Source organism: Ranitomeya variabilis, chromosome 2 (genome assembly GCF_051348905.1).
Source record: "Ranitomeya variabilis isolate aRanVar5 chromosome 2, aRanVar5.hap1, whole genome shotgun sequence".
Taxonomy (NCBI): Eukaryota; Metazoa; Chordata; class Amphibia; order Anura; family Dendrobatidae; genus Ranitomeya; species Ranitomeya variabilis.
In genome coordinates this window covers 659,973,508-660,117,686 of record NC_135233.1, presented here as the reverse complement: position 1 = coordinate 660,117,686, position 144,179 = coordinate 659,973,508, and the positions used below count along the sequence as shown (strand labels likewise).

General features: G+C 45.7%; 1 protein-coding gene, 1 non-coding gene and 34 pseudogenes across 2 annotated transcripts; all 36 read right to left on the bottom strand.

Annotated features, from left to right (window-relative positions):
• Positions 1–23,477: 23,477 nt before the first annotated feature.
• LOC143810920 (U2 spliceosomal RNA) lies at positions 23,478–23,688 on the bottom strand (annotated as a pseudogene).
• Positions 23,689–25,826: 2,138 nt separating this feature from the next.
• LOC143810900 (U2 spliceosomal RNA) lies at positions 25,827–26,037 on the bottom strand (annotated as a pseudogene).
• Positions 26,038–27,171: 1,134 nt separating this feature from the next.
• Positions 27,172–28,986, bottom strand: LOC143803914 (uncharacterized). The gene is made up of 3 exons (XM_077281672.1): positions 28,978–28,986; positions 28,854–28,932; positions 27,172–28,610 (listed from the first exon to the last, which is right to left on the bottom strand). Exons 1-3 carry the CDS (start codon positions 28,984–28,986, stop codon positions 27,172–27,174), a joined length of 1,527 nt encoding a protein of 508 aa, XP_077137787.1.
• Positions 28,987–31,191: 2,205 nt separating this feature from the next.
• Positions 31,192–31,343, bottom strand: LOC143810986 (U2 spliceosomal RNA; annotated as a pseudogene).
• A 2,127-nt stretch (positions 31,344–33,470) lies between these two features.
• Positions 33,471–33,675, bottom strand: LOC143810880 (U2 spliceosomal RNA; annotated as a pseudogene).
• A 2,134-nt stretch (positions 33,676–35,809) lies between these two features.
• On the bottom strand, positions 35,810–36,020 carry LOC143810905 (U2 spliceosomal RNA; annotated as a pseudogene).
• Positions 36,021–36,810: 790 nt separating this feature from the next.
• LOC143810987 (U2 spliceosomal RNA) lies at positions 36,811–36,962 on the bottom strand (annotated as a pseudogene).
• Positions 36,963–39,084: 2,122 nt separating this feature from the next.
• LOC143810904 (U2 spliceosomal RNA) lies at positions 39,085–39,295 on the bottom strand (annotated as a pseudogene).
• Positions 39,296–62,375: 23,080 nt separating this feature from the next.
• On the bottom strand, positions 62,376–62,583 carry LOC143810599 (U2 spliceosomal RNA; annotated as a pseudogene).
• An 858-nt stretch (positions 62,584–63,441) lies between these two features.
• On the bottom strand, positions 63,442–63,652 carry LOC143810657 (U2 spliceosomal RNA; annotated as a pseudogene).
• A 6,389-nt stretch (positions 63,653–70,041) lies between these two features.
• LOC143810917 (U2 spliceosomal RNA) lies at positions 70,042–70,249 on the bottom strand (annotated as a pseudogene).
• Positions 70,250–71,104: 855 nt separating this feature from the next.
• LOC143810854 (U2 spliceosomal RNA) lies at positions 71,105–71,309 on the bottom strand (annotated as a pseudogene).
• Positions 71,310–72,172: 863 nt separating this feature from the next.
• LOC143810876 (U2 spliceosomal RNA) lies at positions 72,173–72,377 on the bottom strand (annotated as a pseudogene).
• Positions 72,378–73,232: 855 nt separating this feature from the next.
• On the bottom strand, positions 73,233–73,437 carry LOC143810843 (U2 spliceosomal RNA; annotated as a pseudogene).
• Positions 73,438–74,300: 863 nt separating this feature from the next.
• On the bottom strand, positions 74,301–74,505 carry LOC143810750 (U2 spliceosomal RNA; annotated as a pseudogene).
• An 854-nt stretch (positions 74,506–75,359) lies between these two features.
• Positions 75,360–75,579, bottom strand: LOC143810978 (U2 spliceosomal RNA; annotated as a pseudogene).
• Positions 75,580–80,583: 5,004 nt separating this feature from the next.
• Positions 80,584–80,788, bottom strand: LOC143810912 (U2 spliceosomal RNA; annotated as a pseudogene).
• An 855-nt stretch (positions 80,789–81,643) lies between these two features.
• On the bottom strand, positions 81,644–81,848 carry LOC143810831 (U2 spliceosomal RNA; annotated as a pseudogene).
• Positions 81,849–82,711: 863 nt separating this feature from the next.
• On the bottom strand, positions 82,712–82,916 carry LOC143810875 (U2 spliceosomal RNA; annotated as a pseudogene).
• An 854-nt stretch (positions 82,917–83,770) lies between these two features.
• On the bottom strand, positions 83,771–83,990 carry LOC143810977 (U2 spliceosomal RNA; annotated as a pseudogene).
• A 5,004-nt stretch (positions 83,991–88,994) lies between these two features.
• LOC143810911 (U2 spliceosomal RNA) lies at positions 88,995–89,199 on the bottom strand (annotated as a pseudogene).
• An 855-nt stretch (positions 89,200–90,054) lies between these two features.
• Positions 90,055–90,259, bottom strand: LOC143810819 (U2 spliceosomal RNA; annotated as a pseudogene).
• Positions 90,260–91,122: 863 nt separating this feature from the next.
• Positions 91,123–91,327, bottom strand: LOC143810865 (U2 spliceosomal RNA; annotated as a pseudogene).
• An 854-nt stretch (positions 91,328–92,181) lies between these two features.
• LOC143810919 (U2 spliceosomal RNA) lies at positions 92,182–92,386 on the bottom strand (annotated as a pseudogene).
• Positions 92,387–93,240: 854 nt separating this feature from the next.
• LOC143810910 (U2 spliceosomal RNA) lies at positions 93,241–93,445 on the bottom strand (annotated as a pseudogene).
• Positions 93,446–94,292: 847 nt separating this feature from the next.
• On the bottom strand, positions 94,293–94,503 carry LOC143810940 (U2 spliceosomal RNA; annotated as a pseudogene).
• An 852-nt stretch (positions 94,504–95,355) lies between these two features.
• LOC143810738 (U2 spliceosomal RNA) lies at positions 95,356–95,563 on the bottom strand (annotated as a pseudogene).
• Positions 95,564–106,292: 10,729 nt separating this feature from the next.
• Positions 106,293–106,506, bottom strand: LOC143810681 (U2 spliceosomal RNA; annotated as a pseudogene).
• An 853-nt stretch (positions 106,507–107,359) lies between these two features.
• LOC143810984 (U2 spliceosomal RNA) lies at positions 107,360–107,487 on the bottom strand (annotated as a pseudogene).
• A 5,910-nt stretch (positions 107,488–113,397) lies between these two features.
• Positions 113,398–113,605, bottom strand: LOC143810646 (U2 spliceosomal RNA; annotated as a pseudogene).
• Positions 113,606–115,921: 2,316 nt separating this feature from the next.
• Positions 115,922–116,129, bottom strand: LOC143810807 (U2 spliceosomal RNA; annotated as a pseudogene).
• Positions 116,130–116,982: 853 nt separating this feature from the next.
• On the bottom strand, positions 116,983–117,181 carry LOC143810716 (U2 spliceosomal RNA). The gene has a single exon (XR_013223150.1). It is a non-coding gene; the product is annotated as a U2 spliceosomal RNA (small nuclear RNA).
• An 855-nt stretch (positions 117,182–118,036) lies between these two features.
• Positions 118,037–118,241, bottom strand: LOC143810908 (U2 spliceosomal RNA; annotated as a pseudogene).
• An 853-nt stretch (positions 118,242–119,094) lies between these two features.
• Positions 119,095–119,299, bottom strand: LOC143810915 (U2 spliceosomal RNA; annotated as a pseudogene).
• Positions 119,300–120,150: 851 nt separating this feature from the next.
• Positions 120,151–120,355, bottom strand: LOC143810669 (U2 spliceosomal RNA; annotated as a pseudogene).
• An 850-nt stretch (positions 120,356–121,205) lies between these two features.
• LOC143810891 (U2 spliceosomal RNA) lies at positions 121,206–121,413 on the bottom strand (annotated as a pseudogene).
• Positions 121,414–144,179: the final 22,766 nt, after the last annotated feature.

Genomic DNA, 144,179 nt, shown 5'->3' with positions numbered 1-144,179 from the left:
ACCATTGGTGCGTTTCCCATGCACGGTCAGGTCGTGCACAGCGATAAAAGTCTGAGTAGCCTGATGATGAATGCAGGTTACAGCAGGTGTTGCCACAGCCGTGCCAGTGGTAAATTCTTCCTCCAGGGTCCTGGATACCGCCAAAATGGCTGTGCACCTCTGCAAGTCCTGGGCCCACCAGCTGTTTCCCTTCTGGTGCCAGCGGTAAGTTACAGCCTCCCCAGGATTCAAGGCCAGATCCGCACTGTCTCCGCACAGGCAGGACTTCACCTCATCCCGGGTAACATGGACTTTCACTGGGGATCCGATTTCCTGGATGAAACCTTTTCCCCCTTGCGGTTGGTACATCACCACAACACCCCACTTCGGCAGAGAGCCATCCAGCAGCTGGCCTTGGGCCTCCCGCTCCACTTCTCTCTCATACTCTGCAATCAGATGCCTCCGGTACTCCCCCCACGGGAAGGGCCCAAGATCATGCCCTCCCGATGGTTCGGGGTCTGGCGACGGGACACCGGGGCTCTAGCAGTCATGGTGGTAAACGGAGCAAGTGCGGAGGGAAGGCGGACTCCCGGAACATCACGGCACCGAGTACCTGCACATGAGATGACTCTTTCAGCGCCACTCCACTCCTCCGGGGAAGGCACCAGGGCTGGTGATGGTGCAGGCAGCGGGGTCTCCATAGATAGCTCCCAGGAGTCCAGGCTCTCCAGCGGCGGCATATTGGAGTAATCCACCGGTGACGGGGGTCGGTGCGGGGCTATTCTTTTCCGGGGGTCCCCAGCGATCTCCAACTCCATTCCTTCTCCTGCTGGAGAGCGGTTTCGTTTTTGTTTTCTCCGCCCGCCATGGAGAATCAGGAGGCGGACCTTCCCTGCTGACGGGCACGTCCTCAAGATACAGAAATATTTAGACTGGGCGGCCATTGTTCTTCGCGATTCTCAGTTCATTCACACCCACAACTCCACGCCCTTCTTCTTCTCTTGCACTCCTCGTGGCACTGTAATGGCGGCAGTTTTGGCGGGAATTTTGGCGGCAAATGGCAATACACAGTCTTTAACCCCTTCATGACCCAGCCTATTTTGGCCTTAATGACCTTGCCGTTTTTTGCAATTCTGACCAGTGTCCCTTTATGAGGTAATAACTCAGGAACGCTTCAACGGATCCTAGCGATTCTGAGATTGTTTTTTCGTGACATATTGGGCTTCATGTTAGTGGTAAATTTAGGTCGATAATTTCTGAGTTTATTTGTGAAAAAAACGGAAATTTGGCGAAAATTTTGAAAATTTCGCAATTTTCACATTTTGAATTTTTATTCTGTTAAACCAGAGAGTTATGTGACACAAAATAGTTAATAAATAACGTTTCCCACATGTCTACTTTACATCAGCACAATTTTGGAAACAATTTTTTTTTTTGCTAGGAAGTTATAAGGGTTAAAATTTGACCAGTGATTTCTCATTTTTACAACAAAATTTACAAAACCATTTTTTTTAGGGACCACCTCACATTTGAAGTCATTTTGAGGGTTCTATATGGCTGAAAATACCCAAAAGTGACACTATTATAAAAACTGCACCCCTCAAGGTGCTCAAAACCACATTCAAGAAGTTTATTAACTCTTCAGGTGTTTCACAGCAGCAGAAGCAACATGGAAGTAAAAAATGAACATTTAACTTTTTAGTCACAAAAATGATCTTTTAGCAACAATTTTTTTATTTTCCCAAGGGTAAAAGGAGAAACTGGACCACGGACGTTGTTGTCCAATTTGTCCTGAGTACGCTGATACCTCATATGTGGGGGTAAACCACTGTTTGGGCGCACGGCAGGGCTCGGAAGGGAAGGAGCGCCATTTGACTTTTTGAATGGAAAATTATCTCCATCGTTAGCGGACACCATGTCGCGTTTGGAGAGCCCCCGTGTGCCTAAACATTGGAGCTCCCCCACAAGTGACCCTATTTTAGAAACTAGACTCCCCAAGGAACTTATCTAGATGCATAGTGAGCACTTTAAACCCCCAGGTGCTTCACAAATTGATCCGTAAAAATGAAAAAGTCCTTTTTTTTCACAAAAAAATTATTTTAGCCTCAATTTTTTCATTTTCACATGGGCAACAGGATAAAATGGATCCTAAATTTTGTTGGGCAATTTCTCCTGAGTACACCAATACCTCACATGTGGGGGTAAACCACTGTTTGGGCACATGGTAAGGCTCGGAAGGGAAGGAGCGCCATTTGACTTTTTGAATGAAAAATTATCTCCATCGTTAGCGGACACCATGTCGCGTTTGGAAAGCCCCTGTGTGCCTAAACATTGGAGCTCCTCCACAAGTGACCCCATTTTGGAAACTAGACCCCCCAAGGAACTCATCTAGAGGCATAGTGAGCACTTTAAACCCCCAGGTGCTTCACAAATTGATCCGCAAAAATGAAAAAGTACTTTTTTTTCACACAAAATTTCTTTTAGCCTCAATTCTTTCATTTTCACATGGGCAACAGGATAAAATGGATCCTAAAATTTGTTGGGCAATTTCTCCTGAGTACGCCGATACCTCATGTGTGGGGGTAAACCACTGTTTGGGTGCACGGCAAGGCTCGGAAGGGGAGGCGTGCCATTTGACTTTTTGAATGGAAAATTAGCTCCAATCGTTAGCGGACACCATGTCGCGTTTGGAGAGCCCCTGTGTGCCTAAACATTGGAGCTCCCCTACAAGTGACCCCATTTTGGAAACTAGACCCCCCAAGGAACTTATCTAGATGCATAGTGAGCACTTATAACCCCCAGGTGCTTCACAGAAGTTTATAACGCAGAGCCGTGAAAATAAAAAAATAATTTTTCTTTCCTCAAAAATGATTTTTAGCCCAGAATTTTTTATTTTCCCAAGGGTAATAGGAGAAATTGGACTGCAAATGTTGTTGTCCAGTTTGTCCTGAGTACGATGATACCCAATATGTGGGGGTAAACCACTGTTTGGGCGCACGGCAGGGCTCGGAAGGGAAGGCACGCCATTTGGCTTTTGGAATGGAAAATTAGCTCCAATCATTAGCGGACACCATGTCGCGTTTGGAGAGCCCCTGTGTGCCTAAACATTGGAGCTCCCGCACAAGTGACCCCATTTTGGAAACTAGACCTCCCAAGGAACTAATCTAGATGTGTGGTGAACACTTTGAACCCCCAAGTGCTTCACAGAAGTTTATAACGCAGAGCCATGAAAATAAAAAATAATTTTTCTTTTCTCAAAAATGATTTTTTAGCCCAGAATTTTTTATTTTCCCAAGGGTAACAGTAGAAATTGGACCCCAAAAGTTGTTGTCCAGTTTCTCCTGAGTACGTTGATACCCCATATGTGGGGGTAAACCACTGTTTTGGCACACGTTGGGGTTCGGAAGGGAAGTAGTGACGTTTTGAAATGCAGACTTTGACGGAATGCTCTGCGGGCGTCAGGTTGCGTTTGCAGAGCCCCTGATGTTCCTAAACAGTAGGAACTCCCCACAAGTGACTCCATTTTGGAAACTAGACCCCCAAGGGAACTTATCTAGATGTGTGGTGAGCACTTTGAACCCCCAAGTGCTTCACAGAAGTTTATAACGCAGAGCCGTTAAAATAATAAATGTGTTTCCTTTCCTCAAAAATATTTTTTTAGCCCAGAATTTTTTATTTTTGCAAGAGTAACAGGAGAAATTGGACCCCAAAAGTTGTTGTCCAGTTTCTCCTGAGTACGCTGATACCCCATATGTGGGGGTAAACCACTGTTTTGGCACACGTCGGGGTTCGGAAGGGAAGTAGTGACGTTTTGAAATGCAGACTTTGATGGAATGCTCTGCGGGCATCAGGTTGCGTTTGCAGAGCCCCTGATGTGCCTAAACAGTAGGAACTCCCCACAAGTGACTCCATTTTGGAAACTAGACCCCCAAAGGAACTTATCTAGATGTGTGGTGAGCACTTTGAACCCCCAAGTGCTTCACAGAAGTTTATAACGCAGAGCCGTGAAAATAATAAATGTGTTTCCTTTCCTCAAAAATATTTTTTTAGCCCAGAATTTTTTATTTTTGCAAGAGTAACAGGAGAAATTGGACCCCAAAGGTTGTTGTCCAGTTTCTCCTGAGTACGCTGATACCCCATATGTGGGGGTAAACCACTGTTTGGGCACATGCCGGGGCTCGGAAGGGAAGTAGTGAGGTTTTGGAATGCAGACTTTGATGGAATGGTCTGCGGGCATCATGTTACATTTGCAGAGCCCCTGATGTGCCTAAACAGTAGAAACACCCCACAAGTTACCCCATTTTGGAAACTAGACCCCCCAAGGAACTTATCTAGATGTGTGGTGAGCACGTTCAACCCCCAAGTGCTTCACAGAAGTTTACAACGCAGAGCCGTGAAAATAAAAAATCATTTTTCTTTCCTCAAAAAAGATGTTTTAGCAAGCAATTTTTTATTTTCACAAGGGTAACAGGAGAATTTAGACCCCAATATTTGTTGCCCAGTTTGTTGTGAGTACGCTGATACCCCATATGTGGGGGTAAACCACTGTTTGGGCACACGTCAGGGCTCGGAAGGGAAGTAGTGACATTTGAAATGCAGACTTTGATGGAATGGTCTGCGGGCGTCACATTGCATTTGCAGAGCCCCTGATGTGCCTAAACAGTAGAAACACCCCACAAGTGACCCTATTTTGGAAACTAGACCCCCCAAGGAACTTATCTAGATGTGTGGTGAGCACTTTCAACCCCCAAGTGCTTCACAGAAGTTTATAACGCAGAGCCGTGAATATAAAAAATAATTGTTCTTTCCTCAAAAATTATGTTTTAGCAAGTAATTTTTTATTTTTGCAAGTGTAGATGGAGAAATTGGACCCCAACAGTTGTTGCCCAGTTTGTCCTGAGTACGCTGGTACCCCAAATGTGGGGGTAAACCACTGTTTGGGCGCACGTCGGGGCTTGGAAGGGAGGGAGCACCATTTGACTTTTTGAACGCAAGATTGGCTGGAATCAATGGTGGCGCCATGTTGCGTTTGGAGACCCCTGATGTGCCTAACTTCAACACTAACCCCAACACACCCCTAATCCTAATCCCAACTGTAGCCATAACCCTAATCACAACCCTAACCCCAACACACCCCTAACCACAACCCTAACCGCAACACACCCGTAACCCTAATTCCAACCCTAACCCTAATCCTAACCCTAATCCCAACCGTAACCCTAATCCCAACCCTAACCACAACTGTAACCCCAACACACCCCTAACCCTATCCGTAACCCTAACCACAAGCCTAATCTTAACCCTATTTCAAACCCTAGCCCTAATTCCAACCCTAACTCTAATTCCAACCCTAACCCTAAGGCTATGTGCCCACGTTGCGGATTCGTGTGAGATTTTTCCGCACGATTTTTGAAAAATCTGCAGGTAAATGGCACTGCGTTTTACCTGCGGATTTACAGCAGATTTCCAGTGTTTTTTTGTGCGGATTTCACCTGCGGATTCCTATTGAGGAACAGGTGTAAAACGCTGCGGAATCCGCACAAAGAATTGACATGCTGCGGAAAATACAACGCAGCGTTTCTGCACGGAATTTTCCGCACCATGGGCACAGCGGATTTGGTTTTCCATAGGTGTACATGGTACTGTAAACCTGATGGAAAACTGCTTCGAATTCGCAGCGGCCAATCCGCTGCGGATCCGCGGCCGATCCGCTGGGGATCCGCTGCCGATCCGCGGCGGATCCGCTGCGGATTCGCTGCCCATCCGCTGCGGATCCGCTGCGGATCCGCAGCCAAATCCGCACTGTGTGCACATGCCATAACCCTACCCCTAACCCTAACCCTACCCCTAGTTCTAACCCTAGTTCTAACCCTAACTCTAGTGGAAAAAGAAAAAAAAATATTTCCTTCATTTTATTATTGTCCCTACCTATGGGAGTGATAAAGGGTGGGGGGTTTATTTATTATTTTTTTATTTTGATCGCTGCGATAGAACCTACCACAGCGATCAAAATGTGCTTGTAATGAATCTGCCGGCTGCCCTGCGCATGCGCCCGCCATTTTCCAAGATGGCGGCGCCCATGGAGAAGACAGCCGGACACCGGGAGGGACATTGAAGCTAGGTAAGTATGGGGGGGTGGGATCGGAACACGGGGGGGGGGGGATCGGAGGACCGGGGGAGCGGACAAGAGGACCGGGGGAGCGGACAGGATGGAGGAGGGGAGCGGACAGGAGATCGGGGCAGAAAGGACGACTGGGGGGCGATCGGTGGTGGGGGGGGGGGGCAGATCGGGGTCTCCAGCCATGGCAGATGCTATTGCAGCATCGGCCATGGCTGGATTGTAATATTTCACCATTTTCATAGGTGAAATATTACAAATCGCTCTGATTGGCTGTTTCACTTTCAACAGCCAATCAGAGCGATCGTAGCCACGGGGGGGTGAAGCCACCCCCCTGGGCTGAAGTACCACTCCCCCTGTCTCTGCAGATCGGGTGAAAATGGAGTTAACCCTTTCACCCGATCTGCAGGGACGCGATCTTTCCATGACGCCACATAGGCGTCACAGGTCGGATTGGCACCGACTTTCATGACGCCTACGTGGCGTCAAAGGTCGGGAAGGGGTTAAGCAAATTACAGTTCAAATACAGTTCTGGCACAGTTCTTAGGCACACAAGACCCGATTTTCAGGCTTAAGCAGATCCTGTTCGTGACTCCAAAAATGGTGCCTCGCCCCCATGCAAGGGCAATGGGGTACTCGGTACCGGGTCCTTCGGTTCGGGGGATGTCACGGTGGCCTGACCTGGTCCGTGGCCCTTTGAGGGGCATCCAATTAAAGGTGTAGTTTGTATAAGGTTCATGATGCCACCTGTGGTATTCAGTCAGGATGACCGACGCTGCTTAGGGGTCCGCTGGGGCGATGTTATTGCAGCTAGATGGTATACCTTCCCACAGGTGAAGTGTGTCCCCAGGGCTTCCCAGAGGTGTAGGTGGTGATGGTGGATGATGTAAGGCGCGGTGAATAACGAGGACACAAGGTTGCAGTCTTTTTACCTTTTACTGGAAGCTTCAGCATCCACAGTCCAGGGTGAGGACCACAGGGCAGGCAGAGTCCGGCTGGTCCGAAGGCAAATCCAGAGTTCCCTTATCCAGGAGGAAATCAGTAGCCTTCCTACTAGTGCCTGTGTGTTGTAGTACCTCCCTGCTGAGCAACTCGGTAAGGTCCTCACAACTTTCGTGGATGTTCTAGATGTTATTTCTTCCTCTCTGTCCCCCAGATGTTATGGATAGGACAAACCCGTTTGACTGATGGCCTGAGGCTTGTTTTTAGGGACCCTAGAGACGCCCCGACCCCCACAATTTGCCACTGTGTCTTCATAGGTATTTAGGTCAGGCAGCCAACTTGGAATTGACTGTCCTGCCAGTCTCTGAAGTAAAGCGTAGAGTCAATTACTCCCTCGGTGTTCCGGCCACCAGCTACGCGCCTCAGAAGGAGGCAGCCTTTACAGGGCAGAACTCCTCCCGGTGTGTTCTCCTTGTGCTGTGACTTCGTTTCTCACTCTCTACAATACACTTCTCTTCGTGTCCTTTCTTAGGATGCTGCCACACGTGGGGCAGGCGCAGCTCCGTAGCTTTCTATCCCACTAGGCCTCTGACAGGATCCCACCCCTGTCAGGGGCCCTCTGTCTGCAGCTGCGATGTTCCTCCTTTCCGCCTGTCTGCCTGACAGGTGTTGTCTGGGCAAAGCCCAGCCAGCGTCTCTTTCACTTTCTATCCAAACCACCAGTTTTACCCTTCTGTGAGGAGTGCCCTACTAGATAGGAGCATAGCTCCCCCTGGTGGATTGGAGTGTGAAGTGTGGTGTATGTTTGGTGATACCTGGAAGGATGAACTCCTTTATTACCTTTAGATGTGATATCACTCCCCCTGGTGCAAGAATAATATTACTGCAGCAACCAGGACTCTGAGGCGCTGCACTAGTGTCAGGCCATGCCCCTCTGGGATGTTTGAGGGAAAAATAGGGTAAGAATGCCTGGGTGACTACGTGGTTCTTAGGTCTCCAAGATTTCAGTTTCCACATAGTGCATAGACCCGGGAATTTACATGGTAACACAGATGCTCTCTCCCAGATTCCCTGTTTGGTGTCTGAATGTGCCAAACCCCCAGATTTGGGCAGAGGGGGAGATATGTGACAGGATCACTGGCGCTGTATGTGAGGGGAGATATGTATCACGAAGATTGCTTTCTTCTGTGATCTGAAACCCATACGTTTCTCTCCATCATGTTATGTGCTGAAGGGGTTAAACGAGGCATTACAAGGGTCTGGGTTTTGGTGAGTAGGTGAGAGATGGGCGGGCGTGATGTCTACTCACCATATCTCCACCTCAAGGTTGTTGTTGGCAAAGCTAAATGTCCAGCGACTGTGTTTTTTGCTCCTCTGTGTGTTTGGAGGAAGGAAGTCTCCAGATGCAAGCTCTGAAGGGAGCAATAAACCACCCAGAGACTGTTCCTGTGTCTACCTTGGGGGAGCAGCTGAGTGAGCTGACGTGTCACAACATATACAAAATAAAAAACAATAACCATTGAATACTTTTGGATGCATCATTTATTTATATTTATGCATCTATAATAAGTACCAGACTGGCATCTCAGGAATCTGTACACACACATTGTGTGGTACCTTAGTTAGTCAAGTAAACTGAGGTTAAGGGCGCAGATAGACAGCCATATAACTCATGCGAGAACCGGCATCTTTCTTGACCTGAGCATGACACCGTGATGTGTTATGATCCGGTGGTAGGATCTCAAAACTGACCTGATACAGGTCCTTCTCAAAAAATTAGCATATAGTGTTAAATTTCATTATTTACCATAATGTAATGATTACAATTAAACTTTCATATACTATAGATTCATTATCCACCAACTGAAATTTGTCAGGTCTTTTATTGTTTTAATACTGATGATTTTGGCATACAACTCCTGATAACCCAAAAAACCTGTCTCAATAAATTAGCATATCAAGAAAAGGTTCTCTAAATGACCTATTACCCTAATCTTCTGAATCAACTAATTAACTCTAAACGCATGCAAAAGATACCTGAGGCTTTTAAAAACTCCCTGCCTGGGTCATTACTCAAAACCCCCATCATGGGTAAGACTAGCGACCTGACAGATGTCAAGAAGGCCATCATTGACACCCTCAAGCAAGAGGGTAAGACCCAGAAAGACATTTCTCAACAAATAGGCTGTTCCCAGAGTGCTGTATCAAGGCACCTCAATGGTAAGTCTGTTGGAAGGAAACAATGTGGCAGAAAACGCTGTACAACGAGAAGAGGTGACCGGAACCTGAGGAAGCAGTGGACTGAGTCTGGTGTGGAAACATCCAGAGCCACCGTGCACAGGCGTGTGCAGGAAATGGGCTACAGGTGCCGCATTCCCCAGGTAAAGCCACTTTTGAACCATAAACAGCGGCAGAAGCGCCTGACCTGGGCTACAGAGAAGCAGCACTGGACTGTTGCTAAGTGGTCCCAAGTACTTTTTTCTGATGAAAGCAAATTTTGCATGTCATTCGGAAATCAAGGTGCCAGAGTCTGGAGGAAGACTGGGGAGAAGGAAATGCCAAAATGCCTGAAGTCCAGTGTCAAGTACCCACAGTCAGTGATGGTGTGGGGTGCCATGTCAGCTGCTGGTGTTGGTCCACTGTGTTTCATCAAGGGCAGGGTCAATGCAGCTAGCTATCAGGAGATTTTGGAGCACTTCATGCTTCCATCGGCTGAAATGCTTTATGGAGATGAAGATTTCATTTTTCAGCACGACCTGGCACCTGCTCACAGTGCCAAAACCACTGGTAAATGGTTTACTGACCATGGTATTACTGTGCTCAATTGGCCTGCCAACTCTCCTGACCTGAACCCCATAGAGAATCTGTGGGATATTGTGAAGAGAAAGTTGAGAGATGCAAGACCCAACACTCTGGATGAGCTTAAGGCCGCTATTGAAGCATCCTGGGCCTCCATAACATCTCAGCAGTGTCACAGGCTGATTGCCTCCATGCCACGCCGCATTGAAGCAGTCATTTCTGCCAAAGGATTCCCGACCAAGTATTGAGTGCATAACTGAACATTATTATTTGATGGTTTTTTTGTTTGGTATTAAAAAACACTTTTATTTGATTGGTCGGGTGAAATATGCTAATTTATTGAGACAGGTTTTTTGGGTTATCAGGAGTTGTATGCCAAAATCATCAGTATTAAAACAATAAAAGACCTGACAAATTTCAGTTGGTGGATAATGAATCTATAGTATATGAAAGTTTAATTGTAATCATTACATTATGGTAAATAATGAAATTTAACACTATATGCTAATTTTTTGAGAAGGACCTGTACATATAACCAGAATGTTAGGACAAGTTCTAGGAATGTGGAAGCTATACTGACCGCAATCCTGATCCTATCCACACACACTAAAGGCAGCCGTGGAGCGTTACCTAAAAACCTAGATGCCTCTTCACAGCCTGAGAAACTGACTGCCCCTAGAGAGAAAGCAAAGACCTCACTTGCCTCAGAGAAATAACCCCAAAGTTTTAGACAGCCCCCCACAAATAATAACGGTGAGTTAAGGGGAAAATACAAACGTAGAAATGAAACAGGTTTAGCAAATGAGGCCCGCTAACACTAGATAGACAGAAAATAGATAGGAATCTGTGCGGTCAGTACAAAAACTATCAAAAATAAACCACGCAGAGAATACAAGAACCCCCACACCGACTCACGATGTGAGGGGCGCACTCTGCACCCCCAGAACTAACCAGCAAGCGAAAAATAACATAAAAGCAAGCTGGACTGAACTCATCATATACTGAGAAACGTTTTCAAGGAAATAATGAGCAAAATGAACAAGCAAACTTAGCTTCTCCAGCAGGAGACTGGTCACAAGTAATATTCAGGAGAGCTCAGAATCAGGACTGAATACACCGACAGCAGGCAACAAATGAAGGTCCAGGTGAGTTAAGTAGGCCCAGCATAGCAGGAAATGAAGCAGCTTAGCCCAGCCAAGACCAGCCATATCGCTAAAGGCCACCAGAGGGAGCCCAAGAACAAACTCACACAGTACCACAGGAGGGAGCCCGAGAACGGAATTCACAACAGTACCCCCCCCTTGAGGAGGGGTCACCGAACCCTCACCAGAGCTCCCAGGCCGATCAGGACGAGCCGAATGAAAGGCACGAACCAAATCCGCCGCATGGACATCGGAGGCGACAACCCAGGAATTATCCTCCTGACCATAGCCCTTCCATTTATCTAAGTACTGCAGCTTCCGTCTCGAAATACGAGAATCCAAGATCTTCTCCACCACATACTCCAACTCCCCCTCGACCAAGACAGGAGCAGGAGGATCAACAGAAGGGATCACAGGCACCACATACCTCCGCAACAATGACCTATGGAACACATTATGAATGGCAAACGATGTTGGGAGGTCCAAACGAAATGACACATGGTTGAGGATTTCCAAAATCTTATAAGGACCGATGAAACGAGGCTTGAACTTAGGAGAGGAAACCTTCATCGGGACATAACGAGAAGACAACCATACCAAATCCCCCACACGAAGTCGGGGACCCACACAGCGACGGCGGTTAGCAAAGCGCTGAGCCTTCTCTTGGGACAACGTCAAATTGTCCACCACATGGTTCCAAATCTGCTGCAACCTATCCACCACAGAATCCACCCCAGGACAGTCAGAGGGTTCAACCTGACCCGAGGAAAAATGAGGATGAAAACCAGAATTGCAAAAGAAAGGTGAAACCAAAGTAGCAGAACTAGCCCGATTATTGAGGGCGAATTCAGCCAATGGCAAAAAAGTCACCCAATCATCCTGATCAGCAGAAACAAAACATCTCAAATAAGTTTCCAAGGTCTGATTAGTTCGTTCGGTTTGGCCATTCGTCTGAGGATGGAAGGCCGACGAAAAAGACAATTCAATGCCCATCTTAGCACAAAAGGACCGCCAAAATCTGGACACAAACTGGGATCCTCTGTCAGACACAATGTTCTCCGGAATACCATGTAAACGAACCACATTCTGAAAAAACAGTGGCACCAAATCGGAGGAGGAAGGCAGCTTAGGCAAGGGCACCAAATGGACCATTTTAGAAAAACAATCACAAACCACCCAGATGACAGACATCCTCTGAGAGACAGGAAGATCCGAAATAAAATCCATGGAAATATGCGTCCAAGGCCTCTTCGGGACAGGCAAAGGCAAAAGCAATCCACTGGCACGAGAACAGCAAGGCTTGGCCCGAGCACAAATCCCACAGGACTGCACAAAGGAACGCACATCCCGCGACAAGGAAGGCCACCAAAAGGACCTCGCCACCAAATCCCTGGTACCAAAAATCCCAGGATGACCCGCCAACACCGAAGAATGAACCTCGGAAATAACTCTACTGGTCCATCTGTCCGGGACAAACAGTCTCTCCGGTGGACAACGGTCAGGTCTATTGGCCTGAAACTCCTGCAACACCCGTCGCAGATCAGGAGAGATGGCAGACAAAATCACCCCCTCTTTGAGGACACCAGTCGGTTCAGAAACTTCCGGGGAGTCAGGTACAAAACTCCTAGAAAGGGCATCAGCCTTCACGTTTTTCGAACCCGGAAGATATGAAACCACGAAATCGAAACGAGAGAAAAACAGCGACCATCGAGCCTGTCTCGGATTCAACCGTTTGGCAGACTCGAGATAAGTCAAATTCTTGTGATCCGTCAAGACCACCACACGATGCTTGGCTCCTTCAAGCCAATGTCGCCACTCCTCAAATGCCCACTTCATTGCCAACAACTCACGATTACCAACATCATAATTCCACTCGGCAGGCGAAAACTTTCTTGAAAAGAAAGCACATGGTCTCATCACAGAGCCATCAGAGCTTCTCTGCGATAAGACAGCCCCTGCTCCAATCTCAGAAGCATCAACCTCGACCTGAAAGGGAAGAGAGACATCGGGCTGGCGTAAGACAGGAGTCGAAGAAAACCAACGTTTCAGCTCCTGAAAGGCCTCCACGGCCGCAGGAGACCAATTCGTCACATCAGAACCCTTCTTGGTCAAATCCGTCAAAGGCTTAACCACACTAGAAAAATTAGTGATGAAGCGACGGTAAAAATTAGCAAAACCCAAGAACTTCTGAAGACTCTTCACAGATGTAGGTTGAGTCCAGTCATGAATAGCCTGGACCTTGACTGGATCCATCTCAATAGTAGAAGGAGAAAAAATAAAGCCCAAAAAGGAAACCTTCTGGACTCCGAAGAGACATTTAGAGCCCTTCACAAACAAGGCATTGGTACGCAGGACCTGAAATACCATCCTGACCTGCTTCACATGAGACTCCCAATCATCAGAAAAGACCAAAATATCATCCAGGTACACAATCATAAATCTATCCAGATACTCTCGGAAGATGTCGTGCATGAAGGACTGAAACACAGAGGGGGCATTAGAAAGCCCAAAAGGCATCACCAAGTACTCAAAATGGCCTTCGGGCGTATTAAATGCTGTTTTCCATTCATCGCCCTGCTTTATGCGCACAAGATTATACGCTCCTCGAAGATCTATCTTGGTGAACCAACTGGCCCCCCTAATCCGGGCAAACAGATCGGACAACAGTGGCAAGGGGTACTGAAATTTGACCGTGATGTTATTTAGAAGGCGATAATCTATACAGGGTCTCAGAGAACCATCCTTCTTGGCCACAAAAAAGAACCCCGCACCCAAAGGGGACGAGGACGGGCGAATATGCCCCTTCTCCAAGGACTCCTTTATATAACTCCGCATAGCGGCATGTTCTGGTACAGATAAATTAAAAAGTCGTCCCTTGGGGAACTTACTACCAGGAATCAGATTTATAGCACAATCACAATCCCTATGAGGAGGTAGGGCACTGGATTTGGGCTCATCAAATACATCCTGGTAGTCCGACAAAAATTCAGGGACTTCAGAAGGGGTAGAAGAAGCAATTGACACCAAAGGAGCATCGCCATGAATTCCCTGGCAACCCTAACTTAACACAGACATTGCTTTCCGATCCAGGACTGGATTATGAGCCTGCAGCCATGGCAGACCCAACACGACAACATCATGCAAATTATGTAGCACAAGAAAGCGAATCACCTCCTGATGTGCAGGAGCCATGCACATGGTCACTTGAGTCCAGTACTGAGGTTTATTCTTGGCCAATGGCGTAGCATCAATTCCCTTTAGTGGGATAGGGAATTGTAAAGGCTCCAAGATAAAACCACAGCGCCTGGCAAATGACAAATCCATCAAATTCAGGGCGGCACCTGAATCCACAAAAGCCATAACTGAGTAGGATGACAGAGAGCAAATCAAGGTAACAGACAAAATGAATTTAGGTTGTACAGTACCAATGGTGACAGACTTGGCGAACCTTTTTGTGCGCTTAGAACACTCTGAGATAACATGAGCAGAATCACCACAGTAAAAGCACAACCCATTCTGATGTCTGTGGGTTTGCCGTTCAACTCTGGTCAGAATACTGTCGCATTGCATAGGCTCAAGTTTCTGCTCAGAAAATACCGCCAGATGGTGCACAGGTTTGCGCTCCCGCAAACGCCAATCAATCTGAATGGCCAAAGACATTGACTCATTCAGACCCGCAGGCGTGGGGAACCCCACCATAACATCTTTAAGGGCTTCAGAAAGACCCTTTCTGAAAATCGCCGCCAGGGCACACTCATTCCATTGAGTGAGCACAGACCACTTCCTAAACTTCTGACAGTAAACCTCTGCTTCATCTTGACCCTGAGAGAGAGCCAGCAAAACCTTCTCTGCTTGGTCTACCAGATTTGGTTCCTCATAAAGCAATCCAAGCGCCAGAAAAAACGCATCTACATTTAGCAATGCAGGATCTCCTGGCGCCAGAGAGAATGCCCAATCTTGAGGGTCACCACGTAACAAAGAAATAACAATTTTAACTTTCTGAACAGAGTCACCAGAGGAGCGAGGTCTCAGAGAAAGGAATAACTTACAATTATTCTTAAAGTTCAAAAACCTAGATCTATCTCCGGAGAACAGCTCAGGAATTGGTATTTTAGGCTCTGACATAGGACTGCGGACTACATAACCCTGAATGCCCTGTACCCTTGCAGTGAGATGATCCACACTAGAAGACAGACTCTGAATGTCCATATCTGCAACTGAATTCAGAACCACCCAGAGATTAAGGGGAGGAGAGAAGCTAAACACAGTGCAGAAAAAAAAATGACTTCAGGATTTCTCTTCTCCCTCTTCTGCTGCATTAACACTTTGTGGCCTGCTGTACTGTTATGATCCGGTGGTAGGATCTCAAAACTGACCTGATACATATAACCAGAATGTTAGGACAAGTTCTGGGAATGTGGAAGCTATACTGACCGCAATCCTGATCCTATCCACACACTAAAGGCAGCCGTGGAGCATTACCTAAAAACCTAGACGCCTCTTCACAGCCTGAGAAACTGACTGCCCCTAGAGAGAAAGCAAAGACCTCACTTGCCTCAGAGAAATAACCCCAAAGTTTTAGACAGCCCCCCACAAATAATAACGGTGAGTTAAGGGGAAAATACAAACGTAGAAATGAAACAGGTTTAGCAAATGAGGCCCGCTAACACTAGATAGACAGAAAATAGATAGGAATCTGTGCGGTCAGTACAAAAACTATCAAAAATAAACCACGCAAAGAATACAAGAACCCCCACACCGACTCACGATGTGAGGGGCGCACTCTGCACCCCCAGAACTAACCAACAAGCGAAAAATCACATAAAAGCAAGCTGGACTGAACTCATCATATACTGAGAAACGTTTTCAAGGAAATAATGAGCAAAATGAACAAGCAAACTTAGCTTCTCCAGCAGGAGACTGGTCACAAGGAATATTCAGGAGAGCTCAGAATCAGGACTGAATACACCGACAGCAGGCAACAAATGAAGGTCCAGGTGAGTTAAATAGGCCCAGCATAGCAGGAAATGAAGCAGCTGAGCCCAGCCAAGACTAGCCATATCGCTAAAGGCCACCAGAGGGAGCCCAAGAACAAACTCACACAGTATCACTCATGACCACAGGAGGGAGCCCGAGAACGGAATTCACAACAGTGATGTATTTCTATGCAGCTGTCATGCTCTGGTCAGGAGAGAGAACTGTCAGTCCGAGGATTACAATACAGTCCTCACACGAGAAATACAGCCATCTATCTGCCCCTTAAAGAGGAAATATCATCAAGTCAAAAGTTTTTGCTCCTATGTTATTCCAGCCTTTGCCATTTTGTTTTTTGTTGCCATAGAGTTTCAGAGATAAGTGCCTTTTTTAGGGTTAACTTTTATGATCTTTACCAAGAGAGCATTGCTCACATTATTCTCTGAGAGCATATCTATAGGATGCTCAAAATTATTACTGTGTAAGATACAAACATGCATGCGATGAAGTGCAAGTGAAAAACAGCAAAAATGTTTTTAAAAAATAGGTAATAACGGCTCCACAAGGCACAATTAAAATACAAATAAATAATAATAATAATAAACACATTCAGCATAATGGCTTTACGTATGATCTTTTGTAGATTTTTTCATTAGCTAACCAGTATTGCACTAACTGGTGAGTTATGGTTATCTGGACTACTATTAGTGTTCACTTCATAGAACAACTTCAGATGACCATTAATTGGTTGAAAATGATGGTTTACATCCATGCATGCACAGACACTTCTCACTAAATACTTTAAACTAAAGCCAAGAATCATTCTTTCAGATATTCTGTCTTTGGCTCCAACAGTGAACAGTCCTGGCACTGCCAACTGAGTAATGAAGACAGATAAGTTTACAAAATGGCATGATAATTTAGAAGAACTTAAAACATCATCTCAGCTTAACAGCTATAACACAGTTTCCATTATATCGTAACAGGTCCATAAAGTAAGCACTCAATTTATAAGGCTGCCATTGAGAAAACTCCAGCTCCAGTAAGAAATGTATCATCCCTACATGGTAAATTATTGGCAGCAAAGTAATGCATCTATGTATTTTAGAGAAAAAGAAAAATGCAGGCAGTACTCAGAAGACTTTCAGATGAAGAAAATTGGTAATTTATTTACCCACAAGTAAGATGGCAAGGTTGCAGCTCATAAACTGAACTTCTGTCATGCAGCAAAACAGTGAACAACAGTGCTTTATATAAGAGCAATCACATTAGTATACGTAACATAAGGAGTCAATTAGTAAAATCCATGTAACTACAGTGTAAATAGTTCAAATAATAATATAACACATAACACAGAGGTGGACTATTAATTTTCCGGAGGGAGCCACCTGAGAAACCGCTACTGTTGTGGAGGGCCGAACCAATAGGCTGAAATTAATTTAGCTCAATGTTGATATTAACATCGTGAGGGCCCCCGAGAGTTAGTGACAGCGCATAGCGTTGGGTGCTCCACTAAGCAGCGCGCGGTGCTCTCATTGAGAAGCGGGTGCCAGGTGCTGGATCCTGTGGTGTTCTCCCCATCTTTCACAGGCAGCGGAGCACGCAGAGGACAGAGACCTTTGTAGCAGCCCTTCCCAGCACTTTTGTTGCACAGATTAATGGACTAGGGGCTCAGCGGGCAAAACCGGAGACCGCCCGTTGCCACGAGAAGCTTGTTCATGTATGGGCGGGTGATGCCTGAAGACACTGTGCCAGCCGTTGCAGGGACTACCACCCCCACTGGACTACATGCATCTGAGGAACATAGGAGTCAGGATAAGTTTCATACCAAGACTGTTGTGTTATATTACAATTTCCTTTGTTAACTTGTCTCAACTTGGCTAAACTCATTCTACCACCTGGTCAGGCTGTGCTCACATTGTCCATACTCGCCTGTACGCCTCTTGAAGGAGTAGAAGTGCAGACAGAGCCAACATCACTGGAGCAGATGCCCTCTGGCTTAATTGTTGCTCGGACATTGGCCACCGTCCAATGGCGGTAACGTTGTTGTACAGTGCGTCAACCTGGGGGAAGACAATCTTACTCTCCCACCCAAGAGTGAAGTGGCTCAGGTACTGGGAATGCTAGAACAGTTGATGCAACCAGAGGCCGTACAGTTGGCAGTAAGGCAAGGAGACCCATGGACTGTAGCTGTTGCAATGACACTGGAGAAGTCGCCTGGAAGCATGAAGGAGGGTCATCGAATTTTGGAGCAGATGCGGGTTTAAAATTGACAGGACTCTCACCACAACAGGTGCAACAGGTGGAAGCTGTACCAGGGGGTCTTTACTCGCCATGAAGATGACATCGGGTGCACCATGGCCATCACCCACAAAATTCCTATAGGGAATGCTGCCCCAGTTCGAGAGAGATATTGCCAGATACCGCCTCAGATGTGTAAGGAGGTGAAGGGAATGCTGGCCCACATGCTGCAAAGCGGAGTCATATGTGAGAGTCAGAGCCTGTGGGGGGCTCCTATTGTTCTAGTCCGAAAAAAAGATGGAACTCTGTGCTTTTGTGTGGATTACAGATGACTAAATGCTTGTACGGTGCTGGACTTCTACCCATTTCCCAGGAATGAGGAATCCCTGTCTGCCTTGAGGAAGGCGAAGTACTTGTCATCACTGGATCTGGCCAGCAGGTACTGGCAGGTGCCCATGGTTGAACATGACTCATATTGCCCATGGGATTGTTCGAGTTTAATCGGATGCCTTCCGGCCTGACTAATGCTCCCAGGACGTTTCAGCAGTTGATGGAAAGATGCTTAGGGGACTTTAATTTTGAAGCAACACTCATCTACCTCGATGACATCATTGTCTATGCGCCCAATTTTGAGGAACATCTTCAGCGGCTGGAACAAGTGTTGAGTCAGCTGCAGAATCATGGTGTAATGCTATTGTAGGAACTCAAGGATTCTGATAGCATGGGGCAATGAACAGACAGAGACGGGTTTCTTTAGTGCAAATAGTGTATTTGTACAACAGCAATAACACCCAAAACAATATACTGATAACCCACAGTGTCCTGAAATGAAACGAGTCCTTGAAATATATATAGCGAATCGGCGGAGTTCTTAAGGCAAAGTCCTCAGCAAGGTGAGTGTGATAGGTGACGTGGTGCAGATCCAAACACTGTCGGCACAGAAAGAGTCAAATCCAGGTATGAAGTAAACACAGGGAAGTCCAGAACAAGTCTACAAGTTCATCCCAGGTGTGGCATGAACACGGGTAAGTCCAGAAACTAGTTCACAAGTTGATCCCAGATGTGGCATAAACACGGGTAAGTTCAGAAACAGGTCCACATTAAAGTATTATACTGGTGTTGTTTCCAATAGCTCCCGCCGGGGGGAGTAAATGAAGGATTAAGTAGCAACACACAGTCCCGAAACAAGTCCCGAAACAAAGTTCCAAAAACACAGTTCTTACCAGAAGGAGTGAACCGAGGGTTAAGTTCCAAGTCAGCAGACTAATGATAACCTAGAGAGTGTAGCTTACAAATGCAGGAAATGTCCAGAGCCAGAGGTAGAGACACACTCAGAACCAACAGCTGAGCTGAAGGAGAACAGAATCAGAATACTCCAGCAAAGAGGCTGACACCTGACCCGGCTTTTAAACAAACAAACAGGAAGTAGGGCAGACAAAAACAGCAAACTCCATCTTAACAAAGGGCAAAATCATTCACAAGGTGACTTAGAAAACCTGGAATACTGACACATGGTATGAAAGTGAAGCCCCAAAAATGCCACCTCTTTCGCCAACAAATTGAATTCCTGGGACACATCGTATCCGCTGAAGGAATGAGGCTGGCGGGTGAAAAGATAGTGCCTGTGCAAGACTGGCCCACCCCGACAACTATGAAAGATGTTCAGGGCTTCTTGGGACTATCCGGATGCTACTGAGGGTTCATAAAGAATTTCACCCATATAGCTATCCTACTGCTGGAGCTACTAAAGGGAGTGCCTTCTGGTTCAAAGAATCGAGCTATTCAATAGGGAAGCGACCAGGAAGAAGTCTTCAGAGCTTTGAAGATGGCCTTGACAGAAGCCCCAATACTCGCCTATGCGGATTTCTCACAGCCCTTCATCCTCCACACTGATGGGAGTCTACAAGGACTGGGGGCCATTCTATCACAAATGCAGGAAGGAAAAGAACGTTAATCTAAAAATTGAGACTATTGATGAGGTTGTGAAAGCTTGTGTTCTTCTGCACAACTACAACCTGGTAAAAGAGCGACCAAACGTAGAACCTGAAAAACCTGTTTCATTGCATGATTACCAAGATTACTATTATTATATTATTATTAATATTATTATTACCAAGGACTACAGTGGAAGTTGTTCAGATGAGGGATAAGTTTGCTGCTTATTTTGTTTCTGATAATGGATGTGTTGCATGGCAAGACCAAATGGTTTAAGCCGCCAAGAAAAATTTTCCTTTAATGTTGAAATGTCCCTGTAATGTTAAAATGTCCCTGTAATGTTAAAACTTCCATGTAATGTTAAAATGTAAATGTAATGTTAAAATGTACCTGTTCAAATGTACATGTAATTTTACAATGTACCTTTAATGTTAAAATCTACCTTTAATTTCACTATGTACCTGTAATTTTTGCTTACTCAAATAATAAAATACCTCCAGTTAAACTTACAAGTTCCCTCAACAATACAATACACACCTGTGTGTGTTTGTGGTGGCGGCGCACAAAGATACAAAGAAAACACAGATATTGTGCAAAAAAAAAATATACATTTTATTTACCAAAATTTTAAAAAAAATGGGTTTAGGATAGGGGTGCTTGGGTTTAGGATCGGGCTCTATCTGAGGGTTAGATGGCGTGGACCTAGAGGGTGTGGAGATGTGAGGATTGGATGGTAGTTGATGAGGCAGGCGTTACAGGGGAAGGGTCAACAAATTGAAGGATTGGATCATGGATGGGAGTGGACACATCGGTGATAGATGACACAGTGGAATCATGGGAATGGTAGACAAACTGGAAGGGACAGACACAGACACAAGGGAAGGTAGTGACACATTGGTAGGTGAAGGTGAAGGTGGTGGGTCCAATCTTGGAAGTTTTTGTGGCTCCGGGTCTTCATCCTGGTGGGAAGAGGTATACTCTTTGTTCTTTGTATTCTTGGCTGACTGGGAGTGGTGTCCTCTCTGTATTAGTGTTCTGGCGTGGTGCTGGGATGGGCTGCGTTGTGTATACTGCTGGCTGCAGGGGTGATGGAACGGGCAGCGTTGTGGATACTGCTGGCTGCAGGGGTGGTGGAATGGGCAGCGTCGTGGATACTGATGGCTGTTGGAATGGGCAGCATGGTGGATCTCTAAACTGGAGGCGGTTTTGGTGGAGGATAGTTCGGTGCTGTGGGAGTTTGCAAGTAGATGTTTGGCTGATGGTAATATCCTCTGGCCTGAGGATTGCAGCTTTGGAAGTGCTGCTGCAATGCATGGCTGTAAGCAGCCTGGCAAGCCTGCATGACGTTCAGCTGGAGTTGAGGAGTAAGGTTATCAGACATGTTCCGCTCTATTGCTGAAAAAAAATGTCTCGCTGGTCTCTCAAGGTCGACCTCCAGGCGGTCTAGGCGTTTGTTGACATCCTGTAAAAGTGTGTTCACATGGGTGAAGCTACTCTTCAGTCTATCACCAAGCACCCTAATCCCATCCTGGAAGACCGAGCTTAAGTGCATAAACTCGGGCATGCCTGGCCTCTCCCAAGCCCTCTGCCGCTGACGAGAAGACCCAACTAAAGCAGAAGAAGAGAGCTGGGAGAGGGGAAAACCAGATGGACTGGCTGCATGTTCCCCAGCCTGTGAAGCCTGCCAGGTTGCTTTATCGCTGGTTCATGTTTGGGACTGCGTATGTTTGTTGGCTGGTCAATGAGGGGCCGCTTCAACAGAGGATGATCCAGGTTGTGCTGTGCTGCACCAGGTTCTGTGTGAAAAATAAAAGCAAAACATTAGTAAAACAAAAAAACCCCACAAAAGATACTTACATTCGCTGAGCAAGTGCAGGGATTAGAAAACCAAGGATGCGGTGGTATTTATATTTTCTTAACCTTTGAGCAGCACCGCTTTGAACCCGAATATCCTCTCCGATGTCCTTGTTGAAACGGTCCTTCATGGAACGCCAACGGATTTTGATTCTCTTCACTGTGAAGGGGTAAAAAAAAGGAAAAAATTAGGCTGGTTTCACATTTGCGTTTTTTGCCGCGGCGTTTTAGCGCAAAAGAACGCATGCGTTTATGCGTTTTTTTTCCTATATTTAAAATTAAAAACGCATGCGTTTTTTTAATGCGTTTTGCCGCGTTTGACGACGCATGCGTCGTTTCTATGCTTGCGTTTGGTTGCAGAAATGCAACATGCAGTAATTTCTAGAGGCGTTTTTTTGCCGCAAAAAAAGCATGTGTTTTTTTGCGGCAAAAAAACGTATTGCTGTCTATGTAAACGCATGCGTTTTTAAGCACATGCGTTTGGTTGCGTTTTTAAACGCATGCGTTTCCATAGAAAAAAACAAGAATACACACTGATAAGCCACCCCCCACCATCAAGGTGATAAAGGGATCCAAACCCTAAACCTAACCTTACCCCTAACCCTACCCCTAACCCTAGGGATGCTAACCCTAACCCTACCCCTAACCCTAACCCTAACCCTACCCCTAACCCTAGGGATCCAAACCCTACCCCTAACCCTAACCCTAGGGATCTAAACCTTACCCCTAACCCTACCCCTAACCATACCCCTAACCATAACCCTAACCCTACCCCTAACCCTAGGGATCCAAACCCTCCCCCTACCCCTAACCCTACCCCTACCCCTAACCCTACCCCTAACCCTAGGGATCCTAACCCTACGGATCCTAACCCTACCCCTAACCCTAGGGACCCTAACCCTACCCCTAACCCTACCCCTACCCCTAACCCTAACCCTAACCCCAACCCTAGCTATTTCTATTTATAGTGGGTTTTCTTGTGGATTTTGATGAATGGCAGCTGTCACACACTTCTCAGCATGCGTTTCAAAAACGCAAACGCAGGAAAAAACGAATGTAAACGCAGCAAAACGCCGCATTTTTTTACTGCATGCGAAAACACATGCGTCTAAAGAACGCAGCGTTTGCATGCGTTTACATGCGCTTTTTTTACCACCTGCATTTTCGTTTTAAACGCTGAGTTTTTAAACGCAAATGTGAAACTAGCCTAATACAGGCCTACATCTCAACACACCTGTTGTAGCAACCAGTAAAGACAAATTGATTGGCTGATTGATTGCATATTGAATGCAATACAATGCTTGACATACATAGGTGAAAGCAAGGCCAGGCAAGGCACACAAAATGTTGCAAATGGTCAAGTGAAATCAAGCAAAATGCTACATTTGGCATCAGAAATGTGCTTCGCTGACACTGAAAAGTATTCACATAAAGGGTTAAAAGACAACTTGACCTGATTTCAATTCAATTTGTTTTTGGAAACCGGATCAGAGAAGGAGTGCACTATTTCCGGAGATACTGCAATAACGGGTCAATGCGTGGAGTGGACAGAGCAAGCTCAATTTCCAGCTCCCTGGGCTAAAAATCAATTTAATATATGGCCACCAGACGTATCAGATATTAAACTGATAAAAACAGATACTACACTACATCTTGAGCGGCGGCGGCGGAGACGACGACGGATGCAAAAGGCTGGGAAGTGATAACCAGAAATGGTTTGCCACTTCTGATGCACCTAGGCCTAAAACTGACACCCATTGTGGAGACAGAGCAAAAAGAGTGCCGCAGGGAAGACATTTCCAGAAACTGTTGGATGCATTCTCAATGACAGTTCTGCTGTGTGTCCGTGTGTGTTCAAGCTGTGCACAACGCGTTTTGAATCTGCATAACTCCGCCTACTTTGACCACACCCTCCATCCCCATTGCGACTGCACATGAATGTTCCGTGCTAAGATTCTATCTACTGCAGGCAGCGCACCTGGTTGGTCAAAAGCATTAGAATACTCACACAGGTGTAGATGGACAAGACACGCAGATTCAAGATCAGCACAGACACCAGTTTTCCTTTTTTTTCAACTACATATAATACACCACATTTAAAAGTCGGTGGTCCACAAGAGGGAGACAATGTTTTACAAAAGAATTCATGCGGTCACAAATGCGGTATGTATGGCAGAACTACTCATTGGATACTTCAATTGAAACGTCACCAAGTACTGACAGCAGGGGCCTAATTTTGTAGATGGCACAGTATATTTGCCACACTGTAAGAAAGGCCTAATACAGGCCTACATCTCAACACACCTGTTGCAGCAACTAGTAAAGACAAATTGATTGACTGATTGGTTGATTGCATATTGAATGCAATACAATGCTTGACATACATAGGTGAAAGCAAGGCCAGGCAAGGCACACAAAATGTTGCAAATGGTCAAGTGAAATCAAGCAATATCCGAATATCCTCTCAGATGTCCTTGTTGAAACGGTCCTTCATGGAACGCCAACGGATTTTGATTCTCTTCACTGTGAAGGGGTAAAAAAAAGGAAAAAATTAGGCTGGTTTCACATTTGCGTTTTTTGCCGCGGCGTTTTAGCGCAAAAAACCGCATGCGTTTTTTTTCCTATATTTAACATTAAAAACGCATGCGTTTTTTAATGCGTTTTGCCGCGTTTGACGACGCATGCGTCGTTTCTATGCTTGCGTTTGGTTGCAGAAATGCAACATGCAGTAATTTCTAGAGGCGTTTTTTTGCCGCAAAAAAAGCATGCGTTTTTTTGCGGCAAAAAAACGTATTGCTGTCTATGTAAACGCATGCGTTTTTAAGCACATGCGTTTGGTTGCGTTTTTAAATGCATGTGTTTCCATAGAAAAAAACAAGAATACACACTGATAAGCCACCCCCCACCATCAAGGTGATAAAGGGATCCAAACCCTAAACCTAACCCTACCCCTAACCCTACCCCTAACCCTAGGGATGCTAACCCTAACCCTACCCCTAACCCTAACCCTAACCCTACCCCTAACCCTAGGGATCCAAACCCTACCCCTAACCCTACCCCTAACCCTAGGGATCTAAACCTTACCCCTAACCCTACCCCTAACCATACCCCTAACCCTAACCCTACCCCTAACCCTAGAGATCCAAACCCTCCCCCTACCCCTACCCCTAACCCTACCCCTAACCCTAGGGATCCTAACCCTAGGGATCCTAACCCTACCCCTAACCCTAGGGACCCTAACCCTACCCCTAACCCTACCCCTACCCCTAACCCTAACCCTAACCCCAACCCTAGCTATTTCTATTTATAGTGGGTTTTCTTATTGATTTTGATGAATGGCAGCTGTCAAACACTTCTCAGCATGCGTTTCAAAAACGCAAACGCAGGAAAAAACGAATGTAAACGCAGCAAAACGCAGCGTTTTTTTACCGCATGCGAAAACACATGCGTCTAAAGAACGCAGCGTTTGCATGCATTTACATGCGCTTTTTTACCACCTGCATTTGCGTTTTAAACGCTGAGTTTTTAAACGCAAATGTGAAACTAGCCTAATACAGGCCTACATCTCAACACACCTGTTGTAGCAACCAGTAAAGACAAATTGATTGGCTGATTGATTGATTGATTGCATATTGAATGCAATACAATGCTTGACATACATAGGTGAAAGCAAGGCCAGGCAAGGCACACAAAATGTTGCAAATGGTCAAGTGAAATCAAGCAAAATGCTACATTTGGCATCAGAAATGTGCTTCACTGACACTGAAAAGTATTCACATAAAGGGTTAAAAGACAACTTGACCTGATTTCAATTCAATTTGTTTTTGGAAACCGGATCAGAGAAGGAGTGCACTATTCCCGGAGATACTGCAATAACGGGTCAATGCGTGGAGTGGACAGAGCAAGCTCAATTTCCAGCTCCCTGGGCTAAAAATCCATTTAATATATGGCCACCAGACGTATCAGATATTAAACTGATAAGAACAGATACTACACTACATCTTGAGCGGCGGCGGCGGAGACGACGAAGGATGCAAAAGGCTGGGAAGTGATAACCAGAAATGGTTTGCCACTTCTGATGCACCTAGGCCTAAAACTGACACCCATTGTGGAGACAGAGCAAAAAGAGTGCCGCAGGGAAGACATTTCCAGAAACTGTGGGATGCATTCTCAATGACAATTCTGCTGTGTGTGCGTGTGTGTTCAAGCTGTGCACAACGCGTTTTGAATCTGCATAACTCCGCCTACTTTGACCACACCCTTCATCCCCATTGCGACTGCACATTAGGGTGACCGGATCTTATATGGGTTTGAAAAAATGTGGGAATCTTGTCCGTCTGGACCCCACAAAATGATTCCCCTTTCCGGATATTGACATAGCCAAAATTTGAGCTCGATCAAACGACGTTAACCCGTGCCGCTCGTCGCTCAAAGTTTGAAAAAATCCGAATTTTTGCCCAAAAAGCTGACATATGAAGCCATAACTCCAGAATGGTAAATAATAAAAACACGCTTAATATCTCAAAAGAAAGCTAATGTTGTTCTTCAAAATTTATATTTTATACATAATTGTTATTTTAAGTCAAACTGAGTTAAAACATCTTTTAGCCCCAAGAACGTGACCTGGTACCACTAGGAGCATACTTCGTATATTTTGTTATTAAGTGATACATTTATTTTTTTTTTGGTATATTTTTGAGTTTAAAGTAGAAATATAATAAAAAAACAAGTAATACTGATAAGTCTAATGACTTTTTTTATTTTAAAATATAAAAATGAGGTATTTAATACATACAAAACAGACAGAAAAGATACAGACGTAGTACCTACATGAGTTGATAATTTTACATAGTTATCTAATCTATTCTAGAGGTTTTGTTAAAGTAGTTTTTGAAACGTCAGAATATAATGCTCGGCATTTGCTTACAACTTGCAGGACATATTGCTTTTGTTCTTCATTTTTTGTCAGAAGGTCGTTAAAGTCGGTTATTAATTTAACACCACGCTCAGCCATATCATTAACTACTTTTAATGTTTTGACAATTTTCAATCCTTCTTGGAAGTCATTATTTTGAGGCCAGGTGTTTGGATTTTGTCTTAGGAAATCCGTTTTTATATTAAATCGGTCAAAGAATGTAAATGTTTCTTTGGTAAGTAAATTTAACAATCCTCCATCAACGACCTCTTTTACTTTTTCTTAACTTTTGGATTTACAACCCTAGCGTGCTCTGATGGTTCATCTGTGCTACTGAGCAATTTATTAGCCATTAACAACTTTTCATCGTCTGTAATGTTGGGATCAAAAAACGATAATCCCACCAACTCTGCATTCAAATACCACAAATGGTTCGAAAATTTGGTCAGGGCTATTTCTGCAATGTCGTTGTCACATTCTTTATAGTCTAACAGACTATGCAAAATACCTAAATCTTGCTTTGGCGCAAGATGAGCTTTTGGAGCATTGAACCAAGCTTTACAATAAATTTTAACTAGGAAAACAGAAATGGCACGCACAGAACTTTCTTCTTCTTTAGACATCTTAAATTGACGACGTAAAATGAACATTTTTAAGCAGTAAATAGCCTTTGCCATCCACCTAGCGTGATGAATGGCTCCTGGAGTTCTAAAACCCACAACATTGCCGTCTAGTGATCCAACAAATACGAGAACCAACTGCAACAGCTCCTTGTAGTCATCTCTGGGGTGGCTCTCAGTTAATTGGGTCTCGAATTCAGCAGTAACATTTGCAATTACTTCTGTAGTTAGCTGCTTTTGTATTAGCTTGTCACTGACACCTGTGTCGTATTTTCCTTTGTCTATCTTGGGCCACGCAGTGAGGAATCTTTTGAAAATGTCTGCATGAGGTCCTGTGGTTGATCCCATTTTAGTGTCGAATACGCCTCTTAACACAATTTCCAAGATATGGTGACGGCAAGCTAGGTGTAGCAATTCTCTTCCTAACATTTGCTCCAATAGGACGCATGCTCCTTTGAGTCTTCCCGTGTTCGATGCTGCAGTGTCGAAGCACATCGCCTTGACGGTGTTGGGAAGACCCCATTCCTGTAGGCATTCATATACGGCTACGGCTTGCTCCTCTCCAGAGCTGCTTGCTGTTACAGGAACTCCCAGCAGCTGTTCCTTTTCGCCATATGAAATAGCAATAGCTATTCGCTCACATTGCTCATTTTTTAAAACACCCGGTAAAAGTTTACCGTCCCAATGGACAACCACGGGCTCTTTTTCAGGAATGTTTACTTTATCTAACATGTTTTTAGTATATTGTTCTCTGAACGTTTGCCTTCTAGAATGTAATAAAGTTTTCGAGACTTTGTACTCAAGAGGGTCAAGGTTTAGTGCTTCTAGAGTAGCTATTAAAATTCTCGTGGCATTTCTGTCGGATAACTTACATCGATCTAACACAATGGATAATTTCATGTTTAAAATCTCTTTAACGCCCCTTGCAAATGAAAGTTTCATCCTCTTGCTCTCAGATGGTCCTGGATCTTCTGCAGCTTCTTCAGGGATGTTGTCCTTTTCCTCCAAGCTCTCAAGTTCCTGGTAGATGTTGTCCTCTTCAGTATCTTCTTCTTCTTTTCCTTCTTCGAGCTTGTCTTCATCATCCGTCTCTAAGAAGTAACAAAAGAAAGAGAAAAAAAAGACTATAAAAACTTGTCGTTTTAGCAGAATAGTAATAATACATAGGTACTAAATTACCTACTTCTAATTATCAATAGGTATTATTTTAAGAATATAAACTCAATCATAAAGATGCCAAATGATGCTTTCATGTACAATTTTCTTTCAATTATATTGAAACTATTTACTTATTTGCTTATCTACTTTTTAGAATAATAATAAAATAAACTCACCAATATCAAAAGTTTCTTCTTGGATTTGTCGGTTCACTTTTGCAAGTTCCGTTTGCGCCTTGATTTCTTCAATTTCGTCCTATTGGAGCAAATGTTAGGAAGAGAATTGCTACACCTAGCTTGCCGTCACCATATCTTGGAAATTGTGTTAAGAGGCGTATTCGACACTAAAATGGGATCAACCACTGGACCTCATGCAGACATTTTCAAAAGATTCCTCACTGCGTGGCCCAAGATAGACAAAGGAAAATACGACACAGGTATCAGTGACAAGCTAATACAAAAGCAGCTAACTACAGAAGTAATTGCACATGTTACTGCTGAATTCGAGACCCAATTAACTGAGAGCCACCCCAGAGATGACTACAAGGAGCTGTTGCAGTTGGTTCTCGTATTTGTTGGATCACTAGACGGCAATGTTGTGGGTTTTAGAACTCCAGGAGCCATTCATCACGCTAGGTGGATGGCAAAGGCTATTTACTGCTTAAAAATGTTCATTTTTCGTCGTCAATTTAAGATGTCTAAAGAAGAAGAAAGTTCTGTGCGTGCCATTTCTGTTTTCCTAGTTAAAATTTATTGTAAAGCTTGGTTCAATGCTCCAAAAGCTCATCTTGCGCCAAAGCAAGATTTAGGTATTTTGCATAGTCTGTTAGACTATAAAGAATGTGACAACGACATTGCAGAAATAGCCCTGACCAAATTTTCGAACCATTTGTGGTATTTGAATGCAGAGTTGGTGGGATTATCGTTTTTTGATCCCAACATTACAGACGATGAAAAGTTGTTAATGGCTAATAAATTGCTCAGTAGCACAGATGAACCATCAGAGCACGCTAGGGTTGTAAATCCAAAAGTTAAGAAAGAAAAAGTAAAAGAGGTCGTTGATGGAGGATTGTTAAATTTACTTACCAAAGAAACATTTACATTCTTTGACCGATTTAATATAAAAACGGATTTCCTAAGACAAAATCCAAACACCTGGCCTCAAAATAATGACTTCCAAGAAGGATTGAAAATTGTCAAAACATTAAAAGTAGTTAATGATATGGCTGAGCGTGGTGTTAAATTAATAACCGACTTTAACGACCTTCTGACAAAAAATGAAGAACAAAAGCAATATGTCCTGCAAGTTGTAAGCAAATGCCGAGCATTATATTCTGACGTTTCAAAAACTACTTTAACAAAACCTCTAGAATAGATTAGATAACTATGTAAAATTATCAACTCATGTAGGTACTACGTCTGTATCTTTTCTGTCTGTTTTGTATGTATTAAATACCTCATTTTTATATTTTAAAATAAAAAAAGTCATTAGACTTATCAGTATTACTTGTTTTTTTATTATATTTTTACTTTAAACTCAAAAATATACCAAAAAAAAAAAAAATGTATCACTTAATAACAAAATATACGAAGTATGCTCCTAGTGGTACCAGGTCACGTTCTTGGGGCTAAAAGATGTTTTAACTCAGTTTGACTTAAAATAACAATTATGTATAAAATATAAATTTTGAAGAACAACATTAGCTTTCTTTTGAGATATTAAGCGTGTTTTTATTATTTACCATTCTGGAGTTATGGCTTCATATGTCAGCTTTTTGGGCAAAAATTCGGATTTTTTCAAACTTTGAGCGACGAGCGGCACGGGTTAACGTCGTTTGATCGAGCTCAAATTTTGGCTATCTCAATATCCGGAAAGGGGAATCATTTTGTGGGGTCCAGACGGACAAAATTCCAACATCGATTTTTTGTGGTCACCCTACTGCACATGAATGTTCCGTGCTAAGATTCTATCTACTGCAGGCAGCACACCTGGTTGGTCAAAAGCATTAGAATACTCACACAGGTGTAGATGGACAAGACACGCAGATTCGAGATCAGCACAGACACCAGTTTTCCTTTTTTTCAAAGACATATAATACACCACATTTAAAAGTCGGTGGTCCACAAGAGGGAGACAATGTTTTCCAAAAGAATTCATGCGGTCACAAATGCGGTATGTATGGCAGAACTACTCATTGGATACTTCAGTTTAAATACCAAGTGCTGACAGCAGAGGCCTAATTTTGTAGATGGCACAGTATATTTGCAACACTGTAAGAAAGGCCTAATACAGGCCTACATCTCAACACACCTGTTGCTGCAACCAGTAAAGACAAATTGATTGACTGATTGATTGATTGATTGCATATTGAATGCAATACAATGCTTGTCATACATAGGTGAAAGCAAGGCCAGGCAAGGCACACAAAATGTTGCAAATGGTCAAGTGAAATCAAGCAAAATGCTACATTTGGCATCTGAAATGTGCTTCGCTGACACTGAAAAGTATTCACATAAAGGGTTAAAAGACAACTTGCGCTGATTTCAATTCAATCTGTTTTTTAAAACCGGATCAGATAGGGGACGTATCAGATATTAAACTGATAAGAACAGATACTACGCTACATCTTGAGCGGCGACGACGGATGTAAAAGGCCGAGAAGCGATAACCAGAAATGGTTTGCCACTTCTGACGCACCTAGGCCTAAAACTGACACCCATTGTGGAGACAGAGCAAAAAGAGTGCCGCAGGGAAGACATTTCCAGAAACTGTGGGATGCATTCTCAATGACAGTTCTGCTGTGTGTCCGTGTCTGTTCAAGCTGTGCACAACGCGTTTTGAATCTGCATAACTCCGCCTACTTTGACCACACCCTCCATCCCTATTGCGACTGCACATGAATGTTCCGTGCTAAGATTCTATCTACTGCAGGCAGCGCACCTGGTTGGTCAAAAGCATTAGAATACTCACACAGGTGTAGATGGACAAGACAAGCAGATTCGAGATCAGCACAGACACCAGTTTTCCTTTTTTTTCAACTACATATAATACACCACATTTAAAAGTCGGTGGTCCACAAGAGGGAGACAATGTTTTACAAAAGAATTCATGCGGTCACAAATGCGGTATGTATGGCAGAACTACTCATTGGATACTTCAATTGAAACGTCACCAAGTACTGACAGCAGGGGCCTAATTTTGTAGATGGCACAGTATATTTGCCACACTGTAAGAAAGGCCTAATACAGGCCTACATCTCAACACACCTGTTGCAGCAACTAGTAAAGACAAATTGATTGACTGATTGGTTGATTGCATATTGAATGCAATACAATGCTTGACATACATAGGTGAAAGCAAGGCCAGGCAAGGCACACAAAATGTTGCAAATGGTCAAGTGAAATCAAGCAATATCCGAATATCCTCTCAGATGTCCTTGTTGAAACGGTCCTTCATGGAACGCCAATGGATTTTGATTCTCTTCACTGTGAAGGGGTAAAAAAAAAAGAAAAAATTAGGCTGGTTTCACATTTGCGTTTTTTGCCGCGGCGTTTTAGCGCAAAAAAACGCATGCGTTTTTTTTCCTATATTTAACATTAAAAACGCATGCGTTTTTTAATGCGTTTTGCCGCGTTTGACGACGCATGCGTCGTTTCTATGCTTGCGTTTGGTTGCAGAAATGCAACATGCAGTAATTTCTAGAGGCGTTTTTTTGCCGCAAAAAAAGCATGCGTTTTTTTGCGGCAAAAAAACGTATTGCTGTCTATGTAAACGCATGCATTTTTAAGCGCATGCGTTTCCATAGAAAAAAACAAGAATACACACTGATAAGCCACCCCCCACCATCAAGGTGATAAAGGGATCCAAACCCTAAACCTAACCCTACCCCTAACCCTACCCCTAACCCTAGGGATGCTAACCCTAACCCTACCCCTAACCCTAACCCTAACCCTACCCCTAACCCTAGGGATCCAAACCCTACCCCTAACCCTACCCCTAACCCTAGGGATCTAAACCTTACCCCTAACCCTACCCCTAACCATACCCCTAACCATAACCCTAACCCTACCCCTAACCCTAACCCTAGAGATCCAAACCCTCCCCCTACCCCTACCCCTAACCCTACCCCTAACCCTAACCCTAGGGATCCTAACCCTAGGGATCCTAACCCTACCCCTAACCCTAGGGACCCTAACCCTACCCCTAACCCTACCCCTACCCCTAACCCTAACCCTAACCCCAACCCTAGCTATTTCTATTTATAGTGGGTTTTCTTGTTGATTTTGATGAATGGCAGCTGTCAAACACTTCTCAGCATGCGTTTCAAAAACGCAAACGCAGGAAAAAACGAATGTAAACGCAGCAAAACGCAGCGTTTTTTTACCGCATGCGAAAACACATGCTTCTAAAGAACGCAGCGTTTGCATGCGTTTACATGCGCTTTTTTACCACCTGCATTTGCGTTTTAAACACTGAGTTTTTAAACGCAAATGTGAAACTAGCCTAATACAGGCCTACATCTCAACACACCTGTTGTAGCAACCAGTAAAGACAAATTGATTGGCTGATTGATTGATTGCATATTGAATGCAATACAATGCTTGACATACATAGGTGAAAGCAAGGCCAGGCAAGGCACACAAAATGTTGCAAATGGTCAAGTGAAATCAAGCAAAATGCTACATTTGGCATCAGAAATGTGCTTCACTGACACTGAAAAGTATTCACATAAAGGGTTAAAAGACAACTTGACCTGATTTCAATTCAATTTGTTTTTGGAAACCGGATCAGAGAAGGAGTGCACTATTCCCGGAGATACTGCAATAACGGGTCAATGCGTGGAGTGGACAGAGCAAGCTCAATTTCCAGCTCCCTGGGCTAAAAATCCATTTAATATATGGCCACCAGACGTATCAGATATTAAACTGATAAGAACAGATACTACACTACATCTTGAGCGGCGGAGACGACGACGGATGCAAAAGGCTGGGAAGTGATAACCAGAAATGGTTTGCCACTTCTGATGCACCTAGGCCTAAAACTGACACCCATTGTGGAGACAGAGCAAAAAGAGTGCCGCAGGGAAGACATTTCCAGAAACTGTGGGATGCATTCTCAATGACAGTTCTGCTGTGTGTCCGTGTGTGTTCAAGCTGTGCACAACGCGTTTTGAATCTGCATAACTCCGCCTACTTTGACCACACCCTCCATCCCCATTGCGACTGCACATGAATGTTCCGTGCTAAGATTCTATCTACTGCAGGCAGCGCACCTGGTTGGTCAAAAGCATTAGAATACTCACACAGGTGTAGATGGACAAGACAAGCAGATTCGAGATCAGCACAGACACCAGTTTTCCTTTTTTTTCAACTACATATAATACACCACATTTAAAAGTCGGTGGTCCACAAGAGGGAGACAATGTTTTCCAAAAGAATTCATGCGGTCACAAATGCGGTATGTATGGCAGAACTACTCATTGGATACTTCAATTGAAACGTCACCAAGTACTGACAGCAGGGGCCTAATTTTGTAGATGGCACAGTATATTTGCCACACTGTAAGAAAGGCCTAATACAGGCCTACATCTCAACACACCTGTTGCAGCAACTAGTAAAGACAAATTGATTGACTGATTGGTTGATTGCATATTGAATGCAATACAATGCTTGACATACATAGGTGAAAGCAAGGCCAGGCAAGGCACACAAAATGTTGCAAATGGTCAAGTGAAATCAAGCAATATCCGAATATCCTCTCAGATGTCCTTGTTGAAACGGTCCTTCATGGAACGCCAATGGATTTTGATTCTCTTCACTGTGAAGGGGTAAAAAAAAAGAAAAAATTAGGCTGGTTTCACATTTGCGTTTTTTGCCGCGGCGTTTTAGCGCAAAAAAACGCATGCGGTTTTTTTCCTATATTTAACATTAAAAACGCATGCGTTTTTTAATGCGTTTTGCCGCGTTTGACGACGCATGCGTCGTTTCTATGCTTGCGTTTGGTTGCAGAAATGCAACATGCAGTAATTTCTAGAGGCGTTTTTTTGCCGCAAAAAAAGCATGCGTTTTTTTGCGGCAAAAAAACGTATTGCTGTCTATGTAAACGCATGCGTTTTTAAGCACATGCGTTTGGTTGCGTTTTTAAACGCATGCGTTTCCATAGAAAAAAACAAGAATACACACTGATAAGCCACCCCCCACCATCAAGGTGATAAAGGGATCCAAACCCTAAACCTAACCTTACCCCTAACCCTACCCCTAACCCTAGGGATGCTAACCCTAACCCTACCCCTAACCCTAACCCTAACCCTACCCCTACCCCTAACCCTAGGGATCCAAACCCTACCCCTAACCCTACCCCTAACCCTAGGGATCTAAACCTTACCCCTAACCCTACCCCTAACCATAACCCTAACCCTACCCCTAACCCTAGAGATCCAAACCCTCCCCCTACCCCTACCCCTAACCCTACCCCTAACCCTAGGGATCCTAACCCTAGGGATCCTAACCCTACCCCTAACCCTAGGGACCCTAACCCTACCCCTAACCCTACCCCTACCCCTAACTCTAACCCTAACCCCAACCCTAGCTATTTCTATTTATAGTGGGTTTTCTTGTTGATTTTGATGAATGGCAGCTGTCAAACACTTCTCAGCATGCGTTTCAAAAACGCAAACGCAGGAAAAAACGAATGTAAACGCAGCAAAACGCAGCGTTTTTTTACCGCATGCGAAAACACATGCGTCTAAAGAACGCAGCGTTTGCATGCATTTACATGCGCTTTTTTACCACCTGCATTTGCGTTTTAAACGCTGAGTTTTTAAACGCAAATGTGAAACTAGCCTAATACAGGCCTACATCTCAACACACCTGTTGTAGCAACCAGTAAAGACAAATTGATTGGCTGATTGATTGATTGCATATTGAATGCAATACAATGCTTGACATACATAGGTGAAAGCAAGGCCAGGCAAGGCACACAAAATGTTGCAAATGGTCAAGTGAAATCAAGCAAAATGCTACATTTGGCATCAGAAATGTGCTTCACTGACACTGAAAAGTATTCACATAAAGGGTTAAAAGACAACTTGACCTGATTTCAATTCAATTTGTTTTTGGAAACCGGATCAGAGAAGGAGTGCACTATTCCCGGAGATACTGCAATAACGGGTCAATGCGTGGAGTGGACAGAGCAAGCTCAATTTCCAGCTCCCTGGGCTAAAAATCCATTTAATATATGGCCACCAGACTTATCAGATATTAAACTGATAAGAACAGATACTACACTACATCTTGAGCGGCGGCGGCGGAGACGACGACGGATGCAAAAGGCTGGGAAGTGATAACCAGAAATGGTTTGCCACTTCTGATGCACCTAGGCCTAAAACTGACACCCATTGTGGAGACAGAGCAAAAAGAGTGCCGCAGGGAAGACATTTCCAGAAACTGTGGGATGCATTCTCAATGACAGTTCTGCTGTGTGTGTGTTCAAGCTGTGCACAACGCGTTTTGAATCTGCATAACTCTGCCTACTTTGACCACACCCTCCATCCCCATTGTGACTGCACATGAATGTTCCGTGCTAAGATTCTATCTACTGCAGGCAGCACACCTGGTTGGTCAAAAGCATTAGAATACTCACACAGGTGTAGATGGACAAGACACGCAGATTCGAGATCAGCACAGACACCAGTTTTCCTTTTTTTCAAAGACATATAATACACCACATTTAAAAGTCGGTGGTCCACAAGAGGGAGACAATGTTTTCCAAAAGAATTCATGCGGTCACAAATGCGGTATGTATGGCAGAACTACTCATTGGATACTTCAGTTTAAATACCAAGTGCTGACAGCAGAGGCCTAATTTTGTAGATGGCACAGTATATTTGCAACACTGTAAGAAAGGCCTAATACAGGCCTACATCTCAACACACCTGTTGCTGCAACCAGTAAAGACAAATTGATTGACTGATTGATTGATTGCATATTGAATGCAATACAATGCTTGACATACATAGGTGAAAGCAAGGCCAGGCAAGGCACACAAAATGTTGCAAATAGTCAAGTGAAATCAAGCAAAATGCTACATTTGGCATCTGAAATGTGCTTCGCTGACACTGAAAAGTATTCACATAAAGGGTTAAAAGACAACTTGCGCTGATTTCAATTCAATCTGTTTTTGAAAACCGGATCAGATAGGGGACGTATCAGATATTAAACTGATAAGAACAGATACTACGCTACATCTTGAGCGGCGACGACGGATGTAAAAGGCCGAGAAGCGATAACCAGAAATGGTTTGCCACTTCTGACGCACCTAGGCCTAAAACTGACACCCATTGTGGAGACAGAGCAAAAAGAGTGCCGCAGGGAAGACATTTCCAGAAACTGTGGGATGCATTCTCAATGACAGTTCTGCTGTGTGTCCGTGTGTGTTCAAGCTGTGCACAACGCGTTTTGAATCTGCATAACTCCGCCTACTTTGACCACACCCTCCATCCCCATTGCGACTGCACATGAATGTTCCGTGCTAAGATTCTATCTACTGCAGGCAGCGCACCTGGTTGGTCAAAAGCATTAGAATACTCACACAGGTGTAGATGGACAAGACAAGCAGATTCGAGATCAGCACAGACACCAGTTTTCCTTTTTTTTCAACTACATATAATACACCACATTTAAAAGTCGGTGGTCCACAAGAGGGAGACAATGTTTTCCAAAAGAATTCATGCGGTCACAAATGCGGTATGTATGGCAGAACTACTCATTGGATACTTCAATTGAAACGTCACCAAGTACTGACAGCAGGGGCCTAATTTTGTAGATGGCACAGTATATTTGCCACACTGTAAGAAAGGCCTAATACAGGCCTACATCTCAACACACCTGTTGCAGCAACTAGTAAAGACAAATTGATTGACTGATTGGTTGATTGCATATTGAATGCAATACAATGCTTGACATACATAGGTGAAAGCAAGGCCAGGCAAGGCACACAAAATGTTGCAAATGGTCAAGTGAAATCAAGCAATATCCGAATATCCTCTCAGATGTCCTTGTTGAAACGGTCCTTCATGGAACGCCAATGGATTTTGATTCTCTTCACTGTGAAGGGGTAAAAAAAAAGAAAAAATTAGGCTGGTTTCACATTTGCGCTTTTTGCCGCGGCGTTTTAGCGCAAAAAAACGCATGCGGTTTTTTTCCTATATTTAACATTAAAAACGCATGCGTTTTTTAATGCGTTTTGCCGCGTTTGACGACGCATGCGTCGTTTCTATGCTTGCGTTTGGTTGCAGAAATGCAACATGCAGTAATTTCTAGAGGCGTTTTTTTGCCGCAAAAAAAGCATGCGTTTTTTTGCGGCAAAAAAACGTATTGCTGTCTATGTAAACGCATGCGTTTTTAAGCACATGCGTTTGGTTGCGTTTTTAAACGCATGCGTTTCCATAGAAAAAAACAAGAATACACACTGATAAGCCACCCCCCACCATCAAGGTGATAAAGGGATCCAAACCCTAAACCTAACCTTACCCCTAACCCTACCCCTAACCCTAGGGATGCTAACCCTAACCCTACCCCTAACCCTAACCCTAACCCTACCCCTAACCCTAGGGATCCAAACCCTACCCCTAACCCTAACCCTAGGGATCTAAACCTTACCCCTAACCCTACCCCTAACCATAACCCTAACCCTACCCCTAACCCTAGAGATCCAAACCCTCCCCCTACCCCTACCCCTAACCCTACCCCTAACCCTAGGGATCCTAACCCTAGGGATCCTAACCCTACCCCTAACCCTAGGGACCCTAACCCTACCCCTAACCCTACCCCTACCCCTAACTCTAACCCTAACCCCAACCCTAGCTATTTCTATTTATAGTGGGTTTTCTTGTTGATTTTGATGAATGGCAGCTGTCAAACACTTCTCAGCATGCGTTTCAAAAACGCAAACGCAGGAAAAAACGAATGTAAACGCAGCAAAACGCAGCGTTTTTTTACCGCATGCGAAAACACATGCGTCTAAAGAACGCAGCGTTTGCATGCGTTTACATGCGCTTTTTTACCACCTGCATTTGCGTTTTAAACGCTGAGTTTTTAAACGCAAATGTGAAACTAGCCTAATACAGGCCTACATCTCAACACACCTGTTGTAGCAACCAGTAAAGACAAATTGATTGGCTGATTGATTGATTGCATATTGAATGCAATACAATGCTTGACATACATAGGTGAAAGCAAGGCCAGGCAAGGCACACAAAATGTTGCAAATGGTCAAGTGAAATCAAGCAAAATGCTACATTTGGCATCAGAAATGTGCTTCACTGACACTGAAAAGTATTCACATAAAGGGTTAAAAGACAACTTGACCTGATTTCAATTCAATTTGTTTTTGGAAACTGGATCAGAGAAGGAGTGCACTATTCCCGGAGATACTGCAATAACGGGTCAATGCGTGGAGTGGACAGAGCAAGCTCAATTTCCAGCTCCCTGGGCTAAAAATCCATTTAATATATGGCCACCAGACTTATCAGATATTAAACTGATAAGAACAGATACTACACTACATCTTGAGCGGCGGCGGCGGAGACGACGACGGATGCAAAAGGCTGGGAAGTGATAACCAGAAATGGTTTGCCACTTCTGATGCACCTAGGCCTAAAACTGACACCCATTGTGGAGACAGAGCAAAAAGAGTGCCGCAGGGAAGACATTTCCAGAAACTGTGGGATGCATTCTCAATGACAGTTCTGCTGTGTGTGCGTGTGTGTTCAAGCTGTGCACAACGCGTTTTGAATCTGCATAACTCCGCCTACTTTGACCACACCCTCCATCCCCATTGCGACTGCACATGAATGTTCCGTGCTAAGATTCTATCTACTGCAGGCAGCGCACCTGGTTGGTCAAAAGCATTAGAATACTCACACAGGTGTAGATGGACAAGACAAGCAGATTCGAGATCAGCACAGACACCAGTTTTCCTTTTTTTTCAACAACATATAATACACCACATTTAAAAGTCGGTGGTCCACAAGAGGGAGACAATGTTTTTCAAAAGAATTCATGCAGTCACAAATGCGGTATGTATGGCAGAACTACTCATTGGATACTTCAATTTAAACAGTACTGACAGCCGGGGCCTAATTTTGTAGATGGTACAGTATATTTGCAACACTGTAAGAAAGGCCTAATAGACGCCTACATCTCAACACATCTGTTGCAGCAACTAGTAAAGACAAATTGATTGACTGATTGGTTGATTGCATATTGAATGCAATACAATGCTTGACATACATAGGTGAAAGCAAGGCCAGGCAAGGCACACAAAATGTTGCAAATGGTCAAGTGAAATCAAGCAAAATGCTACATTTGGCATCTGAAATGTGCTTCGCTGACACTGAAAAGTATTCACATAAAGGGTTAAAAGACAACTTGCGCTGATTTCAATTCAATAGGTTTTTGGAAACCGGATCAGAGAAGGAGTGCACTGTTCCCGGATATACTGCAATAACGGGTCAAATCGTGGAGTGGACAGAGCAAGGCTCCATTTCCAGCTCCCTGGGCTAAAAATCCATTTAATATATGGTCTCCAGACGTATCAGATATTATCCCCTTCACCCCCAAGGGTGGTTTGCACGTTAATGACCGGGCCAATTTTTACAATTCTGACCACTGTCCCTTTATAAGGTTATAACTCTGGAATGCTTTAACGGATCTTGGCGATTCTGACATTGTTTTCTCGTGACATATTGTACTTCATGATAGTGGTAAAATTTCTTCGATATAACTTGCGTTTATTTGTGAAAAAAACAAATATTTGGCGAAAATTTTGAAAATTTCGCAATTTTCCAACTTTGAATTTTTATGCCCTTAAATCACAGACATATGTCACTCAAAATACTTAATAAGTAACATTTCCCACATGTCTACTTTACATCAGCACAATTTTGGAACCAAAATTTTTTTTGTGACGGAGTTATAAGGGTTAAAATTTGACCAGCAATTTCTCATTTTTACAACACCATTTTTTTTTAGGGACCACATCTCATTTGAAGTCATTTTGAGGGGTCTATATGATAGAAAATACCCAAGTGTGACACCATTCTAAAAACTGCACCCCTCAAGGTACTCAAAACCACATTCAAGAAGTTTATTAACCCTTCAGGTGTTTCACAGGAATTTTTGGAATGTTTAAATAAAAATAAACATTTAACTTTTTTTCACACAAAATTTATTTCAGCTCCAATTTGTTTTATTTTACCAAGGGTAACAGGAGAAAATAGACCCCAAAATTTGTTGTACAATTTGTCCTGAGTACGCTGATACCCGATTTGTGGGGGTAAACCACTGTTTGTGCGCATGGCAGAGCTCGGAAGGAAAGGAGCGCCATTTGACTTTTCAATGCAAAATTGACTGGAATTGAGATGGGACGCCATGTTGCATTTGGAGAGCCCCTGATGTGCCTAAACATTGAAACCCCCCACAAGTGACACCATTTTGGAAAGTAGACCCCCTAAGGATCTTATCTAGATGTGTGGTGAGCACTTTGACCCAACAAGTGCTTCACAGAAGTTTATAATGCAGAGCCGCAAAAATAAAAAATCATATTTTTTCACAAAAATGATCTTTTCGCCCCCAATGTTTTATTTTCCCAAGGGTAAGAGAAGAAATTGGACCCCAAAAATTGTTGTGCAATTTGTCCTGAGTACGCTGATACCCCATATGTGGGTGTAAACCATTGTTTGGGCGCAGGGCAGAGCTCGGAAGGGAAGGAGCGCCATTTGACTTTTCAATGCAAAATTGACTGGAATTGAGATGGGACGCCATGTTGCATTTGGAGAGCCCCTGATGTGCCTAAACATTGAAACCCCCCACAAGTGACACCATTTTGGAAAGTAGACCCCCTAAGGATCTTATCTAGATGTGTGGTGAGCACTTTGACCCAACAAGTGCTTCACAGAAGTTTATAATGCAGAGCCGTAAAAATAAAAAAATCATATTTTTTCACAAAAATGATCTTTTCGCCCCCAATTTTTTATTTTTCCAAGGGTAAGAGAAAAAATTGGACCCCAAAAATTGTTGTGCTGTGCAATGTGTCCTGAGTACGCTGATACCCCATATGTGGGTGTAAACCATTGTTTGGGCGCAGGGCAGAGCTCGGAAGGGAAGGAGCGCTATTTTACTTTTCAATGCAAAATTGACTGGAATTAAGATGGGATGCCATGTTGCGTTTGGAGAGCCCCTGATGTGCCTAAACATTAAAACCCCCCACAAGTGACACCATTTTGGAAAGTAGACCCCCCAAGGAACTTATCTAGATGTGTTGTGAGAACTTTGAACCCCCAAGTGTTTCACTACAGTTTATAACGCAGAGCCGTGAAAATAAAAATTCTTTTTTTTTTTCACAAAAATGATTTTTTAGCCCCCAGTTTTGTATTTTCACAAGGATATCAGAATAAATTGGACCCCAAAAGTTGTTGTTCAATTTATCCTGAGTACGCTGATACCCCATATGTGGGGGGGAACCACTGTTTGGGTGCATGACAGAGCTCGGAAGGGAAGGAGCGCCATTTGGAATGCAGACTTAAATGGATTGGTCTGCAGGCGTCACGTTGCATTTGCAGAGCCCCTGATGTACCCAAACAGTACAAACCCCCCACAAGTGACCCCATATCGGAAACTAGACCCCCCAAGGAACTTATCTAGATGTGTTGTGAGAACTTTGAACCCCCAAGTGTTTCACTACAGTTTACAACGCAGAGCCGTGAAAATAAAAAATCCTTTTTTTTCCCACAAAACTTATTTTTTGGCCCCCAGTTTTGTATTTTCCCAAGGGTAGCAGGAGAAATTGGACCCCAAAAGATGATGTCCAATTTGTCTTGAGTACGCTGATACCCCATATGTTGGGGTAAACCCCTGTTTGGGCACACGGGAGAGCTCTGAAGGGAAAGAGCACTGTTTTCCTTTTTCAACGCAGAATTGGCTGGAATTCAGATCGGATGCCATGTCCCGTTTGGAGAGCCCCTGATGTGCCTAAACAGTGGAAACCCCCCAATTATAACTGAAACCCTAATCCAAACACACCCCTTACCCTAATCCCAACAGTAACCCTAACTAGAGTTGAGCGACTTTCATTTTTTTAAGATCGAGTCGGGTTTTGTGAAACCCGATTTTGTCCAGAGTCGAGTCGAGTGCAGTCGGCCGATTATCGCTAAAAGTCGGGGATCGACCGAAACACGAAACCCAATGCAAGTCAATGGGGAAGCATAGTCGGCAGTGAGTGGAGGCCAGGAAAACACCTACAGTGCCCATTTTAATGCCAAAAACATCCATTCTTGTTTCTGAAGCTTGTCAATCTTAATTAACTTTATAATAATAGTTGGGCATAGGGAATTGGGGGTCATTTGGCAAAAGTTGTGGGGGGAGTAGGGCTGGCTCAAGTTTTTCGTGGGCCCAGGAAATGTGGACTACGTCACGGCGGTGTTGCAGGGAAAGGTAAGTATTTCAACGTTGCAAGTGCTGTGATCCTGAGCAAGCAGGGGGGGCCCACTCGTTCGCATTGGCACTGGCACAGGGCCCCTCAAAGTACGGCGGTGTGTTTGCATGGCGGGGGCGCCTCCCACCAGCAGCGACACTTTTGCGTACTCTGAGGGGCCCTGTGCCAGTGACGTCGCCAACGAGTATGCCCCCCCACCTGATGAAGGAACCTGCACTTTCATCTGCACCTTCCTCTCTGACCCTGTGTAAGGTGGTATAACATGCGGGAAGGGGAACCTTACTTTCAGCAGGGTCAGATTCTGGCTGTGTAGAGTATAAGGGGAATGTAGTGGTCTAGGTCAATGTACCAGCAGACTCATCTAGCAGTGGCTGGGCAATGGGCAGGATGAGGAGGAAACAGATATAGGGCCAAAGAATAAAGTAGGCTAAATGCAGTTCAAAATTGGTAACAGGACTAAACAGGCGGCATTGCTTTGTTCAGTGGAGTAGCAAACCCAAGAGCAGCAGACACTGTTTCAAGGGCCTAACCACACTAGTAGGCCAAATGCAGTTTAATATCTGATAGTATAGGGCGAAAGCCAGAATGTGGAAGCTCAGCTTTGTTCAGTTGAGGACAACACCAGGCAGGGGCAGACAGACACCTTTAGTAGGCCGGAACAGCCAATTTTTTTAAAAAACAGCAGTTAAAGGGAACCTGTCACCACGTTTTTGGAAGATGGGATAAAAATAGCGTTAAATAGGGGCAGAGGTGGGCATTACATTAGTGTGTTTGTTATGCGTTTATTACCCACCTAAGTTGCCGAAATACCTTTGCAAAGTCTCCGTTTTCGCCTGTCAATCAGGCTGGTCTGGTCAAAAGGGCGTCTTGTCTTCCCCCAGATTTTGCGTAGTTTTCCGTTGGTGGCGTAGTGGTGTGCGCATGCCCAAGGTCCCGAATCCTCTGCCAGGGGATTTAAAAAAGCGCGCTGTTCGTGATTTCATTGGTGATCGGTGGGCGCGGCCATCTTCCTTTGGCCGCGCGTGCGCAGAAGCGGCGCTCTGCTGGCCGCGGCTTCAGGAAAATGGCTGCGGGATGCCGCGCGTGCGCAGATGGATATCGCGGCGGCCATTTTCCTGAAGCCGCGGCCAGCAGAGCGCCGCTTCTGCGCACGCGCGGCCAAAGGAAGATGGCTGCGCCCACCGATCACCAAGGAAATAACGAACAGCGCGCTCTTTTAAATCCCCTGGCAGTGGATTCGGGACCTTGGGCATGCGCACACCACTACGCCACCAACGGAAAACTACGCAAAATCTGGGGGAAGACAACGCCCTTTTGACCAGACCAGCCTGATTGACAGGCGAAAACGGAGACTTTGCAAAGGTATTTCGGCAACTTAGGTGGGTAATAAACGCATAACAAACACACTAATGTAACGCCCACCTCTGCCCCTATTTAACGCTATTTTTATCCCATCTTCCAAAAACGTGGTGACAGGTTCCCTTTAATAAGAGGCAGAAGGTAGAAGCTCAGCTTTATTCAGTTGAGGACAACACCAGGCAGGGGCAGACCCCTTTAGTAGGCCGGAACAGCCAATTGCATTTTTAAAAATGGTAATTTGGAACAGAAGGTTGAAGCACAGCTTTATTCAGTTGCAGCTTCTTGGCAATAATATAAAGAAGACGAGACAGGACAACACTCGTTGGATGCCATATCTGTGTTTTCACTGGAAAAAAAACTGTCAGTTAACTACTTGTAGGAGAAAGTTTTTGTAGCTGGAGGCCACTTTTTGTATTGTACCAGTTTTTTGTTGTATGTTTGGAACTGAAGGTTGAAGCTCAGCTTTATTCAGTTGAGGACAACACCAGGCAGGGGCAGACAGACATCTTTAGTAGGCCGGAACAGCCAATTGCATTTTTAAAAATGGTAATTTGGAACAGAAGGTTGAAGCACAGCTTTATTCAGTTGCAGCTTCTTGGCAATAATATAAAGAAGACGAGACAGGACAACACTCGTTGGATGCCATATCTGTGTTTTCACTGGAAAAAAAAACTGTCAGTTAACTACTTGTAGGAGAAAGTTTTTGTAGCTGGAGGCCACTTTTTGTATTGTACCAGTTTTTTGTTGTATGTTTGGAACTGAAGGTTGAAGCACAGCTTTATTCAGTTGAGGACAACACCAGGCAGGGGCAGACAGACACCTTTAGTAGGCCGGAACAGCCAATTGCATTTTTAAAAATGGTAATTTGGAACTGAAGGTTGAAGCTCAGCTTTATTCAGTTGAGGACAACACCAGGCAGGGGCAGACAGACACCTTTAGTAGGCCGGAACAGCCAATTGCATTTTTAAAAATGGTAATTTGGAACAGAAGGTTGAAGCACAGCTTTATTCAGTTGCAGCTTCTTGGCAATAATATAAAGAAGACGAGACAGGACAACACTCGTTGGATGCCATATCTGTGTTTTCACTGGAAAAAAAACTGTCAGTTAACTACTTGTAGGAGAAAGTTTTTGTAGCTGGAGGCCACTTTTTGTATTGTACCAGTTTTTTGTTGTATGTTTGGAACTGAAGGTTGAAGCACAGCTTTATTCAGTTGAGGACAACACCAGGCAGGGGCAGACAGACACCTTTAGTAGGCCGGAACAGCCAATTGCATTTTTAAAAATGGTAATTTGGAACTGAAGGTTGAAGCTCAGCTTTATTCAGTTGAGGACAACACCAGGCAGGGGCAGACAGACACCTTTAGTAGGCCGGAACAGCCAATTGCATTTTTAAAAATGGTAATTTGGAACAGAAGGTTGAAGCACAGCTTTATTCAGTTGCAGCTTCTTGGCAATAATATAAAGAAGACGAGACAGGACAACACTCGTTGGATGCCATATCTGTGTTTTCACTGGAAAAAAAACTGTCAGTTAACTACTTGTAGGAGAAAGTTTTTGTAGCTGGAGGCCACTTTTTGTATTGTACCAGTTTTTTGTTGTATGTTTGGAACTGAAGGTTGAAGCACAGCTTTATTCAGTTGAGGACAACACCAGGCAGGGGCAGACAGACACCTTTAGTAGGCCGGAACAGCCAATTGCATTTTTAAAAATGGTAATTTGGAACTGAAGGTTGAAGCTCAGCTTTATTCAGTTGAGGACAACACCAGGCAGGGGCAGACAGACACCTTTAGTAGGCCGGAACAGCCAATTGCATTTTTAAAAATGGTAATTTGGAACTGAAGGTTGAAGCTCAGCTTTATTCAGTTGAGGACAACACCAGGCAGGGGCAGACACCTTTAGAAGGACGGAAAAGCCAATTTTTTTAAAAACAGCAGTTAATCAGAGCCAGAAGGTAGAAGCTCAGCTTTATTCAGTTGAGGCCAACTTGAATTAGGGACTGCAGACAGACTTTGCAGGCTGTCCCCTGTGTGGACCATGCATCCAATACATTAACCCATTGAGCCACAAAGGACACGTAACCTTCCGTGGCCAGGCCTACAGGTCCATGTGTCTGTTGTCAGGTATACCTTTGGACTGACAAATTGACAGAATGCAAGGACAATGCGGTCTTTAACATACAGGTGGAGGGGTGGGATGGCTTTTCTCGCAAAAGAATTGTCAACTGGGTAGCTTTATTAATATTAAATTAAATTAAAAAATAGGCTCTATGCACTTTACAATTGGTTCCAGGGGTACACGGGCAGCAGTGGTCTGGTCAGTGGAGGCCTAGTGGAAGGAGGGAGCGCAGAAAGGCTTCGAAGGCCTAACATAATTAAATTGGGCTGGCTGTAGGCACTTTATTATTAGTTACAGGGGTACACGGGCAGCAGTGGTCTGGTCAGTGGAGGCCTAGTGGAAGGAGGGACCGCAGACAGGCTTCAAAGGCCTAACATAATTAAATTGGGCTGGCTGTAGGCACTTTATTATTAGTTACAGGGGTACACGGGCAGCAGTGGTCTGGTCAGTGGAGGCCTAGTGGAAGGAGGGACCGCAGACAGGCTTCGAAGGCCTAACATAATTAAATTGGGCTGGCTGTAGGCACTTTATTATTAGTTACAGGGGTACACGGGCAGCAGTGGTCTGGTCAGTGGAGGCCTAGTGGAAGGAGGGAGCAGAGAAAGGCTTCGAAGGCCTAACATAATTAAATTGGGCTGGCTGTAGGCACTTTATTATTAGTTACAGGGGTACACGGGCAGCAGTGGTCTGGTCAGTGGAGGCCTAGTGGAAGGAGGGACCGCAGACAGGCTTCGAAGGCCTAATATAATTAAATTGGGCTGGCTGTAGGCACTTTATTATTAGTTACAGGGGTACACGGGCAGCAGTGGTCTGGTCAGTGGAGGCCTAGTGGAAGGAGGGACCGCAGACAGGCTTCGAAGGCCTAACATAATTAAATTGGGCTGGCTGTAGGCACTTTATTATTAGTTACAGGGGTACACGGGCAGCAGTGGTCTGGTCAGTGGAGGCCTAGTGGAAGGAGGGACCGCAGACAGGCTTCGAAGGCCTAATATAATTAAATTGGGCTGGCTGTAGGCACTTTATTATTAGTTACAGGGGTACACGGGCAGCAGTGGTCTGGTCAGTGGAGGCCTAGTGGAAGGAGGGACCGCAGACAGGCTTCGAAGGCCTAACATAATTAAATTGGGCTGGCTGTAGGCACTTTATTATTAGTTACAGGGGTACACGGGCAGCAGTGGTCTGGTCAGTGGAGGCCTAGTGGAAGGAGGGACCGCAGACAGGCTTCAAAGGCCTAACATAATTAAATTGGGCTGGCTGTAGGCACTTTATTATTAGTTACAGGGGTACACGGGCAGCAGTGGTCTGGTCAGTGGAGGCCTAGTGGAAGGAGGGAGCGCAGAAAGGCTTCGAAGGCCTAACATAATTAAATTGGGCTGGCTGTAGGCACTTTATTATTAGCTACAGGGGTACACGGGCAGCAGTGGTCTGGTCAGTGGAGGCCTAGTGGAAGGAGGGACCGCAGACAGGCTTCGAAGGCCTAATATAATTAAATTGGGCTGGCTGTAGGCACTTTATTATTAGTTACAGGGGTACACGGGCAGCAGTGGTCTGGTCAACGGAGGCCGATTGTAATGAGTGTCTGTCAGTTAGTAGTCCAAAACAACAACTAAATGTGAATGTCTCGCATTAAAACAAAACAAAAACACTAAAGGGTGCAATCATTAGGTTCAGGGGTGGGATCCTCTGCGTTGTTTCAGACCTACTAATTTTGCGCAAAGTATTTACTGTGGTAAATAGAGGACACTGCCCCTGACTATGTTAAGTACCATCATACATGTCAACACAATGGTATTGTCAGTGGCAGGTATGGAAGGATGTCAGCGCATAGACTTAACATTGGTGGAAGTGTGAGAGATAACTGTGGAAGTGGTAGAGCAATGTTTGACCTGGGGGTGGGTGAACTCTCTTGTGGCCGGCGTTACAGGCCCAAGGCCCCTCATGTTACAACAGTGTGTCTGACGTTGGGTGCGCACCACCACCGCCAGAGACACTTTATTGTACTATGAGGAACCCAGTAGCAATGCCGTCGACCAAAAGCGAGTACACCCACCTCTTCAGACAAACAGCAGTCTCACGGGTGCTTGCGCCAAGTCGCGATACCACGGCCCCGTGTGGGGAGTTTGGCCATTTAGGGAGGTGTAAACATGTCGTATGCTGGACAATCAGCTGCAGCAAATTAGACATTAAAAAAGTAATTCACCGTAGTCCACAGGCAAGAGCTTTTCATAGGAAAGCTAGGTGTCGGCCGGGCAAGGTGGGGCAAAAGATTTCGAAATCCAGTTGTGGTTCATTTTAATGAATGTTAGATCGTCAACATTTTGGGTAGCCAGACGAGTCCTTTTTTCGGTTAATATTGAACCTGCAGCACTGAATACTCTTTCTGATAGGACACTTGCTGCCGGGCAAGCAAGCTCCTGCAATGCATATTCTGCCAATTCTGGCCAGGTGTCTAATTTTGATGCCCAGTAATCAAATGGGAATGACGGTTGAGGGAGAACATCGATAAGGGATGAAAAATAGTTAGTAACCATACTGGACAAATGTTGTCTCCTGTCACTTTCAATTGATGAAAAATAGGAGAAAAATACGGAGTATAAAGGTATCAAATACTTTATTAATACATATACATAATAATTAGTCACTGCACAAAAATAATAACACAAGGTGTAATAAAACCAGGATGGTAAAAGAAATGAGTGGGGGTCGCCCGGTGTGCACCGCCTATGGGGCCAGCATGCATACCATTATTGGTAAGAGGCCTACTGCTATAGTAGCATATATATCTATGTGCCAAACTGGCATGAAAAAGACCGGTAATAAAGGTTGCTCTTACCGCTGCTAGGCACCAAGGCGGCGCACCCCCGGGTAGATCCTCAGGCACAGTTGGGGACTGTGCCTGAGGATCTACCCGGGGGTGCGCCGCCTTGGTGCCTAGCAGCGGTAAGAGCAACCTTTATTACCGGTCTTTTTCATGCCAGTTTGGCACATAGATATATATGCTACTATAGCAGTAGGCCTCTTACCAATAATGGTATGCATGCTGGCCCCATAGGCGGTGCACACCGGGCGACCCCCACTCATTTCTTTTACCATCCTGGTTTTATTACACCTTGTGTTATTATTTTTGTGCAGTGACTAATTATTATGTATATGTATTAATAAAGTATTTGATACCTTTATACTCCGTATTTTTCTCCTATTTTTCATGATCTTTTTGGAGTTGGTTCTCTTTGGTGAGGGGATGTCTGGCACTACTTAGCGCTATTTCGTTCCTCTCAGTATCTAGCATGTTGCCTGGTTTTGGTATTATCACTTTCAATTGATGCAGCAGTACCTGTCCTGTCTGCGGTCATAGCAAAATCACTCCACAACCTGGTCAGAAAACCCCTCTGTCCAACGCCACTTCTGATGTGTGCACCCCTAACACTCCTAGTCTGTTGCCCCCTTGAGCTCGTGTGAGAACGATCACGTGCGCTGTGTGCTGGGAATGCCTGAAGCAAACGGTCAACAAGAGTTGATTGTTTGGTTGCTAATATTAGTTCCAAGTTCTCATGTGGCATAATATTTTGCAATTTGCCTTTATAGCGTGGATCAAGGAGGCAGGCCAACCAGTAATCGTCATCGTTCATCATTTTCGTAATGCGTGTGTCCCTTTTTAGGATACGTAAGGCATAATCCGCCATGTGGGCCAAAGTTCCAGTTGTCAAATCTCCGGTTGTGATTGGGTGAGGGGCAGTTGCAGGCAAATCTACGTCACTTGTGTCCCTCAAAAAACCAGAACCCGGCCTTGACACGCAACCAATTTCCAGTGCCCCTGGGAAAGGTTCCGCATTAAAAATATACTCATCCCCATCATCCTCCTCGTCCTCCACCTCCTCTTCGCCCGCTACCTCGTCCTGTACACTGCCCTGACCAGACAATGGCTGACTGTCATCAAGGCTTTCCTCTTCCTCGGCTGCAGACGCCTGCTCCTTTATGTGCGTCAAACTTTGCATCAGCAGACGCATTAGGGGGATGCTCATGCTTATTACGGCGTTGTCTGCACTAACCAGCCGTGTGCATTCCTCAAAACACTGAAGGACTTGACACATGTCTTGTATCTTCGACCACTGCACACCTGACAACTCCATGTCTGCCATCCTACTGCCTGCCCGTGTATGTGCATCCTCCCACAAAAACATAACAGCCCGCCTCTGTTGGCACAGTCTCTGAAGCATGTGCAGTGTTGAGTTCCACCTTGTTGCAACGTCTATGATTAGGCGATGCTGGGGAAGGTTGAAAGACCGCTGATAGGTCTGCATACGGCTGGCGTGTACAGGCGAACGTCGGATATGTGAGCAAAGTCCACGCACTTTGAGGAGCAGGTCGGAGAACCCAGGATAAGTTTTCAATAAGCACTGCACCACCAGGTTTAAGGTGTGAGCCAGGCAAGGAATGTGTTTCAGTTGGGAAAGGGAGATGGCAGCCATGAAATTCCTTCCGTTATCACTAACTACCTTGCCTGCCTCAAGGTCTACTGTGCCCAGCCACGACTGCGTTTCTTGTTGCAAGAACTCGGAGAGAACTTCCGCGGTGTGTCTGTTGTCGCCCAAACACTTCATAGCCAATACAGCCTGCTGACGCTTGCCAGTAGCTGGCCCATAATGGGACAACTGGTGTGCAACAGTGTCATCTGCCGATGGAGTGGTTGGCCGACTGCGGTCTGTGGAAGAGCTGTAGCTTCTGCAGGAGGACGAGGAGGAGGAGGAGGAGGGGGTGCGAACGCCTACAGCCAACTGTTTCCTAGACCGTGGGCTAGGCACAACTGTCCCTAAATTGATGTCCCCTGTGGACCCTGCATCCACCACATTCACCCAGTGTGCCGTGATGGACACATAACGTCCCTGGCCATGCCTACTGGTCCATGCATCTGTAGTCAGGTGCACCTTTGTACTCACAGATTGCCTGAGTGCATGGACGATGCGCTGTTTAACATGCTGGTGCAGGGCTGGGATGGCTTTTCTGGAAAAAAGTGTCGACTGGGTAGCTCGTATCGTGGTTCAGCGTACTCCATCAGGGCTTTGAAAGCTTCGCTTTCAACTAACCGGTAGGGTATCATCTCTAACGAGTTTAGTCTAGCTATGTGGGCGTTAAAATCCTGTGTACGCGGATGCGAGGATAAGTACTTCCTTTTTCTAACCAGAGTCTCATGTAGTGTGAGCTGAACTGGAGAGATGGAGATCGTGGAACTTGCGGGTGTGCCGGTGGACATGGCAGACTGAGAGACGGTTGGAGACGGTATTGTTTCCGCCGGTGCCCTAGATGCAATATTTCCGCCTACAAAACTGGTGATTCCCTGACCCTGACTGCTTTTGGCTGGCAAAGAAACCTGCACAGATACTGCCGGTGGTGCGGAAAATGGTGGCCTTACAGTGACGGAAGGGATGTTGCGTTGATGACTAGCTTCATTGGCCGAGGGTGCTACAACCTTAAGGGACGTTTGGTAGTTAGTCCAGGCTTGAAAATGCATGGTGGTTAAGTGTCTATGCATGCAACTAGTATTGAGACTTTTCAGATTCTGACCTCTGCTTAAGCTAGTAGAACATTTTTGACAGATGACTTTGCGCTGATCAATTGGATGTTGTTTAAAAAAATGCCAGACTGCACTCTTCCTAGCATCGGATCCCTTTTCAGGGATTGCAGACTGAGCTTTAACCGGATGGCAACGCTGTGCTCCAACAGGTTTTGGCTTTGACACGCGTTTTGGGCCAGATAGGGGCCTGGCAGATGGAACCTGTTGCGATGTTGATGCCTGCTGCGGCCCCTCCTCCACCTCCGCTTCTGAACTACTGCTGCCTGCACCCTGTTCCCCCAATGGCTGCCAATCGGGGTCAACAACCGGGTCATCTATTACCTCCTCTTCGAGCTCGTGTGCAACTTCGTCTGTGTCACTGTGTCGGTCTGTGGTATAGCGTTCGTGGCGGGGCAACATAGTCTCATCAGGGTCTGATTGTGGATCTGTACCCTGAGAGGGCAATGTGGTGGTCTGAGTCAAAGGAGCAGCATAGTACTCTGGCTGTGGCTGTGCATCAGTGCACTCCATGTCAGAATCTACTTGTAATGGGCATGGCCTGTTAAGTGTTTCACTTTCTAAGCCAGGGACGGTATGTGTAAAGAGCTCCATGGAGTGACCCGTTGTGTCGCCTGCTGCATCCTTCTCTCTTGTTGTAGTTTTTGCTGAGGAGGACAAGGAAGCGACTTGTCCCTGACCATGAACATCCACAAGCGATGCACTGCTTTTACATTTACCAGTTTCAGAAGAGGAGGCAAAAGAGCTAGAGGCTGAGTCTGCAATGTAAGCCAAAACTTGCTGTTGCTGCTCCGGCTTTAAAAGCGTTTTTCCTACTCCCAGAAAAGAGAGCGTTCGAGGCCTTGTGTAGCCAGACGACGAAACTGGCTCCACAGCTCCAGACTTAGGTGGAATATTTTTATCCCCACGACCACCTGATGCTCCACTACCACTACCATCATTACCAGCTGACAATGAACGCCCACGGCCACGACCTCTTGCACCAGACTTCCTCATTGTTTTAAAAAATTAACCAAAGTAACTTTATTTGTTGCTGTCAAACAACTTACACGGTGAGCTATAACTTCAGTATGATTTCTATATCCCTTAACAGGTTGGTGAGACCACAAGGAAAATCAGGCACAATGTTACACACTCTGTTTTCTGTGGCACAAAATCACAGAGATGACACACACGCAGGACTGTCACTCAAGCACTAATGTCAATATTATTCTCCCACCTAATTTTTTTTTTTTTTTCTCAGGGAGACTTTAGAAACCAAATAAGATAAAATGTTTTTTTCAGGGACAATTTAGAAACCAAATACTAATAAAAAAAAAAAAAAAAAAATAGCCTTTCTATGGCCCACAATTAGAGAGAGAGAGGTGGCACACCCAGGAGTCAAGACTGGCACACAAGCTGAAAGGGCAATATTACTCTCCCACTGTTTTTTTATGTATTTATTTTTTTTTTCACGGAGACTTTAGAAACCCAATAATATTAAAAAAAACAAAAAAATAAATAGGCTTTCTATGGCCCACAATTAGAGAGAGAGAGGTGGCACACCCAGGAGTCAAGACTGGCACACAAGCTGAAAGGGCAATATTACTCTCCCACTGTTTTTTTATGTTTTTTTTTTTTTTTCACGGAGACTTTAGAAACCCAATAATATTAAAAAAAACAAAAAAATAAATAGGCTTTCTATGGCCCACAATTAGAGAGAGAGAGGTGGCACACCCAGGAGTCAAGACTGGCACACAAGCTGAAAGGGCAATATTACTCTCCCACTGTTTTTTTATGTATTTTTTTTTTTTCACGGAGACTTTAGAAACCCAATAATATTAAAAAAAACAAAAAAATAAATAGGCTTTGTATGGCCCACTGAATGAGAGATGGCACACACAGGAGTGGCACACAAGCCCTGAATGAGGCCAATATTTTTCTCCCACTGATTGATGTAGTGTTTTTGTGTTGAGGTAGATTTTAGAACACAAATCTAGGAAAAAAATAAATAGGCTTTCTATGGCCCACAATTAGAGAGAGAGAGGTGGCACACCCAGGAGTCAAGACTGGCACACAAGCTGAAAGGGCAATATTACTCTCCCACTGTTTTTTTATGTATTTTTTTTTTTTTTCACGGAGACTTTAGAAACCCAATAATATTAAAAAAAACAAAAAAATAAATAGGCTTTCTATGGCCCACAATTAGAGAGAGAGAGGTGGCACACCCAGGAGTCAAGACTGGCACACAAGCTGAAAGGGCAATATTACTCTCCCACTGTTTTTTTATGTATTTTTTTTTTCAGGGAGACTTTAGAAACCCAATAATATTAAAAAAGCAAAAAAATAAATAGGCTTTCTATGGCCCACAATTAGAGAGAGAGAGGTGGCACACCCAGGAGTCAAGACTGGCACACAAGCTGAAAGGGCAATATTACTCTCCCACTGTTTTTTTATGTATTTTTTTTTTTCAGGGAGACTTTAGAAACCCAATAATATTAAAAAAAACAAAAAAATAAATAGGCTTTGTATGGGCCACTGAATGAGAGATGGCACACACAGGAGTGGCACACAAGCCCTGACTGAGGCCAATATTTTTCTCCCACTGATTGATGTAGTGTTTTTGTGTTGATTTTAGAACACAAATCTAGGAAAAAAATAAATAGGCTTTCTATGGCCCACAATTAGAGAGAGAGAGGTGGCACACACAGGAGTCAAGACTGGCACACAAGCTGAAAGGGCAATATTACTCTCCCACTGTTTTTTTATGTATTTTTTTTTTTCAGGGAGACTTTAGAAACCAAATAATATTAAAAAAAGCAAAAAAATAAATAGGCTTTCTATGGCCCACAATTAGAGAGAGAGAGGTGGCACACCCAGGAGTCAAGACTGGCACACAAGCTGAAAGGGCAATATTACTCTCCCACTGTTTTTTTATGTATTTTTTTTTTCAGGGAGACTTTAGAAACCCAATAATATTAAAAAAACCAAAAAAATAAATAGGCTTTGTATGGCCCACTGAATGAGAGATGGCACACACAGGAGTGGCACACAAGCCCTGACTGAGGCCAATATTTTTCTCCCACTGATTGATGTAGTGTTTTTGTGTTGAGGTAGATTTTAGAACACAAATCTAGGAAAAAAATAAATAGGCTTTCTATGGCCCACAATTAGAGAGAGAGAGGTGGCACACCCAGGAGTCAAGACTGGCACACAAGCTGAAAGGGCAATATTACTCTCCCACTGTTTTTTTATGTATTTTTTTTTTTCAGGGAGACTTTAGAAACCAAATAATATTAAAAAAAGCAAAAAAATAAATAGGCTTTCTATGGCCCACAATTAGAGAGAGAGAGGTGGCACACCCAGGAGTCAAGACTGGCACACAAGCTGAAAGGGCAATATTACTCTCCCACTGTTTTTTTATGTATTTTTTTTTTCAGGGAGACTTTAGAAACCCAATAATATTAAAAAAACAAAAAAATAAATAGGCTTTGTATGGGCCACTGAATGAGAGATGGCACACACAGGAGTGGCACACAAGCCCTGACTGAGGCCAATATTTTTCTCCCACTGATTGATGTAGTGTTTTTGTGTTGAGGTAGATTTTAGAACACAAATCTAGGAAAAAAATAAATAGGCTTTCTATGGCCCACAATTAGAGAGAGAGAGGTGGCACACCCAGGAGTCAAGACTGGCACACAAGCTGAAAGGGCAATATTACTCTCCCAATGTTTTTTTATGTATTTTTTTTTTCAGGGAGACTTTAGAAACCAAATAATATTAAAAAAAGCAAAAAAATAAATAGGCTTTCTATGGCCCACAATTAGAGAGAGAGAGGTGGCACACCCAGGAGTCAAGACTGGCACACAAGCTGAAAGGGCAATATTACTCTCCCACTGTTTTTTTATGTATTTTTTTTTTCAGGGAGACTTTAGAAACCCAATAGTATTAAAAAAAGCAAAAAAATAAATAGGCTTTCTATGGCCCACAATTAGAGAGAGAGAGGTGGCACACCCAGGAGTCAAGACTGGCACACAAGCTGAAAGGGCAATATTACTCTCCCACTGTTTTTTTATGTATTTTTTTTTTCAGGGAGACTTTAGAAACCAAATAATATTAAAAAAAGCAAAAAAATAAATAGGCTTTCTATGGCCCACAATTAGAGAGAGAGAGGTGGCACACCCAGGAGTCAAGACTGGCACACAAGCTGAAAGGGCAATATTACTCTCCCACTGTTTTTTTTATGTTTTTTTTTTTTTCACGGAGACTTTAGAAACCCAATAATATTAAAAAAAACAAAAAAATAAATAGGCTTTGTATGGCCCACTGAATGAGAGATGGCACACACAGGAGTGGCACACAAGCCCTGACTGAGGCCAATATTTTTCTCCCACTGATTGATGTAGTGTTTTTGTGTTGAGGTAGATTTTAGAACACAAATCTAGGAAAAAAATAAATAGGCTTTCTATGGCCCACAATTAGAGAGAGAGAGGTGGCACACCCAGGAGTCAAGACTGGCACACAAGCTGAAAGGGCAATATTACTCTCCCACTGTTTTTTTATGTATTTTTTTTTTCACGGAGACTTTAGAAACCCAATAATATTAAAAAAAGCAAAAAAATAAATAGGCTTTCTATGGCCCACAATTAGAGAGAGAGAGGTGGCACACCCAGGAGTCAAGACTGGCACACAAGCTGAAAGGGCAATATTACTCTCCCACTGTTTTTTTATGTATTTTTTTTTTTCAGGGAGACTTTAGAAACCCAATAATATTAAAAAAAGCAAAAAAATAAATAGGCTTTCTATGGCCCACAATTAGAGAGAGAGAGGTGGCACACCCAGGAGTCAAGACTGGCACACAAGCTGAAAGGGCAATATTACTCTCCCACTGTTTTTTTATGTATTTTTTTTTTTTCAGGGAGACTTTAGAAACCCAATAATATTAAAAAAAACAAAAAAATAAATAGGCTTTGTATGGGCCACTGAATGAGAGATGGCACACACAGGAGTGGCACACAAGCCCTGACTGAGGCCAATATTTTTCTCCCACTGATTGATGTAGTGTTTTTGTGTTGAGGTAGATTTTAGAACACAAATCTAGGAAAAAAATAAATAGGCTTTCTATGGCCCACAATTAGAGAGAGAGAGGTGGCACACCCAGGAGTCAAGACTGGCACACAAGCTGAAAGGGCAATATTACTCTCCCACTGTTTTTTTATGTATTTTTTTTTTTTCAGGGAGACTTTAGAAACCAAATAATATTAAAAAAAGCAAAAAAATAAATAGGCTTTCTATGGCCCACAATTAGAGAGAGAGAGGTGGCACACCCAGGAGTCAAGACTGGCACACAAGCTGAAAGGGCAATATTACTCTCCCACTGTTTTTTTTATGTATTTTTTTTTTTTCACGGAGACTTTAGAAACCCAATAATATTAAAAAAAACAAAAAAATAAATAGGCTTTGTATGGCCCACTGAATGAGAGATGGCACACACAGGAGTGGCACACAAGCCCTGACTGAGGCCAATATTTTTCTCCCACTGATTGATGTAGTGTTTTTGTGTTGAGGTAGATTTTAGAACACAAATCAAGGAAAAAAATAAATAGGCTTTCTATGGCCCACTCAGTGAGAGATGGCACACACAGGGATGGCACTGTAGCAGAAATGCCAATCTTAATCTTCCACAAAAAAAAAACAAAAAAAAAAACAGGGACTGTCCTACAATTACTATCTCCCTGCAGTAATGTAAGCCAGGTATGGCAGGCAGCAATAGGAGTGGACTGATGCACAAATTAAATAAAAAGTGTGGACAAACAAAAAAGATAGCTGTGCAGAAAGGAAGGAACAAGAGGATATGTGCTTTGAAAAAAGCAGTTGGTTTCCACAGTGGCGTACACACAGCAATACAGCTATCACGGAGCCTTCTAGGGCAGCCCAATGAGCTACAGCGCTGAGGGGGAAAAAAAAAAAAATAGCTTCCACTGTCCCTGCACACCGAAGGTGGTGTTGGACAGTGGAAATCGCTACAGCACAAGCGGTTTGGTGGTTAGTGGACCCTGCCTAACGCTATCCCTGCTTCTGACGAAGCGGCAGCAACCTCTCCCTAAGCTCAGATCAGCAGCAGTAAGATGGCGGTCGGCGGGAACGCCCCTTTATAGCCCCTGTGATGCCGCAGACAGCAAGCCAATCACTGCAATGCCCTTCTCTAAGATGGTGGGGACCAGGACCTATGTCATCACGCTGCCCACACTCTGCGTTCACCTTCATTGGCTGAGAAATGGCGCTTTTCGCGTCATTGAAACGCGACTTTGGCGCGAAAGTCGCGTACCGCATGGCCGACAAGCACAGGGGTCGGATCGGGTTTCATGAGACGCCGACTTAGCCAAAAGTCGGCGACTTTTGAAAATGAACGACCCGTTTCGCTCAACCCTAACCCTAACCACTCCTCTAACCCAGACACACCCAACCCTATTCCCAACCGTAAATGTAATCCAAACCCTAACCCTATCTTTAGCCCCAACCCTAACCGTAGCCCCAACCCTAGCCCCAACCCTAGCCCCAACTCTAGCTCCAACCCTAGCCCTAACCCTAGCCCTAACCCTAGCAATAACCCTAGCCCTAACACTAGCCGTAACACTAGCCGTAACACTAGCCCTAACCCTAGCCCTAACCCTAGCCCTAACCCTAGCCCCAACCCTAGCCCTAACCCTAGCCCTAACCCTAACCCTAGCCCCAACCCTAGCCCTAGCCCTAACCCTAGCCCCAACCCTAACCCTAACCCTAGCCCTAACCCTTGCCCTAACCCTAACCCTAGCCCTAACTCTAGTCCTAACTCTAGCCCTAACCCTAACCCTAACCCTAATGGGAAAATGGAAATAAATACATTTTTTAATTTTTTTTTAATTTTCCCTAACTAAGGGGGTGATGAAGGGGGGTTTGATTTACTTTTATAGCGGGTTATTTAGCGGATTTTTATGATTGGCAGCCGTCACACACTGAAAGACGCTTTTTATTGCAAAAAATATTTTTTGCGTTACCACATTTTGAGAGCTGTAATTTTTCCATATTTGAGTCCACAGAGTCATGTGAGATCTTGTTTTTTGAGGGACAAGTTGATGTTTTTATTGGTAATATTTTCGGACACGTGACATTTTTAGATCGCTTTTTATTCCGATTTTTGTGAGGCAGAGTGATCAAAAACCAGCTATTCATGAATTTCTTTTGGGGGAGGCGTTTATACCGTTCCGCGTTTGGTAAAATTGATAAAGCAGTTTTATTTGTCGGGTCAGTACGATTACAGCGATATCTCATTTATATCATTTTTTTTATGTTTTGGCGCTTTTATACGATAAAAACTATTTTATAGAAAAAATAATTATTTTGGTATCGCTTTATTCTCAGGACTATAATTTTTTTATTTTTTTGCTGATGATGCCGTATGGTGGCTCGTTTTTTGCGGGACAAGATGATGTTTTCAGCGGTGCCATGGTTATTTATATCAGTCTTTTTGATCGCGTGTTATTCCACTTTTTGTTCGGCGGTATGATAATAAAGCGTTGTTTTTTGCCTCGTTTTTTTTTTTTTTTCTTACGGTGTTTACTGAAGGGGTTAACTAGTGGGGCAGTTTTATAGGTTGGGTCGTTACGGACGCGGCAATACTAAATATGTGTACTCTTATTGTTTTTTTTATTTTATTTAGCTAAAGAAATGTATTTATGGGAATAATATGTATTTTTTTTCTTTATTTAGGATATTTTTTTTTTTTTTTTTTTACACACATGTGGGGAATTTTTTTTTTACTTTTTTACTTTGTCCCGGGGGGGACATCACAGATCATTGATCTGGCAGTGTGCACAGCACTCTGCCAGATCTGCGATCTGCTGTGCAGGGCTGCAGGCTTACCAAGTGTCTGCTCTGAGCAGACACTCGGTAAGCCACCTCCCTCCCTGCAGGACCCGGATGCCGCGGCCATCTTGGATCCGGGACCTGCGGCGAGGAGGGAGGTAGGAGACCCTCGGAGCAACGCGATCACATCGCGTTGCTCCGGGGGTCTCAGGGAAGCCCGCAGGGAGCCCCCTCCCTGCGCGATGCTTCCCTATACCGCCAGTACACCGCGATCATGTTTGATCGCGGTGTGCCGAGGGTTAATGTGCCGGGGGCGGTCCGTGACCACTCCTGGCACATAGTGCCGGATGTCAGCTGCGATATGCAGCTGACACCCGGCCGCGATCGGCCGCGCTCCCCCCGTGAGCGCGGCCGATCGCGTATGACATACTATCCCGTTGGTGGTCATACGGGCCCACCCCACCTCGACAGGATAGTACGTCAGATGTCAGAAAGGGGTTAAACTGATAAGAACAGATACTACACTACATCTTGAGCGGCGAGACGATGACGGATGCAAAAGGCCGGGAAGCGATAACCAGAAATTGTTTGCCACTTCTGACGCACCTAGGCCAAAAACTGACACCCATTGTGGAGACAGAGCAAAAAGAGTGCCGCAGGGAAGACATTTCCAGAAACTGTGGGATGCATTCTCAATGACAGTTCTGCTGTGTGTGTGTGTTCAAGCTGTGCACGACGCGTTTTGAATCTGCATAACTCCGCCTACTTTGACCACACCCTCCATCCCCATTGTGACTGCACATGAATGTTCCGTGCTAAGATTCTATCTACTGCAGGCAGCGCACCTGGTTGGTCAAAAGCATTAGAATACTCACACAGGTGTAGATGGACAAGACAAGCAGATTCGAGATCAGCACAGACACCAGTTTTCCTTTTTTTCAAAGACATATAATACACCACATTTAAAAGTCGGTGGTCCACAGGAGGGAGACAATGTTTTCCAAAAGAATTCATGCGGTCACAAATGCGGTATGTATGGCAGAACTACTCATTGGATACTTCAATTGAAACTCCACCAAGTACTGTGTAACAATATATAGGTACTAAGGAATCTGATAGCTTGGGATAAAACCAGTCTGAGAGCAAAGCTGCAGTAAAAGATGTATTTAAACAAAACAGGAATGCAAACAGAACCAACATAGATATTCCTGCAAGTGAAACGACGTGCTCAGCACAATATGGAAAACAGGAAAGCAAACAGAACTAACACAGATATTCCTGCAATTGTAACGAGATGCTCAGCACAATATAGTAAATCACAGCACAGTGGATTGCGGGACGCGACCGCTAATATGAACCAGTCCAGCAAGGATATGACGAGGGGGCAAGCAAGACACTTGACAAGGAAGTCCAGTAGGTTATTAGTGGAAATGCACACAGTACTTAATGAGGAAATCCAGCAAAACTTGATCCCACGTGCGCACAGCACTTGTTTGTGGAAGTTCAATAATATGCAGGTGGTGCATTGAGCATGAAGTCCTGGTGAAAGAGGATGAATGGAAAAAGAGGGAGAGCACTATCAAAGCGTAGTAGATTAGTACAAAACCCTCTTGGTGAGAAAAGCAACACTGGAATCTTGCTCACCTGGTGTGGTTGTGCGAAGAGGCACAACACTGGCAAAAGCTTAGCAAATAAGGGAAATCCTTCCACAGGTGTGCTGCCAGTCACAGCAGTTCCAGAGGAGAGATGCAGCTGAAAGGGGCGAGGCAGACTGCCGAGTAGTGAGCAGCTGAAGCAGGGAGTTCCCCAGAACACAGGCAGAAGCTCAGGAGCCAGCAGCACAAAATACTCAAGCACAGAACACCACATGACTCGGACTTAAATAATCAGGACAGACAGGAAGTTCCATGACAGGGTGAGATCCAAGGCTCCATCTTGGATCAGGATGAACAGGAACAAGGGAAGTCCAGAATCCTTACATACTGACAGCAGGGGCCTAACTTTGTAGATGGCACAGTATATTTGCAACACTGTAAGAAAGGCCTAATACAGGCCTACATCTCAACACACCTGTTGCAGCAACCAGTAAAGACAAATTGATTGATTGAGTGATTGATTAATTGCATATTGAATGCAATACAATGCTTGACATACATAGGTGAAAGCAAGGCCAGGCAAGGCACACAAAATGTTGCAAATGGTCAAGTGAAATCAAGCAAAATGCTACATTTGGCATCTAAAATGTGCTTCGCTGACACTGAAAAGTATTCCCATAAAGGGTTAAAAGACAACTTGCACTGATTTCAATTCAATCTGTTTTTGGAAACCGGATCAGAGAAGGAGTGCACTGTTCCCGGAGATACTGCAATAACGGGTCAATGCGTGGAGTGGACAGAGCAAGCTCCATTTCCAGCTCCCTGGGCTAAAAATCCATTTAATATATGGTCTCCAGACGTATCAGATATTAAACTGATAAGAACAGATACTACACTACATCTTGAGCAGCGGCGGCGATGACGACGGATGCAAAAGGCTGAGAAGAGATAATCAGAAATGGTTTGCCACTTCTGACGCACCTAGGCCTAAAACTGACACCCATTGTGGAGACAGAGCAAAAAGAGTGCCGCAGGGAAGACATTTCCAGAAACTGTGGGATGCATTCTCAATGACAGTTCTGCTGTGTGTGTGTTCAAGCTGTGCACAACGCGTTTTGAATCTGCATAACTCCGCCTACTTTGACCACACCCTCCATCCCCATTGTGACTGCACATGAATGTTCCGTGCTAAGATTCTATCTACTGCAGGCAGTGCACCTGGTTGGTCAAAAGCATTAGAATACTCACACAGGTGTAGATGGACAAGACAAGCAGATTCGAGATCAGCACAGACACCAGTTTTCCTTTTTTTTCAAATACATATAATACACCACATTTAAAAGTCGGTGGTCCACAAGAGGGACCCTATGTTTTCCAAAAGAATTCATGCGGTCACAAATGCGGTATGTATGGCAGAACTACTCATTGGATACTTCAATTTAAATACCAAGTGCTGACAGCAGAGGCCTAATTTTGTAGATGGCACAGTATATTTGCAACACTGTAAGAAAGGCCTAATACAGGCCTACATCTCAACACACCTGTTGCAGCAACCAGTAAAGACAAATTGATTGATTGAGTGATTGATTAATTGCATATTGAATGCAATACAATGCTTGACATACATAGGTGAAAGCAAGGCCAGGCAAGGCACACAAAATGTTGCAAATGGTCAAGTGAAATCAAGCAAAATGCTACATTTGGCATCTGAAATGTGCTTCGCTGACACGGAAAAGTATTCACATAAAGGGTTAAAAGACAACTTGCGCTGATTTCAATTCAATCTGTTTTTGGAAACCGGATCAGAGAAGGAGTGCACTGTTCCCGGAGATACTGCAATAACGGGTCAATGCGTGGAGTGGACAGAGCAAGCTCCATTTCCAGCTCCCTGGGCTAAAAATCCATTTAATATATGGTCTCCAGACGTATCAGATATTAAACTGATAAGAACAGATACTACACTACATCTTGAGCGGCGGCGGCGGAGACGACGACGGATGCAAAAGGACGAGAAGCGATAACCAGAAATGGTTTGCCACTTCTGACGCACCTAGGCCTTAAACTGACACCCATTGTGGAGACAGAGCAAAAAGAATGCCGCAGGGAAGACATTTCCAGAAACTGTGCGATGCATTCTCAATGACAGTTCTGCTGTGTGTCCGTGTGTGTTCAAGCTGTGCACAACGCGTTTTGAATCTGCATAACTCCGCCTACTTTGACCACACCCTCCATCCCCATTGTGACTGCACATGAATGTTCCGGGCTAAGATTCTATCTACTGCAGGCAGCGCACCTGGTTGGTCAAAAGCATTAGAATACTCACACAGGTGTAGATGGAGAAGACAAGCAGATTCGAGATCAGCACAGACACCAGTTTTCCTTTTTTTTCAAATACATATAATACACCACATTTAACCCCTTCATGACCCAGCCTATTTTGGCCTTAATGACCTTGCCGTTTTTTGCAATTCTGACCAGTGTCCCTTTATGAGGTAATAACTCCGGAACGCTTCAACGGATCCTAGCGATTCTGAGATTGTTTTTTCGTGACATATTGGGCTTCATGTTAGTGGTAAATTTAGGTCGATAATTTCTGAGTTTACTCTTGAAAAAAACGGAAATTTGGCGAAAATTTTGAAAATTTCACAATTTTCACATTTTGAATTTTTATTCTGTTAAACCAGAGAGTTATGTGACACAAAATAGTTAATAAATAACATTTCCCACATGTCTACTTTACATCAGCACAATTTTGGAAACAAATTTTTTTTTTTTGCTAGGAAGTTATAAGGGTTAAAATTTGACCAGTGATTTCTCATTTTTACAACAAAATTTACAAAACCATTTTTTTTAGGGACCACCTCACATTTGAAGTCAGTTTGAGGGTTCTATATGGCTGAAAATACCCAAAAGTGACACCATTCTAAAAACTGCACCCCTCAAGGTGCTCAAAACCACATTCAAGAAGTTTATTAACCCTTCAGGTGTTTCACAGCAGCAGAAGCAACATGGAAATAAAAAATGAACATTTAACTTTTTAGTCACAAAAATGATCTTTTAGCAACAATTTTTTTATTTTCCCAAGGGTAAAAGGAGAAACTGGACCATGGACGTTGTTGTCCAATTTGTCCTGAGTACGCTGATACCTAATATGTGGGGCTAAACCCTTGTTTGGGTGCACGGCAGGGCTCGGAAGGGAAGGAGCGCCATTTGACTTTTTGAATGAAAAATTGGCTCCAATCTTTAGCGGACACCATGTCGCGTTTGGAGAGCCCCCGTGTGCCAAAACATTGGAGCTCCCCCACAAGTGACCCCATTTTGGAAACTAGACCCCCAAAGGAACTTATCTAAAAGCATAGTGAGCACTTTAAACCCCCAGGTGCTTCACAAATTGTTCAGTAAAAATGAAAAAGTACTTTTTTTTCACAAAAAAATTATTTTAGCCTCAATTTTTTCATTTTCACATGGGCAACAGGATAAAATGGATACTAATATTTGTTGGACAATTTCTCCTGAGTACACCGATACCTCACATGTGGGGGTAAACCACTGTTTGGGCGCATGGTAAGGCTTGGAAGGGAAGGAGCGCCATTTGACTTTTTGAATGAAAAATTATCTCCATCGTTAGCGGACACCATGTCGCGTTTGGAAAGCCCCTGTGTGCCTAAACATTGGAGCTCCTCCACAAGTGACCCCATTTTGGAAACTAGACCCCCCAAGGAACTTATCTAGAGGCATAGTGAGCACTTTAAACCCCCAGGTACTTCACAAATTGATCCGCAAAAATGAAAAAGTACTTTTTTTTCACACAAAATTTCTTTTAGCCTCAATTCTTTCATTTTCACATGGGCAACAGGATAAAATGGATCCTAAAATTTGTTGGTCAATTTCTCCTGAGTACGCCGATACCTCATATGTGGGGGTAAACCACTGTTTGGGTGCACGGCAAGGCTCGGAAGGGGAGGCGTGCCATTTGACTTTTTGAATGGAAAATTAGCTCCAATCATTAGCGGACACCATGTCACGTTTGGAGAGCCCCTGTGTGCCTAAACATTAGAGCTCCCCTACAAGTGACCCCATTTTGGAAACTAGACCCCCCAAGGAACTTATCTAGATGCATAGTGAGCACTTATAACCCCCAGGTGCGTCACAGAAGTTTATAACGCAGAGCCGTGAAAATAAAAAATAATTTTTCTTTCCTCAAAAATGATTTTTAGCCCAGAATGTTTTATTTTCCCAAGGGTAATAGGAGAAATTGGACCCCAAATGTTGTTGTCCAGTTTGTCCTGAGTACGATGATACCCCATATGTGGGGGTAAACCACTGTTTGGGCGCACGGCAGGGCTCGGAAGGGAAGGCATGCCATTTGGCTTTTTGAATGGAAAATTAGCTCCAATCAATAGCGGACACCATGTCGCGTTTGGAGAGCCCCTGTGTGCCTAAACATTGGAGCTCCCACACAAGTGACCCCATTTTGGAAACTAGACCTCCCAAGGAACTAATCTAGATGTATGGTGAGCACTTTGAACCCCCAAGTGCTTCACAGAAGTTTATAACGCAGAGCCATGAAAATAAAAAATAATTTTTCTTTTCTCAAAAATGATTTTTTAGCCCACAATTTTTTATTTTCCCAACAGTAACAGGAGAAATTGGACCCCAAAATTTGTTGTCCAGTTTCTCCTGAGTATGCTGATACCCCATATGTGGGGGTAAACCACTGTTTTGGCACACGTCGGGGTTCATAAGGGAAGTAGTGACGTTTTGAAATGCAGACTTTGATGGAATGCTCTGCGGGCGTCAGGTTGCGTTTGCAGAGACCCTGATGTGCCTAAACAGTAGGAACTCCCCACAAGTGACTCCACTTTGGAAACTAGACCCCCAAGGGAACTTATCTAGATGTGTGGTGAGCACTTTGAACCCCCAAGTGCTTCACAGAAGTTTATAACGCAGAGCCGTGAAAATAATAAATGTGTTTCCTTTCCTCAAAAATATTTTTTAGCCCAGAATTTTTTATTTTTGCAAGAGTAACAGGAGAAATTGGACACCAAAAGTTGTTGTCCAGTTTCTCCTGAGTACGCTGATACCCCATATGTGGGGGTAAACCACTGTTTGGGCATATGCCGGGGCTCGGAAGGGAAGTAGTGACGTTTTGGAATGCAGACTTTGATGGAATGGTCTGCGGGTATCATGTTACGTTTGCAGAGCCCCTGATATGCCTAAACAGTAGAAACCCCCCACAATTGACCCCATTTTGGAAACTAGACCCCCCAAGGAACTTATCTAGATGTGTGGTGAGCACGTTCAACCCCCAAGTGCTTCACAGAAGTTTACAACGCAGAGCCGTGAAAATAAAAAATCATTTTTCTTTCCTCAAAAAAGATGTTTTAGCAAGCAATTTTTTATTTTCACAAGGGTAACAGGAGAAATTGGACCCCTATGTTTGTTGCCCATTTTGTTGTGAGTACGCTGATACCCCATATGTGGGGGTAGACCACTGTTTGGGCATATGCCGGGGTTCGGAAGGGAAGTAGTGGCATTTGAAATGCAGACTTTGATGGAATGGTCTGCGGGCGTCACATTGCATTTGCAGAGCCCCTGATGTGCCTAAACAGTAGAAACACCCCACAAGTGACCCCACTTTTGGAAACTAGACCCCCCAAGGAACTTATCTAGATGTGTGATGAGCACGTTCAACCCCCAAGTACTTCACAGAAGTTTACAACGCAGAGCCGTGAAAATAAAAAAATCATTTTTCTTTCCTCAAAAAAGATGTTTTAGCAAGCAATTTTTTATTTTCACAAGGGTAACAGGAGAAATTGGACCCCAATATTTGTTGCCCAGTTTGTTGTGAGTGTGCTGGTACCCCATATGTGGGGGTAAACCACTGTTTGGGCGCATGTCAGGGCTCGGAAGGGAAGTAGTGACATTTGAAATGCAGACTTTGATGGAATTTTCTGCGGGCATCACATTGCATTTGCAGAGCCCCTGATGTGCCTAAACAGTAGAAACACCCCACAAGTGACCCCATTTTGGAAACTAGACCCCCCAAGGAACTTATCTAGATGTGTGGTGAGCACTTTCAACCCCCAAGTGCTTCACAGAAGTTTATAAAGCAGAGCCGTGAAAATAAAAAATAATTGTTCTTTCCTCAAAAATTATGTTTTAGCAAGTAATTTTTTATTTTTGCAAGGGTAACAGGAGAAATTGGACCCCAACAGTTGTTGCCCAGTTTGTCCTGAGTACGCTGGTACCCCAAATGTGGGGGTAAACCACTGTTTGGGCGCACATTGGGGCTTGGAAGGGAGGGAGCACCATTTGACTTTTTGAACGCAAGATTGGCTGGAATCAATGGTGGCGCCATGTTGCGTTTGGAGACCCCTGATGTGCCTAAACAGTGGAAACCCCTCAATTCTAACTTAAACACTAACCCCAACACACCCCTAATCCTAATCCCAACTGTAGCCATAACCCTAATCACAACCCTAACCCCAACACACCCCTAACCACAACCCTAACCGCAACACACCCGTAACCCTAATTCCAACCCTAACCCTAATCCTAATCCCAACCCTAATCCCAACCCTAACCACAACTGTAACCCCAACACACCCCTAACCCTATCCGTAACCCTAACCACAAGCCTAATCTTAACCCTATTTCCAACCCTAGCCCTATTTCCAACCCTAACTCTAATTCCAACCCTAACCCTAAGGCTATGTGCCCACGTTGCGGATTCGTGTGAGATTTTTCCGCGCGATTTTTGAAAAATCTGCAGGTAAAAGGCACTGCGTTTTACCTGCAGATTTACAACAGATTTCCAGTGTTTTTTTGTGCGGATTTCACCTGCGGATTCCTATTGAGGAACAGGTGTAAAACGCTGCGGGATCCGCACAAAGAATTGACATGCTGCGGAAAATACAACGCAGCGTTTCTGCACGGAATTTTCCGCACCATGGGCACAGTGGATTTGGTTTTCCATAGGTGTACATGGTACTGTAAACCTGATGGAAAACTGCTACGAATTCGCAGCGGCCAATCCGCTGTGGATCCGCAGCTAAATCCGCTGCGGATCTGCGGCCAATCCGCTGCGGATCCGCGGCCAATCCGCTGCGGATCCGCAGCCAAATCCGCACTGTGTGCACATGCCATAACCCTAACCCTACCCCTAACCCTAACCCTACCCGTAACCCTAACCCTACCCCTAACCCTAACCCTACCCCTAGTTCTAACCCTAACCCTAGTGGGGTTATTTATTATTTTTTTTATTTTGATCGCTGTAATAGAACCTACCACAGCGATAAAAATGTACTTGTAAGGAATCTGCCGGCTGGCAGATTCGGCGGGCGCACTGAGCATGCGCCCGCCATTTTGGAAGATGGCGGCGCCCAGCGAGGAGACGTACGGACATCGGGAGGATCGGTAAGTATGAAGGGGTGGTGGGGGGGTGGATCGGAGCACAGGGGGGGTAATCGGACCACAGGGGGGGGTGAATCCAAACAAGGAGGGAGCGGACAGGAGGACGGGGGAGCCGGCAGGCGGACGGAGGGGACCGGACCCCATAACGGAGGACTGGGGGGGCGATCGGTGGGTGTGGGGGGGGTCACTTCAGTATTTCCAGCCATGGCCGATGATATTGCAGCATCGGCCATGGCTGGATTGTAATATTTCACCAGTTTTTTAGGTGAAATATTACAAATCGCTCTGATTGGCAGTTTCACTTTCAACAGCCAATCAGAGCGATCGTAGCCACGGGGGGGTGAAGCCAACCCCCCTGGGCTGAAGCACCACTCCCCCTGTCTCTGCAGATCGGGTAAAATGGGAGTTAACCCTTTCACCCGATCTGCAGGGACGCGATCATTCTGTGACACAGCATATGCGTCACAGGTCGGATTGGCACCGACTTTCATGACGCATACGCTGTGTCACAGGTCGGGAAGGGGTTAAAAGTCGGTGGTCCACAAGAGGGACCCAATGTTTTCCAAAAGAATTCATGCGGTCACAAATGCGGTATGTATGGCAGAACTACTCATTGGATACTTCAATTTAAATACCAAGTGCTGACAGCAGAGGCCTAATTTTGTAGATGGCACAGTATATTTGCAACACTGTAAGAAAGGCCTAATACAGGCCTACATCTCAACACACCTGTTGCAGCAACCAGTAAAGACAAATTGATTGACTGATTGATTGATTGCATATTGAATGCAATACAATGCTTGACATACATAGGTGAAAGCAAGGCCAGGCAAGGCACACAAAATGTTGCAAATGGTCAAGTGAAATCAAGCAAAATGCTACATTTGGCATCTGAAATGTGCTTCGCTGACACTGAAAAGTATTCACATAAAGGGTTAAAAGACAACTTGCGCTGATTTCAATTCAATCTGTTTTTGGAAACCGGATCAGAGAAGGAGTGCTCTGTTCCCAGAGATACTGCAATAGCGGGTCAATGCGTGGAGTGGACAGAGCAAGCTCCATTTCCAGCTTCCTGGGCAAAAAATCCATTTAATATATGGTCCCCAGACGTATCAGATATTAAACTGATAAGAACAGATACTACACTACATCTTGAGCGGCGGCGGCGACGACGGCGGATGCAAAAGGACGAGATGCGATAACCAGAAATGGTTTGCCACTTCTGATGCACCTAGGCCAAAAACTGACACCCATTGTGGAGACAGAGCAAAAAGAGTGCCGCAGGGAAGACATTTCCAGAAACTGTGGGATGCATTCTCAATGACAGTTCTGCTGTGTGTGTGTTCAAGCTGTGCACAACGCGTTTTGAAACTGCATAACTCCGCCTACTTTGACCACACCCTCCATCCCCATTGTGACTGCACATGAATGTTCCGTGCTAAGATTCTATCTACTGCAGGCAGTGCACCTGGTTGGTCAAAAGCATTAGAATACTCACACAGGTGTAGATGGACAAGACAAGCAGATTCGAGATCAGCACAGACACCAGTTTTCCTTTTTTTTCAAATACATATAATACACCACATTTAAAAGTTGGTGGTCCACAAGAGGGAGACAATGTTTTCCAAAAGAATTCATGCAGTCACAAATGCGGTATGTATGGCAGAACTACTCATTGGATACTTCAATTTAAATACCAAGTGCTGACAGCAGAGGCCTAATTTTGTAGATGGCACAGTATATTTGCAACACTGTAAGAAAGGCCTAATACGGGCCTACATCTCAACACACCTGTTGCAGCAACCAGTAAAGACAAATTTGATTGGCTGATTGATTGATTGCATATTGAATGCAATACAATGCTTGACATACATAGGTGAAAGCAAGGCCAGGCAAGGCACACAAAATGTTGCAAATGGTCAAGTGAAATCAAGCAAAATGCTACATTTGGCATCTGAAATGTGCTTCGCTGACACTGAAAAGTATTCACATAAAGGGTTAAAAGACAACTTGCGCTGATTTCAATTCAATCTGTTTTTGGAAACCGGATCAGAGAAGGAGTGCACTGTTCCCGGAGATACTGCAATAGCGGGTCAATGCGTGGAGTGGACAGAGCAAGCTCCATTTCCAGCTCCCTGGGCTAAAAATCCATTTAATATATGGTCTCCAGACGTATCAGATATTAAACTGATAAGAACAGATACTACACTACATCTTGAGCGGCGACGACGACGGCGGATGAAAAAGGACGAGATGCGCTAACCAGAAATGGTTTGCCACTTCTGACGCACCTAGGCCAAAAACTGACACCCATTGTGGAGACAGAGCAAAAAGAGTGCCGCAGGGAAGACATTTCCAGAAACTGTGGGATGCATTCTCAATGACAGTTCTGCTGTGTGTGTGTGTTCAAGCTGTGCACAACGCGTTTTGAATCTGCATAACTCCGCCTACTTTGACCACACCCTCCATCCCCATTGTGACTGCACATGAATGTTCCGTGCTAAGATTCTATCTACTGCAGGCAGCGCACCTGGTTGGTCAAAAGCATTAGAATACTCACACAGGTGTAGATGGACAAGACAAGCAGATTCGAGATCAGCACAGACACCAGTTTTCCTTTTTTTTCAAAGACATATAATACACCACATTTATGGTTTAAAAGTCGGTGGTCCACAAGAGGGACCCAATGTTTTCCAAAAGAATTTATGCGGTCACAAATGCGGTATGTATGGCAGAACTACTCATTGGATACTTCAATTTAAATACCAAGTGCTGACAGCAGAGGCCTAATTTTGTAGATGGCACAGTATATTTGCAACACTGTAAGAAAGGCCTAATACAGGCCTACATCTCAACACACCTGTTGCAGCAACCAGTAAAGAGAAATTGATTGGCTGATTGATTGATTGCATATTGAATGCAATACAATGCTTGACATACATAGGTGAAAGCAAGGCCAGGCAAGGCACACAAAATGTTGCAAATGGTCAAGTGAAATCAAGCAAAATGCTACATTTGGCATCTGAAATGTGCTTCGCTGACACGGAAAAGTATTCACATAAAGGGTTAAAAGACAACTTGCGCTGATTTCAATTCAATCTGTTTTTGGAAACCGGATCAGAGAAGGAGTGCACTGTTCCCGGAGATACTGCAATAGCGTGTCAATGCGTGGAGTGGACAGAGCAAGCTCCATTTCCAGCTCCCTGGGCTAAAAATCCATTTAATATATGGTCCCCAGACGTATCAGATATTAAACTGATAAGAACAGATACTACACTACATCTTGAGCGGCGGCGACGAAGACGGATGCAAAATGACGAGATGCGATAACCAGAAATGGTTTGCCACTTCTGACGCAACTAGGCCAAAAACTGACACCCATTGTGGAGACAGAGCAAAAAGAGTGCCGCAGGGAAGACATTTCCAGAAACTGTGGGATGCATTCTCAATGACAGTTCTGCTGTGTGTGTGTTCAAGCTGTGCACAACGCGTTTTGAATCTGCATAACTCCGCCTACTTTGACCACACCCTCCATCCCCATTGTGACTGCACATGAATGTTCCGTGCTAAGATTCTATCTACTGCAGGCAGTGCACCTGGTTGGTCAAAAGCATTAGAATACTCACACAGGTGTAGATGGACAAGACAAGCAGATTCGAGATCAGCACAGACACCAGTTTTCCTTTTTTTTCAAATACATATAATACACCACATTTAAAAGTCGGTGGTCCACAAGAGGGACCCAATGTTTTCCAAAAGAATTCATGCGGTCACAAATGCGGTATGTATGGCAGAACTACTCATTGGATACTTCAATGTAAATACCAAGTGCTGACAGCAGAGGCCTAATTTTGTAGATGGCACAGTATATTTGCAACACTGTAAGAAAGGCCTAATACAGGCCTACATCTCAACACACCTGTTGCAGCAACCAGTAAAGACAAATTTGATTGGCTGATTGATTGATTGCATATTGAATGCAATACAATGCTTGACATACATAGGTGAAAGCAAGGCCAGGCAAGGCACACAAAATGTTGCAAATGGTCAAGTGAAATCAAGCAAAATGCTACATTTGGCATCTGAAATGTGCTTCGCTGACACTGAAAAGTATTCACATAAAGGGTTAAAAGACAACTTGCGCTGATTTCAATTCAATCTGTTTTTGGAAACCGGATCAGAGAAGGAGTGCACTGTTCCCGGAGATACTGCAATAGCGGGTCAATGCGTGGAGTGGACAGAGCAAGCTCCATTTCCAGCTCCCTGGGCTAAAAATCCATTTAATATATGGTCTCCAGACGTATCAGATATTAAACTGATAAGAACAGATACTACACTACATCTTGAGCGGCGACGACGACGGCGGATGAAAAAGGACGAGATGCGCTAACCAGAAATGGTTTGCCACTTCTGACGCACCTAGGCCAAAAACTGACACCCATTGTGGAGACAGAGCAAAAAGAGTGCCGCAGGGAAGACATTTCCAGAAACTGTGGGATGCATTCTCAATGACAGTTCTGCTGTGTGTGTGTGTTCAAGCTGTGCACAACGCGTTTTGAATCTGCATAACTCCGCCTACTTTGACCACACCCTCCATCCCCATTGTGACTGCACATGAATGTTCCGTGCTAAGATTCTATCTACTGCAGGCAGCGCACCTGGTTGGTCAAAAGCATTAGAATACTCACACAGGTGTAGATGGACAAGACAAGCAGATTCGAGATCAGCACAGACACCAGTTTTCCTTTTTTTTCAAAGACATATAATACACCACATTTATGGTTTAAAAGTCGGTGGTCCACAAGAGGGACCCAATGTTTTCCAAAAGAATTTATGCGGTCACAAATGCGGTATGTATGGCAGAACTACTCATTAGATACTTCAATTTAAATACCAAGTGCTGACAGCAGAGGCCTAATTTTGTAGATGGCACAGTATATTTGCAACACTGTAAGAAAGGCCTAATACAGGCCTACATCTCAACACACCTGTTGCAGCAACCAGTAAAGAGAAATTGATTGGCTGATTGATTGATTGCATATTGAATGCAATACAATGCTTGACATACATAGGTGAAAGCAAGGCCAGGCAAGGCACACAAAATGTTGCAAATGGTCAAGTGAAATCAAGCAAAATGCTACATTTGGCATCTGAAATGTGCTTCGCTGACACGGAAAAGTATTCACATAAAGGGTTAAAAGACAACTTGCGCTGATTTCAATTCAATCTGTTTTTGGAAACCGGATCAGAGAAGGAGTGCACTGTTCCCGGAGATACTGCAATAGCGGGTCAATGCGTGGAGTGGACAGAGCAAGCTCCATTTCCAGCTCCCTGGGCTAAAAATCCATTTAATATATGGTCCCCAGACGTATCAGATATTAAACTGATAAGAACAGATACTACACTACATCTTGAGCGGCGGCGACGAAGACGGATGCAAAATGACGAGATGCGATAACCAGAAATGGTTTGCCACTTCTGACGCAACTAGGCCAAAAACTGACACCCATTGTGGAGACAGAGCAAAAAGAGTGCCGCAGGGAAGACATTTCCAGAAACTGTGGGATGCATTCTCAATGACAGTTCTGCTGTGTGTGTGTTCAAGCTGTGCACAACGCGTTTTGAATCTGCATAACTCCGCCTACTTTGACCACACCCTCCATCCCCATTGTGACTGCACATGAATGTTCCGTGCTAAGATTCTATCTACTGCAGGCAGTGCACCTGGTTGGTCAAAAGCATTAGAATACTCACACAGGTGTAGATGGACAAGACAAGCAGATTCGAGATCAGCACAGACACCAGTTTTCCTTTTTTTTCAAATACATATAATACACCACATTTAAAAGTCGGTGGTCCACAAGAGGGACCCAATGTTTTCCAAAAGAATTCATGCGGTCACAAATGCGGTATGTATGGCAGAACTACTCATTGGATACTTCAATGTAAATACCAAGTGCTGACAGCAGAGGCCTAATTTTGTAGATGGCACAGTATATTTGCAACACTGTAAGAAAGGCCTAATACAGGCCTACATCTCAACACACCTGTTGCAGCAACCAGTAAAGACAAATTGATTGACTGATTGATTGATTGCATATTGAATGCAATACAATGCTTGACATACATAGGTGAAAGCAAGGCCAGGCAAGGCACACAAAATGTTGCAAATGGTCAAGTGAAATCAAGCAAAATGCTACACTTGGCATCTGAAATGTGCTTCGCAGACACTGAAAAGTATTCACATAAAGGGTTAAAAGACAACTTGCGCTGATTTCAATTCAATCTGTTTTTGGAAACCGGATCACAGAAGGAGTGCACTGTTCCCGGAGATACTGCAATAGCGGGTCAATGCGTGGAGTGGACAGAGAAAGCTCCATTTCCAGCTCCCTGGGCTAATCATCCATTTAATATATGGTCTCCAGACGTATTAGATATTAAACTGATAAGAACAGATATTACACTACATCTTGAGCGGCGGCGGCGACGACGGCGGCGACGACGGCGGATGCAAAAGGACGAGATGCGATAACCAGAAATGGTTTGCCACTTCTGACGCACCTAGGCCAAAAACTGACACCCATTGTGGAGACAGAGCAAAAAGAGTGCCGCAGGGAAGACATTTCCAGAAACTGTAGGATGCATTCTCAATGACAGTTCTGCTGTGTGTGTGTTCAAGCTGTGCACAACGCGTTTTGAATCTGTATAACTCCGCCTACTTTGACCACACCCTCCATCCCCATTGTGACTGCACATGAAAGTGCAGCGCCCCAGAGTCCTGGTCGTTGCAGTAGCATGGTTCAGCCACTAAGGGGGGCCATGCTGCGTTCGATGGCACGGAAGGAGTTCTCTGAGCAGGTATCACAGTCACCAATACATTTCACAGCTGGGCCTCCGGGGGGAGCTAAGGGTGCTATTCATTAGGCCACTCCCCACCATAGTGGGTAAACTGGGGGTCAGGCAGGAAGTTAGTGAGAACGCTGACGGGATTGAACGGAGCAACACCTGGTGGCAGAGGGTGTTGTGAAGGGAGAGACTGTAGGGTCTCTGCCAGGGGTGGGATCCTGGCAGAGGCTGGGCATGGAAAGAACGTAAAGGGACCGTGCCTGCTCAGCATAGCGGCGGTGCCCGAGGAAGGACTAAGAAGCGAGATAGATTGTGCTGAGTGAGAAACGAAATCAAGCGAAAGGAGATACCAGTGAGGGTTGTGCTGAAAGAGGCAGCACCTTACTGAGGCGCACTACCGGTGGCCGGAACGCCGAGGAGGTAAAGAGTTTCAAGCCATACCTCAGACCTACGGCAGGGCAGTTAGCTTGAGGCGGACTGTCTCACGCATCACCCAGGAAGGCAAAGGGGGGTACCAACAGGAGAGGGGCGCAGATAGAGTCCCGGAAGATCTCCGAGCCTCCCCGTCATACGGGTGCGTTCCTACCATAGTATCTGGAGGGACGAGGAAGATCATTGCGAATTAAGTTGTTGTGAGGGAACACGAGAAACAGACACAACAGTTGTGGGGTACTTTCCGTAAGCACAGCAGGGAAGGACTGCAACACATAGCGCTAGAAGGAAGGCACCGATTTCCACCTGCAAGGAGAGCTCTGGAAGTGCCATTGGACCGGCCGGACTTGCGCAGCCTGGTGAGCCGTATTCCGGACTGAGGACCCAGAGAGCTTCAGTAAAGAGGTAAAGAGACTGCAACCTGGTGTCCTCGTTATTTACCGCGACCTGCACCCCACAACTGCACCGCTACAACATCACTTATTGCACCGGACGTCCCCCACTGACAGACAGGGCCACGGACCGGGTCTAGCCACCGTGACAACCCCAGGACTGAGACCTAGAGGCCCGGCTCCGGGTACCCCCTCGGCCCTGCGGCGGTGTGGGGGCGCTCCAACTTGGCGTCACGAACAGGATCTACTTAAGCCTGAAGAATCAGGTCATGTGTGCCTAGAGACTGTGATTTATTGTGTGTGGACTGAACTTTATTGCAAGACTGTGTGCTGTGCCGGTTGCCGCCGAAATCCGCCGCCATTGCAGCGCTGAGGAGAGCGCAGGAAGAGAAGAAGGGCGTGGAGTGAGCGTAGACAAGCTGGAGAGCGCGAAGAATAATGGCCGCCCAGTCTAAATATTTCTGTGCAGTGAGGACGTGTCCGTCAGCAGCAGAGATCCGCCTCCTGATCCTTAATGGGGGGCGGAGGCAGAGAAAACGAAACTGCTCACGCAGGAGAGAGCGGGAAAAAGACCAGGAAGCGACCCACGTGGAGGACGCTATGGCCAGCAGCTCCGAACCCGACAGCGGGGTTGAAGTGGAAGTCTCCCCTGACTACCCGGACGAGCCCAGCAGCCTGTCCTCTGTGGATAACACCAAATTCCTGCGAGCCGAGATGGAGGATTTATATACCCGGCTCCTCCAACTGAATGTGGGAACCCAGACCTTCATCGCTGCGCACGATCTGGTCATACAACAGACCCGAACACATGGGGTGTACCTGGCAGTAGGAGTGGATCTGAACCCTGAACTGCAGGGATCCACCTGCCGGGTGGCGCCTCGTGGAAAGTTTTGAAAGTACTATCATTGGATGAAAAATGTAAATAGTTAACTGTTCATTCCTTTAACTGTTCCTGTTTGCTAAACCCGTCTAGGGTTAAAGGTGACCCCTTTGTTGACCCGGGGTCACTGTTGTTTTCCTGAAGTTTATACAGTTTTAAAAAAAGAGAACTGCAGAAATCATGAACTGCGCATGATTCAAACTTTCCCTTGTAAATAGTTTGCACTTTCTTAAAGGTGCTCCCTACTGGTTTTAGTCAAAAGACACTTTGCGAAGAAACCGTTCCTACTGGTCCTAGTTAAAGACACTTTGTGAAGATACCGGACCGGAACTTTGCATGAGACTGGTAGGCTGAGAAGACGAGCTACCTCAGAGAGACCTGGTCCCCTCTTAAAGGGGATGTGAAGAATTGTACTTGAAAGCGATACTGTTACAGAACAGTAATGTGGTAATGATGCCTTGAAAAGAAAATGTAACTGTTTTACATGCCGAGTTATATGTGTTGAATTTGTTAAAATGTGAAATTTGAATAATGTTTTGAAGACAGGAAAGATGCAGAGAGCCCGTAGGGGTAGAAGTAGAGGTCTGCATAGTTGAAAGTAAGAGAAGTAATAATGAGGGTGAGGATAGAAGGTAAACCCTGCGTCCCCATTGAAAAGTTACTTTATTGCTAAGGACAGAGAGTGAACCCGTAGGGGTTAGAGAGTGAGTCCTTAAAGGGGCCGAGTAGAGCTGGCTCAGAGTTCTTCAACCGAAAGGAATGTTATGTCTATACTGTGTATAGTAGCGAAAGGCAGTAGGCCCTGGCTGAACAGGGCGGTCCTGTAGAAGAAAGGAGAGGCAGTAGGTCTGGTGCCGTAGGGACAGGCGGTCCTGCAGGTTCACAAGAAGGAGAATGTAAAGTTGAAATGCCTTATAATGTGATTATAGGAAGGCCTTTGATAGACTAAGAGTGTGAGTTTCTTAAAGGCAATGTTAAGTTATTATTTCAAAAAAAAATTGCACTAAATAGAATACCCGGTTGGGTAACAGAAGTTATTTATACTCTGTAAATTATAAGGTTAATTATGTTTGTAACGTTACAAGTGTCCTCACCTCCCATAAAGGGAAGCCTACTTAAGTATACTTATTGTTATTTGCACTCAACAAAATTGTATGTCTTTTTGCTAACCTGTATTGTTGTTTTTCTTCCCAGTCCCGGAGTACTGTGTTTAACCAGGGGGGAGTGCAGCGCCCCAGAGTCCTGGTCGTTGCAGTAGCATGGTTCAGCCACTAAGGGGGGCCATGCTGCGTTCGATGGCACGGAAGGAGTTCTCTGAGCAGGTATCACAGTCACCAATACATTTCACAGCTGGGCCTCCGGGGGGAGCTAAGGGTGCTATTCATTAGGCCACTCCCCACCATAGTGGGTAAACTGGAGGTCAGGCAGGAAGTTAGTGAGAACGCTGACAGGATTGAACGGAGCAACACCTGGTGGCAGAGGGTGTTGTGAAGGGAGAGACTGTAGGGTCTCTGCCAGGGGTGGGATCCTGGCAGAGGCTGGGCATGGAAAGAACGTAAAGGGACCGTGCCTGCTCAGCATAGCGGCGGTGCCCGAGGAAGGACTAAGAAGCGAGATAGATTGTGCTGAGTGAGAAACGAAATCAAGCGAAAGGAGATACCAGTGAGGGTTGTGCTGAAAGAGGCAGCACCTTACTGAGGCGCACTACCGGTGGCCGGAACGCCGAGGAGGTAAAGAGTTTCAAGCCATACCTCAGACCTACGGCAGGGCAGTTAGCTTGAGGCGGACTGTCTCACGCATCACCCAGGAAGGCAAAGGGGGGTACCAACAGGAGAGGGGCGCAGATAGAGTCCCGGAAGATCTCCGAGCCTCCCCGTCATACGGGTGCGTTCCTACCATAGTATCTGGAGGGACGAGGAAGATCATTGCGAATTAAGTTGTTGTGAGGGAACACGAGAAACAGACACAACAGTTGTGGGGTACTTTCCGTAAGCACAGCAGGGAAGGACTGCAACACATAGCGCTAGAAGGAAGGCACCGATTTCCACCTGCAAGGAGAGCTCTGGAAGTGCCATTGGACCGGCCGGACTTGCGCAGCCTGGTGAGCCGTATTCCGGACTGAGGACCCAGAGAGCTTCAGTAAAGAGGTAAAGAGACTGCAACCTGGTGTCCTCGTTATTTACCGCGACCTGCACCCCACAACTGCACCGCTACAACATCACTTATTGCACCGGACGTCCCCCACTGACAGACAGGGCCACGGACCGGGTCTAGCCACCGTGACAACCCCAGGACTGAGACCTAGAGGCCCGGCTCCGGGTACCCCCTCGGCCCTGCGGCGGTGTGGGGGCGCTCCAAATGTTCCGTGCTAAGATTCTATCTACTGCAGGCAGCGCACCTGGTTGGTCAAAAGCATTAGAATACTCACACAGGTGTAGATGGAGAAGACAAGCAGATTCGAGATCAGCACAGACACCAGTTTTCCTTTTTTTTCAAAGACATATAATACACCACATTTAAAAGTCGGTGGTCCACAAGAGGGACCCAATGTTTTCCAAAAGAATTCATGCGGTCACAAATGCGGTATGTATGGCAGAACTACTCATTGGATACTTCAATTTAAATACCAAGTGCTGACAGCAGAGGCCTAATTTTGTAGATGGCACAGTATATTTGCAACACTGTAAGAAAGGCCTAATACAGGCCTACATCTCAACACACCGGTTGCAGCAACCAGTAAAGACAAATTGATTGGCTAATTGATTGATTGCATATTGAATGCAATACAATGCTTGACATACATAGGTGAAAGCAAGGCCAGGCAAGGCACACAAAATGTTGCAAATGGTCAAGTGAAATCAAGCAAAATGCTACATTTGGCATCTGAAATGTGCTTCACTGACACTGAAAAGTATTCACATAAAGGGTTAAAAGACAACTTGCGCTGATTTCAATTCAATCTGTTTTTGGAAACCGGATCAGAGAAGGAGTGCACTGTTCCCGGAGATACTGCAATAACGGGTCAATGCGTGGAGTGGACAGAGCAAACTCCATTTCCAGCTCCCTGGGCTAAAAATCCATTTAATATATGGTCTCCAGACGTATCAGATATTAAACTTATAAGAACAGATACTACACTACATCTTGAGCGGCGGCGACGACAGCGGATGCAAAAGGACGAGATGCGATAACCAGAAATGGTTTGCCACTTCTGACGCACCTAGGCCTAAAACTGACACCCATTGTGGAGACAGAGCAAAAAGAGTGCCGCAGGGAAGACATTTCCAGAAACTGTGGGATGCATTCTCAATGACAGTTCTGCTGTGTGTGTGTTCAAGCTGTGCACAACGCGTTTTGAAACTGCATAACTCCGCCTACTTTGACCACACCCTCCATCCCCATTTTGACTGCACATGAATGTTCCGTGCTAAGATTCTATCTACTGCAGGCAGTGCACCTGGTTGGTCAAAAGCATTAGAATACTCACACAGGTGTAGATGGACAAGACAAGCAGATTCGAGATCAGCACAGACACCAGTTTTCCTTTTTTTTCAAATACATATAATACACCACATTTAAAAGTTGGTGGTCCACAAGAGGGAGACAATGTTTTCCAAAAGAATTCATGCAGTCACAAATGCGGTATGTATGGCAGAACTACTCATTGGATACTTCAATTTAAATACCAAGTGCTGACAGCAGAGGCCTAATTTTGTAGATGGCACAGTATATTTGCAACACTGTAAGAAAGGCCTAATACAGGCCTACATCTCAACACACCTGTTGCAGCAACCAGTAAAGACAAATTTGATTGGCTGATTGATTGATTGCATATTGAATGCAATACAATGCTTGACATACATAGGTGAAAGCAAGGCCAGGCAAGGCACACAAAATGTTGCAAATGGTCAAGTGAAATCAAGCAAAATGCTACATTTGGCATCTGAAATGTGCTTCGCTGACACTGAAAAGTATTCACATAAAGGGTTAAAAGACAACTTGCGCTGATTTCAATTCAATCTGTTTTTGGAAACCGGATCAGAGAAGGAGTGCACTGTTCCCGGAGATACTGCAATAGCGGGTCAATGCGTGGAGTGGACAGAGCAAGCTCCATTTCCAGCTCCCTGGGCTAAAAATCCATTTAATATATGGTCTCCAGACGTATCAGATATTAAACTGATAAGAACAGATACTACACTACATCTTGAGCGGCGACGACGACGGCGGATGAAAAAGGACGAGATGCGCTAACCAGAAATGGTTTGCCACTTCTGACGCACCTAGGCCAAAAACTGACACCCATTGTGGAGACAGAGCAAAAAGAGTGCCGCAGGGAAGACATTTCCAGAAACTGTGGGATGCATTCTCAATGACAGTTCTGCTGTGTGTGTGTGTTCAAGCTGTGCACAACGCGTTTTGAATCTGCATAACTCCGCCTACTTTGACCACACCCTCCATCCCCATTGTGACTGCACATGAATGTTCCGTGCTAAGATTCTATCTACTGCAGGCAGCGCACCTGGTTGGTCAAAAGCATTAGAATACTCACACAGGTGTAGATGGACAAGACAAGCAGATTCGAGATCAGCACAGACACCAGTTTTCCTTTTTTTTCAAAGACATATAATACACCACATTTATGGTTTAAAAGTCGGTGGTCCACAAGAGGGACCCAATGTTTTCCAAAAGAATTTATGCGGTCACAAATGCGGTATGTATGGCAGAACTACTCATTGGATACTTCAATTTAAATACCAAGTGCTGACAGCAGAGGCCTAATTTTGTAGATGGCACAGTATATTTGCAACACTGTAAGAAAGGCCTAATACAGGCCTACATCTCAACACACCTGTTGCAGCAACCAGTAAAGAGAAATTGATTGGCTGATTGATTGATTGCATATTGAATGCAATACAATGCTTGACATACATAGGTGAAAGCAAGGCCAGGCAAGGCACACAAAATGTTGCAAATGGTCAAGTGAAATCAAGCAAAATGCTACATTTGGCATCTGAAATGTGCTTCGCTGACACGGAAAAGTATTCACATAAAGGGTTAAAAGACAACTTGCGCTGATTTCAATTCAATCTGTTTTTGGAAACCGGATCAGAGAAGGAGTGCACTGTTCCCGGAGATACTGCAATAGCGTGTCAATGCGTGGAGTGGACAGAGCAAGCTCCATTTCCAGCTCCCTGGGCTAAAAATCCATTTAATATATGGTCCCCAGACGTATCAGATATTAAACTGATAAGAACAGATACTACACTACATCTTGAGCGGCGGCGACGAAGACGGATGCAAAATGACGAGATGCGATAACCAGAAATGGTTTGCCACTTCTGACGCAACTAGGCCAAAAACTGACACCCATTGTGGAGACAGAGCAAAAAGAGTGCCGCAGGGAAGACATTTCCAGAAACTGTGGGATGCATTCTCAATGACAGTTCTGCTGTGTGTGTGTTCAAGCTGTGCACAACGCGTTTTGAATCTGCATAACTCCGCCTACTTTGACCACACCCTCCATCCCCATTGTGACTGCACATGAATGTTCCGTGCTAAGATTCTATCTACTGCAGGCAGTGCACCTGGTTGGTCAAAAGCATTAGAATACTCACACAGGTGTAGATGGACAAGACAAGCAGATTCGAGATCAGCACAGACACCAGTTTTCCTTTTTTTTCAAATACATATAATACACCACATTTAAAAGTCGGTGGTCCACAAGAGGGACCCAATGTTTTCCAAAAGAATTCATGCGGTCACAAATGCGGTATGTATGGCAGAACTACTCATTGGATACTTCAATGTAAATACCAAGTGCTGACAGCAGAGGCCTAATTTTGTAGATGGCACAGTATATTTGCAACACTGTAAGAAAGGCCTAATACAGGCCTACATCTCAACACACCTGTTGCAGCAACCAGTAAAGACAAATTGATTGACTGATTGATTGATTGCATATTGAATGCAATACAATGCTTGACATACATAGGTGAAAGCAAGGCCAGGCAAGGCACACAAAATGTTGCAAATGGTCAAGTGAAATCAAGCAAAATGCTACACTTGGCATCTGAAATGTGCTTCGCAGACACTGAAAAGTATTCACATAAAGGGTTAAAAGACAACTTGCGCTGATTTCAATTCAATCTGTTTTTGGAAACCGGATCACAGAAGGAGTGCACTGTTCCCGGAGATACTGCAATAGCGGGTCAATGCGTGGAGTGGACAGAGAAAGCTCCATTTCCAGCTCCCTGGGCTAATCATCCATTTAATATATGGTCTCCAGACGTATTAGATATTAAACTGATAAGAACAGATATTACACTACATCTTGAGCGGCGGCGGCGACGACGGCGGCGACGACGGCGGATGCAAAAGGACGAGATGCGATAACCAGAAATGGTTTGCCACTTCTGACGCACCTAGGCCAAAAACTGACACCCATTGTGGAGACAGAGCAAAAAGAGTGCCGCAGGGAAGACATTTCCAGAAACTGTAGGATGCATTCTCAATGACAGTTCTGCTGTGTGTGTGTTCAAGCTGTGCACAACGCGTTTTGAATCTGCATAACTCCGCCTACTTTGACCACACCCTCCATCCCCATTGTGACTGCACATGAAAGTGCAGCGCCCCAGAGTCCTGGTCGTTGCAGTAGCATGGTTCAGCCACTAAGGGGGGCCATGCTGCGTTCGATGGCACGGAAGGAGTTCTCTGAGCAGGTATCACAGTCACCAATACATTTCACAGCTGGGCCTCCGGGGGGAGCTAAGGGTGCTATTCATTAGGCCACTCCCCACCATAGTGGGTAAACTGGGGGTCAGGCAGGAAGTTAGTGAGAACGCTGACGGGATTGAACGGAGCAACACCTGGTGGCAGAGGGTGTTGTGAAGGGAGAGACTGTAGGGTCTCTGCCAGGGGTGGGATCCTGGCAGAGGCTGGGCATGGAAAGAACGTAAAGGGACCGTGCCTGCTCAGCATAGCGGCGGTGCCCGAGGAAGGACTAAGAAGCGAGATAGATTGTGCTGAGTGAGAAACGAAATCAAGCGAAAGGAGATACCAGTGAGGGTTGTGCTGAAAGAGGCAGCACCTTACTGAGGCGCACTACCGGTGGCCGGAACGCCGAGGAGGTAAAGAGTTTCAAGCCATACCTCAGACCTACGGCAGGGCAGTTAGCTTGAGGCGGACTGTCTCACGCATCACCCAGGAAGGCAAAGGGGGGTACCAACAGGAGAGGGGCGCAGATAGAGTCCCGGAAGATCTCCGAGCCTCCCCGTCATACGGGTGCGTTCCTACCATAGTATCTGGAGGGACGAGGAAGATCATTGCGAATTAAGTTGTTGTGAGGGAACACGAGAAACAGACACAACAGTTGTGGGGTACTTTCCGTAAGCACAGCAGGGAAGGACTGCAACACATAGCGCTAGAAGGAAGGCACCGATTTCCACCTGCAAGGAGAGCTCTGGAAGTGCCATTGGACCGGCCGGACTTGCGCAGCCTGGTGAGCCGTATTCCGGACTGAGGACCCAGAGAGCTTCAGTAAAGAGGTAAAGAGACTGCAACCTGGTGTCCTCGTTATTTACCGCGACCTGCACCCCACAACTGCACCGCTACAACATCACTTATTGCACCGGACGTCCCCCACTGACAGACAGGGCCACGGACCGGGTCTAGCCACCGTGACAACCCCAGGACTGAGACCTAGAGGCCCGGCTCCGGGTACCCCCTCGGCCCTGCGGCGGTGTGGGGGCGCTCCAACTTGGCGTCACGAACAGGATCTACTTAAGCCTGAAGAATCAGGTCATGTGTGCCTAGAGACTGTGATTTATTGTGTGTGGACTGAACTTTATTGCAAGACTGTGTGCTGTGCCGGTTGCCGCCGAAATCCGCCGCCATTGCAGCGCTGAGGAGAGCGCAGGAAGAGAAGAAGGGCGTGGAGTGAGCGTAGACAAGCTGGAGAGCGCGAAGAATAATGGCCGCCCAGTCTAAATATTTCTGTGCAGTGAGGACGTGTCCGTCAGCAGCAGAGATCCGCCTCCTGATCCTTAATGGGGGGCGGAGGCAGAGAAAACGAAACTGCTCACGCAGGAGAGAGCGGGAAAAAGACCAGGAAGCGACCCACGTGGAGGACGCTATGGCCAGCAGCTCCGAACCCGACAGCGGGGTTGAAGTGGAAGTCTCCCCTGACTACCCGGACGAGCCCAGCAGCCTGTCCTCTGTGGATAACACCAAATTCCTGCGAGCCGAGATGGAGGATTTATATACCCGGCTCCTCCAACTGAATGTGGGAACCCAGACCTTCATCGCTGCGCACGATCTGGTCATACAACAGACCCGAACACATGGGGTGTACCTGGCAGTAGGAGTGGATCTGAACCCTGAACTGCAGGGATCCACCTGCCGGGTGGCGCCTCGTGGAAAGTTTTGAAAGTACTATCATTGGATGAAAAATGTAAATAGTTAACTGTTCATTCCTTTAACTGTTCCTGTTTGCTAAACCCGTCTAGGGTTAAAGGTGACCCCTTTGTTGACCCGGGGTCACTGTTGTTTTCCTGAAGTTTATACAGTTTTAAAAAAAGAGAACTGCAGAAATCATGAACTGCGCATGATTCAAACTTTCCCTTGTAAATAGTTTGCACTTTCTTAAAGGTGCTCCCTACTGGTTTTAGTCAAAAGACACTTTGCGAAGAAACCGTTCCTACTGGTCCTAGTTAAAGACACTTTGTGAAGATACCGGACCGGAACTTTGCATGAGACTGGTAGGCTGAGAAGACGAGCTACCTCAGAGAGACCTGGTCCCCTCTTAAAGGGGATGTGAAGAATTGTACTTGAAAGCGATACTGTTACAGAACAGTAATGTGGTAATGATGCCTTGAAAAGAAAATGTAACTGTTTTACATGCCGAGTTATATGTGTTGAATTTGTTAAAATGTGAAATTTGAATAATGTTTTGAAGACAGGAAAGATGCAGAGAGCCCGTAGGGGTAGAAGTAGAGGTCTGCATAGTTGAAAGTAAGAGAAGTAATAATGAGGGTGAGGATAGAAGGTAAACCCTGCGTCCCCATTGAAAAGTTACTTTATTGCTAAGGACAGAGAGTGAACCCGTAGGGGTTAGAGAGTGAGTCCTTAAAGGGGCCGAGTAGAGCTGGCTCAGAGTTCTTCAACCGAAAGGAATGTTATGTCTATACTGTGTATAGTAGCGAAAGGCAGTAGGCCCTGGCTGAACAGGGCGGTCCTGTAGAAGAAAGGAGAGGCAGTAGGTCTGGTGCCGTAGGGACAGGCGGTCCTGCAGGTTCACAAGAAGGAGAATGTAAAGTTGAAATGCCTTATAATGTGATTATAGGAAGGCCTTTGATAGACTAAGAGTGTGAGTTTCTTAAAGGCAATGTTAAGTTATTATTTCAAAAAAAAATTGCACTAAATAGAATACCCGGTTGGGTAACAGAAGTTATTTATACTCTGTAAATTATAAGGTTAATTATGTTTGTAACGTTACAAGTGTCCTCACCTCCCATAAAGGGAAGCCTACTTAAGTATACTTATTGTTATTTGCACTCAACAAAATTGTATGTCTTTTTGCTAACCTGTATTGTTGTTTTTCTTCCCAGTCCCGGAGTACTGTGTTTAACCAGGGGGGAGTGCAGCGCCCCAGAGTCCTGGTCGTTGCAGTAGCATGGTTCAGCCACTAAGGGGGGCCATGCTGCGTTCGATGGCACGGAAGGAGTTCTCTGAGCAGGTATCACAGTCACCAATACATTTCACAGCTGGGCCTCCGGGGGGAGCTAAGGGTGCTATTCATTAGGCCACTCCCCACCATAGTGGGTAAACTGGAGGTCAGGCAGGAAGTTAGTGAGAACGCTGACGGGATTGAACGGAGCAACACCTGGTGGCAGAGGGTGTTGTGAAGGGAGAGACTGTAGGGTCTCTGCCAGGGGTGGGATCCTGGCAGAGGCTGGGCATGGAAAGAACGTAAAGGGACCGTGCCTGCTCAGTATAGCGGCGGTGCCCGAGGAAGGACTAAGAAGCGAGATAGATTGTGCTGAGTGAGAAACGAAATCAAGCGAAAGGAGATACCAGTGAGGGTTGTGCTGAAAGAGGCAGCACCTTACTGAGGCGCACTACCGGTGGCCGGAACGCCGAGGAGGTAAAGAGTTTCAAGCCATACCTCAGACCTACGGCAGGGCAGTTAGCTTGAGGCGGACTGTCTCACGCATCACCCAGGAAGGCAAAGGGGGGTACCAACAGGAGAGGGGCGCAGATAGAGTCCCGGAAGATCTCCGAGCCTCCCCGTCATACGGGTGCGTTCCTACCATAGTATCTGGAGGGACGAGGAAGATCATTGCGAATTAAGTTGTTGTGAGGGAACACGAGAAACAGACACAACAGTTGTGGGGTACTTTCCGTAAGCACAGCAGGGAAGGACTGCAACACATAGCGCTAGAAGGAAGGCACCGATTTCCACCTGCAAGGAGAGCTCTGGAAGTGCCATTGGACCGGCCGGACTTGCGCAGCCTGGTGAGCCGTATTCCGGACTGAGGACCCAGAGAGCTTCAGTAAAGAGGTAAAGAGACTGCAACCTGGTGTCCTCGTTATTTACCGCGACCTGCACCCCACAACTGCACCGCTACAACATCACTTATTGCACCGGACGTCCCCCACTGACAGACAGGGCCACGGACCGGGTCTAGCCACCGTGACAACCCCAGGACTGAGACCTAGAGGCCCGGCTCCGGGTACCCCCTCGGCCCTGCGGCGGTGTGGGGGCGCTCCAAATGTTCCGTGCTAAGATTCTATCTACTGCAGGCAGCGCACCTGGTTGGTCAAAAGCATTAGAATACTCACACAGGTGTAGATGGAGAAGACAAGCAGATTCGAGATCAGCACAGACACCAGTTTTCCTTTTTTTTCAAAGACATATAATACACCACATTTAAAAGTCGGTGGTCCACAAGAGGGACCCAATGTTTTCCAAAAGAATTCATGCGGTCACAAATGCGGTATGTATGGCAGAACTACTCATTGGATACTTCAATTTAAATACCAAGTGCTGACAGCAGAGGCCTAATTTTGTAGATGGCACAGTATATTTGCAACACTGTAAGAAAGGCCTAATACAGGCCTACATCTCAACACACCGGTTGCAGCAACCAGTAAAGACAAATTGATTGGCTAATTGATTGATTGCATATTGAATGCAATACAATGCTTGACATACATAGGTGAAAGCAAGGCCAGGCAAGGCACACAAAATGTTGCAAATGGTCAAGTGAAATCAAGCAAAATGCTACATTTGGCATCTGAAATGTGCTTCACTGACACTGAAAAGTATTCACATAAAGGGTTAAAAGACAACTTGCGCTGATTTCAATTCAATCTGTTTTTGGAAACCGGATCAGAGAAGGAGTGCACTGTTCCCGGAGATACTGCAATAACGGGTCAATGCGTGGAGTGGACAGAGCAAACTCCATTTCCAGCTCCCTGGGCTAAAAATCCATTTAATATATGGTCTCCAGACGTATCAGATATTAAACTTATAAGAACAGATACTACACTACATCTTGAGCGGCGGCGACGACAGCGGATGCAAAAGGACGAGATGCGATAACCAGAAATGGTTTGCCACTTCTGACGCACCTAGGCCTAAAACTGACACCCATTGTGGAGACAGAGCAAAAAGAGTGCCGCAGGGAAGACATTTCCAGAAACTGTGGGATGCATTCTCAATGACAGTTCTGCTGTGTGTGTGTTCAAGCTGTGCACAACGCGTTTTGAAACTGCATAACTCCGCCTACTTTGACCACACCCTCCATCCCCATTTTGACTGCACATGAATGTTCCGTGCTAAGATTCTATCTACTGCAGGCAGTGCACCTGGTTGGTCAAAAGCATTAGAATACTCACACAGGTGTAGATGGACAAGACAAGCAGATTCGAGATCAGCACAGACACCAGTTTTCCTTTTTTTTCAAATACATATAATACACCACATTTAAAAGTTGGTGGTCCACAAGAGGGAGACAATGTTTTCCAAAAGAATTTATGCGGTCACAAATGCGGTATGTATGGCAGAACTACTCATTGGATACTTCAATTTAAATACCAAGTGCTGACAGCAGAGGCCTAATTTTGTAGATGGCACAGTATATTTGCAACACTGTAAGAAAGGCCTAATACAGGCCTACATCTCAACACACCTGTTGCAGCAACCAGTAAAGACAAATTTGATTGGCTGATTGATTGATTGCATATTGAATGCAATACAATGCTTGACATACATAGGTGAAAGCAAGGCCAGGCAAGGCACACAAAATGTTGCAAATGGTCAAGTGAAATCAAGCAAAATGCTACATTTGGCATCTGAAATGTGCTTCGCTGACACTGAAAAGTATTCACATAAAGGGTTAAAAGACAACTTGCGCTGATTTCAATTCAATCTGTTTTTGGAAACCGGATCAGAGAAGGAGTGCACTGTTCCCGGAGATACTGCAATAGCGGGTCAATGCGTGGAGTGGACAGAGCAAGCTCCATTTCCAGCTCCCTGGGCTAAAAATCCATTTAATATATGGTCTCCAGACGTATCAGATATTAAACTGATAAGAACAGATACTACACTACATCTTGAGCGGCGACGACGACGGCGGATGAAAAAGGACGAGATGCGCTAACCAGAAATGGTTTGCCACTTCTGACGCACCTAGGCCAAAAACTGACACCCATTGTGGAGACAGAGCAAAAAGAGTGCCGCAGGGAAGACATTTCCAGAAACTGTGGGATGCATTCTCAATGACAGTTCTGCTGTGTGTGTGTGTTCAAGCTGTGCACAACGCGTTTTGAATCTGCATAACTCCGCCTACTTTGACCACACCCTCCATCCCCATTGTTACTGCACATGAATGTTCCGTGCTAAGATTCTATCTACTGCAGGCAGCGCACCTGGTTGGTCAAAAGCATTAGAATACTCACACAGGTGTAGATGGACAAGACAAGCAGATTCGAGATCAGCACAGACACCAGTTTTCCTTTTTTTTCAAAGACATATAATACACCACATTTATGGTTTAAAAGTCGGTGGTCCACAAGAGGGACCCAATGTTTTCCAAAAGAATTTATGCGGTCACAAATGCGGTATGTATGGCAGAACTACTCATTGGATACTTCAATTTAAATACCAAGTGCTGACAGCAGGGGCCTAATTTTGTAGATGGCACAGTATATTTGCAACACTGTAAGAAAGGCCTAATACAGGCCTACATCTCAACACACCTGTTGCAGCAACCAGTAAAGAGAAATTGATTGGCTGATTGATTGATTGCATATTGAATGCAATACAATGCTTGACATACATAGGTGAAAGCAAGGCCAGGCAAGGCACACAAAATGTTGCAAATGGTCAAGTGAAATCAAGCAAAATGCTACATTTGGCATCTGAAATGTGCTTCGCTGACACGGAAAAGTATTCACATAAAGGGTTAAAAGACAACTTGCGCTGATTTCAATTCAATCTGTTTTTGGAAACCGGATCAGAGAAGGAGTGCACTGTTCCCGGAGATACTGCAATAGCGTGTCAATGCGTGGAGTGGACAGAGCAAGCTCCATTTCCAGCTCCCTGGGCTAAAAATCCATTTAATATATGGTCTCCAGACGTATCAGATATTAAACTGATAAGAACAGATACTACACTACATCTTGAGCGGCGGCGACGAAGACGGATGCAAAATGACGAGATGCGATAACCAGAAATGGTTTGCCACTTCTGACGCAACTAGGCCAAAAACTGACACCCATTGTGGAGACAGAGCAAAAAGAGTGCCGCAGGGAAGACATTTCCAGAAACTGTGGGATGCATTCTCAATGACAGTTCTGCTGTGTGTGTGTTCAAGCTGTGCACAACGCGTTTTGAATCTGCATAACTCCGCCTACTTTGACCACACCCTCCATCCCCATTGTGACTGCACATGAATGTTCCGTGCTAAGATTCTATCTACTGCAGGCAGTGCACCTGGTTGGTCAAAAGCATTAGAATACTCACACAGGTGTAGATGGACAAGACAAGCAGATTCGAGATCAGCACAGACACCAGTTTTCCTTTTTTTTCAAATACATATAATACACCACATTTAAAAGTCGGTGGTCCACAAGAGGGACCCAATGTTTTCCAAAAGAATTCATGCGGTCACAAATGTGGTATGTATGGCAGAACTACTCATTGGATACTTCAATGTAAATACCAAGTGCTGACAGCAGAGGCCTAATTTTGTAGATGGCACAGTATATTTGCAACACTGTAAGAAAGGCCTAATACAGGCCTACATCTCAACACACCTGTTGCAGCAACCAGTAAAGACAAATTGATTGACTGATTGATTGATTGCATATTGAATGCAATACAATGCTTGACATACATAGGTGAAAGCAAGGCCAGGCAAGGCACACAAAATGTTGCAAATGGTCAAGTGAAATCAAGCAAAATGCTACACTTGGCATCTGAAATGTGCTTCGCAGACACTGAAAAGTATTCACATAAAGGGTTAAAAGACAACTTGCGCTGATTTCAATTCAATCTGTTTTTGGAAACCGGATCACAGAAGGAGTGCACTGTTCCCGGAGATACTGCAATAGCGGGTCAATGCGTGGAGTGGACAGAGAAAGCTCCATTTCCAGCTCCCTGGGCTAATCATCCATTTAATATATGGTCTCCAGACGTATCAGATATTAAACTGATAAGAACAGATACTACACTACATCTTGAGCGGCGGCGACGACGGCGGATGCAAAAGGACGAGATGCGATAACCAGAAATGGTTTGCCACTTCTGACGCACCTAGGCCAAAAACTGACACCCATTGTGGAGACAGAGCAAAAAGAGTGCCGCAGGGAAGACATTTCCAGAAACTGTAGGATGCATTCTCAATGACAGTTCTGCTGTGTGTGTGTTCAAGCTGTGCACAACGCGTTTTGAATCTGCATAACTCCGCCTACTTTGACCACACCCTCCATCCCCATTGTGACTGCACATGAATGTTCCGTGCTAAGATTCTATCTACTGCAGGCAGCGCACCTGGTTGGTCAAAAGCATTAGAATACTCACACAGGTGTAGATGGAGAAGACAAGCAGATTCGAGATCAGCACAGACACCAGTTTTCCTTTTTTTTCAAAGACATATAATACACCACATTTAAAAGTCGGTGGTCCACAAGAGGGACCCAATGTTTTCCAAAAGAATTCATGCGGTCACAAATGCGGTATGTATGGCAGAACTACTCATTGGATACTTCAATTTAAATACCAAGTGCTGACAGCAGAGGCCTAATTTTGTAGATGGCACAGTATATTTGCAACACTGTAAGAAAGGCCTAGTACAGGCCTACATCTCAACACACCGGTTGCAGCAACCAGTAAAGACAAATTGATTGGCTAATTGATTGATTGCATATTGAATGCAATACAATGCTTGACATACATAGGTGAAAGCAAGGCCAGGCAAGGCACACAAAATGTTGCAAATGGTCAAGTGAAATCAAGCAAAATGCTACATTTGGCATCTGAAATGTGCTTCACTGACACTGAAAAGTATTCACATAAAGGGTTAAAAGACAACTTGCGCTGATTTCAATTCAATCTGTTTTTGGAAACCGGATCAGAGAAGGAGTGCACTGTTCCCGGAGATACTGCAATAACGGGTCAATGCGTGGAGTGGACAGAGCAAACTCCATTTCCAGCTCCCTGGGCTAAAAATCCATTTAATATATGGTCTCCAGACGTATCAGATATTAAACTTATAAGAACAGATACTACACTACATCTTGAGCGGCGGCGACGACAGCGGATGCAAAAGGACGAGATGCGATAACCAGAAATGGTTTGCCACTTCTGACGCACCTAGGCCAAAAACTGACACCCATTGTGGAGACAGAGCAAAAAGAGTGCCGCAGGGAAGACATTTCCAGAAACTGTGGGATGCATTCTCAATGACAGTTCTGCTGTGTGTGTTCAAGCTGTGCACAACACGTTTTCAATCTGCATAACTCCGCCTACTTTGACCACACCCTCCATCCCCATTGTGACTGCACATGAATGTTCCGTGCTAAGATTCTATCTACTGCAGGCAGCGCACCTGGTTGGTCAAAAGCATTAGAATACTCACACAGGTGTAGATGGACAAGACAAGCAGATTCGAGATCAGCACAGACACCATTTTTCCTTTTTTTAAAATACATATAATACACCACATTTAAAATTCGGTGGTCCACAAGAGGGAGACAATGTTTCACAAAAGAATTCATGCCGTCAGAAAAGTGGTATATATGGCAGAGCTACTCATTGGATACTTCAATTTAAACAGTACTGACAGCCGGGGCCTAATTTTGTAGATGGCACAGTATATTTGCAACACTGTAAGAAAGGCCTAATACAGGCCTACATCTCAACACACCTGTTGCAGCAACCAGTAAAGACAAATTGATTGGCTGATTGATTGATTGGATATTGAATGCAATACAATGCTTGACATACATAGGTGAAAGCAAGGCCAGGCAAGGCACACAAAATGTTGCAAATGGTCAAGTGAAATCAAGCAAAATGCTACATTTGGCATCTGAAATGTGCTTCGCTGACACGGAAAAGTATTCACATAAAGGGTTAAAAGACAACTTGCGCTGATTTCAATTCAATCTGTTTTTGGAAACCGGATCAGAGAAGGAGTGCACTGTTCCCAGAGATACTGCAATAGCGGGTCAATGCGTGGAGTGGACAGAGCAAGCTCCATTTCCAGCTCCCTGGGCTAAAAATCCATTTAATATATGGTCTCCAGACGGATCAGATATTAAATTGATAAGAACAGATACTACACTACATCTTGAGCGGCGGCGGCGGCAACGACGGCGGATGCAAAAGGACGAGATGCGATAACCAGAAATGGTTTGCCACTTCTGACGCACCTAGGCCAAAAACTGACACCCATTGTGGAGACAGAGCAAAAAGAGTGCCGCAGGGAAGACATTTCCAGAAATTGTGGGATGCATTCTCAATGACAGTTCTGCTGTGTGTGTTCAAGCTGTGCACAACGCGTTTTGAATCTGCATAACTCCGCCTACTTTGACCACACCCTCCATCCCCATTGTGACTGCACATGAATGTTCCGTGCTAAGATTCTGTCTACTGCAGGCAGCGCACCTGGTTGGTCAAAAGCATTAGAATACTCACACAGGTGTAGATGGACAAGACAAGCAGATTCGAGATCAGCACAGACACCAGTTTTCCTTTTTTTTCAAAGACATATAATACACCACATTTAAAAGTCGGTGGTCCACAAGAGGGACCCAATGTTTTCCAAAAGAATTCATGCGGTCACAAATGCGGTATGTATGGCAGAACTACTCATTGGATACTTCAATTTAAATACCAAGTGCTGACAGCAGAGGCCTAATTTTGTAGATGGCACAGTATATTTGCAACACTGTAAGAAAGGCCTAATACAGGCCTACATCTCAACACACCTGTTGCAGCAACCAGTAAAGACAAATTGATTGGCTGATTGATTGATTGCATATTGAATGCAATACAATGCTTGACATACATAGGTGAAAGCAAGGCCAGGCAAGGCATACAAAATGTTGCAAATGGTCAAGTGAAATCAAGCAAAATGCTACATTTGGCATCTGAAATGTGCTTCGCTGACACTGAAAAGTATTCACATAAAGGGTTAAAAGACAACTTGCGCTGATCTCAATTCAATCTGTTTTTGGAAACCGGATCAGAGAAGGAGTGCACTGTTCCCGGAGATACTGCAACAGCGGGTCAATGCGTGGAGTGGACAGAGCAAGCTCCATTTCCAGCTCCCTGGGCTAAAAATCCATTTAATATATGGTCTCCAGACGTATCAGATATTAAACTGATAAGAACAGATACTACACTACATCTTGAGCGGCGGCGACGACGACGACGGATGCAAAAGGACGAGATGCGATAACCAGAAATGGTTTGCCACTTCTGACGCACCTAGGCCAAAAACTGACACTCATTGTGGAGACAGAGTAAAAAGAGTGCCGCAGGGAAGACATTTCCAGAAACTGTGGGATGCATTCTCAATGACAGTTCTGCTGTGTGTGTGTTCAAGCTGTGCACAACGCATTTTGAATCTGCATAACTCCGCCTACTTTGACCACACCCTCCATCCCAATTGTGACTGCACATGAATGTTCCGTGCTAAGATTCTATCTACTGCAGGCAGCGCACCTAGTTGGTCAAAAGCATTAGAATACTCACACAGGTGTAGATGGAGAAGACAAGCAGATTCGAGATCAGCACAGACACCAGTTTTCCTTTTTTTTCAAAGACATATAATACACCACATTTAAAAGTCGGTGGTCCACAAGAGGGACCCAATGTTTTCCAAAAGAATTCATGCGGTCACAAATGCGGTATGTATGGCAGAACTACTCATTGGATACTTCAATGTAAATACCAAGTGCTGACAGCAGAGGCCTAATTTTGTAGATGGCACAGTATATTTGCAACACTGTGAGAAAGGCCTAATACAGGCCTACATCTCAACACACCTGTTGCAGCAACCAGTAAAGACAAATTGATTGACTGATTGATTGATTGCATATTGAATGCAATACAATGCTTGACATACATAGGTGAAAGCAAGGCCAGTTGTAGCGCCCCCACTGCCGCAGGGCCGATGGGTACCCGGTACCGGGCCTCTGAGTCTCTGCTCTGGGGATGTCACGGTGGCTAGACCCGGTCCGTGACTCTGCTGAGGGATGTACAGTGGTAGATATGATGGATGATGGTGGTGGTGAGGCTGTAGTAGTGCGGTGCAGTAAATAACGAGGACACCAGGTTGCAGTCTCTTTACCTCTTTACTGAAGATCTCTGGGTCCTCAGTCCGGAATCCGGATAACCAGGCTGCGCAAGTCCGGCCGGTCCAATGGCACCTCCAGAGTTCTCTTCACAGGTGGAAATCTGTGCCTTCCCCCTAGCGCTAGGTGTTGCGGTCCTTCCCTGCTGTGCTTACGGAAAGTCCCCACAACTGTTGTGTCCGTTTCTTAAGTTCCCTCACAACTCGATTAGGTGATGTTCTGCTAATCCTCCGTCCCTCCCTGATGTTACGGTTGGAACGGCACCCGTTTGACGGGTAGGCTCGGAGCTCTTCCGGGACCCTAGAGTCGCCCCTCTCCACAAGTTGCCCCCCAAGAGTGCATAGGTGATTTAGGTGAGACAGCCCGCCTTAGACTGACTGTCCTGCCGTTGGTTTGGAGTATTGCTTGAAGCTAGATATTGTAATACTCCCTCGGCGTTCCGGCCGCCGGTTGTGCGCCTCAGTAGGATGTTGCCTCGTTCTTACAGCACGACCCCTACTGGTATTCTCCTTGTTGCTTTGATCTCGTTTCTCACTCAGCACAATCTATCTCGCTTCCAATCCCTCCTTGGGCACCGCCGCTATACTGAGCAGGCACGGTCCCGTTACGTTCGTTCAAATTGCCAAGCCTCTGTCAGGATCCCACCCCTGACAGGGACCCTACCGAATCTTCTCCTGCAACACCCTCTGCCACAAGGTGTTGCCTGGTTCCAACCCAGTCAGCTTTCTGTCTAACTTCCTGCCTGACCCCCAGTTTTACCAGTGTGTGAGGAGTGGCCTAATGAATAGAACCCTTAGCTCCCCCTGGAGGTCCGGCGGTGAAATGTATTGGTGTCTGTGATACCTGATCAGATGAACTCCTTCAGTGCCATCAGACGTACCATAGCTCCCCTTAGTGGCGGAGCCACAGTACTGCAACGACCAGGACTCTGGGGCGCTGCACTCCCCCCTGGTTAAATCCAGTACTCCGGAACTGGGAAGAAAACAACAATACAGATTAGCAAAAAGACGTACAATTTGTTGAGTGCAATAACAATAAATATACTTGAACAGAGCTTCCCTTTATGGGAGGTGAGGACACTTGAACGTTACAAACATGGTTAAATATCATAGCAACATGCTATAAATCACTTTTCTTACCCAACTGGGTATTCTACTTAGTACAAATTCTTGAACAATAATTTAACATTGCCTTTAAGGACGTACACTCTGAATCCGCTAAAGACCTTCTTGTAATCACATTATAAGGCAATTTAACTTTTACATTCTCCTTCTTTAAATCTGCAGGACCGCCTGTCCTAACGGCGCCAGACCTACTGCCTCTCCTTTCTTACAGGACCGCTCCTTTCAGCCCGAGCCTTCTGTCTTTTCAACTACTATACACAGTATAGAACATAACACTACTTTCAGTTTAGGATCAACGAGCCATTTCTTCAAGGCCCCTAAGAGGACTCGCTAACTAACCCCGTACGAGTTCACTCTCTGTCCTCATCTTTCTATCAACATTATCAAACATTTTCCACAATTAACTTGTTAAATACACATAACTTTTTCATGTAAGCATCATCATCACTTTCTTTCTGTCAAGACATTATTGCTATCTTTCAGTCTTAAAGCAATACTATCCTTTAAGTGCAACAAGTGAACATCCCCTTTAAGAGGGGACCAAGTCTCTATGAGGTAGCACATCTTCTCAAGCTACCAGTCCATACTCAGCAAAGGCTCCGGTGCAGTAACTTCACAAAGAGTCCTTCTTTAAGTAAAACCAGTAGGGAGCACCTTTAATAAGGTGCAAACTATTTACAAAAAGTTTGTATCATGCACTGTTCATGATTGCGGCAGTTCTGGAAACTTGTGCAAAACTTAGAAAAAAAAACCAAACAAAACAATAGGGACCCCGGGTCAACAAAGGGGTCCCTTTAAGGGTTAACCCAGGACGGGTTTAGCAGACAGTAGTCAAACAGTTAAGCAAGGAACTATTTACATTCTCGTGGTATCGAGGTTTATCCTCATAGTAAATCACAAGACATCAGCCGAAAGTGGGCACCTTCCGACTGTGCAGGCTTTGATCCTAGGTCAGCAGCTGATGCCGCACCAGTATCACTGGTGGATTTCCCTGGTGCAGTCAGACCACCTGATGTCTGGACCCGAAGGCGGACTCTAGCCGCCAGCTCAGTCGCTGCAATGAGACGTACGGCGGCAATATTGGTAAGATCTGTCACATCTGGTTCCATCATGGTTGAAGTAGCAGATGACGCTCTCCCAAGCTCACAGCGGTGCACGTTCCGGGCGTACCACCCGTATGCATTCCGATGACGGGTGTAAGTCACCTGATCCCCCCTTTGCAATGGATCACCACTTCGGCCGCAGCAGGGAGTCTTCACGTTGCAACTGGCAACGAAGACGTCAGTTAGTAGCCCCGGTTCCTGTATGGAGCCCCATCCCCTCTTCGGGTGGAAGGCCAATACAGTGCCCTGCTTTACCATGTCCCTGTCATCACATGCAAGAGGCGGTTGTTGCACCCTCGGTGGGTCAGTCAGCTCTGCCTCTTTTTGCCTTTTCCAATGTAGGATCAAACATTGTTTGTATTGTTCCCAGGTAAGCACAGCAAGGGTGAATCCTTCCTCCCGAACTCCATCTGGCCCAACCCGGGGGGTGTCCCACTGGAGGATCACCCCATCTGGGCCCACGTCTATGGGTTCTCCCATCCTAGTCGGCAGCGGTGGCACCAGCTTCCCCATTGCATCGGGGGGTAACACCACTAGCTCTGCCGAGAGGAGACGGCTTTTACTGGGGTGAGGGCCGGTCGCGGGAGCGAGATCGAGTGGGGGAGCAGGGGCGCCTTCCATACCTGCACCTGATGTGGCTCCACCGATGTCGATCCGGTCCATTAACGAGGACGCTGGAGTTGGCTGCAGCCCCGACCGCGGCTCCTCCAATGTGGTCCCCGGATGCGGCTCCGCCCACCATGGTTCCTCCTCTGCTGGCTCTGAGGACGGGATGGGTAGGTTTAGTTCCGCGGCCGGTTCCAAGGAATTCAGATCCTTCCGCTGCGGTGGACGTAGGTCCGCCTCTGGTGGATGAGGGCCAGCCGGGGTCGCTCCTCCCTTGTTCAGGCACTTGCTGTTCATCATCGCTGTCTGATAGTCGGTGGCAGTGCATGCACCTGGCTCCGCCATTCCTCCGAGGTCGAGCTTCTCCGTCACCCGCTTCCCGCCGTTGCAAATCAAGGGGTCGTCCTCTGCTTTGAGGCAGGTCTTCACTTTGCAGCAGGAGATGCAGGGGGCGGTTGCCGCTTCTGGCGCCACTTTGGTAGTCTCCTCCCATGGCACGCCCCCCTTCTTCTTTGGTGTAGCAATGGCGGCGGTTTTTGGCGGGAACTTTTGGCGGCAAGTGGCCCAGCACAGTCTTTGCAATAAAGTACAGTCCAAGCACAACAAATCACAGTTCCAAGGCACACATGACCTGATTTTTCAGGCTTAAGTAGATCCTGTTCATGACGCCAAGTTGTAGCGCCCCCACTGCCGCAGGGCCGAGGGGTACCCGGTACTGGGCCTCTGAGTCTCTGCTCTGGGGATGTCACGGTGGCTAGGCCCGGTCCGTGACCCTGCTGAGGGGCGTACAGTGGTAGATATGATGGATGATGGTGGTGGTGAGGCTGTAGTAGTGCGGTGCAGTAAATAACGAGGACACCAGGTTGCAGTCTCTTTACCTCTTTACTGAAGATCTCTGGGTCCTCAGTCCGGAATCCGGATAACCAGGCTGCGCAAGTCCGGCCGGTCCAATGGCACCTCCAGAGTTCTCTTCACAGGTGGAAATCTGTGCCTTCCCCCTAGCGCTAGGTGTTGCGGTCCTTCCCTGCTGTGCTTACGGAAAGTCCCCACAACTGTTGTGTCCGTTTCTTAAGTTCCCTCACAACTCGATTAGGTGATGTTCTGCTAATCCTCTGTAGCGCCCCCACTGCCGCAGGGCCGAGGGGTACCCGGTACCGGGCCTCTGAGTCTCTGCTTCTGGGGTTGTCACGGCGGCTAGGCCCCGGTCCGTGACCCTGCCGTGGGGCGCACAGTGAATGATCGGTGTGGATGTCGGTGCAGTTGTGGGGTGCAGGTCGCGGTAAATAACGAGGACACCAGGTTGCAGTCTCTTTACCTCTTTACTGGAGATCTCTGAGTCCTCAGTCCAGAATACGGTTCACCAGGCTGCGCAAGTCCGGCCGGTCCAATGGCACTTCCAGAGTTCTCTTCACAGGTGGAAATCGGTGCCTTCCTTCTTAGCGCTATGTGTTGTAGTCCTCCCCTGCTGTGCTTACGGAAAGTACCCCACAACTGTTGTGTCTGTTTCTTAAGTTCCCTCACAACTCGATTAAATGATGTTCTTCTAATCGTCCGTCCCTCCCTGATGTTACGGTTAGAACGGCACCCGTTTGTCGGGTAGGCCTGGAGTTCTTCCGGGACCCTAGAGACGCCCCTCTCCCGCAATTGCCTCCCAAGACTTCATAGGTGATATGTGTTAGACAGCCCGCCTTAAACTGACTGTCCTGCCGCTGTTTGGAGTATTGCTTGAAGCTGAATGTTATTCTACTCCCTCGGCGTTCCGGCCACCGGTAGTGCGCCTCAGTAGGGTGTTGCTTCGGTCTTACAGCACGACCCCTACTGGAATTCTCCTATTGCTTGATCTCGTTTCTCACTCAGCACAATCTATCTCGCTTCTAGTCCTTTCTTAGGGCACCGCCGCTATTCTGAGCAGGCACGGTCCCGTTACGTTCTTTCCAATGCTAAGCCTCTGCCAGGATCCCACCCCTGGCAGAGACCCTACTGTCTCTTCCTCCACAACACCCTCTGCCACAAGGTGTTGCTTCGTTCAATCCAGTCAGCTTTCTGATCTAACTTCCTGCCTGACCCCCGGTTTACCCACTATGGTGGGGAGTGGCCTAATGAATAGCACCCTTAGCTCCCCCCGGAGGCCCTGCGGTGAAATGTATTGGTGTCTGTGATACCTGATCAGATGAACTCCTTCAGTGCCATCGAACGCACCATGGCTCCCCATAGTGGCGGAGCCACAGTACTGCAACGACCAGGACTCTGGGGCGCTGCACTCCCCCCTGGTTAAACACAGTACTCTGGGACTGGGAAGAAAACAACAATACAAGTTAGCAAAAAGACATACAATTTTGTTGAGTGCAAAACAATAAGTATACTTGAACAGGCTTCCCTTTATGGGAGGTGAGGACACTTTAACGTTACAAACATAATTAAATATCATAGCAACATGCTATAATTAGCTTTTCTTACCCAACCGGGTATTCTACTAAGTGCAAACATTATTGACCAATAATTTAACTTTGCCTTTAAGGATATACACTCTTAATCCGCTAAAGACCTTCCTATAATCACATTATAAGGTATTTTAACTTTTACATTCTCCTACTTTGAATCTGCAGGACCGCCTGTCCCTATGGCACCAGACCTACTGCCTCTCCTTTCTTTTACAGGACCGCCCCGTTCAGCCAGGGCCTACTGCCTTTCTCTACTATACATGGTATAGACATAACATTCCTTTCAATTAGAGAACATGGAGCCGGCTCTACTTGGCTCCTATTAGGACTCACTCACTAACCCCTACGGGTCCACTTTCTGTCCTTAGTAACACATTTCTAACTTTCTATGGGGACTCAGGGTTTACCTTCTATCCTCACCTTCATTATTACTTTCTTACTTTCACTTTAAGCAGAACTCTAAATCTACCCCTACAGGCTTTCTGCATCTTTCCTTTTAAAGAACATTATCTAGGTTTCACATCTTAAACAAATTGAACACACATAACTTTCCTATATGCAAAGCAGTTACATTTCTTCCAGAGCATCATCATCAGCATTTCTTCACATTTAACTAGTTAAAACACATACAACTTTTCTCATTCCAACATTACCATGGCATTACTGTTCTTAAAACAGTATCTCTCGTAAGTACGCTGTTGGACATCCCCTTTAAAAGAGGATCAAGTCTTTCTGAGGTAGCTCGTCTTCTCAGCCTACCAGTCTTTGTTCAGCAAAGGTTCCAGAACGGTATCTTCGCAAAGAGTCTTTAAATAAAACCAGTAGGAAGCGCCTTTAATAAGGTGCAAACTATTTACAAGAAAGTTTGGATCATGCACTGTTCATGATTTCTCAGTTTGTAAAACTTGTAGAAAAACAAACAATAAGGATCCCGGGTCAACTAAGGGATCCATAAAAAGTTAACCCTGGACGGGTTTAGCAGCAAACGGTAAACAAACAGTTAAAAGGAGAACTATTTACATTTTCAGGTTTCCGAGGTTTATTCTTCCAAGTCTGGGGCGGTCTCCCCCCCGGTGGAGGCAGCTCCTGAGCTGGTAGTTGGTCTCTCAGGCGCCCTCAGATCAGCCGGTGCCTGAATTTGAAGGCTAATCCTGCTTGCAAGTTCTGGAGCCGCTACGAGGCGTACGGTGGTGATGGGAATAAGATCTGGCAAATCGGGATCATTCATGATCGGAGCAACAGGGGGCGCTCTTTCAGGCCCACACCGTCGGACGTTCCGGGCACACCATCCTTGTGCACTCCGATGGCGGGTGTAGGTCACCTGATCTCCCCTCTGTAACGGATCACCATTTCGGCTGCAGCAGGGGGTCTTCACGTTATAGCTAGTAACAAAAACATCAGTTGGTAGCCCCGGTTCTTGTATGGAACCCCATCCCCTCTTCGGGTGGTAGGCCAGCACGGTTCCCCGCTTTACCACGTCTTTCCTACCGGGACCAGACTTCTTACGTTGTGTGTCAGGCGATTCGGTCTCGTCTCGATCTTTCCAGTGTTGAATCAAACATTGCTTATACTGTTCCCAGGTAAGTACCGCAAGGGTGAGGCCCTCTTCCCGGGTCCCATCCGGCCCGGTCCAGGGGGTGTCCCACCGAAGGATCACCCCGTCTAGGCCCACATCTAGGGGTTCTCCCATCTTGGTTGGTAGTGGGGGCACTAGCTTCCCCATCGCGTTAGAGGTGAGGATCACCCGCTCCACCAAGAAGGAACGATCATTGCTAGGGTGAGGAGCGGTCACAGGAGCGGGATCGATCGGAGGAACCGGATCGGTCGGGGGAGCAGAATCGACCGGGGGAGTAGGGGCGCTTTCCATACCTGCGCCTGATGTGATTCCACCGGTGTCGATCCGTTCCGCCGACAAGGACACTGGAGTCAGCTGCTGCTCGGACCGCGGCTCCTCCAATGCGGTCCTCGGACGCGGCTCCGCTCGCTGTGGTTCCTCCTCCGCTGACTCCGAGGCCAGGATTGGGTGGCTCGGCTCCGCTATCTGTTCCAAAGGCTTCGGATCTGCCGGCTGTAGAGGACACGGGTCCACCTCTAATGAACGAGGGTAAGCCGGGACTGCTCCTTCCCCGTTCCGGCACTCGCTGTTCTTCATCATGATCTGGTGATCGGTGGCAATGCATGCATCTGACTCCGCCATTTCTTCGAGGTCGGGCTTCTCCATCACCCGCTTCCCGCCGTTGCAAATCAGGGGGTTGTCCTCTGCTTTGGGGCAGGTCATCTCTTTGCAGCCAGAAGCGCAGGGGGCGGTATCCATTTCTCGCGCCATTCTGGTAGTCTCCTCCCATAGCACGCCCTCCTTCTTCTCCGAAGTAGCAATGGCGGCAGCTTTTGGCGGGAACTTCTCTTGGTCAATGGTAGCACACAGTCTTTGCAATAAAGTACAGTTCAAGCACAACAAATCACAGTCTCTAAGGCACACATGACTCGATTCTTCAGGCTTAAGTAGATCCTGTTCGTGACGCCAAGTTTGTAGCGCCCCCACTGCCGCAGGGCCGAGGGGTACCCGGTACCGGGCCTCTGAGTCTCTGCTTCTGGGGTTGTCACGGCGGCTAGGCCCCGGTCCGTGACCCTGCCGTGGGGCGCACAGTGAATGATCGGTGTGGATGTCGGTGCAGTTGTGGGGTGCAGGTCGTGGTAAATAACGAGGACACCAGGTTGCAGTCTCTTTACCTCTTTACTGGAGATCTCTGAGTCCTCAGTCCAGAATACGGTTCACCAGGCTGCGCAAGTCCGGCCGGTCCAATGGCACTTCCAGAGTTCTCTTCACAGGTGGAAATCGGTGCCTTCCTTCTTAGCGCTATGTGTTGTAGTCCTCCCCTGCTGTGCTTACGGAAAGTACCCCACAACTGTTGTGTCTGTTTCTTAAGTTCCCTCACAACTCGATTAAATGATGTTCTTCTAATCGTCCGTCCCTCCCTGATGTTACGGTTAGAACGGCACCCGTTTGTCGGGTAGGCCTGGAGTTCTTCCGGGACCCTAGAGACGCCCCTCTCCCGCAATTGCCTCCCAAGACTTCATAGGTGATATGTGTTAGACAGCCCGCCTTAAACTGACTGTCCTGCCGCTGTTTGGAGTATTGCTTGAAGCTGAATGTTATTCTACTCCCTCGGCGTTCCGGCCACCGGTAGTGCGCCTCAGTAGGGTGTTGCTTCGGTCTTACAGCACGACCCCTACTGGAATTCTCCTATTGCTTGATCTCGTTTCTCACTCAGCACAATCTATCTCGCTTCTAGTCCTTTCTTAGGACACCGCCGCTATTCTGAGCAGGCACGGTCCCGTTACGTTCTTTCCAATGCCAAGCCTCTGCCAGGATCCCACCCCTGGCAGAGACCCTACTGTCTCTTCCTCCACAACACCCTCTGCCACAAGGTGTTGCTTCGTTCAATCCAGTCAGCTTTCTGATCTAACTTCCTGCCTGACCCCCGGTTTACCCACTATGGTGGGGAGTGGCCTAATGAATAGCACCCTTAGCTCCCCCCGGAGGCCTTGCGGTGAAATGTATTGGTGTCTGTGATACCTGATCAGATGAACTCCTTCAGTGCCATCGAACGCACCATGGCTCCCCATAGTGGCGGAGCCACAGTACTGCAACGACCAGGACTCTGGGGCGCTGCACTTCCGTCTCTCCCTGATGTTACGGTTGGAACGGCACCCGTTTGAAGGGTAGGCTCGGAGCTCTTCCGGGACCCTAGAGTCACCCCTCTCCACAAGTTGCCCCCCAAGACTGCATAGGTGATTTAGGTGAGACAGCCCGCCTTAGACTGACTGTCCTGCCGTTGGTTTGGAGTATTGCTTGAAGCTAGATATTGTAATACTCCCTCGGCGTTCCGGCCGCCGGTTGTGCGCCTCAGTAGGATGTTGCCTCGGTCTTACAGCACGAACCCTACTGGTATTCTCCTTGTTGCTTTGATCTCGTTTCTCACTCAGCACAATCTATCTCGCTTCCAATCCCTCCTTGGGCACCGCCGCTATACTGAGCAGGCACGGTCTCGTTACGTTCGTTCAAATTGCCAAGCCTCTGTCAGGATCCCACCCCTGACAAGGACCCTACCGAATCTTCTCCCGCAACACCCTCTGCCACAAGGTGTTGCCTGGTTCCAACCCAGTCAGCTTTCTGTCTAACTTCCTGCCTGACCCCCAGTTTTACCAGTGTGTGAGGAGTGGCCTAATGAATAGAACCCTTAGCTCCCCCTGGAGGCCCAGCGGTGAAATGTATTGGTGTCTGTGATACCTGATCAGATGAACTCCTTCAGTGCCATCAGACGTACCATAGCTCCCCTTAGTGGCGGAGCCACAGTACTGCAACGACCAGGACTCTGGGGCGCTGCACAGGCAAGGCACACAAAATGTTGCAAATGGTCAAGTGAAATCAAGCAAAATGCTACATTTGGCATCTGAAAAGTGCTTCGCTGACACTGAAAAGTATTCACATAAAGGGTTAAAAGACAACTTGCGCTGATTTCAATTCAATCTGTTTTTGGAAACCGGATCAGAGAAGGAGTGCACTGTTCCCGGAGATACTGCAATAGCGGGTCAATGCGTGGAGTGGACAGAGCAAGCTCCATTTCCAGCTCCCTGGGCTAAAAATCCATTTAATATATGGTCTCCAGACGTATCAGATATTAAACTGATAAGAACAGATACTACACTACATCTTGAGCGGAGGCGGCGGCGAGGACGACGGCGGATGCAAAAGGACGAGAAGCGATAACCAGAAATGGTTTGCCACTTCTGACGCACCTAGGCCAAAAACTGACACCCATTGTGGAGACAGAGCAAAAAGAGTGCCGCAGGGAAGACACTTCCAGAAACTGTGGGATGCATTCTCAATGACAGTTCTGCTGTGTGTGTGTTCAAGCTGTGCACAACACGTTTTGAATCTGCATAACTCCGCCTACTTTGACCACACCCTCCATCCCCATTGTGACTGCACATGAATGTTCCGTGCTAAGATTCTATCTACTGCAGGCAGCGCACCTGGTTGGTCAAAAGCATTAGAATACTCACACAGGTGTAGATGGACAAGACAAGCAGATTCGAGATCAGCACAGACACCAGTTTTCCTTTTTTTCAAAGACATATAATACACCACATTTAAAAGTCAGTGGTCCACAAGAGGGACCCAATGTTTTCCAAAAGAATTCATGCGGTCACAAATGCGGTATGTATGGCAGAACTAATCATTGGATACTTCAATGTAAATACCAAGTGCTGACAGCAGAGACCTAATTTTGTAGATGGCACAGTATATTTGCAACACTGTAAGAAAGGCCTAATACAGGCCTACATCTCAACACACCTGTTGCAGCAACCAGTAAAGACAAATTGATTGACTGATTGATTGATTGCATATTGAATGCAATACAATGCTTGACATACATAGGTGAAAGCAAGGCCAGGCAAGGCACACAAAATGTTGCAAATGGTCAAGTGAAATCAAGCAAAATGCTACATTTGGCATCTGAAATGTGCTTCGCTGACACTGAAAAGTATTCACATAAAGGGTTAAAAGACAACTTGCGCTGATTTCAATTCAATCTGTTTTTGGAAACCGGATCAGAGAAGGAGTGCACTGTTCCCGGAGATACTGCAATAGCGGGTCAATGCGTGGAGTGGACAGAGCAAGCTCCATTTCCAGCTCCCTGGGCTAAAAATCCATTTAATATATGGTCTCCAGACGTATCAGATATTAACCCCTTCATGACCCAGCCTATTTTGCCCTTAATGACCTTGCCGTTTTTTGCAATTCTGACCAGTGTCCCTTTATGAGGTAATAACTCAGGAACGCTTCAACGGATCCTAGCAATTCTGAGATTGTTTTTTCGTGACATATTGGGCTTCATGTTAGTGGTAAATTTAGGTCGATAATTTCTGAGTTTATTTGTGAAAAAAACGGAAATTTGGCGAAAATTTTGAAAATTTCGCAATTTTCACATTTTGAATTTTTATTCTGTTAAACCAGAGAGTTATGTGACACAAAATAGTTAATAAATAACGTTTCCCACATGTCTAATTTACATCAGCACAATTTTGGAAACAAATTTTTTTTTTGCTAGGAAGTTATAAGGGTTAAAATTTGACCAGTGATTTCTCATTTTTACAACAAAATTTACAAAACCATTTTTTTTAGGGACCACCTCACATTTGAAGTCATTTTGAGGGTTCTATATGGCTGAAAATACCCAAAAGTGACACCATTCTAAAAACTGCACCCCTCAAGGTGCTCAAAACCACATTCAAGAAGTTTATTAACCCTTCAAGTGTTTCACAGCAGCAGAAGCAACATGGAAGTAAAAAATGAACATTTAACTTTTTAGTCACAAAAATGATCTTTTAGCAACAATTTTTTTATTTTCCCAAGGATAAAAGGAGAAACTGGACCACGGATGTTGTTGTCCAATTTGTCCTGAGTACGCTGATACCTCATATGTGGGGGTAAACCACTGTTTGGGCGCACGGCAGGGCTCAGAAGGGAAGGAGCGCCATTTGACTTTTTGAATGAAAAATTGGCTCCAATCTTTAGCAGACACCATGTCGCTTTTGGAATGCCCCTGTGTGCCTAAACATTGGAGCTCCTCCACAAGTGACCCCCTTTTGGAAACTAGACCCCCCAAGGAACTTATCTAGAGGCATAGTGAGCACTTTAAACCCCCAGGTGCTTCACAAATTGATCCGCAAAAATGAAAAAGTACTTTTTTTTCACACAAAATTTCTTTTAGCCTCAATTCTTTCATTTTCACATGGGCAACAGGATAAAATGGATCCTAAAATTTGTTGGGCAATTTTTCCTGAGTACGCCGATACCTCATATGTGGGGGTAAACCACTGTTTGGGTGCACGGCAAGGCTCGGAAGGGGAGGCGTGCCATTTGACTTTTTGAATGGAAAATTAGCTCCAATCGTTAGCGGACACCATGTCGCGTTTGGAGAGCCCCTGTGTGCCTAAACATTGGAGATCCCCTACAAGTGACCCCATTTTGGAAACTAGACCCCCCAAGGAACTTATCTAGATGCATAGTGAGCACATATAACCCCCAGGTGCTTCACAGAAGTTTATAACGCAGAGCCATGAAAATAAAAAATAATTTTTCTTTCCTCAAAAATGATTTTTAGCCCAGAATTTTTTATTTTCCCAAGGGTAATAGGAGAAATTGGACCCCAAATGTTGTTGTCCAGTTTGTCCTGAGTACGATGATACCCCATATGTGGGGGTAAACCACTGTTTGGGCGCACGGCAGGGCTCGGAAGGGAAGGCATGCCATTTGGCTTTTTGAATGGAAAATTAGCTTCAATCATTAGCGGACACCATGTCGCGTTTGGAGAGCCCCTGTGTGCCTAAACATTGGAGCTCCCGCACAAGTGACCCCATTTTGGAATCTAGACCTCCCAAGGAACTAACCTAGATGTGTGGTGAGCACTTTGAACCCCCAAGTGCTTCACAGAAGTTTATAACGCAGAGCCATGAAAATAAAAAATAATTTTTCTTTTCTCAAAAATGATTTTTTAGCCCACAATTTTTTATTTTCCCAAGGGTAACAGGAGAAATTGGACCCCAAAAGTTGTTGTCCAGTTTCTCCTGAGTACGCTGATACCCCATATGTGGGGGTAAACCACTGTTTTGGCACACGTCGGGGTTCGGAAGGGAAGTAGTGACGTTTTGAAATGCAGACTTTGATGGAATGCTCTGCAGGCGTCAGGTTGCTTTTGCAGAGCCCCTGATGTGCCTAAACAGTAGGAACTCCCCACAAGTGACTCCATTTTGGAAACTAGACCCCCAAGGGAACTTATCTAGATGTGTGGTGAGCACTTTGAACCCCCAAGTGCTTCACAGAAGTTTATAACTCAGAGCCGTGAAAATAATAAATGTGTTTCCTTTCCTCAAAAATATTTTTTTAGCCCAGAATTTTTTATTTTTGCAAGAGTAACAGGAGAAATTGGACCCAAATGTTGTTGTCCAGCTGATACCCCATATATGGGGGTAAACCACTGTTTGGGCACATGCCGGGGCTCGGAAGGGAAGTAGTGACGTTTTGGAATGCAGACTTTGATGGAATGGTCTGCGGGCATCATGTTACGTTTGCAGAGCCCCTGATATGCCTAAACAGTAGAAACCCCTCACAAGTGACCCCATTTTGGAAACTAGACCCCCCAAGGAACTTATCTAGATGTGTGGTGAGCACGTTCAACCCCCAAGTGCTTCACAGAAGTTTACAACGCAGAGCCGTGAAAATAAAAAATCATTTTTCTTTCCTCAAAAAAGATGTTTTAGCAAGCAATTTTTTATTTTCACAAGAGTAACAGGAGAAATTGGGCCCCAATATTTGTTGCCCAGTTTGTTGTGAGTGTGCTGGTACCCCATATGTGGGGGTAAACCACTGTTTGGGCACACGTCAGGGCTCGGAAGGGAAGTAGTGACATTTGAAATGCAGACTTTGATGGAATGGTCTGCGGGCGTCACATTGCATTTGCAGAGCCCCTGATGTGCCTAAACAGTAGAAACACCCCACAAGTGACCCCATTTTGGAAACTAGACCCCCCAAGGAACGTATCTAGATGTGTGATGAGCACGTTCAACCCCCAAGTGCTTCACAGAAGTTTACAACGCAGAGCCGTGAAAATAAAAAATCATTTTTCTTTCTTCAAAAAAGATGTTTTAGCAAGCAATTTTTTATTTTCACAAGGGTAACAGGAGAAATTGGGCCCCAATATTTGTTGCCCAGTTTGTTGTGAGTGTGCTGGTACCCCATATGTGGGGGTAAACCACTGTTTGGGCACACGTCAGGGCTCGGAAGGGAAGTAGTGACATTTGAAATGCAGACTTTGATGGAATGGTCTGCGGGCGCAGAGCCGTGAAAATAAAAAATGTGTTTCCTTTCCTCAAAAATATTTTTTTAGCCCAGAATTTTTTATTTTTGCAAGAGTAACAGGAGAAATTGGACCCCAACAGTTGTTGCCCAGTTTGTCCTGAGTACGCTGGTACCCCAAATGTGGGGGTAAACCACTGTTTGGGCGCACGTCGGGGCTTGGAAGGGAGGGAGCACCATTTGACTTTTTGAACGCAAGATTGGCTGGAATCAATGGTGGCGCCATGTTGCGTTTGGAGACCCCTGATGTGCCTAAACAGTGGAAACCCCTCAATTCTAACTTCAACACTAACCCCAACACACCCCTAATCCTAATCCCAACTGTAGCCATAACCCTAATCACAACCCTAACCCCAACACACCCCTAACCACAACCCTAACCGCAACACACCCGTAACCCTAATTCCAACCCTAATCCTAACCCTAATCCCAACCCTAACCCTAATCCCAACCCTAACCACAACTGTAACCCCAACGCACCCCTAACCCTATCCGTAACCCTAACCACAAGCCTAATCTTAACCCTATTTCCAACCCTAGCCCTAATTCCAACCCTAACTCTAATTCCAACCCTAACCATAAGGCTATGTGCCCACGTTGCGGATTCGTGTGAGATTTTTCCGCACGATTTTTGAAAAATCTGCAGGTAAAAGGCACTGCATTTTACCTGCGGATTTACAGCAGATTTCCAGTGTTTTTTTGTGCGGATTTCACCTGCGGATTCCTATTGAGGAACAGGTGTAAAACGCTGCGGAATCCGCACAAAGAATTGACATGCTGCGGAAAATACAACGCAGCATTTCTGCACGGAATTTTCTGCACCATGGGCACAGCGGATTTGGTTTTCCATAGGTGTACATGGTACTGTAAACCTGATGGAAAACTGCTACGAATTCGCAGCGGCCAATCCGCTGTGGATCCGCAGCCAAATCCGCACTGTGTGCACATGCCATAACCCTAACCCTACCCCTAACCCTAACCCTACCCGTAACCCTAACCCTACCCCTAACCCTACCCCTAGTTCTAACCTTAGTTCTAACCCTAACCCTAGTGGAAAAAGAAAAAAAAATATTTTCTTTACTTTATTATTGTCCCTACCTATGGGGGTGATAAAGGGGGGGGTTTATTTATTATTTTTTTTATTTTGATCGCTGTGATAGAACCTACCACAGCGATCAAAATGTACTTTGTAATGAATCTGCCGGCCGGCAGATTCGGCGGGCGCACTGAGCATGCGCCCGCCATTTTGGAAGATGGCGGCGCCCATGGAGGAGGCGGACGGGCACCGGGAGCCTCGGTAAGTATAAGGGGGGGGGAGATCGGGGCACGGGGGGGCGTCGGAGCACGAGGGGGGGACATAGGAGCAGGGGGGGAGTGGGCAGGAGGACGGGGGAGCGAAGCACAGGACGGAGGGGACCGGACCCCATAACGGAGCACTGGGGGGGCGATCGGTGGGGTGGGGGGGGTCACTTCAGGTTTTCCAGCCATGGCCGATGATATTGCAGCATCGGCCATGGCTGGATTGTAATATTTCACCAGTTTTTTAGGTGAAATATTACAAATCGCTCTGATTGGCAGTTTCACTTTCAACAGCCAATCAGAGCGATCGTAGCCACGGGGGGGTGAAGCCACCCCCCCTGGGCTGAAGTACCACTCCCCCTGTCCCTGCAGAACGGGTGAAATCGGAGTTAACCCTTTCACCCGCTCTGCAGCGACGCGATCATTCCATGACGCCACATAGGCGTCATGGGTCGGATTGGCACGGGTTTTCATGACGCCTACGTGGCGTCATGGGTCGGGAAGGGGTTAAACTGATAAGAACAGATACTACACTACATCTTGAGCGGCGGCGGTGACGACGGATGCAAAAGGACGAGAAGCGCTAACCAGAAATAGTTTGCCACTTCTGACGCACCTAGGCCAAAAACTGACACCCATTGTGGAGACAGAGCAAAAAGAGTGCCGCAGGGAAGACACTTCCAGAAACTGTGGGATGCATTCTCAATGACAGTTCTGCTGTGTGTGTGTTCAAGCTGTGCACAACGTGTTTTGAATCTGCATAACTCCGCCTACTTTGACCACACCCTCCATCCCCATTGTGACTGCACATGAATGTTCTGTGCTAAGATTCTATCTACTGCAGGCAGCGCACCTGGTTGGTCAAAAGCATTCGAATACTCACACAGGTGTAGATGGACAAGACATGCACATTCGAGATCAGCACAGACACCAGTTTTCCTTTTTTTCAAAGACATATAATACACCACATTTAAAAGTCGGTGGTCCACAAGAGGGAGACAATGTTTTCCAAAAGAATTCATGCGGTCACAAATGCGGTATGTATGGCAGAACTACTCATTGGATACTTCAATGTAAATACCAAGTGCTGACAGCAGAGGCCTAATTTTGTAGATGGCACAGTATATTTGCAACACTGTAAGAAAGTCCTAATACAGGCCTACATCTCAACACACCTGTTGCAGCAACCAGTAAAGACAAATTGATTGACTGATTGATTGATTGCATATTGAATGCAATACAATGCTTGACATACATAGGTGAAAGCAAGGCCAGGCAAGGCACACAAAATGTTGCAAATGGTCAAGTGAAATCAAGCAAAATGCTACATTTGGCATCTGAAATGTGCTTCGCTGACACTGAAAAGTATTCACATAAAGGGTTAAAAGACAACTTGCGCTGATTTCAATTCAATCTGTTTTTGGAAACCGGATCAGAGAAGGAGTGCACTGTTCCCGGATATACTGCAATAGCGGGTCAATGCGTGGAGTGGACAGAGCAAGCTCCATTTCCAGCTCCCTGGGCTAAAAATCCATTTAATATATGGTCTCCAGACGTATCAGATATTAAACTGATAAGAACAGATACTACACTACATCTTGAGCAGCAGCGGCGATGACGCTGGATGCAAAAGGCTGAGAAGAGATAATCAGAAATGGTTTGCCACTTCTGACGCACCTAGGCCTAAAACTGACACCCATTGTGGAGACAGAGCAAAAAGAGTGCCGCAGGGAAGACATTTCCAGAAACTGTGGGATGCATTCTCAATGACAGTTCTGCTGAATTTTGAAAGGAAACACATTTTTTATTTTCACGGCTCTGCGTTATAAACTTCTGTGAAGCACTTGGGGGTTCAAAGTGCTCACCACACATCTAGATAAGTTCCTTCGGGGGTCTAGTTTCCAAAATGGAGTCACTTGTGGGGAGTTTCTACTGTTTAGGCACATCAGGGGCTCTGCAAATGCAACCTGACGCTCGCAGAGCATTCCATCAAAGTCTGCATTTCAAAACGTCACTACTTCCCTTCCGAACCCCGACGTGTGCCAAAACAGTGGTTTACCCCCACATATGGGGTATCAGCGTACTCAGGAGAAACTGGACAACAACTTTTGGGGTCCAATTTCTCCTGTTACCCTTGGGAAAATAAAAAATTGTGGGCTAAAAAATCATTTTTGAGAAAAGAAAAATTATTTTTTATTTTCATGGCTCTGCGTTATAAACTTCTGTGAAGCACTTGGGGGTTCAAAGTGCTCACCACACATCTAGATTAGTTCCTTGGGGGGTCTAGTTTCCAAAATGGGGTCACTTGTAGGGGAGCTCCAATGTTTAGGCACACAGGGGCTCTTCAAACGCGACATAGTGTCCGCTAACGATTGGAGCATGCCATTCAAAAAGTCAAATGGCATGCAGGAGAAATTGCCCAACAAAATTTAGGATCCATTTTGCCCATGTGAAAATGAAAAAATTGAGGCTAAAATAATTTTTTTGTGAAAAAAAAGTACTTTTTCATTTTTACGGATCAAATTGTGAAGCACATGGGGGTTTAAAGTGCTCACTATGCTTCTAGATAAGTTCCGTGGGGGGTCTAGTTTCCAAAATGGGGTCACTTGTGGGGGAGCTCCAATGTTTAGGCACACGGGGGCTCTCCAAACGCGACATGGTGTCCGCTAAAGATTGGAGCCAATTTTTCATTCAAAAAGTCAAATGGCGCTCCTTCCCTTCCGAGCCCTGCCGTGCGCCCAAACAGTGGTTTACCCCCACATATGAGGTATCAGCATACTCAGCAGAAATTGGACAACAACGTCCTTGGTCCAGTTTCTCCTTTTACCCTTGGGAAAATAAAAAAATTGTTGCTAAAAATCATTTTTGTGACTAAAAAGTTAAATGTTCATTTTTTACTTCCATGTTGCTTCTGCTGCTGTGAAACACCTGAAGGGTTAATAAACTTCTTGAATGTGGTTTTGAGCACCTTGAGGGGTGCAGTTTTTAGAATGGTGTCACTTTTCGGTATTTTCAGCCATATAGAACCCTCAAAATGACTTCAAATGTGAGGTGGTCCCTAAAAAAAATGGTTTTGTAAATTTTGTTGTAAAAATGAGAAATCACTGGTCAAATTTAAACCCTTATAACTTCATAGCAAAAAAAAAATTGTTTCCAAAATTGTGCTGATGTAAAGTAGACATGTGGGAAACGTTATTTATTAACTATTTTGTGTCACATAACTCTCTGGTTTAACAGAATAAAAATTCAAAATGTGAAAATTGCGAAATTTTCTAAATTTTCGCCAAATTTCCGTTTTTTTCACAAATAAACTCAGAAATTATCGACCTAAATTTACGACTATCATGAAGCCCAATATGTCACGAAAAAACAATCTCAGAATCGCTAGGATCCGTTGAAGCGTTCCTGAGTTATTACCTCATAAAGGGACACTGGTCAGAATTGCAAAAAACGGCAAGGTCATTAAGGCCAAAATAGGCCGGGTCATGAAGGGGTTAAAAGTCGGTGGTCCACAAGAGGGACCCAATGTTTTCCAAAAGAATTCATGCGGTCACAAATGCGGTATGTATGGCAGAACTACTCATTGGATACTTCAATTTAAATACCAAGTGCTGACAGCAGAGGCCTAATTTTGTAGATGGCACAGTATATTTGCAACACTGTAAGAAAGGCCTAATACAGGCCTACATCTCAACACACCTGTTGCAGCAACCAGTAAAGACAAATTGATTGACTGATTGATTGATTGCATATTGAATGCAATACAATGCTTGACATACATAGGTGAAAGCAAGGCCAGGCAAGGCACACAAAATGTTGCAAATGGTCAAGTGAAATCAAGCAAAATGCTACATTTGGCATCTGAAATGTGCTTCGCTGACACTGAAAAGTATTCACATAAAGGGTTAAAAGACAACTTGCGCTGATTTCAATTCAATCTGTTTTTGGAAACCGGATCAGAGAAGGAGTGCACTGTTCCTGGAGATACTGCAATAACGGGTCAATGCGTGGAGTGGACAGCGCAAGCTCCATTTCCAGCTCCCTGGGCTAAAAATCCATTTAATATATGGTCTCCAGACGTATCAGATATTAAACTGATAAGAACAGATACTACACTACATCTTGAGCAGCAGCGGCGATGACGCTGGATGCAAAAGGCTGAGAAGAGATAATCAGAAATGGTTTGCCACTTCTGACGCACCTAGGCCTAAAACTGACACCCATTGTGGAGACAGAGCAAAAAGAGTGCCGCAGGGAAGACATTTCCAGAAACTGTGGGATGCATTCTCAATGACAGTTCTGCTGTGTGTGTGTTCAAGCTGTGCACGACGCGTTTTGAATCTGCATAACTCCGCCTACTTTGACCACACCCTCCATCCCCATTGTGACTGCACATGAATGTTCCGTGCTAAGATTCTATCTACTGCAGGCAGCGCACCTGGTTGGTCAAAAGCATTAGAATACTCACACAGGTGTAGATGGACAAGACAAGCAGATTCGAGATCAGCACAGACACCAGTTTTCCTTTTTTTCAAAGACATATAATACACCACATTTAAAAGTCGGTGGTCCACAAGAGGGACCCAATGTTTTCCAAAAGAATTCATGCGGTCACAAATGCGGTATGTATGGCAGAACTACTCATTGGATACTTCAATTTAAATACCAAGTGCTGACAGCAGAGGCCTAATTTTGTAGATGGCACAGTATATTTGTAACACTGTAAGAAAGGCCTAATACAGGCCTACATCTCAACACATCTGTTGCAGCAACCAGTAAAGACAATTTGATTGACTGATTGATTCATTGCATATTGAATGCAATACAATGCTTGACATACATAGGTGAAAGCAAGGCCAGGCAAGGCACACAAACTGTTGCAAATGGTCAAGTGAAATCAAGCAAAATGCTACATTTGGCATCTGAAATGTGCTTCGCTGACACTGAAAAGTATTCACATAAAGGGTTAAAAGACAACTTGCGCTGATTTCAATTCAATCTGTTTTTGGAAACCGGATCAGAGAAGGAGTGCACTGTTCCCGGAGATACTGCAATAGCGGGTCAATGCGTGGAGTGGACAGAGCAAGCTCCATTTCCAGCTCCCTGGGCTAAAAATCCATTTAATATATGGTCTCCAGACGTATCAGATATTAAACTGATAAGAACAGATACTACACTACATCTTGAGCAGCGGCGGCGGATGCAAAAGGACCAGAAACAATAACCAGACATGGTTTGCCACTTCTGACGCACCTAGGCCAAAAACTGACACCCATTGTGGAGACAGAGCAAAAAGAGTACCGCAGGGAAGACATTTCCAGAAACTGTGGGATGCATTCTCAATGACAGTTCTGCTGTGTGTGTGTGTTCAAGCTGTGCACAACGCGTTTTGAATCTGCATAACTCCGCCTACTTTGACCACACCCTCCATCCCCATTGTGACTGCACATGAATGTTCCGTGCTAAGATTCTATCTACTGCAGGCAGCGCACCTGGTTGGTCAAAAGCATTAGAATACTCACACAGGTGTAGATGGACAAGACAAGCAGATTCGAGATCAGCACAGACACCAGTTTTCCTTTTTTTCAAAGACATATAATACACCACATTTAAAAGTCGGTGGTCCACAAGAGGGAGACAATGTTTTCCAAAAGAATTCATGCGGTCACAAATGCGGTATGTATGGCAGAACTACTCATTGGATACTTCAATTTAAATACCAAGTACTGACAGCAGGGGCCTAATTTTGTAGATGGCACAGTATATTTGCAACACTGTAAGAAAGGCCTAATACATGCCTACATCTCAACACACCTGTTGCAGCAACCAGTAAAGACAAATTGATTGACTGATTGATTCATTGCATATTGAATGCAATACAATGCTTGACATACATAGGTGAAAGCAAGGCCAGGCAAGGCACACAAACTGTTGCAAATGGTCAAGTGAAATCAAGCAAAATGCTACATTTGGCATCTGAAATGTGCTTCGCTGACACTGAAAAGTATTCACATAAAGGGTTAAAAGACAACTTGCGCTGATTTCAATTCAATCTGTTTTTGGAAACCGGATCAGAGAAGGAGTGAACTGTTCCTGGAGATACTGCAATAGCGGGTCAATGCGTGGAGTGGACAGAGCAAGCTCCATTTCCAGCTCCCTGGGCTAAAAATCCATTTAATATATGGTCTCCAGACGTATCAGATATTAAACTGATAAGAACAGATACTACACTACATCTTGAGCAGCGGCGGCGACGACGGATGCAAAAGGACGAGAAGCGCTAACCAGAAATGGTTTGCCACTTCGACGCACCTAGGTTAAAAACTGACACCCATTGTGGAGACAGAGCAAAAAGAGTGCCGCAGGGAAGACATTTCCAGAAACTGTGGGATGCATTCGCAATGACAGTTCTGCTGTGTGTGTGTTCAAGCTGTGCACAACGCGTTTTGAATCTGCATAACTCCGCCTACTTTGACCACACCCTCCATCCCCATTGTGACTGCACATGAATGTTCCGTGCTAAGATTCTATCTACTGCAGGCAGCGCACCTGGTTGGTCAAAAGCATTAGAATACTCACACAGGTGTAGATGGACAAGACAAACAGATTCGAGATCAGCACAGACACCAGTTTTCCTTTTTTTTCAAATACATATAATACACCACATTTAAAAGTCGGTGGTCCACAAGAGGGCGACAATGTTTTCCAAAAGAATTAATGCGGTCACAAATGCAGTATGTATGGCAGAACTACTCATTGGATACTTCAATTTAAATACCAAGTGCTGACAACAGAGGCCTAATTTTGTAGATGGCACATTATATTTGCAACACTGTAAGAAAGTCCTAATACAGGCCTACATCTCAACACACCTGTTGCAGCAACCAGTAAAGACAAATTGATTGACTGATTGATTCATTGCATATTGAATGCAATACAATGCTTGACATACATAGGTGAAAGCAAGGCCAGGCAAGGCACACAAACTGTTGCAAATGGTCAAGTGAAATCAAGCAAAATGCTACATTTGGCATCTGAAATGTGCTTCGCTGACACCGAAAAGTATTCACATAAAGGGTTAAAAGACAACTTGCTCTGATTTCAATTCAATCTGTTTTTGGAAACCGGATCAGAGAAGGAGTGCACTGTTCCCAGAGATACTGCAATAGCGGGTCAATGCGTGGAGTGGACAGAGCAAGCTCCATTTCCAGCTCCCTGGGCTAAAAATCCATTTAATATATGGTCTCCAGACGTATCAGATATTAAACTGATAACAGATACTACACTACATCTTGAGCAGCGGCGGCGATGACGACGGATGCAAAAGGCTGAGAAGAGATAATCAGAAATGGTTTGCCACTTCTGACGCACCTAGGCCTAAAACTGACACCCATTGTGGAGACAGAGCAAAAAGAGTGCCGCAGGGAAGACATTTCCAGAAACTGTGGGATGCATTCTCAATGACAGTTCTGCTGTGTGTGTGTTCAAGCTGTGCACAACACGTTTTGAATCTGCATAACTCCGCCTACTTTGACCACACCCTCCATCCCCATTGTGACTGCACATGAATGTTCCGTGCTAAGATTCTATCTACTGCAGGCAGCGCACCTGGTTGGTCAAAAGCATTAGAATACTCACACAGGTGTAGATGGACAAGACAAGCAGATTTGAGATCAGCACAGACACCAGTTTTCCTTTTTTTTCAAAGACATATAATACACCACATTTAAAAGTCGGTGGTCCACAAGAGGGACCCAATGTTTTCCAAAAGAATTCATGCGGTCACAAATGCGGTATGTATGGCAGAACTACTCATTGGATACTTCAATTTAAATACCTAGTGCTGACAGCAGAGGCCTAATTTTGTAGATGGCACAGTATATTTGCAACACTGTAAGAAAGTCCTAATACAGGCCTACATCTCAACACACCTGTTGCAGCAACCAGTAAAGACTAATTGATTGACTGATTGATTGCATATTGAATACAATACAATGCTTGACACACATAGGTGAAAGCAAGGCCAGGCAAGGCACACAAAATGTTGCAAATGGTCAAGTGAAATCAAGCAAAATGCTACATTTGGCATCTGAAATGTGCTTCGCTGACACTGAAAAGTATTCACATAAAGGGTTAAAAGACAACTTTGCTCTGATTTCAATTCAATTTGTTTTTGGAAACCGGATCAGAGAAGGAGTGCACTGTTCCCGGAGATACTGCAATAACGGGTCAATGCGTGGAGTGGACAGAGCAAGCTCCATTTCCAGCTCCCTGGGCTAAAAATCCATTTAATATATGGTCTCCAGACGTATCAGATATTAAACTGATAAGAACAGATACTACACTACATCTTGAGCGGCGGCGGCGACGACGGATGCAAAAGGACGAGAAGCAATAACCAGATATGGTTTGCCACTTCTGACGCACCTAGGCCTAAAACTGACACCCATTGTGGAGACAGAGCAAAAAGAGTGCCGCAGGGAAGACATTTCCAGAAACTGTGGGATGCATTCTCAATGACAGTTCTGCTGTGTGTGTGTTCAAGCTGTGCACAACGCGCTTTGAATCTGCATAACTCCGCCTACTTTGACCACACCCTCCATCCCCATTGTGACTGCACATGAATGTTCCGTGCTAAGATTCTATCTACTGCAGGCAGCGCACCTGGTTGGTCAAAAGCATTAGAATACTCACACAGGTGTAGATGGACAAGACAAGCAGATTCGAGATCACCACAGACACCAGTTTTCCTTTTTTTTCAAAGACATATAATACACCACATTTAAAAGTCGGTGGTCCACAAGAGGGACCCAATGTTTTCCAAAAGAATTCATGCAGTCACAAATGCGGTACGTATGGCAGAACTACTCATTGGATACTTCAATGTAAATACCAAGTGCTGACAGCAGAGACCTAATTTTGTAGATGGCACAGTATATTTGCAACACTGTAAGAAAGGCCTAATACAGGCCTACATCTCAACACACCTGTTGCAGCAACCAGTAAAGACAAATTGATTGACTGATTGATTGCATATTGAATGCAATACAATGCTTGACACACATAGGTGAAAGCAAGGCCAGGCAAGGCACACAAAATGTTGCAAATGGTGAAGTGAAATCAAGCAAAATGCTACATTTGGCATCTGAAATGTGCTTCGCTGATACTGAAAAGTATTCACATAAAGGGTTAAAAGACAACTTGCGCTGATTTCAATCCAATCTGTTTTCAGAAACCGGATCAGAGAAGGAGTGCACTGTTCCCGGAGATACTGCAATAACGGGTCAATGCGTAGAGTGGACAGAGCAAGCTCCATTTCTAGCTCCCTTGGCTAAAAATCCATTTAATATATGGTCTCCAGATGTATCAGATATTAAACTGATAAGAACAGATACTACACTACACCTTGGGCAGCGGCGGCGACTACGACGGATGCAAAAGGCCGAGAAGCGATAACCAGAAATGGTTTGCCACTTCTGACGCACCTAGGCCTAAAACTGACACCCATTGTGGAGACAGAGCAAAAAGAGTGCCGCATGGAAGACTGTTATGATCCCTAGTGGCTGAGGATCACAAATAGACCAGCAAGTGATTAAACTAAGGACGAGCTCTAGGGAGATGGTAACTGGACTGATCGCAAATCTGAACCTATCCAACACAACTAGAGGTAGCCGGTGAACGTGCCTAAAAAATTCCTAGACATCTCGAGCCAGCCTGAGGAACTAGCTACCCCTAAAGAGTAAGAAAGACCTCGCTTGCCTCCAGAGAAATAATCCCCAAAGATATAGAAGCCCCCAACAAATATTAACGGTGAAGTAAGAAGAAGGCACATACATAGGGATGAAATCAGATTCAGCAAAAAGAGGCCCACTAGTACTAGAAAGCAGAAAATAGAGCAGGGGTCTATGCGATCAATAAAAAACCCTTACAAAATATCCATCCTGAGATTTCAAGAACCCACACACCAACTAACGGTGTGTGGGGAGAAACTCAGCCCACTAGAGCAACCAGCAAGCAAGGGCATTACATTTTAGCAAGCTGGAACAGAAAACATGATAAACACTGCTGATCAAAAAATGAGCAAACAAAACTTAGCTTGTCCTGGATGGACTGGGAGCAAGGTAGTCAGAAGGAATCTGAGTAGCACTGATTACATCGACAGCCGGCAACAAGTGGAAGTAAAACAGAGCTATATAGGAACCTCCCAGAGGATAACGAACCAGCTGATAGCCAGAGACCAGCAGGATAACAGACAAAGCCACCAGGGGGAGCCCAAAGCAAAAGTCACACCATACCACCAGTGACAAGAGGGAGCCTGAACACAGAGTTCACAACAGTACTCCCCTCTTGAGGAGGGGTCACCGAACCCTCATGAAAACCACCAGGGAGATCAGGATGAGCCACATGGAAGGCACGAACCAAATCGGCCGCATGAACATCAGAGGCGACAACCCAAGAATTATCCTCCTGACCATAGCCCTTCCATTTAACCAAATACTGGAGCCTCCGTCTAGAAATACGAGACTCCAAGATCTTCTCCACCACGTATTCCAATTCTCCCTCAACCAGCACCGGGGCAGGAGGCTCAACCGTAGGAACCACAGGCACCACATACCTCCGCAACAACGAGCGATGGAACACATTATGAATAGCAAATGATGCTGGGAGGTCCAGACGAAATGACACAGGGCCAAGGACTTCCAGAATCTTATAAGGACCGATAAACCGAGGCTTGAACTTAGGAGAGGAGACCTTCATAGGAACGAAGCGAGAAGACAACCACACCAAGTCCCCAACACGAAGTCGGGGACCCACACAGCGACGGCAGTTGGCAAAGAGCTGAGCCTTCTCTTGAGACAGCTTCAAATTGTCCACCACATGATTCCAAATCTGATACAACCTATCAACCAAAACATCCACTCCAGGACAGTCAGAAGGCTCCACCTGACCCGAGGAAAAACGAGGATGAAACCCCGAATTACAAAAGAAAGGAGAAACCAAAGTAGCAGAACTAGCCTGATTATTAAGGGCAAACTCGGCCAACGGCAAAAAAGTAACCCAGTCGTCCTGATCAGCAGAAACAAAACATCTTAAATAAGTCTCCAAGGTCTGATTAGTTCGCTCGGTTTGGCCATTCGTCTGAGGATGGAAGGCCGACGAAAAAGACAAATCAATGCCCAATTTAGCACAAAAGGTCCGCCAAAATCTAGACACAAACTGGGATCCTCTGTCAGAAACAATGTTCTCAGGAATCCCGTGCAAACGAACCACATTTTGAAAAAACAGTGGAACCAACTCGGAGGAGGAAGGCAACTTAGGCAAGGGCACCAAATGGACCATCTTAGAAAAACGATGACACACCACCCAGATGACAGACATTCTCTGAGAGACAGGGAGATCTGAAATAAAATCCATGGAAATGTGCGTCCAAGGCCTCTTCGGGACAGGCAAAGGTAACAGCAAACCACTGGCTCGAGAACAGCAAGGCTTAGCCCGAGCACAAATTCCACAAGACTGCACAAAGGAACGCACATCCCGCAACAAGGAAGGCCACCAAAAAGACCTGGCCACCAAGTCTCAGGTACCAAATATTTCAGGATGGCCCGCCAACACCGAAGAATGAACCTCGGAGATGACTCTGTTGGTCCATCTATCCGGGACAAACAGTCTCTCCGGTGGACAGCGATCAGGTCTATCCGCCTGAAACTCTTGCAGCACACGTCGCAAATCTGGGGAGATGGCAGACAAAATCACCCCTTCTCTAAGAATACCAGCCGGCTCTGAATCTCCAGGAGAGTCAGGCACAAAACTCCTAGAAAGAGCATCAGCCTTAACATTCTTCGAACCAGGCAGGTACGAAACCACGAAATCAAAACGAGAGAAAAACAACGACCAACGAGCCTGTCTGGGATTCAGCCGCTTGGCCGACTCGAGATAAATCAAATTCTTGTGATCAGTCAAGACCACCACACGATGCTTAGCTCCCTCGAGCCAATGTCGCCACTCCTCAAATGCCCACTTCATAGCCAACAACTCCCGATTACCGACATCATAATTCCGCTCGGCAGGCGAAAACTTTCTTGAAACGAAAGCACATGGCTTCATCACAGAGTCATCGGAGCTTCTCTGCGACAAAACAGCCCCCGCTCCAATCTCGGAAGCATCAACCTCCACCTGGAAGGGAAGTGAGACATCTGGCTGACATAAGACCGGAGCCGAAAAAAAACGGCGCTTCAGCTCCCGAAAGGCCTCCACAGCCGCAGAGGACCAATTAGTCACATCAGAACCTTTCTTGGTCAAATCCGTCAAAGGCTTAACAACACCAGAAAAATTAGCTATGAAGCGATGGTAAAAATTAGCAAAACCCAAGAACTTCTGAAGACTCTTAACAGATGTAGGCTGCGTCCAGTCATGAATAGCCTGAACCTTGACTGGGTCCATCTCAATAGTAGAAGGAGAAAAAATGAAACCCAAAAAAGAAATCTTCTGGACTCCAAAAAGACATTTTGAGCCCTTCACAAATAAAGCATTGTCACGCAGGACCTGAAAGACCATCCTGACCTGCTTAACATGAGACTCCCAATCATCCGAAAAAAAAACAGAATATCATCCAGATACACAATCATAAACTTATCCAGATATTCACGGAAGATGTCGTGCATAAAGGACTGAAAGACTGAAGGAGCATTAGAAAGTCCAAAAGGCATCACCAGGTACTCAAAATGGCCTTCAGGCGTATTAAATGCAGTTTTCCATTCATCACCCTGTTTTACACGCACAAGGTTATATGCACCACGAAGATCTATCTTGGTGAACCAACTAGACCCCCTAATGCAAGCAAACAAATCAGTAAACAATGGCAAAGGATACTGAAATTTTACCATGATTTTATTCAAAAGACAATAATCAATACAAGGTCTCAGGGAACCATCCTTCTTAGCCACAAAAAAGAATCCCGCACCAAGAGGGGAAGAGGACGGGCGAATATGTCCCTTCTCCAAAGACTCCTTTATATAACTCCGCATGGCAGCATGCTCCGGCACAGATAAATTGAAAAGTCGTCCCTTAGGAAACTTACTACCAGGAATCAAATTTATAGCACAATCACAGTCCCTATGAGGAGGTAGAGAATTGAGTTTGGGCTCCTCAAATACATCCTGGTAGTCTGACAAAAACGTAGGGACTTCAGAAGGAGTGGACGAAGCAATTGACACCACAGGAGCGTCACCATGAATTCCCTGACAACCCCAACTTGACACAGACATAGCTTTCCAATCCAGGACTGGATTATGAGTCTGCAACCATGGTAGACCCAACACGACAACATCATGCAAATTATGCAATACAAGAAAGCGAATCACCTCCTGATGAACAGGAGTCATGCACATGGTCACTTGTGTCCAGTACTGAGGTCTATTCGTAGCCAATGGCGTAGAGTCAATTCCCCTTAGTGGAATAGGGAATTTTAAAGGCTCCAAATCAAAACCACAGCGCCTGGCAAATGACCAATCCATCAGACTCAGGGCAGCACCTGAATCTACAAAGGCATTAACCGGGTAAGATGACAGGGAACAAATCAGGGTAACAGACAAAATGAACTTAGGCTGAAAAGTACCAATGGTGACAGATTTATCAACCTTTTTTTTGCGCTTAGAGCATGCTGAGATAACATGAGCTGAGTCACCACAGTAAAAGCACAACCCATTTTGCCGTCTATAATTTTGCCGTTCACTTCTGGTCAGAATTCTGTCACATTGCATAGATTCAGGTGTCTGTTCAGAAGACAATGGTGCACAGGTTTGCGCTCCCGCAACCGCCGATCAATCTGAATGGCCAGAGTCATTGACTCATTCAGACCTGCAGGCGTAGGGAACCCCACCATGACATTCTTAATGGCTTCAGAAAGACCTTCTCTGAAATTTGCAGCCAGAGCACACTCATTCCACTGAGTAAGCACCGACCATTTCCGAAATTTCTGGCAGTACACCTCTGCTTCATCTTGCCCCTGCGAGAGGGCCAATAACGCTTTTTCAGCCTGGTTCTCAAGATTAGGTTCCTCATAGAGCAATCCAAGGGCCAGAAAAAACGCATCCACACTGAGCAATGCGGGATCCCCTGGCGCCAATGCGAAGGCCCAATCTTGAGGGTCACCACGCAAAAAGGAAATGATAATCTTAACTTGCTGAACGGCATCACCAGAGGAACGAGGTTTCAAAGAAAGAAACAACTTACAATTGTTCTTAAAATTCAGGAACCTAGATCTATCTCCAGAAAACAACTCCGGAATAGGTATTCTAGGCTCAGACATAGGACTGTGAACAACAAAATCCTGAATACTTTGAACCCTAGCAGCAAGATGATCCAGACTGGAAGCCAAGCTCTGGACATCCATGTCAGCAGCTGAACTCAGAGCCACACCAAGATTAAGAGGAGGAGAGAAGCTAGCACAGCAGCTAGACACACGGCAACAAAAAGAAAAAAAAAAAATTTTCTCAAGGCTTCTTTTCTCCTGCTTCTGCCATGCAATTAACACTTTGCTGGCCGGCTGTACTGTTATGATCCCTAGTGGCTGAGGATCACAAATAGACCAGCAAGTGATTAAACTAAGGACGAGCTCTAGGGAGATGGTAACTGGACTGATCGCAAATCTGAACCTATCCAACACAACTGTAGGTAGCCGGTGAACGTGCCTAAAAAATACCTAGACGTCTCGAGCCAGCCTGAGGAACTAGCTACCCCTAAAGAGTAAGAAAGACCTCGCTTGCCTCCAGAGAAATAATCCCCAAAGATATAGAAGCCCCCAACAAATATTAACGGTGAAGTAAGAAGAAGGCACATACATAGGGATGAAATCAGATTCAGCAAAAAGAGGCCCACTAGTACTAGAAAGCAGAAAATAGAGCAGGGGTCTATGCGATCAATAAAAAACCCTTACAAAATATCCATCCTGAGATTTCAAGAACCCACACACCAACTAACGGTGTGTGGGGAGAAACTCAGCCCACTAGAGCAACCAGCAAGCAAGGGCATTACATTTTAGCAAGCTGGAACAGAAAACATGATAAACAATGCTGATCAAAAAATGAGCAAACAAAACTTAGCTTGTCCTGGATGGACTGGGAGCAAGGTAGTCAGAAGGAATCTGAGTAGCACTGATTACATCGACAGCCGGCAACAAGTGGAAGTAAAACAGAGCTATATAGGAACCTCCCAGAGGATAACGAACCAGCTGATAGCCAGAGACCAGCAGGATAACAGACAAAGCCACCAGGGGGAGCCCAAAGCAAAAGTCACACCATACCACCAGTGACAAGAGGGAGCCTGAACACAGAGTTCACAACAGTACTCCCCTCTTGAGGAGGGGTCACCGAACCCTCATGAAAACCACCAGGGAGATCAGGATGAGCCACATGGAAGGCACGAACCAAATCGGCCGCATGAACATCAGAGGCGACAACCCAAGAATTATCCTCCTGACCATAGCCCTTCCATTTAACCAAATACTGGAGCCTCCGTCTAGAAATACGAGACTCCAAGATCTTCTCCACCACGTATTCCAATTCTCCCTCAACCAGCACCGGGGCAGGAGGCTCAACCGTAGGAACCACAGGCACCACATACCTCCGCAACAACGAGCGATGGAACACATTATGAATAGCAAATGATGCTGGGAGGTCCAGACGAAATGACACAGGGCCAAGGACTCCCAGAGGATAACGAACCAGCTGATAGCCAGAGACCAGCAGGATAACAGACAAAGCCACCAGGGGGAGCACAAAGCAAAAGTCACACCATACCACCAGTGACCACAAGAGGGAGCCTGAACACAGAGTTCACAACAGAAGACATTTCCAGAAACTCTGGGATGCATTCTCAATGACAGTTCTGCTGTGTGTGTGTGTTCAAGCTGTGCACAACGCGTTTTGAATCTGCATAACTCCGCCTACTTTGACCACACCCTCCATCCCCATTGTGACTGCACATGAATGTTCCGTGTTAAGATTCTATCTACTGCAGGCAGCGCACCTGGTTGGTCAAAAGCATTAGAATACTCACACAGGTGTAGATGGACAAGACAAGCAGATTCAAGATCAGCACAGGCACCATTTTTACTTTTTTTTTTTTTTTTTTAAATGCATATAATACACCGCATTGAAAAGTCGGTGGTCCACAAGAGGGAGACAATGTTTCACAAAAGAATTCATGCGGTCAGAAATGCGGTATGTATGGCAGAACTACTCATTGTACTTCAATTGAAACGTCACCAAGTACTGACAGCAGGGGCCTAATTTTGTAGATGGCACAGTATATTTGCAACACTGTTACAAAGGCCTAACACAGGCCTACATCTTAACACACCTGTTGCAGCAACCAGTAAAGACAAATTGATTGAATGATTGATTGATTGATTGCATATTGAATGCAATGCAATGTTTGACATACATAAGTGAAAGCAAGGCCAGGCAAGGCACACAAAATGTTGCAACTGGTCAAGAGAAATCGAGCAAAATGCTACATCTTAGGCTAGTTTCATATTTGCGTTTAAAAACGCAGCATTTAAAATGCAAACGCAGGTGGTGAAAAAAACGCATGTAAACGCGTGCAAACGCTGCACTTGTTAGACACATGCGTTTTCGCATGCGGTATAAAAACGCGGCGCTTTGAAGCGTTTACATGCATTTTTTCCTGCATTTGCGTTTTTGAAACGCATGCTGAGAAGTGTGTGACAGCTGCCAATCATCAAAATCAACAAGAAAACCCACTATAAATAGAAATAGCTATGGTTGGGGTTAGGGTTAGGGTTAGGGTTAGGGGTAGGGTTAGGATCCCTAGGGTTAGGGGTAGAGTTATGGTTAGGGGTAGGGTTAGGATCCCTGGGGTTAGGGGTAGGGTTAGGGTTAGGGTTAGTATCCCTAGGGTTAGGGGTAGGGTTAGGGTCAGGGGTAGGGTTAGGGGTAGGGTTAGGGTTAGGATCCCTAGGGTTAGGGGTAGTGTTAGTGGTAGGGTTAGGGGTACGGTTAGGGTTTGGATCCCTTTATCACCTTGATGGTGGGGGGTGGCTTATCAGTGTGTATTCTTGTTTTTTTCTATGGAAACGCATGCGTTTAAAAACGCAACCAAACGCATGTGCTTAAAAACGCATGCATTTACATAGACAGCAATACGTTTTTTTGCCACAAAAAAATGCATGCGTTTTTTTGCGGCAAAAAAACGCCTCTAGAAATTACTACATGTTGCATTTATGCAACAAAACGCGAGCATAGAAACGACGCTTGCGTCGTCAAACGCGGCAAAACGCATACAAAAAAAACGCATGCGTTTTTAATGTTAAATATAGGAAAAAAACGCATGCTTTTTTTGCGCTAAAACGCAGCGGCAAAAAACGCAAATGGAAAACAATGCACATACATTAACAGGTTCACTGCCATGTCAGACCACATTGCAATACTTACCAACAGAATTTCTGGCAATATTTACCAACAGAATTTTTTTGTCAATTTCCAAGATGGCTTCTTCCCCTTGTGGAACCTATAGATCAAATTGAAAAAAAAAGATTTTTAAGTAAAGCTGCAAATAAATTCTATTACAATTCTGATGAAAAGATTACTTACACCCCGTCTTTCCTCCTCAGAAACTTGAGCCCGACGACCCTGGGAAGCTTAATTTCCACTCGACTGCTCCTGCTCTTCCACACTGGAAGGTATCTGAAAATACAGGATTTACCACATTTATAGTATTGCCAGTCAATACATACCAATCAGTATATCAAATGTGATTACATAATCAGGGTCAAGTCCACTCTGGGAGGCTTCACTGGAGGAGGACATGTTGGAAAAGCAGGCAGCAGTCCAGTGAAACACTACAGAAAAAAACAGAGAAGACAAATTAAACTTGTTATGAGCAAAACACTATGTAGACAAAAAAAATAAAAAATCCATGGACACCAATACTTACATTCAGTAGCATAGCTACCGGGGGGCAGAGGGTGCAGGCGCCCCGGGCCTGGTGCTCTGAGGGGGCCCACCCGGAGCTACGCTACTGTAACTGTATTGGCACGCGCAGCGCGCCGATACAGTTACATTCTGCAGCAGAGCAGGGAGAATCGATCTCCCTGCTCTGCCGCCGGCCACTATGGGGCCCCTGAGCAGGCGGGGGAGCCTCGGTGCCAGCAGTGGGCCCCCCGCCTGTCATCGCAGGGTCAGCTGTACCGGCATTTAGCCGATACAGCTGACCGCAATGATGAGGGAAGGAGCACTGCACTGCGCTCCTTCCCCCATCATCCCTCTGTCAGCATCTGACGTCGGCGACGCTGACGCTGACAGGGGATGCGATGAGTCACTGCCCGTTGCCAAGGCGAGTGGGAGCTCAGAGCAGCGCAGGAACCAGGAAGAAGAGGTGAGTATTTATTTATTTTTTTAAGGAGTGCTGCCTTATAATACACAATCTGCCTATGGCAGGGTCTGCCTAATACTACAGGGTCTGCCTATGGGGGGGTCTGCCTATAGGGGGGGTCTGCCTAATACTACAGGGTCTGCTTATGGGGGGTCTGCCTAATACTACAGGATCTGCCTGTGATGGGGTCTGCCTAATACTACAGGGTCTGCCTATGGGGGGTCTGCCTAATACTACAGGGTCTGCCTATGGGAGGGGGTCTGCCTAATACTACAGGGTCTGCCTATGGGGGGTCTGCCTAATACTACAGGGTCTGCGTATGGGGGGTCTGCCTAATACTACAGGGTCTGCCTGTGGGGGTCTGCCTTATACTACAGGGTCTGCCTATGGGTGGTCTGCCTAATACTACAGGGTCTGCCTATGGGAGGGTCTGCCTAATGCTACAGGGTCTGCCTATGGGGGTCTGCCTTATACTACAGGGTCTGCCTTTGGGGGGTCTGCCTAATACTACAGGGTCTGCCTGTGGGGAGTCTGCCTTATACTGCTGGGTCTGCCTATGGGGGGTCTGCCTAATACTACAGGGTCTATCTATGGGGTTGTCTGCCTTATATTATAGGGTCTGCCTATGGGGGTCTGCCTAATACTACAGGGTCTGCCTATGGGGGGTCTGCCTTATACTACAAGGTCTGCCTATGGGGTGCTGCCTTATACTACAGGGTCTGCCTTTGGAGGTGCTGCCTTATACTACAGGGTCTGCCTATAGGGTTGCTGCCTTTATAGTACAGGGTCTGCCTATAGGGGTGCTGCCTTATAGTACAGGGTCTGCCTATAGGGGTGCTGTCTTATACTACAGGGTCTGCCTATAGGGGTGCTGCTTTATACAGGGCCTGCCTGCGGGTGCTACCTTATACTACAGGGTCTGCCTATGGGGGGTGCATTATACAATATTGAGGACTATCTGGTAGATTATACTATATTGAGGACTATCTGGTGCATTATACTTTATTGAGGATTATCTGGTACATTATACTATATTGAGGACTATCTGGTGCTTTATACTATATGGAGGCTATCTAGAGGGGCATCATACAATGTGGGGATTAGTGTTGGAGCCATCAGTTTGGAGGTTAATATGGGGTCAGTATACTGTGTATAACAGAGCATCATACTGTGTATAGGGGAGCTGTACAGGGGGAGGCTCGGGACATTATTAAATGTAAAGTGGGCACTTATTGTTATAGGGGAACTCGGGTTACTGTGACTATCAAAGGGGCACACAGGACAATATTACTTTCTAGGGGGCAAAATATAGGCTCTGTTTTCTAGGGCACTTGCACCTGGCATTGCTATATTACAGAGGGGTGCCTTAGAATTTAGAGGACACAGAGAACCACACAGCAGGGGCAGTAATAGGGACACATACGGCAGCAGCGGCTCAGTATTGGGGTATCAGGTGAAGTAATAGGGTTACATACGGCAGCAGCGGCTCAGTATTGGGGTATCAGGTGCAGTAATAGGGACACATACGGCAGCAGCGGCTCAAAATTGGGGTATCAGGGGCAGCAATAGGGTCACATACGGCAGCAGCGGCTCAGTATTGGGGTATCAGGGGTAGTAATAGGGACACATACGGCAGCAGCGGCTCAGTATTGGGGTATCAGGGGCTGTAATAGGGACACATACGGCAGCAGCGGCTCAGTATTGGGGTATTAGGGGCTGTAATAGGGTCACATACAGCAGCAGCGGCTCAGTATTGGGGTATCAGGGGCTGTAATAGGGACACATACGGCAGCAGCGGCTCAGTATTGGGGTATCAGGTGCAGTAATAGGGACACATACGGCAGCAGCGGCTCAGTATTGGGGTATCAGGTGCAGTAATAGGGTCACATACGGCAGCAGCGGCTCAGTATTGGGGTATCAGGTGCAGTAATAGGGTCACATACGGCAGCAGTGCTCAGTATTGGGGTATCAGGTGCAGTAATAGGGTCACATACGGCAGCAGCGGCTCAGTATTGGGGTATCAGGTGCAGTAATAGGGACACATACAGCAGCAGCGGCTCAGTATTGGGGTAGCATGTGCAGTAATAGGGACACATACGGCAGCAGCGGCTCAGTATTGGGGTATCAGGGGCTGTAATAGGGTCACATACGGCAGCAGCGGCTCAGTATTGTGGTATCAGGTGCAGTAATAGGGACACATACGGCAGCAGCGGCTCAGTATTGGGTATCAGGTGCAGTAATAGGGACACATACGGCAGCAGCGGCTCAGTATTGGGGTATCAGGTGCAGTAATAGGGTTACATACCGCAGCAGCGGCTCAGTATTGGGGTATCAGGGGCAGTAATAGGGTCACATACGGCAGCAGCGGCTCAGTATTGGGGTATCAGGTGCAGTAATAGGGACACATACAGCAGCAGCGGCTCAGTATTGGGGTAGCAGGTGCAGTAATAGGGACACATACGGCAGCAGTGGCTCAGTATTGGGGTATCAGCAGGATGAGGAGTTTGTGCAGGTTGGGAATAGATGGTGATGGTGCTGGAATATGAGAAGTGAAATGTGTCTTTGCTGTATTCTCTGCAGCCGAGTCGTTCCTCGAAGAAGTTGTCATGTCGGTCTGGGCCAGATGGAAAAGACGGGAAAAGTGACGACTCCATCATAAAGAACGTCAGCGGTAAGTCTTTATCTGTAACTGTGCTGTGATCTCATATGTTCTGTAGGATTGGTATCTACCACTGACCATATGGTGGTAATATCCATGTTGGTCTTTATATAGAGATTATTTTCAGTAATAGCGCAGTAATCTGCTGAGGTTCTCCTCCAGTATTAGGGCGCATCAGTTGTAATCAAGGTTACCTGGATAGGGGCCCACTCAGAAGTAAAAGCTCACAGACGTACAAAGAGGACTTAAAAATCCTCCAGAAAATTGACAAAAAAATCACAGAGAAAAAAGCAGAGATGTTTACCTGCTGAAGCCTCCAAACAAATGCACCAGCAGGGCGCATCGGACCCGATTAATGATGGCAACAACACAGGTGCAAAAAAAATACCGATGAAACAATCACTTTCAATCCAGTATTGGTTGTTTGGCATTAGTGCACAAAAAGATAAGCGACAATAGTCTGTATGTGGCATTGTTCACACAAGCAATGCAGAGCATCTGGTCTACAGCCTATTACTAACGCACATACAGGCGGGCTGCCCTGTGCTACAAAATGCATGCTGTGTGAATAGAGGCCTACAGTTTACAGAGCCATCTTGGTCCGACTGCGCCCTGCAAGATAAAGTGCGAAAAAAACACATATCAATGTATGTAAGGTATTAGTTTATATTGGGGCCTCAATACGTAAGCTGGCAACCCACGTCAAGGGTCCTTACATTTTTGCCGGTCCTAAACGCTAATCATTGAGTAAAAGCTCACAGACGCACAAAGAGGACTTAGAAATCCTCCAGAAAATTGACAAAAAAAATCACAGAGAAAAAAGCTTAATACCTTACATACATTGATATGCGGTTTTTTTTGCACTTTATCTTGCAGGGCAGAGTCGGACCAAGATGGCTCTGTAAACTGTAGGACAGGTTGCAGCAAATTTGGACTCACGTGGTGGACAATTTTACGTTGTCTCAGGAGAAGGTGCAATGTTTTGCTAACCACCGTCGCTGTGTTGGTCCCCGACTTCGTGTTGGGGATTTGGTTTGGTTGTCTTCTCGTTTTGTTCCTATGAAGGTTTCTTCTCCTAAGTTCAAGCCTCGTTTCATTGGTCCTTATAAGATTTCTGAAATTATCAATCCTGTGTCGTTTCGTTTGGCCCTTCCAGCTTCTTTTGCCATCCATAATGTGTTCCATAGGTCTTTGTTGCGGAGATATGTGGCGCCTATGGTTCCTTCCGTTGATCCTCCTGCTCCGGTGTTGGTTGAGGGGGAGTTGGAGTATGTGGTGGAGAAGATTTTAGATTCTCGTATTTCGAGACGGAAGCTTCAGTACCTGGTTAAATGGAAGGGCTATGGTCAGGAGGATAATTCCTGGGTTGTTGCCTCCGATGTCCATGCTGCCGATTTGGTTCGTGCCTTTCATTTGGCTCCTCCTGATCGGCCTGGGGGCTCTGGTGAGGGTTCGGTGACTCCTCCTCAAGGGGGGGGGGGGGTACTGCTGTGAATTCCGTTCTCGGGCTCCCTCCTGTGGTCGTGAATGGTACTTTGGTGAGTTCTGTCCTTGGACACCCTCTGGTGGCTTTAAGTGGAACTGCTGATCTTTGAGGTTGGCTTTCTCAGCTGCCCTTGTTTATTGCTGCTGCTGGCTTCCCTATTTAACTCTGCCCAGGTCGTTAGTTCATGCCAGCTGTCAATGTCTCAGTACTGGTTCAGATCTCTCTTGGATTTCTCAGATGACCTGTCTACTCCAGCAGAAGCTAAGTCCTCGCTAGTCCATTTGCTGTTCATTGGTTTTTGAATATATTTCTCAGTACATGCTATTTTTCTAGTCCAGCTTGCTATTATGATATTTCCTTGCTAGCTGGAAGCTCTGGGGGTGCAGAGCTGCACCTCCTCACCGTGAGTCGGTGTGGAGGTCTTTTTGCACACTCTGCATGGTTTTTGTAGTTTTTAATACTGACCGCATAGTTCCCTTTCCTATCCTCTGTCTATCTAGAGAAGATTCGGCCTCCTTTGCTAAAATCTGTTTCATTCCTGTGTTTGTTACTTCCTCTTAACTCACAGTCAATATTTGTGGGGGGCTACCCTTACTTTGGGGAATTTCTCTGAGGCAAGGTAGGCTGCTATTTCTATCTTTAGGGGTAGTTAGCTCTTAGGCTGTGAAGAGGCATCTGGGGAGAGTTAGGTACGCTCCACGGCTATTTCTAGTGTGTGTGATAGGATTAGGGATTGCGGTCAGTAGCGTTACCACTTCCTCAGAGCTTGTCCCAGGTTTTTCCATTTTAACCATCAGGTCATTTCGGGTGCTCCTAACCACCAGGTCCATAACAGGCCCGGTACCGAGTCCCCCGCGGCCCTGCGTCTGGGGGCGCTGCAAACTTGGCATCACGAACAGGATCTACTTAAGCCTGAAGAATCAGGTCATGTCTGCCTTAGAACTGTGATTGAACTGTGCTTAAACTGTGATTTATTGCAAAGACTGTGCATTGCCATCACCGCCAAAAGTTCCCGCCAAAGCCGCCGCCATTATAGCGCCAAGAGGAGCGCAGGAGAAGAAGGGAGTCGAAGTGGGTGTAACCAAGCTGAAGAGCGCGAAAAATCATGGCCGCCCAGTCTAAATATTATTGCACCGTGAGGACGTGTCCGTCAGCAGCCGAGATCCGCCTCCTGATTCTCAATGGTGAGCGGAGGCAGAGGAAACAAAACCGCCCACGAAGGAGAGAGCGGGAAAAAGACCAGGGAGCCACCCACGTGGAGGATGAGATGGCTGATCGCTCGGACCCGGAATGTGGGGTTGAAGTGGAGAACTCCCCCAACTACCCGGAGGAGCGTAGCGGCCCCGTCTCCACAGCCGATGTGGGTCTCCTGCAACTTGAGATGGAGGACCTAATCGAACAACTTCTTCAGCTGCGGGTGGAAGCCAAGACTGCATCCCAGGAAACGCCGGCGGAGGATCCCCTGACCTCGGTCCCTGCACCGCTGCTCGGGTTACTGCTGATGTCTCCACCGATGTCACCACCAACGGAGCCAGCCGCGCGGGAGGACATTGCACCGGCCGGTAAGCTCCCCGACCCTGCCCCATTAGCAGAGGACCTGCTGATAGGCCCAGTTGCAGTGCCACCTCCCCCTGGGACCTACCGACTCCAGCACCTACCTCCCTGGGACCAGGCCACTGGCATGGAGCACCTTCTAAAGGCCCCGATCGCACCAGTCACCCTGCCGGGCGCGGTCTATACCGAGCGCACGGTGTGCCGCTGGGTGAACCCCGGGTCTGACTTTATGGGGTTCCCCGGGGTGGCGACCCAAGAAGGAGAGATGGTGCAAGCCCTCAGCTGGGAAAAATATCAGGCCCAGCTAGAACGGCAGTGGGCAAAGCGGGAGGAGGCGTACCAGGCCGGGATGGAGGCCCATCACCAAAAACACTTAGCCGTGAAGGACCGGGCCCGCCAGGACCCCACCACTCATCAGGCCCCACGCAGGCAGGGCATCGTCATCGCCTTTAAGCTCCGTGGAGGCTTGGGCTTTATTAAAGAACCGGACTTGTACGCTGAAGTGTTTGTTAACCGGAGGGATGTCGAGTCCCACCTGAGGGAGGGTCATCCGGACCGGGACCTCTACCCAGGGGACCAAGTCACCTACACCCGGCACTTTGGGGAGAAGGGGTGGTTCGCTCTGAATGTCCACAAGAGGCGAGACCCCATGACACCCCCAACCAAGGTGCCAGCAAAACAGTCCCCTGCAGTGAAGACGCCCTCCTGTGACCGATCCACCGTTACTACAAAGACCACGGCGGTTACTCCCACTTACACCGTGGTAAAGACCACAACCACACCGTTGCTACCACCACCACTGTGGTGGCCGGAAGCCTGGCCGCGGTGGTAGCTGGTGCCCAAGTTGGTGTCGGAACCAAAACGGTGGCCACCCAGACCCCTGTCTGGGACAAGGAGGCCACCTCCTGATCAGTAAAGATGAAGCCCTAAAACCACGAGTAATGTAAATAGTTAATTGTTTACTTTCCTGCTGTTATTTTGCTGCTATAACCCGACCAGGGTTTTCTCTTAAAGGGATCCCTTAGTTGACCCGGGATCCCTATTTTGCCTTTTTGATTGGTTCATCACTGTTTTAAAGACTACCGAATCATGGACGGTGAATGATTCACAAACTGTTTTGTAAATAGTTCGCACCCTCTTAAGGGTGCCCTCTACTGGTTTTACAACAAAGAGAATTTTTTGTGAAGAAACTGTTCCTGGAAACAGTATCAGAGTTCCTGCCTACACGGACTTGCAACATGAGTAGTTGCATTACCTCAAAGAGACTTGGTTCCCTCTTAAAGGGAATGTTCACCGTTTGCACTTAATGTACAATGTTACCTTAAGAATAATGTTTTACATAGAAAAGTTATATGTAGTTAGCTAGTTAATTATAGAAAATGTTTAATAATGTGTTAGAGAATGAGGACAGGAAAGTGAACCTGTAGGGGTTAGTGGGTGAGTCCTCCTAGGAGCCATACAGAGATGGCTCGATGATCCTGTACTAAGAGAGAGGCAGTAGGCCTGGGCAGATAGACAGGCGGTCCTGCATAAGACAAATCAGAAAGTAAAAAGAAAATGTTGCACTTAAAATAGAAAAATAAGGAAAAAGTTAATTTATATTTTAGGAGTTTATCATAGGCCTAGAGGCAAAGTTAAATTATTGTTCAGAATTTGCACTCAGTAGAATACCCGGCTAGGTATTAAGTTATTTATAGACTGTTATTTAAAAATATTTAACCATGTTTGTAACGTTCAAGAGTCCTCACCTCCCATAAAGGGAAGCACTGTTATTTCGACTTATTACTTGTTATTTGCATTTCAAAATTTGTATGTCTTTTGCTGACATGTATTATTGTTTTCTTCCCAGTCCGGGAGTACTGGATTTAACCGGGGGGGAATGCAGCACCCCAGAGTCCTGGTTGTTGCAGTACTGATGCTCCGCCGCTAAGGGGAGTGATGGAACGTCTGAAGGCACTGAAGGAGTTCACCTGACCAGGTATCACAGACACCAATACACTTCATAGTCTGGCCTCCAGGGGGAGCTAAGGGCGCTATGTATTAGGCCACTCCTCACAATCTGGTAAAACTGGGGGTTAGTTAGAAAGTTAGACAGAAGCTGACTGGGTTGGAACCAGGCAACATCCTGTGGCAGAGGGTGTTGCGGGGGAAGATTCAGGGGGGTCCCTGTCAGGCGTGGGATCCTGACAGAGGCCTAGCGAACAGGAAAGAGCGTTGGGGAGCCGCGCCTGCACTGCATCGCGGCGGTGTCTCGGAAGGGGACAGGAGGCGAGGTTTATTGTGGAGAGTGAGAGACGAGATCAAGGCAAAAAGGAGATAACACCAATAGGAGTCGTGCTGTAAGATCGAGGCGGCATCCTATTGAGGCGCGTGGCCGGTGGCCGGAGCGCCGAGGAAGTGTTAGGCTCCAGGCAGTGCTTCAAACAGAGGCAGGACAGTTGATTTTAGGTTGGCTGTCTCACCAAAAACACTTAAGAAGACATAGGGGGCAACTGTGGGAGAGGGGCGACGCTAGGGTCCTGGAAGTCCTATCCATATCATCTGGGGGACGGAGAAGAACATCAGAACAGAGATAAGTTGTGGGAAAGAACATCAGAAGAACATCAGAAACAGACACAACAGTTGTGAGGACTATCCCAGGTGCTCAGCAGGGAGGTACTACAGCAACACAGGCGCTAGAGGGTGGGCACAGATTTCCACCTGCAAAGGGAACTCTGGAGGTGCCATCGGATCGGCCGGTCTCAGACAGCCCTGTTAACCGTACTCTGGATTGAGGACCTTGAAGCCTTCAGTAAAGAGGTAAAGAGACTGCAACCCTGTGTCTTCGTTATTCATCATGACCTGCACCACGCACCACCACCTACACCTTTCATTGGACGCCCCTTAGCAGGGTCACGGACCGGGTCTAGCCACCGTGACAACCCCAGAACCGAGACAGAGAGGCCTGGTACCGAGTCCCCCGCGGCCCTGCGTCTCGGGGCGCTCCATTTACATTACAGGCAGTAGTACAACAGCACAGCAGTCAGAACAGGCAAGGGACAGACGGCAGCACTAGGAGACCCATGAGCACAAGGAGGCACACCGCAGCACCAGGAGATTCCACCAGTCTACAAGGAACAGAAAAAGGATTAGAGAAACAGAAAGACATTTTCAAAAAGTCTATACTTACATAGACAGTGTTGTCCTCACCAGGAAAGACGGCAGCACCAGGAGACCCAGGAGCACAAGGAGATACACACCGCAGCACCAGGAGATTCCACCAGTCTACAAGGAACAGAGAAAAAAATTAGTACAAAGTACAGACTGCAGTGAGAGAGACAGACATTACACAGGTTCTATACTTACATAGCCAGTGCTGCTGTCAGCTCCAGTGTCTTGAGAGTAATGGACTATCTGTCTCCAGACCCCCTTTTATACATCAGTGATTTTGAAGGTGGTCACATAGTTTCCTGGACATGGTTAGTGTGAAGCACGCATGCGTATCGAACGCATGCGTACTCATGTCCTTGCGTACCAATATGTTCCCATAGACAGTAATGCGTTGTTGTGACGCACTCCATCTGCAATCATCCGCCAAAGATTTCACTTGGCTCATAGCTCATAACCTGGACTGTATAGTCCTCCTTACAGTATTATTTGCAACGCATAGCGCTCCATAAAGAACAATGAGCCCGATATTTTGCTCCATACAGTATTATGGGTACCACATAGTGCTCCATACAGAATAATGAGCCCCATCTATTGCTCCATACAGTATAATGGGCCCCATATAATGCTTCATATAGAATAATGAGCCCCATATATTGCTCCAAGCAGAATGGCCCCCATATACTGCTCAATATATAATTGGCCCCATAACATGCTCCATATGTAACTGGCCCCATAAGATGCTCCATATGAAATGGGTCCCATATACTGCTCGATATGTAATTAGCCCCATAAGATGATTCATATGTAATTGGCCCCGTAAGATGCTCCAAACATTAAAAAAATGAAATACTCACCTCTCCTTGCTGGCCACTGCTCTGCTCCGGCTCCTCAGCGTCAGCGGCTTACGACTCTCTGCAATGTGACTGCTCAGGCAGAGGACGCACACTAGTGACGTCACGCACCCCTGACCTGAAATTCGCAGTCAGAGGATGCAGAAGATGATGAAGCATGGGGACAGGGAGAGGTAAGTATTGCAAGTGGGGTGGCCTAATCGCAGGCGACCGGACACCCATAGTGCGCTGGTGTCCCCGACGTCGATTGGGTTCCCCCGCTTGCTCAGGGCACCGACACTTAGCAGGTGCTGACGCCGGCCCTGGGGATTGTAGTAATCTCCATCAGATGCAGTTTCTGAGATTACTTTGTAAGAAAAGAAACCAGGCTGGGGTGCCATTCTTCTGCAGGAAACACCAGAAAACAGGCAGAGATGCTTACCTGTTCAGGGCCTCCAACAATTGCACTAGGGTACGGAACTTTCGGGCTGTCTCCTTTGCTGTCTGGGGGATGCAGGCATTTAGGCAACCAGATCAATCTTTGTATGGGTTGACATGGGGCGTGGCTAAGAGTTACCAGGGGCAGCGCAGAGCGTGGGAACAGACAGAGTTGGTGGGAAGGTGCAGCGCGCGGCTGAGGAGACTGAGAGCTCCGGCTTCAGGGACCGTTAGGAGCGGAGATGCATGCCCGGCCATGAGAGAAACCTACCACAGAGACTCTGATGAGAAACCCGCCATGTGCAGGTTGGCTCCAAGACATCGAGTTGCCAATCGCTCTATAACGGTTAGTGCTGCTCGTGTGCCGACTGACAGAGACTGAGACATGGACCGAGTACTGCTACCTGAATCCCGCTGCATATTCGTCGAGCTTTGCTTAATTTTGACAGGACTGTGGCCTATACATTGCTGGTCACCAGAGTCTCGTTACTGAGGACTCCACGGGATGTTTCAAAGACTCAACGTTGCCAGCTGGGAACATATCATCGCTTTCTTCAGTACCACACCGGATCTCATGTTTCCTATCTCCATACGTGGAGTAACTCCTTGGTTTATTAAAACCTGTTAACCCTTGATCTGCCTCCTGTCTGTCACTGCATCTGCCAGCCTGCTCACACTTTCACTGCATCATCAGGCACAAAAAGAAGAAATCAAAATAAATAAATATGAAATAGAAAAAAAATATATGGTACGCTATGTTAATTGGTTACAAATATATTCCATACATGAAAATGTCTCAATCTGCTAGGAACAGATTTCAGAAGCTTGTTATGAGGACTTCTATAAGAAGAACACTTGGTACAAAGCTTCCTGGCATTAAACCAATGAGTGTAAATGTCATGCATGTCAGAATTTCCTTATGTAACAAACACAGGCATTATGTTCATGCTGGAAGTTATGACATTTTTGTAAAGCATGTTCCTGCATGGAGAAACGGAGCAATTATATATTCGGGAAGGTAAATGAAAGATTACCAATAGAACAAATACGCATGCTATTCTTCTTAAAATTACAATTTAAGAATGTACTATATTTCCTAAAGTATGAAAACCTATTTACAGCTCTGGCAAAAATTAAAAGATCACCACATCAAAAGCTGTCATGGGCAACCCAATCTCCAGACCTGAACCCCATTGAAAACCTCTGGAATGTAATCAAGAGAATGATGGATAGTCACAAGTCATCAAACAAAGAAGAACTGCTTACATTTTTGTGCCAGAAGCAGTGTGAAAGACTGGTGGAAAGCATGCCAAGACGCATGAAAGCTGTGGTTAAAAATTATGGTTATTCCACAAAATATTGATTTCTGAACTCTTCCCGAGTTAAAACATTAGTATTGTTGCTTCTAAATGATTATGAACTTGTTTTCTTTGCATTATTTGAGGTCTGAAAGCACTGTTTTTTTTCAATTTTGACCATTTTTCTTTGTCAGAAAAAAATTACAAAATGTATTGCTTGGAAATTTGGAGATATGTTGACAGAAGTTTATAGAATAATAGAACAATTTACATTTTACTCAAAAATATACCTATAAAGAGAAAAATCAGACAAACTGAACATTTCTTTAAATTTTTGCCAGAGCTGTAGACATACCTCACTTCTCTTTTCAAACCACATAAAGGTGGACCTGCCAGCAGGTGCATCTTCATACTGGCCATTAAATAGACAAAACCTAAGATAGGAACAAAATGAAAATACCGTATATACTCGAGTATAAGCTGACCCGAGTATAAGCCGACCCCCCTAATTTTGCCACAAAAAACTGGGAAAACTTATTGACTCGAGTATAAGCCTAGGGTGGAAAATGCAGCAGCTACCGGTAAATGTCAAAAATAAAAATAGATACCAATAAAAGTAAAATTAATTGAGACATCAGTAGTTTAAGTGTTTTTGAATATCCATATTGAATCAGGAGCCCCATATAATGCTTTATACAGTTCATGATGGGCCCCATAAGATGCTCCATACAAAATGCGCCCCATATACATAATGCTCCATATTAAAATATGCCCCATATAATGCTGCACAAAGGTTAATAATGGCCCCATAAGATGCTCCATAGAAACATTTGCCCCATACAATGCTGCATAAAGGTTGATGGCCCCATAAGATGCTCCACACATTATGGCCCCATAAGATGCTCCACACATTATGGCTCAATAAGATGCTCCATACATTATGGCCCCATAAGATGCTCCACACATTATGGCCCCATGAGATGCTCCACACATTATGGCCCCATGAGATGCTCCACACATTATGGCCCCATGAGATGCTCCACACATTATGGCCCAATAAGATGCTCCATACATTATGGCCCCATGAGATGCTCCACACATTATGGCCCCATGAGATGCTCCACACATTATGGCCCCATGAGATGCTCCACACATTATGGCCCCATGAGATGCTCCACACATTATGGCCCCATGAGATGCTCCATACATTATGGCCCCATGAGATGCTCCATACATTGTGGCCCCATATGATGCTCCATACATTGTGACCCCATAAGATGCTCCACACATTTGCCCCATTTGCTGTTGCTGCGATTAAAATAAAAAAAAATCACATACTCACCTCTCTTCGCTCAGGCCCCAGGCACTTGCGATAGTCACCTTCCACATTCCACCACTGCGCGCTGCTCTGTCTTCCATCCTCTGCACTGACTGTTCAGGCCGAGGGCGGCGCGCACACTAATCGCGTCATCGCGCCCTCTGACCTGAACAGTCACAGCCAGAGGACGGAAGACGTCTTCCTATGTTCAGCGGTCACGTACCGCTCATTACAGTAATGAATATGCGTGCATATTCATTACTTTAATGAGCGGTACCCCGTGACCGCTGAGCACAGGAAGAGCTGCCCGGAGACCATCGGACATGCAGGGACAGCGCCAGGAGCAGGTGAGTATGTCACCGCGCCACTCCCCCTCACCCGCCACCCCCCCGCCGACACTGACTCGAGTATAAGCCGAGAGGGTCACTTTCAGCCCAAAAAAGTGGGCTGAAAATCTCGGCTTATACTCGAGTATATACGGTATGTACCCTGCAGTAAGTAAGTAAAAAAGCAATAGTGCATGTAAATATCATAGGGCACTTAGTAGACACTGGTTTTGATAAAAAAGTATATAAGCCACCCCACCTTCAACAAAGTGTACCCAAATGGGACGATCCTAACCTCTAGTATTAAAACCTTACCATGTGTCAAAAGTGACCTCAATGTGAATAAGGGCCGAGTTGGACCAGAGCTCGTCTATGGACAACCAGAAATGGTAAGCTATATAAACGTCAATGTACAAGCTCAGTGTAAACAAGGCACATAGTCTGCCTTTCTATGAGCTGGGCATTACGTCTATATAACTTCCCATGGTGGGGTGTCCACAGACGGGACCCAGTTCTGCTTGACCTTTATTCACATTGAGATCATTTTTAGGCTGGGGGTTAATCTCCATGGCCCCTTACCAGTCTGAGAATACCAGCCCACAGCTGTTTGCTTTTGCTTGGTTGGTTGTAAAAAATAAGGGGGACCCCCTTGCCATTTTTATTAATTATTTATTTAAATAATTTGAAAAATTGGACTGGGGACCCCTCTATACTTGATAACCAGCTTTGCTAAAGCTGACAGCTAAGAGTTGCAGCCCCCAAGCTGTG

Bases quoted from the DNA above. Each gene is read 5' to 3' on its own strand.
- LOC143803914 (XM_077281672.1), bottom strand. The intron at 28,611-28,853 runs GTGAGTTTATTT...GTTACTTCTTAG, and splicing joins AGAAGAAACTTTTGATATTG to AGACGGATGATGAAGACAAG.